The 138523-nt window shown below is 42.3% G+C and overlaps 11 protein-coding genes, 2 long non-coding RNA genes and 1 other non-coding gene across 19 annotated transcripts; 6 read left to right on the top strand and 8 right to left on the bottom strand.

Annotated features, from left to right (window-relative positions):
- Positions 1–9415: 9415 nt before the first annotated feature.
- Positions 9416–15173, bottom strand: kynu (kynureninase). Of its 2 annotated transcripts, none has more exons than XM_047577174.1 (14): positions 15042–15173; positions 14653–14842; positions 14443–14563; positions 14285–14367; positions 12727–12788; positions 12547–12618; positions 12113–12187; positions 11792–11938; positions 11601–11699; positions 11446–11519; positions 11312–11364; positions 11111–11196; positions 10793–11023; positions 9416–10705 (listed from the first exon to the last, which is right to left on the bottom strand). In XM_047577174.1, the coding sequence occupies exons 2-14, from the start codon at positions 14819–14821 to the stop codon at positions 10556–10558; spliced, it is 1422 nt and encodes a 473-aa protein (XP_047433130.1). In that variant the 5' UTR covers positions 14822–14842; positions 15042–15173; the 3' UTR covers positions 9416–10555. The 2 variants fall into 2 exon arrangements, with proteins under 2 accessions (XP_047433130.1, XP_047433128.1); XM_047577172.1 differs by lacking the exon at positions 15042–15173 and adding an exon at positions 14950–15036.
- A 937-nt stretch (positions 15174–16110) lies between these two features.
- On the top strand, positions 16111–18989 carry LOC125001234 (kynureninase-like). Its single transcript, XM_047577156.1, has 8 exons — positions 16111–16345; positions 17379–17440; positions 17549–17620; positions 17989–18063; positions 18238–18384; positions 18477–18575; positions 18657–18730; positions 18812–18989. Exons 2-8 carry the CDS (start codon positions 17405–17407, stop codon positions 18987–18989), a joined length of 681 nt encoding a protein of 226 aa, XP_047433112.1. The 5' UTR covers positions 16111–16345; positions 17379–17404.
- A 6117-nt stretch (positions 18990–25106) lies between these two features.
- LOC125000939 lies at positions 25107–29222 on the bottom strand. Of its 2 annotated transcripts, none has more exons than XR_007111417.1 (3): positions 27297–28630; positions 25738–26579; positions 25107–25643 (listed from the first exon to the last, which is right to left on the bottom strand). It is a non-coding gene; the product is annotated as an uncharacterized LOC125000939 (long non-coding RNA). The 2 variants fall into 2 exon arrangements; XR_007111416.1 differs by lacking the exon at positions 25107–25643 and adding an exon at positions 29036–29222 and having other exon boundaries at positions 25993–26579; positions 27297–27766.
- A 275-nt stretch (positions 29223–29497) lies between these two features.
- Positions 29498–31537, bottom strand: LOC125000617. The gene is made up of 2 exons (XR_007111348.1): positions 31398–31537; positions 29498–31276 (listed from the first exon to the last, which is right to left on the bottom strand). It is a non-coding gene; the product is annotated as an uncharacterized LOC125000617 (long non-coding RNA).
- si:ch211-246m6.5 (von Willebrand factor D and EGF domain-containing protein) lies at positions 31246–47556 on the top strand. 2 transcript variants are annotated; one of them, XM_047576153.1, is made up of 32 exons: positions 31246–31536; positions 33314–33498; positions 33627–33855; positions 34303–34368; positions 34503–34735; positions 36643–36732; positions 36821–36962; positions 37215–37438; positions 37695–37768; positions 37859–38135; positions 38221–38423; positions 38508–39543; positions 39625–39786; positions 39867–39971; positions 40231–40345; positions 40943–41217; positions 41289–41508; positions 41586–41723; positions 42579–42878; positions 43096–43260; positions 43585–43853; positions 44002–44365; positions 44458–44553; positions 44639–44734; positions 45771–45866; positions 45955–46050; positions 46127–46222; positions 46313–46408; positions 46491–46586; positions 46672–46767; positions 46848–46945; positions 47280–47556. In XM_047576153.1, the coding sequence occupies exons 1-32, from the start codon at positions 31437–31439 to the stop codon at positions 47298–47300; spliced, it is 5859 nt and encodes a 1952-aa protein (XP_047432109.1). In that variant the 5' UTR covers positions 31246–31436; the 3' UTR covers positions 47301–47556. The 2 variants fall into 2 exon arrangements, with proteins under 2 accessions (XP_047432109.1, XP_047432108.1); XM_047576152.1 differs by having other exon boundaries at positions 31247–31536; positions 43942–44365.
- A 1829-nt stretch (positions 47557–49385) lies between these two features.
- On the top strand, positions 49386–53239 carry si:ch211-246m6.4 (transcription factor 15). Its single transcript, XM_047577048.1, has 2 exons — positions 49386–50203; positions 50712–53239. The coding sequence occupies exons 1-2, from the start codon at positions 49637–49639 to the stop codon at positions 50745–50747; spliced, it is 603 nt and encodes a 200-aa protein (XP_047433004.1). The 5' UTR covers positions 49386–49636; the 3' UTR covers positions 50748–53239.
- Positions 52517–56769, bottom strand: bzw1a (basic leucine zipper and W2 domains 1a). The gene is made up of 12 exons (XM_047577047.1): positions 56634–56769; positions 55517–55589; positions 55251–55427; positions 55068–55162; positions 54914–54979; positions 54658–54793; positions 54445–54554; positions 54184–54354; positions 53950–54096; positions 53748–53886; positions 53528–53650; positions 52517–53303 (listed from the first exon to the last, which is right to left on the bottom strand). The coding sequence occupies exons 2-12, from the start codon at positions 55578–55580 to the stop codon at positions 53272–53274; spliced, it is 1260 nt and encodes a 419-aa protein (XP_047433003.1). The 5' UTR covers positions 55581–55589; positions 56634–56769; the 3' UTR covers positions 52517–53271.
- Positions 56770–57089: 320 nt separating this feature from the next.
- On the bottom strand, positions 57090–68132 carry LOC125001147 (aldehyde oxidase 1-like). 2 transcript variants are annotated; one of them, XM_047577028.1, is made up of 34 exons: positions 68013–68132; positions 66858–66915; positions 66674–66770; positions 65693–65801; positions 65481–65607; positions 65310–65371; positions 65158–65235; positions 64975–65055; positions 64749–64893; positions 64584–64676; positions 64351–64502; positions 64054–64147; positions 62872–62981; positions 62616–62800; positions 62358–62520; positions 62203–62280; positions 61943–62112; positions 61744–61870; positions 61471–61593; positions 61292–61388; positions 61092–61216; positions 60872–61005; positions 60359–60446; positions 60003–60281; positions 59697–59924; positions 59523–59618; positions 59043–59171; positions 58884–58958; positions 58764–58816; positions 58570–58684; positions 58412–58477; positions 57969–58157; positions 57710–57877; positions 57090–57545 (listed from the first exon to the last, which is right to left on the bottom strand). In XM_047577028.1, exons 1-34 carry the CDS (start codon positions 68064–68066, stop codon positions 57495–57497), a joined length of 3999 nt encoding a protein of 1332 aa, XP_047432984.1. In that variant the 5' UTR covers positions 68067–68132; the 3' UTR covers positions 57090–57494. The 2 variants fall into 2 exon arrangements, with proteins under 2 accessions (XP_047432984.1, XP_047432983.1); XM_047577027.1 differs by having other exon boundaries at positions 59697–60281.
- Positions 68133–68457: 325 nt separating this feature from the next.
- On the bottom strand, positions 68458–78160 carry LOC125001148 (aldehyde oxidase 1-like). 2 transcript variants are annotated; one of them, XM_047577030.1, is made up of 35 exons: positions 78040–78158; positions 77217–77274; positions 77035–77131; positions 76520–76628; positions 76308–76434; positions 76137–76198; positions 75985–76062; positions 75802–75882; positions 75576–75720; positions 75411–75503; positions 75178–75329; positions 74869–74962; positions 74666–74775; positions 74410–74594; positions 74152–74314; positions 73997–74074; positions 73737–73906; positions 73538–73664; positions 73265–73387; positions 73086–73182; positions 72884–73008; positions 72662–72795; positions 72434–72521; positions 72270–72356; positions 71989–72180; positions 71689–71916; positions 71501–71596; positions 71030–71158; positions 70871–70945; positions 70751–70803; positions 70557–70671; positions 70402–70467; positions 69970–70158; positions 69710–69877; positions 68458–69543 (listed from the first exon to the last, which is right to left on the bottom strand). In XM_047577030.1, exons 1-35 carry the CDS (start codon positions 78091–78093, stop codon positions 69493–69495), a joined length of 3999 nt encoding a protein of 1332 aa, XP_047432986.1. In that variant the 5' UTR covers positions 78094–78158; the 3' UTR covers positions 68458–69492. The 2 variants fall into 2 exon arrangements, with proteins under 2 accessions (XP_047432986.1, XP_047432985.1); XM_047577029.1 differs by having other exon boundaries at positions 71689–72180; positions 78040–78160.
- A 5284-nt stretch (positions 78161–83444) lies between these two features.
- Positions 83445–86367, bottom strand: LOC125001125 (ADP-ribosylation factor-like protein 4C). The gene has a single exon (XM_047576985.1). It carries the CDS (start codon positions 85784–85786, stop codon positions 85202–85204), a length of 585 nt encoding a protein of 194 aa, XP_047432941.1. The 5' UTR covers positions 85787–86367; the 3' UTR covers positions 83445–85201.
- On the top strand, positions 84379–84451 carry trnar-ucg. Its single transcript has one exon. It is a non-coding gene; the product is annotated as a tRNA-Arg (tRNA).
- A 3033-nt stretch (positions 86368–89400) lies between the features above and the next one.
- LOC125001124 (SH3 domain-binding protein 4-A-like) lies at positions 89401–104169 on the bottom strand. The gene is made up of 5 exons (XM_047576984.1): positions 103892–104169; positions 100926–101074; positions 98248–100604; positions 90990–91178; positions 89401–90148 (listed from the first exon to the last, which is right to left on the bottom strand). Exons 2-5 carry the CDS (start codon positions 101047–101049, stop codon positions 89924–89926), a joined length of 2895 nt encoding a protein of 964 aa, XP_047432940.1. The 5' UTR covers positions 101050–101074; positions 103892–104169; the 3' UTR covers positions 89401–89923.
- A 13107-nt stretch (positions 104170–117276) lies between these two features.
- On the top strand, positions 117277–119743 carry s100b (S100 calcium binding protein, beta (neural)). The gene is made up of 3 exons (XM_047576686.1): positions 117277–117436; positions 117685–117879; positions 117969–119743. Exons 2-3 carry the CDS (start codon positions 117736–117738, stop codon positions 118113–118115), a joined length of 291 nt encoding a protein of 96 aa, XP_047432642.1. The 5' UTR covers positions 117277–117436; positions 117685–117735; the 3' UTR covers positions 118116–119743.
- A 755-nt stretch (positions 119744–120498) lies between these two features.
- LOC125000921 (cell adhesion molecule 4-like) lies at positions 120499–124054 on the top strand. The gene is made up of 4 exons (XM_047576685.1): positions 120499–120650; positions 121109–121187; positions 122358–122393; positions 122531–124054. Exons 2-4 carry the CDS (start codon positions 121121–121123, stop codon positions 122728–122730), a joined length of 303 nt encoding a protein of 100 aa, XP_047432641.1. The 5' UTR covers positions 120499–120650; positions 121109–121120; the 3' UTR covers positions 122731–124054.
- The last annotated feature ends 14469 nt before the right edge of the window (positions 124055–138523 follow it).

Raw genomic sequence — 138523 nt, 5'->3', positions numbered from 1 at the left:
ATTTACTGCTTTTATTTCTGATTTTATGTCGTTACTAAATGATTCTGGCTGCTGGAGCCTTTGTCAGAGGGTATTTAATGTGCAGTAAATGTAAACTTCAGCTGATTATCGTCATTTTCCTCATAAATTAAGCTCCTGATTAATGCTTCGTTTATAAAATACCAGGAAATGGAGAAAAATCTACTTTCTGTCCTTGTTTTAGACGACGCACAACAAAGAAAAGCTGCAAATTCTGCAACTTCTTAAAGGACAGTGGAACTCCTCCTAATTTTAACAAAAATTACCCACTTTTAGAGATTTTATTTCTTATTTTAATCCTCATTTAAGCTCCTGATTCATTTTATTATTATTGCTTGTTTTGTAAAACACCAGGAAATAGAGAAAAATCTACCTTCTGTGTTTGTTTCAGACGACGCACGACAAAGAAAAGCTGCAAATTCTGCAACTTCTTCAAGGAAACTGTGATTTTACTTCTTAATTTATGCTTTTACAAAATGATTCTTGCTGCTGGAGCCATTGTCAAAGTGTTTTACTTTGCAGTAAATGCAAAGTTCGGCTCCTAATTCGTTTTCTTATTAATGCTCAGTTTGTAAATATAGAAAAATCCACATTTCAACCTTCTGTCTTTGTTTTACAGGACGAGCAACAAAGAAAAGCTGCAAATTCTGTGAGTTTTCTTGCACGTTTTTACTGAAATAAACAATTAAAAACTCGCTGCAGATTAATTATCTGTTAATCAGTTTATTGAAGGCGGCTCGTTTTAGGAACAAACGCTTCCTTTATTCTTCAGTTTACTTTAGTTTTCGTGCGGATGACGCTTTTTAAACTTTGAGATTTGCTTCATTATTTTTTAATTGTTGCCTTTTTTTTATTAGATATTCTGAGGTTTTTTTTAGACGGAGACAGGAAACATGACACTCGGCCCGGAGCAAACTTTCACAAGTGTCTGGTCTCGCATTTTAAATGAAGAAGAAGAAGAAGAAAAAAAGAAAAAAAACGAAGGGGGCCCAAAGTTTCCTGTTGTCTTTGTCATCTTCACGGCCCGCTCTGAATAATTCAGCAGCCGCTCGGCCCGAATGCAAACAAACGGAATAAAACATAGATAGTTATCAGGCATAAATATGAACAAACAGCATCTAAAAGCATTAAGGAAACACAGAGCGTCGGGGCTTTGGAGCGACAGATGAGGACAGCTTGTTTGACTGGCTGGACGGAGCTGTTACCCCCCCACCTCCTCCACCACCTCCTCCTCCTCCTCCTCCTCCCCCCCCCCCCCACTAATGATGTGTGGCCTGTCAGAGAGATGCAGCCAAATTACATTCAGGACTACAAAGCCTCCGTCCGAGGTTTTCTCTCTCTGTGCAACACCCTGCAAAACAATAACTGGGATTCAGCAGCTGCAAATTGCACTAAAATTTCCCAGTCTCTTTCTGTGAATTATTAATGAGAGCAAAACCAAAAAAAAAAAAGAAAAGAGGGAGGTGGGGTATCTCCAACATGCCCGAGTAGTGGAGAATGCTATAAAGCTGTAATTATGCCAGAGAATGAGAAATGGAACAAAGTTGTTGGAGCCAGAAAAAGGCTGAAACTGAAACTAAGAGCTGGAAATTTAGAGCTCGGGGGGCTGAAAGAGAAAAGTAGTTTTTCTGTATTAGAAATGCAAAAAAAAAAAAAAAAAGAAAAGATGGACGCTCAATTAAAACGGGAGACGAACAACAGCATTTGCATGTGGATTTGATCTGAGTGGAGGAGAATGTAAAGGAGAGAGGAGGAGGAGGAGGAGGTCAGAAAAACACATAGCTACAGAATATCTGCATAAACATGTTCCATAAAACAACAAAAAGTTCAAATAAAAGACGGCAACAAGTTTCAGTTTGGAGACGAACACAAATATCTGCAGCAAGTGAGTGTAAAGGTTAAAAAACTTTTTAATTCTTAGTGTCTCGTGGCTCTAACGGTATGAAAACACTCACCTGTAGCTTTGTCCTGACCAAAAAGTTGATCTTGAACACACCACAGAGAGACTTCATACCAGCAGGGGGCAGTAGTTATTTTGTCAAAAAGAGGAAACGGGAAGAGCTGCTATTAGCTTGGGGGGCTAGGAAGAGCTACTGTTAACTAAAAGAAAGAGCTGCTACTAGTTAAGAGGCTAGGGAATGTTGCTATTAATTCAGACGCTAGGAAGAGCTACTATTAGCTTTAAGAATAGGATGAGCTACTATTAGCTTGTGAGGCTAGGAAGAGCTACTGTTAACTAAAAGAAAGAGCTGCTACTAACTAAGAGGCTAGGAATTGTTGCTATTAAGTAGGAGGCTAGGAAGAGCTACTATTAGCTTTAACGATAGGATGAGCTACTGTTAGCTTTGAGGCTAGGGAGAGCTGCTATTTGCTTGAGAGGCTAGGAAGAGCTACTATTAGATTAGCTTGGGAGGCTAGGAAGAGCTACTGTTAACTAAAAGTCAGAGCTGCTGCTAGTTAAGCTAGGAATTGTTGCTATTTATTAGGAGGCTAGGAAGAGCTACTATTAGCTTTAAGGATAGGAAGAGCTACTATTAGCTTTGAGGCTAGGAAGAGCCATTATTAGCTTGGGAGGCTAGGAAGAGCTACATTTGTCATTCACATCTTTGTGAAATATTTCTTGCTTCAATATGAGATGGTGAGATTTTAAAGTAAGGAGGCTAGGAAGCGCTACTATTAGCTTGGGAGGCTATTGTTAGTGCTACTATTAGCTTGGGAGGCTACTGTTGGTGCTACTATTAGCGTGGAATGCTACTGTTAGCTTTTCTTCTTCTCTCACTGACTCGTTCCACTCGGCTGAAAAGCTGCAGACATTAAACGTCTTGTTGTCGCTACATTTGCATTTACAAGCTTAAAGGTTGAAGCTGCAGGAGTTAGCATATCATGCTAATGTTCTCTCTAGATTTTAAAGTCTGTTCTCTGTCAGTTTGAAGAAATGAATCCTTGTTTAATTTAAGGTTTTAAACTGTTCTAATTTGCTCGTTGTTGATATATTTGTTTTAACAGATTATGTGTAAATAACGTTGCAGTCTCGGGTCCACGGAGGCTCTGGCACGAATCCCCGTCTCACTGGAGACCAGGTCCCATCTGTGGAGGAGAAAGAAGGTCAGTCAGCTGATCTGCAGAGAAACGAACATCGAGGAGTTTACGTTTTAGATTTGCACCAAAAGCCTCAATAGAATTAAAACTGTCTCATGTTTTAAGAAATTAAATGAGACTAAATTTTTAAAAAAAAATGATGCCTCATGTTCAAGGTGTGCGGGAAAAAGAAGCGTTTGATTTGTTGGTCTTTGCTGCCAGATGGGAGGAGGTTAAAGGTCACGGTGAGCTGTGCTGCCTGTATTCATGGTGCTGTCCTGCCCTCTGCTGGACATTTAGTGGAACAGCAGCTTCTCTGATCTGAAGCTTCTTCTGCTTTTATTTGTTAAAAACAACACATTTTAAATCCTCATCTGTTAATTATCCAACTGTTTTTAAATCTTAAATACTCTTAAAGATGATAGATTCTATTTTTATTCAGATTTTAGAGGAAATCTTTAACTTTGTCTTTAATGTTTAATTAGAAATAAAATTGGTTACATATAAAGAAAAATTCATTATTGGTTTTATAAAACGTGACAGATGCTGGTGAAGCTTCAAACTTCAGGAAAATATTTGTATACTGTTGTATTTATACTTACTTTAAAAATATTAATACTTAGACCAAGTCTATTTAAATATTTAAACCTTTTTTACAACCTTAAACTCTGCTAAAACTTCCTAGCCTCTGAGCTAACAGTAGCTCCTCCTGTTTCCTCTTTTAAATGATGAATCCAGTCTACTGCCACCTGCTGGTGTGGAGAGTTTTTTTTCCTTTCGTACCTGCAGGTCGTTGGCTTTATGTCGCGTTTCCATTTACTTTAGCGAGTTCGCTGCATTCCAGAAGTCGGAAAACAAGATGGCCGCCTCCACAGAAGCGTTAGCTTTGTCTGAATATAACTTGGTGTGTTCAGTATTTACGTTTTTTAAGTTCACAGTGGAAATTAAAGTTACTACTATTATTGCTTTAATGTTTAACTGAACTAACTTAAGTTAAGCTAATAGTAGCTCTTCCTAGCCTAACAAGCTAATAGTAGCTCTTCCTAGCCTAACAAGCTAATAGTAGCTCTTCCAGCCTCTCAACTTAAAAACTTAAGTTATGCTATAACAACATTTCAACGTATGTATGTGGAAAAATACCGGAACTAATTATTACAGGAGAGACTGTTTACACTCAAGGCCGCCATCTTGGGAAGCTTTTACGAGTAGGAAATCCAACTTTTGGGACGTTCCAGTTGGAAATCCCGACTTCCGAGCCCAATTGGAACGAACCATTAGTCTTTGTGGTGTGTTCAGGTGCAACTATTTGGTCTGGGTGACTAAATATGCAGCGCTACGTATCACTGCTGTTAGCTTGGAAGCTAGGAAGAGCTACTGTACTCGTTTCTCAGTTGGAAATTCTGACTTCCTAGCACTACATTAGTCTTTGTGGTGCGTTCAAGTGCAACTGTTTGGTCCAGGTGACCACATGTGCAGTTAATTTAGAGCCGTATTTCACAGAGGCAGGAGTCAGATGAATCTGAATCCATCTGCGACGTTTAACACAAATCATTGTTTTCTTCTTCGCAGGGTTCAAGGTCGGCGCGTGCGGCTATTTCCAGCTCGTCTTCGCTCTGATCCGTGTCGCAAAATGACAAGGTAACGCAACTCTGGGGGGGTCAGCTGTGTTACAGGAACGCTAGCTCGGATCGGGAAGGAGGAAATCAATCCTGCCTGACAGTGTCTTCAGGATACTCTGACCTGACTGGACCACACACACACACACACACACACACACACACACTCTTAGATTAACACAAAGAAACACTTGTAGTGCAAATATAGCGCCCCCTCCCTCCTCCGTGCAGCTGTCTGACACCGGCGACCTCTGTCAGCTCCGGTTTTGTCTCTCGTCTTGTCAAGGTGCATCTCAGAGACGAGGTGTCTGTCCTGAACTTCATAAACTAAACACAAAAAATTTAGATCCGTGCACAAAAAAAAAAAAAAAAAAAAAAAAAACGACTTTGCACCAACTTTCTGTGACGTCAAGATAAAGATATTCCCGTTTAAACTTGCAGATTGCCCCGGCTCTGTTTTAATGACGGCCGACCTCTGGGTTCAGTTGTTTGCCGCATCAATAATCTCATCAGCTGACCTCCCTCCATCTCCGCTCCTAATATCTGTTGTTTTCTGGAGCCAAACAATGAGCTGTGAGCTCTCCCTCCAGGTCACTAGTGTTCCCTGCCAGCTAATTACAGCAGGGCCTCTGCAGAGGAGGGTGGGGGGGGGGGGCGGCGGCGTATTTCTGACAAATGTGCCATCTCTGTAATTAGCTCCAAAGCAACATATGAAACATTAAACACGGCGGGCGCCGACGACAATCAAAACATTTCATTTGTTGTCAATTATTCATCACTTTGAAGGTTCTGAAGGGGTCGTTAATATGGAAATAAGCCGGCCATGCTAACAAGGTTGTAGTATCTGATTCTTTTTCTACTTTTTTTTATTTTTAGGCTGATTTTTTTTAGTGGTTTCCTCTCTTATTCATGAAGCTCTTCAAACACGACCAGCCAACAACAAGACGCTTTAAACTCCGCCTGATGGAACCTCTTTGATGGCTTCAACTTCAGCTTCTCGTCAAGTTTCCCTCCCAAAACTAATCCTGTAGCTTTTTATTTATTATTTCATTTGACAGTTTTCATACCTGACTGTGTTACTTTCTCTCGCAGGCTGTCGAAGCAGAGCTGACGAGAGTTGGAGAGACCGGTTCCCTGAAGTTCCCGTCTGCAGCTTTTCACGGTTTGGCTCCTTCTACCGTTAATTAACAGGATGAAAAGTCACCACTACCTTTTACAGCCGTCACATCAGAGCGATGTCGACTTTAAAAAGAAAAAGAAGTAGAAGCCCTGTGGCTATTTAAGGTAATTAACTCTGCTTCCTGTTACCTGTCGCGTAACCGTACACATGATGGAGTCACAACCTATTCCATAAAGATTTAAGAAGTTACAACCAGATATAGAACCTCGTTTTTAAGTGCATTTAATGGATGTTTTTTTTGTTTTTTGTTTTTTTACAGTAGTGTATTTCCTGGTTGTATTTTTTTTTTTTTTTACAGTGTATCTGCTTTTTGTTCCGAGTATCAGTATTTTTTTGCAGTATGTACTGTTTGACGTTGTATTTTTCTGTTTCCGTAAACCTCCTGCATGTCATGTATTTTTTACAGTACTTTGGTTGAGTTTTTACAAAGCTAATCTAATTTTCTTAATTTTACAGTTTTTGGTTTGTGGTTGTCAGCTTTTTTCTTTTTTTTTTTTATAAGTATATCTTGTTTGCCTTTATATTATTTTTCACAGTGTATTTACTGGTTGGATTTCTACAAAGAAAACTATTATGTCTTTTTCTTAATTTTACATTTTTTCATCTGGTTATCAACTTTTTTTTTTTACAGTGTATCTGCTCTTTGTCATGTATGGATACTTTGACTGTAGGCATCTCCTGGTACTTTTTTTTTTTTTTTTTAACAGTGTTTTTCCTTGTATGTGCTATTTCCTTGTTGGATCTTTACAAATTAAACCAAATTTTTTTTTACAGTGTATCTTTGATGGACAATTTTTTTTTGTCACAGCATATCTCTTGCTGGTTGTTTTTTTGTTTTTTTTACAGAGTATATTTTAGATGTCATTTTTAACAGCGTATATTTTAGTAGTAAAATTTAACAGTGTATATATAGGTGTATATTTTAGTGGTCATTTTTTAACCGTGTATATTAAAGTGTATATTTTAGACGTAATTTTTTAGCAGTGTATACTTTAGTGGTCATTTTTTTAGAGTGTATATTAAAGTGTATATTTTAGAGGTAATTTTTAACAGTGTAGGTTTAAATGTATATTTTAGTGGTCATTTGTAACAGTGTAGTTTTAAGTGTATATTTTAGAGGTCATTTTTAGCTGTGTATATTTAACAGCGTATATTTTAGTAGTAAATTTTAACAGTGTATATATAGGTGTATATTTTAGTGGTCTTTTTTAACAGTGTAGTTTTAAGTGTATATTTTCTGGGCCATTTTTAGCGGTCATCAGCATATATCTTAATGTTTTTTTAGAGCATTTTTAACAGCGTATCATTTAGCAGTAATTTCTAACATAGTCTAAAGTAGAACTATTCAGAACTAATGTTAATGTTTGTGGAGAAAATGAGGAAAGTTTCACTCAGTGCTGCAGCTGCTGTTCCTAATATTCTTCTCCTCCCAGTAAAATATATTTCAACCACCTCGTCCTTTAGTTGGTCTGGAGAGGTTTTCCTAATAAAGTGAAATTTCAAAGTATTGTCCCACCAGTCAGACAATTTCTCAAGTGTCTCCCTGTGTAACTCAGGTATATACAGGTTTTCTAGTGTTTCAGTCTGAAGGTGACTAGTGGAGACTCCAGTGTTTTGGGTTGGAGCTCAGATCTGAAGGCGACTTGTGGAGAGACTCGAGTGTTTCAGTGTCTCGCCGAGATCCGTCGTCACCGCCTCCAAGAAGTCTCCTCCTCCTTTTGCTCGGCGCTGCCACACCTCCAGACATTAACATGCAAATTCATGCAAAAATCCGAAAAAATGTGACCGGCGGTGATCGAACCCCGACCTCCCGCATCCCAACCCTTCACTTAACCGCTGCGCTATCGAGCCAGACCGAGCCAGGCCTTTCCTGGAGCCGGGTAGTCCACTTTTCGAGGTTATACGATAAATAGAAGTTCCCGAAAAATTTTTTCGAATTCAGGAGTAGCTCGGTGACATAAAAATACGCCTCCCAACCTGTAGGTCGCAGGTTCGCGTCCAGCTTTTGCCACCTCGCTGTTGCTCGTCACAATAAGGTTCCCTTCGGCCTCGAACCTGTGACCTCTCTACTCCCTTTCCTTCTCCTTTCTCTTACTCCCTGAGCTATTTGCTCACACTTTTCTCTTCAGTTTTTGGTATATTTGTCATCTAATTTTGGGGAAAAAAACTACAAAAAAAAAAAAAGTTCCGCCCCTCCTCCGGACACGCCCCCGCCTCCAGAGCCACGCCCCTTAGGAGGCTGGGCCTTCACCTGAGGACAAGTTCCGCCCCTTAGTCTGCAGATCTCTTCAGTCTGCAGCTCCAACACCAGAGGATCTTCTACTCAGACACATGACAGAGACCAAACCCTCAACACCTCCACTCACACAAACTACAAGTGTTTGACTTTGGAAACTCTGACCACTCAACTCCAACTTCAGACGTCTCTAAGACAAACTCATCATCAATGACCTGATCACTTTAACTCCACAGAGAGTACAGACCCAGAGCTGGTGTTTCTCACTATTATTAAACCTGCCAATAAATACACATGAAGAAGAAACGATGACAAAGTCGAACCTGACAATCATTAAAGAAACATTCAAACTAACAAAACATTAGAAAAACTAAACTTTAGGTTTGACAGTTTTACATACGACACAAACCAGAACATTCACGTCTTTGATTTGTTACAGCGTCGAATGAACCAAGGACTCAACAAGGAAACTATTTAGTATGAAACAGACAAATTAGTTCAGATATATTATTTACTCCTGTCAGTCTGTGGAAAATACATCTGCTTGAAGTAATTTGTACTGAATATAGTACAGAATCTCACTTTTTTTCCACTATATAGAATAGAATTAGAAAAGCTCTATTTGAAAGTTTGCAACCACACACATGGGGCAGGAAAATATCAAGAATAAAGAGTTGACTGCATTAAAGTGAAGTACATCTCCTAGAAGTAATTAAGTAAATCTTGTGTAGGTCATAATTTTACAGTATATCTTCCAATAGTCAAATTTTTACAGTATCCTGTATCACTGCAGTGAAATATGACAGTATTGTCAGCTGTTTGATTACTTGCATTAGTGCAGTAGTATGACCAGTATTAGTACTTGTATTTTCTAGAATTATTATGATCCCACACTGTCATAGTCAAATAAAGTTAAATACTCACCAGGAGACCAGAGACTTCAGCTCGTCCAGGAAGGGACCAGGAAGGGACCAGGAAGGGACCAGGAAGGGACCAGGAAGGGACCAGGAAGGGACCAGGAAGGGACCAGGAAGGGACCAGGATAACAAATGTTGCAAAAAGAAGAAAAAGAGGATGTTCTGCATGTGTCAGATTAATGTTTTGAGGATTTAAAGTTGTGATGACCTGAACATTAGAGGAGCCCAACTCTGAATCAGAGGGAGGAGGAAGATCATCTGAAGTTCCTCTAGTTCTGTCTGGAAATATCAGCTAAAAATGGTAAGAAAACATGTTACTGGAGTAAATGTGTCTGACTCTGTGTGACCTCAGGAAAATAAAAAACCAGAGTTGAACAGAAGCAGCAGTGAGTTTATTCTGATTAACACATCGATCACATTTGCACATATAACATCACACGTGTGGACACAAATACATCCAGTGAGGAGAGAAAACATGGTTTTTCTTGAAGCACCTTTACAATTCAACAACTTTTACATGAGTTTACACGTGATATCTGAATAAATGTACATATATGTGCATAGACTTAAACGCTGTTATGTACATTTGAGGTATGTCTGGTATAGATATATGAACGTAAAACACGGATGTAGCGCCTGCTAGCCTCACTAGCGCCGTTAGTTCTCTGGTGTTGGTTTGTATCTGGATCCTCTGAGTTTCAGATGTTCTGTTGTAAATACCTGCTACTGTCCAGCTCCTCTAACCTCAATTTATTCCTAATAAACATAAACATCCTTTCAAACCAGGACTTATTCTTCTTATTCTTCTCCTTCCACGACTAAAAGACGCTGCTGCTTCTTCTGCATGTGTGAAACCAGCGAGCCCATGGCCATCGTTACAACAGTAAATCTGCATATTATTCTTTTTATTTAATTTTACACTACAGTCACTTTCAGCTCAAGAAGCCCCAGGAAAGACAATAGCTGCCTCTCTTCAATTATTTATTCTCACATCACCCCTTAAAATAAAAAAAATGAAAAAAAAAATGACAAATGCTAATTCTGGTCCATCCCCCAGCTGGGCATCCGAGTGCTCATTAGTTTTAAAGAAGGCTAATCCATTTAGGTTCCTGCATATTGATATGCCAATTGTGTCTAATGGTGGAACAGGCATCCGTCAAGGTAATAGTGCATAAACACCTGCAGGAGCATTAGGGGGAAGTCGGCCTGGTAATAAAGTAGGTGTTAATTGGTGAGGGGAGGACTGTCGGCTAACTCATGTGTGTAATGTACAGGCGGGTGAGGAGGGGGGAGGATTCATCAGATTTCACCCCTAAAAATCAAGTCATTTATAAAACCTCATGCTGTGAGCGGCTCCAGTTTCATATGTTCGACTAAAATATACATTTTATTTCATTTATTGCACTTGTTTTTACTTCCTGCATGAATTAATTCAATTAAAAATTATGTCATATTAGCGGAAATTAAACTCTTAATATATAAAGTAGAGCTGTAATTTAAAACGTGGACTCTACTTCGGTGTACCTGCAGGACTACTTCCTGACTCGCCGCTGGCGGCCAGAGCTGCTCCCAGAGTTTCGATGAAGCGGTGGACGTCGCTGAAGGAGTTGTAGAGCGGCACCGGAGCGACTCTCAGCACGCTGGGTTCCCTCATGTCGCACTGAGCAGCAGGAAAATAAAAAAAATAAAAAATCACAATCAGAAAGAGCGAGTTTAAAAAAGATGGAGTCGTTTATCAGCTACTCACAGCGACGCCTCTCTTCTCCAGCTCCTGGAAGACTCTTTTGATGGGGACGGAGAAGGAGAGCGACAGCTGGCAGCCTCTCTGCTGAGGGTCTGAGGGCGTGATGATGCGGACGTGAGGCTTGTGAGGCCGGGCCGGGTCCTGGGTGTAGTGCTGCTGGATCAGATACTCCAGATACCCCGTCAGCAGGAGGGACTTCCTGCGCAGCTCCTGCATGTTGGTCCTGCTAAACACCTGGATGTGGAGAGAGAGTTCAGACGTCATCACTGCACGTCGTCATCGAAAATAAAACAGAATGCATTGTTTTTCTTACTGCAGTACCTCCAAACTGGCCTGCAGGGGGCAGACCAGCAGGATGGGCTGGTTGGACAGTCTGAAGCCGCTCACTCCGGGCTGCAGCTCCAACACTGAAAAACACAAGAAGGGACAAAAAGACATGAGGGTGGATCCTGGTGTCGTACCCGGTGAGACCAGGAGGTGGCAGCGTGCAGCGAGGGAGCAGCTGAGGAGCATCTTCTTTACCGTTACTCATCTGGAAACGAGTTCTCAGGTCGTGCCCCCACCATCCCACCAGCCTGAAGAGTTCAAGAGAGAAGAGTTAAACCATGTTTGGGAAACACGTGGAGTTTATTCTCTCCTGGTTTCTTTCTCCTTACGCTGGTTTGATGCTGTGTTTATGCTTCTCATGGACAAATGCTGCAGCGATACCACCAGCCCCTGAGTTTATATACTGCAACAAACAAACAAACAAATAAACAAATAAATAACAGACAGTTTCCTGAAATGTGGACTGTGTTTCCTGTCAGCTGACCTTGTAGGAGCACCAGCAGGCGAAGTCGACGCCCCAGTCGTGCAGCTTCAGCTCGGCGTTTCCTGCAGCGTGGGCGCAGTCGAAGCCCACGAAGCATCCCTGCCAGACGCACAGAGACACGACTCACGTCTCTTTGAACCATCACCGTCCACATTTTATCTCACCGTCAAAAACGACTCCGGCGTCTTTACCTTCCTGTGGCCGGCCTCAGCGATGGCGGCCATGTCGAACAGCTGACCGGTGTAATACTGGACGCCGCTGAACATCACCACGGCGATGGAGTCTCCCTCCTTCTGGATCACGTCCAGGATGTCCTCCGTCTTCAGAGTCTCCTCCCCCTGACCAGACAGGAGGGACAATCAGGGCTCACGTGGTGTCTCCAGGTGACCTCTGACCTCTAACATTTACCTCCAACACGTTTCACTTTAAACTCACTGCAAATGCAGAAATGTGTGAGAGTGTGATACTTTCCCAGCTGAGGGCTGAGTTGTGGGTGGACGTGTCGGTCGTACCGGTCTGGGTGAGAGCATCAACATGCTCTGCTGAGGGTCGAATCCCCGCAGGAGGATCTGAGACTCTACAGCGTACTGAGGACACAACACACACACTCAGCTTCACAACAACAACAACAACAACAACGACGACACTGAAGAGCTGATTTATGCCACAGACGAGTCATTTAAATCTTCTAAAGACCACACAAGACCTGACGTTCACTAAATGTACAACAGATTTTTCAACAAATAAAAAAAGCTTTGAAAACGCGAGAAAACATGAATCATTTGTTTTGTGTGCGTCGCAGCGATAACACAATAAATCATCTTAAAGCAGTGGATCTCAATCTGACGGTGAATCAATCAACCAGTGAACAAACCTCAAGTTCTACAAAACATCCAGTTGGATTCTCAGCTGGAGCCGAAGCTCAACAACCAGTGGACGGACTCACGTGATCTGAAGGAAAGGCCTTGTGCTCCAGGAGGATTTTGTGTCGAGCTGCAGTTGGTTTGTAGAAAGAAAGCTGCAGGATAAAAGACACAGAATGCTCCTTAGAGTTCTCCTGCTGCTCCTTTTCGTTATTCAGGGCGTCATGTTTGCACAACTCACGTGTGTCTTTTTATTTATTTACCATCAGAAGGTGTAAATTAACAGTCAGACCGTTCATCAGAGCCACCTCCTCAGGTTTAGCTCCTGAGAAACACAAGAAAAAGCTTCAATCACCTGAATTAAACAGAATCAATACGTCTAGTCTCTGTCTCAGTACATATAGCCGCCTCCATGTGAACTCTGGACTCTAGAAAACACAGCTGGACAGAAGAGGGCAGTGACCTGAACACACAAAGAAAAACGTCGCAGCGCTGATGAACGGAGCATTTAACTCTCAGCTACGACCAGAACCAGTGGGATTAAAGTGACTCAGTGTTACTGATGAATGTCAGACTGGTTCTGCAGCAGGACGACAAGGAGACGCCAAGAAAAACATCTGCAACAGCTGCTCTGGTCTCAGCATCATGGAGTCAGTCAGGATCAGACAAAGAGACAGAAGACACCAAAACTGACTGGATATAGTCACAAGGCGACATGAGACCAGTCTACAACTAGTCCACAGCTGCTCCAAAACCACGTGAACAACTAGTCCCACAACATCTAAAACACAAGCCCAACACCAAGCTCACATCTTAACCTTAAACTAATCTAAAGCCTCAAAAGTCTAAATGTCTAAAGTCTAAAGTTCAAAACCAGCTGCAAAGAAACATTAAACCAAAGATCATAATCTGGACTTTACAATTACAGAATAAGATATAAAACAGGCTTTAAAAAGCATCTTATCACTGTTAAACACCAACAAGTGGAGCAGTAAACAAAGAACCTGTCACGCAGCAAACTCCCGTCATAAATCTCGCGAGATCTCAAGATAATTTGGAAAAGGAAACACCTGGCGTCTAATTAGATCATTTTAGCGTCTTCAAAATGTTGATAAACGTTATTTTGAAGCAGTTTCAACCCAACTTTACAATACCAGTGAAAAACTGTGAATCCTAGTGAGTTAACAAAAACACAACGGTCCATGTAGCTAACGTTAGCATTAGCTTCGATAGCGATACACAGAGCGTTAAATCTTTACAAGATTTAAGTAAAACTCATTGTCAGCAATCAGTTACGTATGTCAACATTTAAATAGATGAGTTTACTTACATTTGTTTCATGTTGTAACGTTTTATTTTTGTTTTAATCCTATTTCTCCGATGTTGTTTCGACAAAGTTAAAAAAGGGTGCGTTCAGGTGTGTTTCCGTTTGTAAAAAGTCTAAAACTGCCCTCAGTCTTCCAGGTCCTGGTTTCTCCAGTAAAAACAGTCAAAACAAAGCCTGTTGAGCTTTTTTTGAGTTGTGTAGGAGACGTTTCATCCAAGTGTTCAGGTGTAAATGACAGGTGGGAGGTCTAGGTTTATATTTTGGATCACCTGTGGACTATCGGCCACTTAACACCTGTTCCTCAAGAGTTTATCCCCTTGTGTCAGGAGTTGCTGGACATCAATTGCAAAACAGATGTTCCAAATAAATATCTAAATAATATCTTTTCCACATTTAGAAGAAGCTACTTGGATCTTCAACAAACAAGCTGCCTTTGATTCAGCTTTTTTCTTTCTTAATTCACTTTCTAAACTGACACTGAAATCGTTTCTTACCAACAATGTTAGCCATGAGTTCCTCAATGTTGTTTTCAGCCCAGGCCCAAGGTCGTGAGCCCTCTGTGTGGCCATGCACCCCCCTGTAAAATACCTGTTTAACACAATGCCATTGTTTTAAAGAGCGAGTGTATTGACTATCAGGTGTTATAACCTACGTTTTGGCCCATTTGTCCAGCTCCTCTTCCACATATTTCCGGGCCATTTTGGGCTGAAGGCCACAAGAGTTCCCCACGAGATAGATGCAATCCTTGGTGCCATCAACCAGAGAAAGATCAGCTACAGAAACATCCAAAAAAAAAAAGAAGTCATCTGCATCATTCTGACATCATTAAACCACCACAAAGGCATCAACATCGTGGACTCACATGGAGGCAAATCTGCGATTTTAGGCAGCAGGAATTCCTCCCGGAGATGTTTCAGTTTGTCGTGTTTGTCGAAGTAAGCGGCCACTTCTGCAGAGGTCGGACTGCAGCCCAGAGACGCAGACACTCGCTCCACGGCTTCTCTGGGGCTCGAGGCGTTAAACTCGTCCATTGTGGTGGGGTTGATGTAGGCCTGCAGAGAGGAAAGTTGCAAACATAATCATTATTAAAATATTAATTGCAATGCTTTCTCTAATGGGTAAACATCAGCTCCCTGTTGCTACCACAATGAAGCTTTACCTTCAGTTCAACCCTGGTTTGAATTTAACTCATTTTAAACTCATTAAATGCGTTTGGTTTGTTCCTGTTCATAAAGTGGAAGCTGTACTCACTGTAGGCTTTGCAGATAAGCTTCCTCTCGACACTGAGTGAATCCTCGGCTCTGGAAATGCTCTTTAACCTTTCTGCGAGCGCTGTCAGGTTAATGATTGGTATGAACAGACAGAGACGGAGCCCCTCTATCAACACTTCCTGGATCAAACTAATCCCTGCGGTCAAATGTCATTCAGTGCACACAAAGCAAGGATTAGTTCCCCATTTTTTGGTGGTTTCACTTTTGTGTGAGAAGTTTTGCAAGGCTGGAAAAACACGTTTGTCCATTTCATTTTTCATATAAACATATAAATGTAACTTGTGTTTTACTACTTCTACATAAAAAATATTATCTTACTGTCTTGTCTGCAGAGAGCTGCATAAATCTGTGAATGTGTGCAAGTATAAATCCCCTCAATGATTTAATATTTCCACTGGATGGCAGCAAAGTATACAAAATATAAAAACAGCATCAGAGATTTAACTCCAGCTGATTTTATTCTCTGCACAAGTATAATATTTCAGTCTCCACCACAGAGAAGGGCGACAGTAAAATACAGTTTCCTAAATCCAAATGTTGGAGATTCTGTTCAGTTTATATATGTGTGCATCTTGTTTTGTTTGCAGAAAAGTGCAGTAAATTATAACCTTTAAAACCTTAGAAGCATATGAGGTTTTTGTGCCGTAATGAAGATAAGTTAATTCATTCTCTTAGGTGGAGAGAGAACCATGTACAGCCTAGAATATTTCCAATAATACAAGAAACTTTAAATCCAGACAACCTCTGTGGTTTTGGACTGGCTTCGTGTAAAGCTTTCGGACTTATTGGCCTTGTGTGTTTGACTTGTTCTGTTTTGGTGTAGATTCTAGACTGGGCTGCTTGTAGACTTTGTATCGGACTTGTTTTTTGCAAATATTGATCTATAAATGTCCACAAACTCCAGACTAAGACTTTCAGTGGCTGATAATTGGTTTCCTCCTCCTTCCTGTTGTGTTATCATGTACAGAATCTAGTCTCATTGGTTCCACGCACAGGTGTTCCAATTAAAATCCTAAACCTCCCACCTGTCATTTACACCTAATAACTTGGATGAAACGTCTCCTAGACAACTCAGAGAAGTCCAGCTGACTTTGTTTTTAACTTTATTTACTGGATAAACCATAACCTGGAAGACTGAGAACTTTTTTTTAGAGTTTTTACAAGTGGAAACACACTTGAACGTTGCGGGCTTTGAACGCACCTTTAATCATATCAATTTTGTGGAAACAGCGTCGGAGAATTAAGATTAAAACACGAATAAAACCTTGCAAAACGACAAAAAATGTAAGTAAATTCATTTCTTTATATGCTGACATAAATAACTGGTTGTTGACAATGAGTTTTACTTTAATTCTTGTGAAGATTTAAGGCTCTGTGTATCGCTATCGAAGCTAATGCTAACGTTAGCTACATGGACCGTTGTGTTTTTGTTCGCTCACTAGGATTCACACACAGTTTATTATTATTATTGGCTGTAGTTAAAGCTGGAGTGAAATTGCTTCAAAATAACGTTTAACAACATTTTGAAGACGCTAAAATGATCTAATTAGACGCCAGGTGTTTCCTTTTCCAAAGTATATCGAGATCTCGCGAGATTTGTGACGGGAGTTTGCTGCGTGACAGGTTCTTTGTTTACTGCTCCACTTGTTGGTGTTTAACAGTGATAAGATGCTATTTAAAGCCTGTTTTATATCTTATTCTGTAATTGTAAAGTCCAGATTATGATCTTTGGTTTAATGTTTCTTTGCAGCTGGTTTTGAACTTTAGACTTTAGACATTTAGACTTTTGAGGCTTTAGATTAGTTTAAGGTTTTGTTTTAGGTTAAGATTTGTGTGTTTTAGATGGTGTGGGACTAGTTGTTCACATGGTTTTGGAGCAGCTGTGGACTAGTTTTAGTCTGGTCTCATGTCACCTTGTGTCTATATCCAGTCAGTTTTGGTGTCTTCTGTCTCTTTGTCTGATCCTGACTGACTCCATGATGCTGAGACCAGAGCAGCTGTTGCAGATGTTTTTCTTGGCGTCTCCTTGTCGTCCTGCTGCAGAACCAGTCTGACATTCATCAGTAACACTGAGTCACTTTAATCCCACTGGTCCTGGTCGTAGCTGAGAGTTAAATGCTCCGTTCATCAGCACTGCGACGTTTTTCTTTGTGTGTTCAGGTCACTGCACTCTTCTGTCCAGCTGTGTTTTCTAGAGTCCAGAGTTCACATGGAGGCTGTTATATGTACTGAGACAGAGACTAGAACTGGTGTCAATATTCTCATGTATTAATTCTGTTTAATTCAGCTGATTGAAGCTTTTTCTTCTGTTTCTCAGGAGCTAAACCTGAGGAGGTGGCTCTGATGAACGGTCTGACTGTTAATTTACACCTTCTGATGGTAAATAAATAAAAAGACACACGCGAGTTGTGCAAACATGACGCCCTGAATAACGAAAAGGAGCAGCAGGAGAACTCTAAGGATGATTTTGTGTCTTTTATCCTGCAGCTTTCTTTCTACAAACCAACTGCAGCTCGACACAAAATCCTCCTGGAGCACAAGGCCTTTCCTTCAGATCACGTGAGTCCGTCCACTGGTTGTTGAGCTTCGGCTCCAGCTGAGAATCCAACTGGATGTTTTGTAGAACTTGAGGTTTGTTCACTGGTTGATTGATTTACGGTCAGATTGAGATCCACTGCTTTAAGATGATTTATTGTGTTATCGCTGCGACGCACACAAAACAAATGATTCATGTTTTCTCGCGTTTTCAAAGCTTTTTTTATTTGTTGAAAAATCTGTTGTACATTTAGTGAACGTCAGGTCTTGTGTGGTCTTTAGAAGATTTAAATGACTCGTCTGTGGCGTAAATCAGCTCTTCAGTGTCGTCGTTGTCGTCGTTGTTGTTGTTGTTGTTGTTGTGAAGCTGAGTGTGTGTGTTGTGTCCTCAGTACGCTGTAGAGTCTCAGATCCTCCTGCGGGGATTCGACCCTCAGCAGAGCATGTTGATGCTCTCACCCAGACCGGTACGACCGACACGTCCACCCACAACTCAGCCCTCAGCTGGGAAAGTATCACACTCTCACACATTTCTGCATTTGCAGTGAGTTTAATGTGAAATGTGTTGGAGGTAAATGTCAGAGGTCAGAGGTCACCTGGAGACACCACGTGAGCCCTGATTGTCCCTCCTGTCTGGTCAGGGGGAGGAGACTCTGAGGACGGAGGACATCCTGGACGTGATCCAGAAGGAGGGAGACTCCATCGCCGTGGTGATGTTCAGCGGCGTCCAGTATTACACCGGTCAGCTGTTCGACATGGCCGCCATCGCTGAGGCCGGCCACAGGAAGGTAAAGACGCCGGAGTCGTTTTTAACGGTGAGATAAAATGTGGACGGTGATGGTTCAAAGAGCCGTGAGTCGTGTCTCTGTGCGTCTGGCAGGGATGCTTCGTGGGCTTCGACTGCGCCCACGCTGCAGGAAACGCCGAGCTGAAGCTGCACGACTGGGGCGTCGACTTCGCCTGCTGGTGCTCCTACAAGGTCAGCTGACAGGAAACACAGTCCACATTTCAGGAAACTGTCTGTTATTTATTTGTTTATTTGTTTGTTTGTTTGTTGCAGTATATAAACTCGGGGGCTGGTGGTATTGCTGCAGCATTTGTCCATGAGAAGCATAAACACAGCATCAAACCAGCGTAAGGAGAAAGAAACCAGGAGAGAATAAACTCCACGTGTTTCCTAAACATTGTTAAACGCTTCTCTCTTGAACTCTTCAGGCTGGTGGGATGGTGGGGGCACGACCTGAGAACTCGTTTCCAGATGAGTAACGGTAAAAGCTGCTCCCTCGCTGCACGCTGCCACCTCCTGGTCTCACCGGGTACGACACCAGGATCCGTCCTCATGTCTTTGCTGCTGGTCTGCCCCCTGCAGGCCAGTTTGGAGGTACTGCAGTAGGAAAACAATGCATTCTGTTTTAAATCACAGCTCTACTTTATATATATTAAGAGTTTAATTTAAGCTAATATGACATAATTTTTAATTTAATTGTATAAAATGTATATTTTAGTCGAACATATGAAACTGGAGCCGCTCACAGCGTGAGGTTTTATAAATGACTTGATTTTTAGGGGTGAAATCTGATGAATCCTCCCTCCCTCCCTCCTCCCCCCTCCTCACCCGCCTGTACATTACACACATGAGTTAGCCGACAGTCCTCCCCTCACCAATTAACACCTACTTTATTACCAGGCCGACTTCCCCCTAATGTTCCTGCAGGTGTTTATGCACTATTACCTTGACGGATGCCTGTTCCACCATTAGACACAATTGGCATATCAATATGCAGGAACCTAAATGGATTAGCCTTCTTTAAAACTAATGAGCACTCGGATGCCCAGCTGGGGGATGGACCAGAATTAGCATTTGTCTTTTTTTTTTTTCATTTTTTTTTTATTTTAGGGGGTGATGTGAGAATAAATAATTGAAGAGAGGCAGCTATTGTCTTTCCTGGGGCTTCGTGAGCTGAAAGTGACTGTAGTGTAAAATTAAATAAAAAGAATAATATGCAGATTTACTGTTGTAACGATGGCCATGGGCTCGCTGGTTTCACACATGCAGAAGAAGAAGCAGCAGCGTCTTTTAGTCGTGGAAGGAGAAGAATAAGAAGAATAAGTCCTGGTTTGAAAGGATGTTTATGTTTATTAGGAATAAATTGACGTTAGAGGAGCTGGACAGAAACTAATGGCGCTAGGCTAGGAGGAGCTACTGTTAGCTGGGAGACTAGGGTGAGCTACTGTTAGCTAGGAGGCTAGGAGGAGCTACTGTTAGCTGGGAGACTAGGGTGAGCTACTGTTAGCTAGGAGGCTAGGAGGAGCTACTGTTAGCTGGGAGACTAGGATAAGCTACTTTTATCTGGGAGGCTAGGAGGAGCTACTGTTAGCTACGAGGCTAGGAGGAGCTACTGTTATCTGGGAGGCTAGGAGGAGCTACTTTTATCTGGGAGGCTAGGAGAAGCTACTTTTATCTGGGAGGCTAGGAGGAGCTACTTTTATCTGGGAGGCTAGGAGGAGCTACTTTTAGCTGGGAGGCTAGGGTGAGCTACTTTTAGCTGGGAGGCTAGGGTGAGTTACTGTTAGCTAGGAGGAGCTGCTATTAGCTGGAAGGCTAGGAGGAGCTACTGTTAGCTGGAAGGCTAGGGTGAGCTACTGTTAGCTAGGAGGCTAGGAGGAGCTACTGTTAGCTAGGAGGCTAGGAGGAGCTACTGTTAGCTGGGAGGCTAGGAGGAGCTACTGTTAGCTGGGAGGCTAGGGTGAGCTACTGTTAGCTGGGAGGCTAGGGTGAGCTACTGTTAGCTACGAGGCTAGGATGAGCTACTGTTAGCTGCGAGGCTAGGATGAGCTACTGTTAGCTACGAGGCTAGGATGAGCTACTGTTAGCTAGGAGGCTAGGGTGAGCTACTGTTAGCTAGGAGGCTAGGAGGAGCTGCTATTAGCTGGAAGGCTAGGGTGAGCTACTATTAGCTGGAAGGCTAGGGTGAGCTACTGTTAGCTAGGAGGCTAGGGTGAGCTACTGTTAGCTAGGAGGCTAGGGTGAGCTACTGTTAGCTAGAGGCTAGGAGGAGCTACTGTTAGCTGGAGGCTAGGAGGAGGAGCTAGTGTTAGCTGGGAGGCTAGGGTGAGCTAGTGTTAGCTGGGAGGCTAGGGTGAGCTAGTGTTAGCTGGGAGGCTAGGAGGAGCTGCTATTAGCTGGAAGGCTAGGGTGAGCTGCTATTAGCTGGAAGGCTAGGGTGAGCTACTGTTAGCTAGGAGGCTAGGGTGAGCTACTGTTAGCTAGGAGGCTAGGAGGAGCTACTGTTAGCTGGGAGGCTAGGAGGAGGAGCTACTGTTAGCTGGGAGGCTAGGGTGAGCTACTGTTAGCTGGGAGGCTAGGAGGAGGAGCTACTGTTAGCTGGGAGGCTAAAAAATGACCAGTAGGAGACGTACTGTAAAAAATGACCAGTAGGAGACGTACTGTAAAAAGAACTATTCAGAGACGTACTGTAAAAAATGACCATTAGCAGATTTACTGTAAAAAATGACCATCAGGAGATGTACTGTAAAAAATGACCTTCAGGAGACTCACTGTAAAAACAACTGTTAGAGGGGTACTGTTAAAAATGACCATCAGGAGATGTACTGTAAAAATAACCATTAGGAGACGTACTGTAAAAAATGACCATTAGCAGATGTACTGTAAAAAAAAAAAAAAAAAAGTCTCTCTTGAGATGTACTGTAAAAAAGTGATTTGGAGATATATGTTGTAAAAAAAAAAATTACTACAAGCAGATGTACTAAGACAACCTGACTATTAGGATATGTACTGTTAAAAACGGACAACTGTATACAAACAGGTGTACTGTAAAGAACTATTAGGAGATGTACTGTAAAAAATGACCATTAGGAGATGCACTGCAAACGAAGATTAAGATGAAATTCACTGTGAATGATGTATCTGAACTAACCTTCTTCCCTGTAATATTTGTCTGTTTCCCACAAAATAGTTTCCTTGTTGAATCGCCATTTGATGCTGCAACAAATCAAAGATGCTGTACAGATGTTTAGTTTTTCCAGCTGTTCGTCAAATATTTAAACCAATGCAGTCATTACACTTCTGAATGCATTGGATTGACTCGTGTCAAATATAATTGTTTATGACTAAATGCAAACTGTTGTCATTGTTTCTTCTTCATGTGTATTTATGCGGAGGATGTTCACATATTTATTGACAGGTTTAACAACAGTGAGAAACACCAGCTCCGTGTTTTACGTTCATATATCTATACCAGAAATACCTCAAATGTACATAACAGCGTTTAAGTCTATGCACATATATGTACATTTATTCAGATATCACGTGTAAACTCATGTAAAAGTTGTTGAATTGTAAAGGTGCTTCAAGAAAAACCCTGTTTCCTCTTCTCACTGGATGTATTTGTGTCCACACGTGTGATGTTATATGTGCAAATGTGATCGATGTGTCAATCAGAATAAACTCACTGCTGCTTCTGTTCAACTCTGGTTTTTTATTTTCCTGAGGTCACACAGAGTCAGACACATTTACTCCAGTAACATGTTTTCTTACCATTTTTAGCTGATATTTCCAGACAGAACTAGAGGAACTTCAGATGATCTTCCTCCTCCCTCTGATTCAGAGTTGGGCTCCTGTAATGTTCAGGTCATCACAACTTTAAATCCTCAAAACATTAATCTGACACATGCAGAACATCCTCTTTTTCTTCTTTTTGCAACATTTGTTATCCTGGTCCCTTCTTGGTCCCTTTCTGGTCCCTTCCTGGTCCCTTTTTGGTCCCTTCCTGGTCCCTTCCTGGTTCCTTCCTGGTTCCTTCCTGGACGAGCTGAAGTCTCTGGTCTCCTGGTGAGTATTTAACTTTATTTGACTATGACAGTGTGGAATCATAATAATACTAGAAAACACAAGTACTAATACTGGCAATACTACTGCACTAATGCAAGTAATCAAACAGCTGATAATACTGCATTGATACAGGATACTGTAAAAACATGACTACTAGAAGATATACTGTAAAAATTAACTATTGGATATTTAGTTTTTAAAAAGCAACTACCAGGAGATGTACTGTAAAAATATGACCTACACAAGATTTACTTAACTACCTCTAGGATATGTAAGGTAAAAACATGACTACTAGGAGATGTACTTCACTTTTATGCAGTCCACTCTTTATTCTTGATATTTTCCTGCCTCATGTATGTGGTTGCAAACTGCAATTCAAATAGAGGTTTTCTAATTCTATTCTATATAGTGGGGAAAAGAGATATTCTGAACTATATTCAGTACAAATTACTTCAAGCAGATGTATTTTCCACAGATTGGCAGGAGTAAATAATATATCTGAACTAATTTGTCTGTTTCATACTAAATAGTTTCCTTGTTGAGTCCTTGGTTCATTCGACGCTGTAACAGATCAAAGACGTGAATGTTCTGGTTTGTGTCGTATGTAAACTGTCAAACCTAAAGTTTAGTTTTTGTAATGTTTTGTTAGTTTGAATGTTTCTTTAATGATTGTCAGGTTCGACTTTGTCATCGTTTCTTCTTCATGTGTATTTATTGACAGGTTTAATAATAGTGAGAAACACCAGCTGTGGGTCTGTACTCTCTGTGGAGTTAAAGTGATCAGGTCATTGATGATGAGTTTGTCTTAGAGACGTCTGAAGTTGGAGTTGAGTGGCCAGAGTTTCCAAAGTCTAACACTTGTAGTTTGTGTGAGTGGAGGTGTTGAGGGTTGAGGGTTTGGTCTCTGTCATGTGTCTGAGTAGAAGATCCTCTGGTGTTGGAGCTGCAGACTGAAGAGACCTGCAGTCGAGGGGGCGGAACTTGTCCTCAGGTGAAGGCCCAGCCTCCTAAGGGGCGTGGCTCTGGAGGCGGGGGCGTGTCCGGAGGAGGGGCGGAACTTTTTTTTTTTGTAGTTTTTTCCCGAAAATTAGATGACAAATATACCAAAAACTGGAGAGAAAAGTGTGAGCAAATAGCTCAGGGAGTAAGAGAAAGGAGAGGGAAAGGGAGTAGAGAGGTCACAGGTTCGAGGCCGAAGGGAACCTTATTGTGACGAGCAACGGCGAGGTGGCAAAAGCTGGACGCGAACCTGCGACCTACAGGTTGGGAGGCGTATTTTTATTTCACCGAGCTACTCCTAAAACCGAAAAAATTTTTCGGGAACTTCTATTTATCGTATACCCTCGAAAAGTGGACTACCCGGCTCCAGGAAAGGCCTGGCTCGGTCTGGCTCGATAGCGCAGCGGTTAAGTAAAGGGTTGGGATGCGGGAGGTCGGGGTTCGATCACCGCCGGTCACATTTTTTCGGATTTTTGCATGAATTTGCATGAATTTGCATGTTAATGTCTGGAGGTGTGGCAGCGCCGAGCAAAAGGAGGAGGAGACTTCTTGGAGGCGGAGAGGACGGATCTCGGCGAGACACTGAAACACTCGAGTCTCTCCACAAGTCGCCTTCAGATCTGGACTCCAACCCAAAACCCTGGAGTCTCCACTAGTCGCCTTCAGATCTGAGCTCCAACCCAAAACCCTGGAGTCTCCACTAGTCACCTTCAGACTGAAACACTAGAAAACCTGTATATACCTGAGTTACACTGGGAGACACTTGAGAAATTGTCTGACTGGTGGGACAATACTTTGACATGTCACTTTATTAGGAAAACCTCTCCAGATGAACTAAAGGACGAGGTGGTTGAAATATATTTTACTGGGAGAAGAAGAATATTAGGAACAGCAGCTGCAGCACTGAGTGAAACTTTCCTCATTTTCCCCACAAACATTAACATTAGTTCTGAATAGTTCTACTTTAGACTATGTTAAAAATCACTGCTAAATGATACGCTGTTAAAAATGACCACGACCATTTGAAGATATGCTGTAGAAGTATACTCTGTAATATAGATAAACTCTGGAGAAAAAAAGGCCTCAAATATACACTGTAAACAATGACCACTAAAAAACACGCTGTAAAAAAAAGTGACCACTGAAATATACACTATTAAAAATGACCATGAAAATATACTCTGTAAAAGAAGGACTACCAAGAGATGGGCTGTAAAAAAAAATAGTATGGTTTAATTTGTAAAAACACAACCAGGAAACAGCACACACATTGTAAATCATGACAACCACGAGATGTACTCTATACACAAAAAAAAAAATCTAACAGGCAAATACACTGCAAAAAATGACAACCATGGAAAATAAACAAAAACAAAAAAAACATTAAAAACTGGGCCAGATGATGTAACGTAGTGAATATATATATAATAAAAAATAAGTGATCACAGTCACGAGGTATCTATATATGACAATGAGCAGATGCACTGTTAAAAAAAAAAAAAGTTGATAACCAGAAAACTGTAAAACTAAGAAAATGCAATCAGCTTTATAGAAACTCAACCAATGCACTGCACTAAAAATATTATATATATAATAATATATATATATATATATAATCATATATATATATATTATATATATAACGAGGAGGTGGAATGACATGCAAGAGGCCGAAATAGCAAAAAAAAAAAGTCAAACAGGACATGCTACAAAAAAACTGCACTGTAAAAAATACTGATTCTTGGAACAAAAAGCAGATACGTTGTTTTTAAAAAAATAAATAAAATAACAGTAAGGAATAAAAATATAAGGTTAATAAAAAAAATATGACAATCAGGAGATACACAAAGTTATACACTGCAAAAAATAAAAAATCCATTAAATGCACTTAAAAACGAGGTTCCATATTTGGTTGTAACTTCTTAAAATCTCCTTTATGGAATTAGTTGTGACTCCATCATGTGTACGGTTACGCGACAGGTAACAGGAAGCAGAATTAATTACCTTAAATAGCCACAGGGCTTCTACTTCTTTTTCTTTTTAAAGTCGACATCGTTCTGATGTGACAGCTGTAAAAGGTAGTGGTGACTTTTCATCCTGTTAATTAACGGTAGAAGGAGCCAAACCGTGAAAAGCTGCAGACGGGAACTTCAGGGAACCGGTCTCTCCAACTCTCGTCAGCTCTGCTTCGACAGCCTGCGAGAGAAAGTAACACAGTCAGGTATGAAAACTGTCAAATGAAATAATAATAAATAAAAAGCTACAGGATTAGTTTTTTGGAGGGTTTAACTTGACGAGAAGCTGAAGTTGAAGCCATCAAAGAGGTTCCATCAGGCGGAGTTTAAAGCGTCTTGTTGTTGGCTGGTCGTGTTTGAAGAGCAGGCTTCATGAATAAGAGAGGAAACCACTAAAAAAATCAGCCTAAAAATAAAAAAAAGTAGAAAAAGAATCAGATACTACAACCTTGTTAGCATGGCCGGCTTATTTCCATATTAACGACCCCTTCAGAACCTTCAAAGTGATGAATAATTGACAACAAATGAAATGTTTTGATTGTCGTCGGCGCCCGCCGTGTTTAATGTTTCATATGTTGCTTTGGAGCTAATTACAGAGATGGCACATTTGTCAGAAATACGCCGCCCCCCCCCTCCCTACACCACCCTCCTCTGCAGAGGCCCTGCTGTAATTAGCTGGCAGGGAACAGTAGTGACCTGGAGGGAGAGCTCACAGCTCATTGTTTGGCTCCAGAAAACAACAGATATTAGGAGCCGAGATGGAGGGAGGTCAGCTGATGAGATTATTGATGCGGCAAACAACTGAACCCAGAGGTCGGCCATCATTAAAACAGAGCCGGGGCTATGTGCAAGTTTAAACGGGAATATCTTTATCTTGACGTCACAGAAAGTTGGTGCAAAGTCGGTTTTTATCTATGAAATTAAACAGAATTGAAAAGAGTGAGTGCTACATTACGACAAGTGCTTCTTTGTGTTGATTTAAGGCTGCAGCTGCAACACTGAAAACAAGAAGAAGGGACAAAAACATGAAGATGGATCCTGGTGTCGTATCCAGTGAGACCACAAGGTGGCAGCGAGGAAGCAGCTGAGGAGGACGATCCAGCAAGATCACCAGCACCTGAGTTTATACATAAATAAATATATTAAAAAAAACAGCAAGTCATGTTTTGTTTCCTGACACAAGACACAGATTCAGCTTCACAACAACGCCGACACTGAAGAGTGGATTTATGCCACAGACGAGTCAGACTGACATTTAAATCTCTTAAAAACCACACAAGACCTGACATTTACTAAATGTACAACAGATTTTTCACAATGTGCGAATAAACGTTGTGAAAACCACAAAAAAAAGCCTGAAAATCTTTTGTTTCGTCTGCAGCAGTGACTCATCTGTAACTTCTACATTTTACATTAATTAATAAATAAATGAACAGATGTGCAGATCTGACAAAAGCATTTAAATAACATCACTGTTTAACATCAAGTGGAGCAGTAAACAATGAACCTGTCACTCACTACGTTCCCGTCACAAATCTCGCGAGATCTCCACATAATTTGGGAAAGAAAACACCTGTTGTCTATTAAGATCATTTTAGCGTTTTTTAAAAATGTTGACAAATGTCAATTTAAACCTATTTAACTCCAACTTTACAGTAAAAGTGATAAACTGAATCTTGATGAGCGAACAAAAACACAACGGTCCACGTAGCTAGCGTTAGCATTAGCTTCGATAGCGATTCTCAGAGCGTTAAATCTTTACAAGAATCAAAGTAAAACTTACTGTCAGAAATTAGTTCCTTGTGTCAAGTTTTAAAGGGATGAGTTTACTTACATTTCTTGTCGTGCTGTAACGTTTTATTTGTGTTTTAATCCCAATTCTCCGACGCTGTTTCCTCAAAGTTGGTGAAGGGTGCGTTCAAAGCCCGCAACGTTCAGATGTGTTAAAAAGTCTAAAAAAAATGTTTTCAGTCATCCAGGTTATGGTTTATCCAGTAAAGAAAGTTAAAATAAAGTCAGGTGGACTTGTTTGCGTCGTGCAGGAGACGTTTCATCCAAGTCTTAAAGTGTTAATCACGGGTGGGAAGTTTAGGATTATATTTCGCAACACCTGCGGGTGGAACCAATGTGATTCTGTTACCTGAGGCCTCACTTTATCACAAGGGAGGAGGGACGGAGTGTTCGGATTGGTTGACCCACTTCCGTCCATCTTCTTCTTCGGCCTCATTATTGGTCTCTTCCTCACAGCTCACTAAGCCGCCTGCTTTCATTTGGTCACGTTAGCGGCAGAAGGTCAAGTTTCCCCTGAAAAGATCCACCACTTGTTTCAAGTTGTTCAGCTGCAGTCGTTCATGAGGAATGTGTTACACGTTATGTCCCTCAAGCCATTTAAAAAACAAGACCAACACCAGGACCAGTAGAGACGAGACCAGAACCAGTCCAGAACCAGTAGAGAGCCAAGTCTAATACCATGTCAAAAACTAGTCCAGAAAAACTTAAGAATCACTCCACAGTCGGTTAAGAACCAAGTCTAATAACAGTCTAGAACCAGTTGAGAACCAGTCCAAAGTCAGCAGAGAACCAAGTCCAATACCATGTCCAAAACCTGTCTAGAACCACTCCAGAACCAGTAGGGAGTCAAGTCCAAAACCAGCCCAGAACCAGTCCGAAAACAACACCAATACCACATCCAAAAACAGTCAAAACCAGTTAAGAACCACTACAAAGTCAGTTCAGAACCAAGTCCAACAGCACACCCAAAACTAGTCTAGAATCAGTAGAGAACCAAGTACAATACCAGTCTAGAACCACATATAAAAAGTCTAGAACCAGTCCAAAACCATGTCCAGTACCAGTCTAGAACCAGTTTAGAACCAGTTAAGAATGAGTCCAAAGTCAGCTGAGAACCAAGTCCAATACCACATCCAAAACCAGTCTAGAACCAGTTCAAAAACAAGACCTATACAAGATCCAAGTCCAGTAGAGAACCAAGTCCCATAGCACACCCAAAACAAGTCTAGAACCAATAGAGAGAGAAGTCCAATACCAGTCTAGAACCGGTCCAAAACCACTGTAGAACCAGTTAAGAACCAGTCCAGTACACAACCAGTCCAAACTCAGTCCAATACCTTATCCAAACAGGTCTAGAACCAGTCCAGAACCAAGACAAGCACTGTGTCTGGAAGCAGTTGAGAACCAAATCCAATACAACGTGTAATACCAGTTTAGAACCAGTCTAGAACCAGTCTAGAACCAGTCTAGAACCAGTCCACTCAGGAAACGTGGAGGACCCACTGCCCTCTGGCCCCCTTCAGATGCTGAACCGTCATTTCCAGCCTCAGAACAAGTAACAGGTTGAAATCAAAGCTCCTCGTTTGTTTTCCCACCAGAGCTGGAACCAGTAACGACCAATTAGCTCGTTGTAAATTCTTAAAGAACAACAGAGACGTTCTGGTCCCACCGGTCTGGTCCGGTTATCAAACCCATCAGAGCGTCACTCATTTGAGACACGAGTTAATAAAACATGTTTTCATTCTTTTTTCTTTTTTTAATTCTCAGACCAGAGTGACTCACTGGAACAATGTGGTCTCAAGATGTCTGGGGCCATGGGGGGCGTCGACAAGCCTCCTGGATGTTCCTCTCCTTGTTTTTCTCACAGCGGCGGAGGATGCGCGACATCTGGAAGCTCTCAGGTCTGGAACCGCCCCCCTTTCTCAGGGCGCAAACATCAAAGGAGGGAAACGTCTCCTCGGCCTCAGAGTCCGACCAGGTCTGAGGAGGAGGATCTGGGTCTGGGTCTGGATCTGGATCTGGGGACTGGATCTGGATCTGGATCTGGATCTGGGTCTGGGTCTGGGTCTGGATCTGGGTCTGGGACTGGATCTGGATCTGGGTCTGGGTCTGGGTCTGGATCTGGATCTGGATCTGGATCTGGGTCTGGGTCTGGGTCTGGGACTGGATCTGGATCTGGGTCTGGGTCTTGGATCTGGATCTGGATCTGGATCTGGACCAATAATTTCACATCAGAGACAAAAAGACCAACATCAAAATTTATTACTGAATAAATTAAAGGTGCAAAGAGATTAAATCGTGATTATTTGTCTAAAACGGTTAAAATAAGAATAAACAACAGAATCTGGTCAAACATTCAAGTCAGATTTGATCAGACAGAACATGACACATGAGATTTAATACAACAATAAACAAATAAACTAAACAGATTCTTGGTTTTATTTCCATTTTCCCCCAAAATGAAATGTTTGTTTAACCTGTTTAAAATCTTTCGGTAAAAATTACACATTAATCCAGTTTATTATTGTTGTTGTTATTGCTGTTGTTGTTGTTTTTGTTATTGTTGTTGTTGTTATTCTTGTTGTCATTGTTATTAATTAAATTAAATCCATTTACACAGACTTTGGACAAACCTATAGATTAAAAATGTCTCGGATCTGTTTGGTTTATGTTCAGTTTTTTCGATTATTTTAATTTAAATTTTATTTATGTCGAGTCAGTAACTAAATAAATTGTCTTTAGATGTTTTTTTTTGTTGTTGTTGTTGTTGTTTTGTTTTTACAGAAACCAGAGTCTGAAACTCAGAGAGAAAAACTTTAACTTCAGTTTAACAGGATAAAAGTTCATCCAAACTTTATCAAAAAGAAAAGTTTTAATCTGATCTCTGTAGTTTGGTTCTTGTTTGCAAATAAATTTCTGAATTAAGTTTATTAAAAATAGGTGAGTTCCTTCATATCAAAGAACTAGTTCACTACGGGGCGACTGGTTTTACTCCACCTCAACCTCCTTCTGCAGAAATGAAGCAGAAAATCCCAAATAGCCGAGAATTAGAGCTGTCACAGGCGATGAGCTCAAAGAGACAGTCTGGAAAACGCTGTCAGGGAAAATAATTCAGGCCGAGGAGTCGTCTCGTTGGAGGTCTGAGGTTCTCCTCAATGAGAAGGCACCGGGTACAGAACACCTGCCGCTCCACTCGGGGGCTTCATTTAGTGGAAAGGTATGCTCCCAGCACCTGATGTTTACTCTACACTGGGGGGGTCGACCTTCTCCGTTTCAGCTCCGCGGCCTCCAGCTTCCTCCTGCAGCCAAATCAGCTCAGTCACAAACTGTCTTCAGTCACATGAAGAGATAATGAACGGAGGGGGGGAAGCTCACGGGGCTTTTAGAGATGGAGAGAAGGATAAAACAATAAGAGAAGTTTCCGCTCTGCGGAGAAATGATGCAAAAGACACAGAGAGGAGATAAATTCAAGAGATTTACAGGCGGATTGTTCAGGATGGAGGTTTATTTTCAGCTGGAATGAAATCCAGTGGAAATGAAATAAAATAAAAAAAAAACAAAACACAAAAGCAAGGAAAAGGTTTCAGGAAGTGGTTTCCACTCTGGGGAGAAATGATGAGAGAACTGACTGTGTTATGGTGGATTTGGGGACGAGCTGCTGTTTGCATTAACGCTTCAAAAAGCCAGAAACTGTTTTAGCTTCGCTCGGTTTGATGTGCACATGATTTCTGCAGCAACACAGGAAATAAGTTGTTCAAAAACCTTTTTTTTAACATTAATAATTAAAATTCCCTCATATGCATCATTTTCCCAAACAGAAAAATACTGTAGTTTATATTGAAAACGCTGCAAGAATTCAAATGATTAATCGATTAATCCACGTGATGTTCAGACACAAGAAAAAGAAGAAGAAGAAGAAGAGGAGGAGGAGGAGGACCCGGTTTACTCCCTCCTCCCTCTTCTCCTTCCTCCTCTCTTTGTCATCCTGTGCCAGTCTCCGGAGAGCGCGGCGCACGCTTCCCTCTAATTAAGAAAAGAAAGAAAGAAGAAGGAGGAGGAGGGAGCGAGGAGAAAAAGTAAAGTTTGCGCCACTTTCGCAGCCTTTTCCTCAAACCCTCGATGGGAGCGGGAGACTGAGGCGAACCTGCTGCGTGTGTTGAGGCCGGAGCCGCAGCCAACAAACATGCTCCGCTGCGCCTTTGGTCCGGTGCGCTCCTCGTTCCTCGGATGTTTGCGCATCGCGCTGCTGTGGCTCGTTCAGGTCGGGGCGCAAGCGCAACACGGTAAGCGGGTATATAACAACTTTAGTACGGGGTCAAGTTCAAACACTAGAATATTACGTTATTATTATTAAAAAAGGATTTGAACCTGTAAGTTTTCACTAACGCGCGTCTCATCCGGTTTATGTTTTGCTGATATTCTGCAGCTGTTTGTCTGTTTTTTGTTTCCTGCAGCATTTATGGAAACTTTTTAGTTGAGATAAAGTTTTGCATGAGGAATATTTTGGAGAAACTGAACAAACAGAATCAGAAATCAGATGCAGTTAAGATTGAAACTCATGTCTCAGTATCATCCGCGCTAAAAGAAATGTTACTGGTTCTCTGTCAGAACTTTAAACCTTGAAGCTGGATCTGTCCGTCCCATCTTTGTCTGCAGGGTGTCCAGGAACAGATCAAAGCTTGCGGTCGTAAACTTTGAGGCACAGCATCATAAAATGCATCACTGTGGGTTCTCGTAGAGAGAAGTTCGTAGGGAGAAGATCAGGCAGCTCTGAGTCTGAAACGACTTCTGCTGTTTACCACAAATAACTAAACAGTTTATTCTTATATCCCGTCATTTATCGGAGTTTGAGGCTCTTTAAGGACAATTTAAGCTCAAGCTACAAGGAAGAATCTGGTGAAACCAATAAATAGTTTGGGCTGACAGTTTGTCTCGTTGTGTTCGCTGAAGCAGCAGGTTTCAAACAGAAACTGAACATTTTAACAAGCGAGGGAGAAAATGTGTCCAACATGTTTGTTAGACCTCAGGGATTCTTTGCATGTGAGAGATTAAATAATAGTGCTGCACAGATCTGCAGGATTCAACCATGAACTAACTCACGATAAAATCCTGATTAAATCCAGGAAGAGTCGATGATGCTCGCGTAGCCACGAGGAAATCTAGAAGAAGAAAGAAGATTTAGTTGGAGTTTAATGGAAGACATGAATACCTGAACCAGAATCTGTCGCATCTCTTCATCCTTTGGGGGATGATGATGACGTCACGTCCGTCATGTTTCATGTTGAGATATTTTAACAACAAAACCAAATTCCGTTATGTTAACACCATCTCCTGAATTAAGAATCTGCAGAATCCTCTGCAGACTCCTCCCTCCCGGGGGGGGGGGACAGTTCATTAGCTCACCCCCCTCCCTCCCTCCCCTCCAGGTCTGTAAACTCATTAAGCCTCAAACAGTCACGGTTTAGCCCCAGGAATCTCCCGATTGTCCCGGAGACCTGGTTGTTTGAGTAACCTGTGACCTGGAGTCTGGTCGGTCGGAGGAGCTTCCAGACGAGGCGAACGCTCGACCGTGTCAACAGAAGCGCCGGCTTTTAAAAGGTGCGGCTGTGGCTTGTTTAGGCCTGGGATCACTGGCAGTAACGTGGTCCTGTCCATTCACGGCTCTGACGAATGTTTGCTTCCACCGACTTTACGCGGCCGAACTCAAACAAGGGCCGAGTTTTGTGTGGAAGTGTTTTTGCTCGGATCATTTCAGGGTTGGTTCAGGCTCCAGCTGCGGGCGTTGGTGTTTGGGGGTCTTTGTCGTGCATCTCCCAGGAATGTCTGTTATTCTTAGACGTTTACACTCCAGCCTGTGAGGCTTAAAGGATGCGTCCAGCTCAACACCTCAAGGTTTTGTTTGTCACCTCCAGCTCCTCTCAGCTGAATGTCGACTAATTCCCACAACATCAGCAGCCGCTTTTGTTTTGTCTACTCAGCTCCGTCCTCTTCACAGCTGCGGAGATAAATACGATGATCTAATCGTGCATTTCAACAGCTCTGACGTCTTCTCGTCCCCAGCGCCCGAGTGTTTCCCAGGAGGACATCAGACACTTCGCAATCCCTATCGCAGCGTGGACTTTGACTCCACGGAGATCCAGAACATGGCCATCCAGGACCTGATCTGCGACCACTCTCTGACGCCGGGCTGGTACAGGTTCAGGATCAACAACAAGCCGGCGGAGATGCCGACCACCTGCATCGAGGTGACATCAAAATGGGTTTAATAATAATAATCACGATAAGCACCTCCAGCCCAGGTGCAGGTGCAGGGGATAATAACTCCCCTTCCCTCCTGCAGATAATGACTGTTTGTGTTGACGTCCTCCTGCAGATGAACCGCTGTGGTACTCAGGCTCCCGTGTGGCTGTCGCTGAAGGACGCTTCTCTACCGAGGCCCGGCGAGGTCCGCCAGCTCTCCGCCTGCGCCACCTGGCAGTTCTTCCACGGCAGCACCAAGGACTGCTGCCTCTTCCGCATCCCCGTCACGGTGCGGAACTGCGGCGAGTTCCTGGTTTACTACCTGCAGCCGACGCAGGGGTGCATGGGATACTGCGCCAAAGGTTTGAGCACTGAAATCTCAAATCATTCCTGATGTAAGATGAACAAGTGCAATGTGAATTTCTGCAGCCACGGACCAGAGAACTTCGGAGAATTAAGCCCATGCACCTCCTGCAAACATGTCACGTCTTAATAAATGCCCCCCGCCACAAATGAGGTTTACCCAGAGGTTGGCCTTGAACACAACTCCCACAACTCAAAAGGTCACATGCATGAATTTAAGCACATTTAAATCTCATATTTTATCTTATACGACTCCTAAAAAGCCAAATAGAAAAGCCACAAAGAAAAAGAAAATGCAAACTTACGCTGCAACTTCTGCTGCAACATCAGCTTGAACCTGCAAACTTTTAAAAGGTGCAAAGGTTTAAAAAAAAATTATAATTTGCTGCATTTTTTGTGCACAATCTGCAATTTGCATCGTGTTTTTGATGAATCTCATGTTTCAGTTGCTCCAGATTTGGGTCCCAGACTCTGCCCACCAGGAGAAGTGGAAGTCAACGGTCGGTGCAAAGGTACGTCGCTCTTTAAACCACCAAAAAAACATCTGGTGGACAGCAGCGGTTTAATTGGTCACATCTGGATTTAGATTTAGCTCAGGACGACTGTATTTTACTGTAGAAGTCAAAAATCTCATCTGTGATTTCAGCCGCCGTGCCATCCTTGCCCTCGCGGCCGGTGATCACCCCGGAGCTGATCGGACACAGTGTCCACCTCCGATGCTCCTTCGTGCCGCCGCCGTGGAGCCAGACGCTGGGCTTCCAGGTGGTTTGGGCCCGGCACATCGGCCACAGCATGAAGGCCGAGCTCAGGCAGGAATCCACTCTGAAGCCCTTCTCCGTGGTGGAGATGGATGGTGTTCACTTCAGGCTCGGAGAGACGGTAATTCCTCCCAGACGCCGCTGAGAGCTTCATTTGGGGGGGAGGGGGCACATTTGGAGAGCGGGCCGCGCTGACCTTTCTATTTGCCTCGGCGTTACAAAGCGAAAGCAGAGAAGGCAACATGTGTCGTGTCCCGTCAAGAGGAGAAGGAAGAGGAGGGCGGGGAAGTTAAATCAGTTGCAGGTTGGGAAAGCCTCGCTCCACACGGGTCCCATTTGCACCAAATGAATTCTGGGGAAGTTATTTCTTCACGGACAGATGTACGTACAGCAGCGCTTTAAAGGAATTGGCACCGTTCAGAATCTTATGATACTGAAATACTATACTTTATTCATGATCCCATTCCCCAGAACAGTTTCAGGTCCAGGTCCAGGACTTGACTTCTTGGGTTCGTGGTTTGCTGCAGTTTTTCTTTTAGAGTTCAGAATTCATTGGTGCATCAATGATGAGCAGATGCAGCAGAACAGGCCCAAACCAGGACGTTAGCGCCCCCATGTTTCATGGAGGGATGAGGTTCTGATGCTGGAGCGTAGTGTTGGTTCGTCTGCAAACATCTAATCCTGGAGCTGCTCTTACTTTTGCACCTCACTGATATGTGATATTGGCTCATTCTCCTGAATAAACAAATAGAAAAGCATGTTAACCTCTTATCTAAACTGAATGCTGTTCATGAACTCATTCATGGTCTCAGTTTTTTTTTTTTTAAAGCCAAGACTTTGAAGTTTCTATCACAAAGTGAGAAGTGGTTTTGTTCTTGAGCAATCAAATTTCTTTTTGCTAACTTAGGACAGATTTCATCTGGATAACACAAGCTTATCAGAGCATTCAAACTGCATGTAAAATGACTACAATTTAGTTTCTTTTACCCTTTTTTTCTGAGGGTATAATCAGGCGTTTCCAGGAGACTCTCAAAAGACCCTTGGACACATTTTGAATAAAAAAAAGGCCACAACCTTTGATTGCTCAGACATAATCTTAGGCTGGACTGAAGAGAATTAGCTTTCCATACTCAAACACGAGCTCAGATTGGTTAAAAAAAAACTACTGCCGCCCCCTATACGACCCGGGGGAAAGTTAAAGGGTTAAAGCGAAACCGTATGTGCGCTAATTTGACAACTGTGCAGTTTATTTTCTTTATCTTTGTCTGAGGTCAGCAACATGTTCAGCTCCGTTTTGAGTCGGGAGGCGTCGTTTATTCTCGCCTCGGTGAATTATTGCCCATAAAACCTCACGGTAAACGACAGCAACATTAGAGCGGAGGTTAAAACATTAACTGAGCATCCACAGACGTGGTTTGTTGACACGGTTCCACCTTCTTTACACAAGTAGATAATAACTGTTATGATTAACCTCCTTCATGTCGTCGCTCTACTCCTCGTCCCTGGGCCGCTGACGGCTCTCATTTCCCGGAGAAATTACATGTTGCATGGAAACATAGAGGTTATTAGGTTTTTCTACATGATGTCAGTCCTGCTGTTCGTTCTCCTCGTGCAGCCGCCTCCTCCTCCTCCTCACTCGGACACCTGGGTTGTGTTAGTTGGGTCTGGAGGGTGCTGCAAAGGGCCCCCGTCTTTGACACATGTTGACGCAGCAGCTGGGGGCGGGTCAGAGGTCGTCTAAATCTTGGGAGTTAAATGTTCTCGGAGGTGCGGACTGCGACTCAAACCTTAATCTTTCTTCTCTTACACCGATGAGACCAGATGTTAATGGTTTTATTGGTTTGGAGGAAGTAGGAAATGAAGGCTGACAAAGCTCTGAGTTTTCAGCGCATTGCGCCATCAGATTTCTGCAAAATGCAAAATCAGTGGCAATGCACAGGAGGTTGACACAGTCAGAACTACAAATTTCCCTTACATGCACTTTCATTTTAAAGCATTTTAAAGCGTCTGTTCATGTGCTCCTTGCAGTTTTCCTGCAGCGTGTCCACTTTCAGAGTCAACTCCAGCCAAAGCAGATCTACTCCAAAAGAAAGCCACAGTTTTTACGCCGGATTGAAGGTAAAATACCAAAAAAAAACGACAAGAGAACTGTAGTATTAAGGAAAAGAAACTTGCTGCGTTTACATGAACGTTTTTCCTCCCTCAGTTTTCTCCAGACTCGCTCCACATATCGGAGAACGGCGAGGAGCACGAGGTGACCGTCCACAGCACCGTGCCCATCCCCTGCTTCGGCCCCGACCTCGGCCGCCGGTGTGGAGTCCCTCTGGCCCTCAGCGTCCATGACCCAGGTCAGACCTGCGGGAAAGCAGCAGATTACGCCGACGTCGTCAACTTTAATTATCTGGGGGACACAATGAAGTCTGCACCTGTTGTTTGGAGACACAGCTGACCAAACATGCCCCTCTTTAGACCGTCATAATTGGATAATAAAAGTGGAAGATTTAACCGTTGAGACGGCAGCTTTCTCATTAATGCAAATCATTATCTTGTAGGGGAGAGCTCTGCAGGCTGTTAACTTATCACTGCGTTGAAATCCACAGACAGTCTCGGACACGAGGCTTCAAATGTGGCGCTGTCCGACTGCCAGGTGGAGATCCAGCCCGACACCTGCAGCCCAGACGGCAGCAGCTGCGGCCGGGCAACGTTTTTCGTCGCCGCCGTGACCGACTTCACGCGCGACGGGAACCGTCCGAGCCTGATCGCGGCTTTGCCCGGCGCCTCTGCGCCGAGACTCTGGAGGAGCTACATCCCAACGTCCCTCAAAGTGAGTCTTTTATTAAATGTGGAGATAAATATCCAGGGCTTCTCTGTTAACGCGTTTGACGGCTTGACGTGACGTTTAAATTGCCGTCTTTACTCGTTATGTAAGTCCTGATGTCAGCCCTCCAGACATCGTGTCTCTGGGCCGTGCGCTGCAGAGGAGATTCCCATCTGTGTTTAGTGAAAACATCAAAGCCCGAGGTCAGAGGGTCGGAGGGTGCAGCCCCGTTAATCTTTGTTCTACCGACCTCTACCCCCAGGTCACGGTGCAGGACGTTCCCACTTCCATCTGCTACTCTTTGACCGACCCTCATGTCATTACACTAGACGGCAGGTAATTTACCTCCTAAAAGGTTGTCAGCAGTTGTCTATTAAGTTAATTAAGCCTTTACAGCTTCACGTTGACTGACTGTGACTGTGCTAGGCGCTACGACAACCACCAGACGGGCACGTTCGTCCTGTACCGGAGCCTCGCCAGGGAGTTTGAGGTCCACTCCCGGCAGTGGGACTGCGGTAGCCGCCACTACTCAGTCGCCTGCAACTGTGGCGTGGCGGTGCGCGAAGGAAACGACGTCGCCGTCTTCGACATGTGCAACGGGCAGCCGCAGGAAACCAGGCCTCAGCTCACCCTGAGGAACATCGGCGACGGCGAGGGCAGCCGGGTCCGGGTGCTCGAGTCCCACCAGGGGAAGAAGGTCACCGTAGGTATCCGAAACGTTTTAGTGATTTGTTTGCGAAACCCTTACGCGCTAGTTTGTTTCTGATGTGACTCTTGCTCTGCTGTAGCTGATGTTTCCCTCTGGGGCTTTTGTTCGGGCTGATGTCGGCGACTGGGGGATGAGTCTGTCTGTGCGGGCGCCCAGCGTCGACTACGGCAACACTCGGGGCCTTTGTGGCACCTTCGATCGCAACGGCAACAACGACTTCCAAGGCTCCAAGGGCGTCTCTTACGGTCCTGACGACCTGCATCGCTTCGTAGAGGAATGGAAGTCAGTGTGTGACGGTGATTTAAACCTAAAAACATGAATATTTATTTTATTTGCAGCTCTTTTTATGTGTTTTTCCTTTCTTAGGGTAGCTCCTGGTGAGAGTTTATTCGACAAAACGCCTCCCGGGACGACGCAGGAGGTCAGGAGGCCGTTCTGTCGGTGTCAGAAAGAATTCAGCTCTTCCCAACAGGCCGGCAGAGGGATGAGGAGCTCGTACAACCTTTCCGCTCGCTCTGACTGCATTGCATACGATAACGTGGATTACACATCGGTTTTCCCGTCTATGGACACAACTGTGGAATACATCAAGAGTCCGCAGCGAGAGGAAAGCATCCTGGACATGTCTGCCTTCGGCGGTCATCCTCTGGAGACGGGGCACCTTTGGCTTCAGACGAATCCGAGCAGCAACCCAGAACTGGTTGGCGAACTCAGAGAGGATCTTCTGCTTTCTGCAGACAGGCCGAGGAGACAGGCGCCGTTTGATTTCCAGCCCGTCTTCATGGCGCAGAGCCTCAGCCAGGTAAATCTGGAGAGCTTGGCTTACTTCTTCCCTGAGGATCACCTGGCGGAAACTCGTGCGGAGGTGGAGCCGCGGTGGCCCACGCCGAGCGGCCTGACCTCGGCCACGGCCCTGGAAGTGTGCCAAATGGCTTTAGCCAACTCCACGGTGGGCGCGGTGTGCCGGGCGCTGCTGGGACGCCGCCTGGACGAGGCAGTGGACCTGTGCATGCTGGACCTGCAGCTCAAAGACGACCTGGGCTGGGAGGAGGCGCTGCTGCCGTACCTGGAGAACGAATGCGAGAGGAGGCTGCTGGAAAACCGGACCCAGAGGGCTTTGGAGGCGGCTAGTCCGCCAGGGGCGTCCGGGGAGGTGGCGATGGCGCTTCGCTGCCCTAACTTCTGCAACGGGAACGGGGATTGCACAGAGTGGGGCTGCCAGTGCTTCCCCAGCTACAGCTTCCACGACTGCAGCCTGACCATCAGCCAGCCGATCGAGATAACCGACCTGGAGAACGGTGGACTCTGCGACATCCGAGCCTTCGACTGCCGCAGCGTTCGGGTCTTCGGCCTCGGCTTCATCGACTCCCCCGAGCTGAGCTGCCACGCCACCAGACTGAAGGTGAGACGGGAGGGGGGAAAAAAGGGACGAGGCTCAGACGCCTCGAAGGCTTCAAGGGCTAATTTATATTTGCTCCCACAGTTCATGAACAAAGTTTGGGTTCCGGGGGAGAAACAGAGAACTAAAGCCACCTTCCTCAGCTCCAGGGCGCTGGACTGCGCCGTGCCGTCTCTGAGCAGCACCGCCGTCAACACCGAAGACTTCATGATGGACGACGAACCGTATGCACGCTGGGAGATTAAGGCGAGACATCACATATCAACCTGCAGCTTTTATTTGTTGCTGTTGGCTGATTCCTCCTCCTCTTCCTCGTCTCTTATCAGGTGACCAACGACGGCTCACAACACAGCCAGGCCAAAGTTCTGACCATCTACGACGGCGTTTGCCAGGTCTGCGATGCTTCGCGCTCAGGACTCTGTAAGTTAAAGGTAACTCAGATTCTTAGTACTAGAGTTTTATTTGAGATTTCCCAACATCCAGCATCTGGCTTCATGCATTAAAGAGATTTGCACGCGTCTGCCAAAGCTTAAGAAAATTGAATTAGGCGAAAGGCGATGTGTGTTTAGAGCTTTCCTGTTCCTCACCTGGTGTCTCCGGGAAAAGGAACAGCTTGAAGAAATATCTTTTTATAGTGTTGCATAAACAAACATTTAATTTTTTTTTTCCTCCCCTGTTTCTCTTGGCCAGGAGCGGACATGTAACGTAGACGGGATGTGTTTTGCAGCAGGCGACTCAAATCCCGCCAGCCCCTGCCTCCTCTGCGACCCCGACACCTCCAAATTCACCTGGTCCGTGAACCAAGGTACGAGCCCGTGGTCGCCGTCCCACTGTGGTCCTGTTTGTCTCCATTAGCAGATCAAAGGAGCGGAGGTTTAAGTTTCCCAGCATGCCCTGACCTGTCACTTACCCGCTCTGAGAAAGAGGAGAAGAGAGGGGGGTAAATCACATGGTTGACTTCCACAGCAGCAGACTGAAAATTATCCACGTAATAGCACGGCTGCACGGCAGTAATATGCAGAATTAAGCTGTATTTTAGCTTTACCTTGGGACCCATGCAATAGGGCTAAAGACTGACAATCATCCTCAAGATAACGAGGTTTCACAGCAATAATAGTCTCAAGTTCTGCCTTAGATCATTAAACTGTCCCCTTGGATTATCGGCGAACATCTGTTTGATCTCTGTGGAGGATGCTACGCTACCTCTGGGAAGCTCAGAGCTGCAGTAGGAAAGAAAAAAGCTTCCAAACTTGGACACAATCGTTCTTCCTGGAGGAACGTTTCTGCCAAACAAAGCTTTGCATGTAAAGACACAGGAAGCCGCCGTCGTCCAACCGCTTCTGCTTAATGACAGGACAAGTAAACAGTTTGTTCCTTTAAGTTATCTCCTCTGTTTTTCTAGTGAACGAGCCGCCAACTTTCCACCGACCTCAAGGCGACGTTTTGAAGACGTTTGCTGGGGAGAACTTCGTGTTCCAGTTCACGGCGTCGGACCCCGAGGGCTCGGCGCTCCTGTTCCAGCTGGAGGAGGGCCCGGCGGGGGCCGTCCTCTCCCCTGCGGGCCTCCTCATCTGGAGGGTCCCCTCGCTTTCTGAAGCAGAAGGCCGTCGGGGAAGGCGCTCCTTCCGCTTCACGCTGTCCGACGAGTGCAACGCCCAGAGCTCCTTCACCGTGGAGGTAGAGGAGCTGCAACAAGCACACGTCAGATTTTAAATATATGTATTAAAAACTTTAATCTCCACCTGCAGGTGGACGTGGTGCCGTGTGGATGTCAGAACGGAGGAACGTGCGTGACCGACGTCAACTTCCCCGCCGGGAGTGGGCGATACCTGTGTGTCTGTCCCGAGGGAAACCAGGGAGACATCTGCGATGAGGACGTGGACGAATGTTTGTCCAATCCGTGCACGAGTGGCAGGTGCATCAACACGGCCGGCAGCTACAGATGCAACTGCCCCGCTGGGCTGAGAGGTCCGTCTAAAACCCGCAAAAGCTTTTATACCTCAACACAGAATCACAAAATGAACCTCCTGTTTCCTTTTCGTCAGGTTTAACGTGTCTGGAAGACGTCAACGAGTGTGAGAGGAAGCCTTGTTTTCCGGGAGTCCAGTGCTTCAACAGCTTTGGATCCTACGGCTGCGGCCCGTGCCCCAAAGGAATGCTGGGAAATGGGACGTCTTGCATTAGTAAGATAGCATTAGCAGTGCATGCTCACTTCAAGAAGAGACTTTCGCTTTCAGTTTTGCTGAATTACGATGTTGTTTCTGGTTTTAAAAGCTAATTTGAAAGCAATAAACAAGCAATAAGCATAAAATCCAACTTTTGCAACAACTATCGTCATGAAACCACTTCCAGAGGCGTGGGTTTTTATAACATACTCCTGTTCTGAGCTTTAAATCGATCCATAAACTCCCAAACACGTCTTTATTTTAACGTGTTCAACTTGTGTGAGCGAAAAACTTTGTTTTGCATTTGTCTGGAGTAAATTGAACGATTTAAAAGAGACATGCGTCTCCGAGGAACTCTCCCTGCAGGGAAACAGCGCTAACGCTAAATAGAAACCAGATGGCTGCTAGCATGCGTTGTACGCTCTGCTAATATTGCTCATAAGTTATCTCTACTTGAGGAAACAGGGGCCGCTGCGCTGATGTGTTGAGATGCACATTTGTTTTAGGTTGTAGTTGGAGAATGAGGTGCACAATAAGCATTTACAACTTAAAAACTCTCTCAAAGTCTGACCCACGACAAAGCGCGCAGCATAAATTAAAGTGAGTGATATATTATTTATCTTGGATTTCCTCATCCCCTCATTTGTTTTACTGCTCACGTCCTGTCAAGGGACTTTTGGTTCGACCTCCTCGTTCAGCTCGGTGCAGAAGATGCAAAGCTTTGCGAGCTGCTGCACGATGTTCCTAAATCTTAAATGTCATGGACGTAAAAGCAGGCTGTGATGAATGTTCCTGCTTTAACGCTCATTTATGAAAGAAAAGTAGATCAAATAAAGGTGCAAACCAACTTATAATCTATCTTTCTTCATGCAGCCATCGCTCCAACATCTGCTCCTCGTGCAACGACCGCCTCCAAGATGTCGGACGTTTTGCAGCTTCCGTCCAAAACAAAGACGGACACTTTACAGGAGGGGAAGACTTCTCCAATAACTGATCCGCAAACTAAAACCGCCACGCTGGGAATTAACGAGCCGTCGAACGCTCCAGTCGTTTCCCAGACAAACACGGATCCTTTGAGGAAAGCGAACACGGACTCTTCCATAAACACCTCGGTGGGTCGGGATAAAATCGGCAACACCATCGGGAAGGTTTCAGACGGCAGAGCAGCTGCAGGTGAGGCCGACGTTTCCAAGAGTCTGCGTGAACATACGGAAAGAAAAATGAACAATGTGTAGATCTTTGCAGAATCAGATCCCAACAGAAAGTTCAGATGTGTAAATGTCTGTTTCAGATCAGGAGGCTTCTACAAACCCCTCCTGATGGATTCCAGATGGAAATACAAGCATGCATGTAAGGAAATAAATAAAAAATAAACGTTTGTGTCTCCTAGGATCAGCTCCGGCCGTGAACGTGTCATCGTCGTGTGCCAGCCGGCCCTGCTTCCCCGGGGTTCAATGCATCAACCGGCGGCCGCCACACGTGGGCTACGTCTGCGGACGCTGCCCTCCTGGACTTTACGGCAACGGTCGCGTCTGCATGAAGAGCTCCAAGGAGGGTGAGGGGGGCTAGTTTTCCTACCACAACAAAATAAATCCTTAATTTGCCCGAAAACATCTGTCGGTCTGCAGCTTTTTGTGACGCTCTGGTTGTTGCCCCCGATGTTGTTTAATGTGTTTTTCTCGACTGGAAAGAATTTATGGCAGCAGATGAATTCCAGGGAAGTGGTTAGAGGCCGTCTGAATGTTTTGATATTTCTCACGAGGGGAATGAGGCGGTTTAATTCCAGTTGCTTTTTTTACTGTGGATTGTTTTTTATTTTTTTAGCTGGAAAGCGTTTGTGCAGATGCCCTTAGTGATACCGTGCATGTCTTTTCCTCAGCGTCCAATCACCTCCCTCAGCTCCAAGCCAAGTCCAGTCGATCCTCGCACATCAGCGGCAGCAGAGTCTCCCAGCTCCACCTGCCCGGTGCGCCAACGAGACACGGCATCAAGCACCTGTCCTCGTACGTGACCAGAGGCAACCGGGACAACGCGCCGCGGCAGCTTCCTGCAGCCGGGAGGGGCGGCGGGACGGGGAGGAGGGAGGCGGTCACTTCTAACTCCAGGGACGTCGCTGCAAACACGAGGGCTGGATCTAGCATCGCCAAGGTGAGTCCACCGTGAAAGACTTTTTGAGAGACTTTTAGTGGGGAAAGAAACCTGTAACGCTCCTTCCTTCCTTCTCTAAATCTCCCAGAAGTCTGAAGCAGCGTTGCCGGGCGTCCTGCCTCTTAAGGTCACCCCTCCTGCTCCTCAGCCTCACAGAGTCACCCAACCCAAACAGGCGACCCAGCCTCGGCTCAACCACTTAGCGTCCACCCAGTCCAAACCCTGGACGCCTCCGAGACCTGCCCCCCCTCTCACGGCAGCCCTCACCGCTCTGTCCTACTCGCTGTCGGAGTCCGAGTTCTCTGCGGACGGAGATGAAGCCGAGTCTGGACCGGAGAGGGCGGCGAAGATGGCGTTCGGCTCCGCGGTGCAGGGAGCCACCGGGAGCCTGACGACCTGCTCGGACCGGCCGTGTTTCCCTGGCGTCCTGTGTGAACCCGCCCTGGATGGGTGGGGCTTCCGCTGTGGGAGGTGTCCTGTGGGATACACCGGGGATGGACGAGCCTGTCAAGGTAACAGATAAAAAAGCTGCATGAAGTCAGTGACTCCTGGTTCCTTCTTGAGTCCGTAAGTTTCTGTACGATGCATTTGTTTGTGCTTCCAGCTGTTTGCAGACATACCTGTGGTAGAAACATGGAGTGTGCTGCACCCAACACATGTCGCTGCAAACTAGGATACACGGGACCCAACTGTCAGACAGGTAAAGGAGCTTTTGCACATTTAAAGCAGTTAAAAAATTGGTTTGTTTTTTAGCTAACTAAAATGTATATATATATTTTTTTTAGCAATCTGTGATCCTGAGTGCATGAACGGCGGCGTTTGCATCGCTCCCAACATTTGTCAGTGTCCCCGAGGTTTCCACGGCGACAACTGTCAGGAAGGTAAAAGTTTCTCAACGTCTAATTTATTTATGTATTAATATGGCACCTTTAAACAACATTAAAAAAAAATTTAAACAATAACAATTAAATAAAATGTAATAAAAATAAAGATGTAATTATGAGGACGTTGATTCCTAAAGGTTGAGGTCGTGCAGCACAACAAAGATCTACTTGAATATTTTTAATCAGAGTGGAAGATAAGGAGATATGACAAGTCTGTACTGAGTCTTAAAGGTGAATCAGAACGAGTCTGTATGAGTTTAAAGTTTATTGTTAGGGTTAGGGTTAGGAGAAAGGGTGCATGTGCTTTTTGGGGATTTCAAGTTTGCTTTTAGACTCTAAAATAAAAATAAATAAGAGTTCATTTGATTTTTACAGAAGAGTATTATTAGGTAGATTCTTTTTTTCATCATGCACTTTGGGAAAAAAAAGAAATTCAGAGAAAAAAGCTGAAATTTCTATAAAAAATATGAAATTTTGAAGAAGAAAGTTGAAATCTTAAGAAAAAAAGTAGAATTAAAGAGAAAAGGTTGAAATTTCTAGGAAAAAAATGAAAATTTGAAGAAAAAAGATGAAAATTTGAAGAAAAACATCCAAATTTTGAGGAAACAAGTTGAAATACATTGTCGACCGTCAAACTTCCAAAAGTCCAAATACAATTCCGACAAAAAAAGTCAAAATTTTGATTAAAAAAAGTCAAAATGCAGGGAAAAGGTGAATTTTGAGGAAAAAAGCTGAAATACATTGTCACAAAGTCAACCTTCAAACTTGACCTTTTGCAAAATTTCTACTTTTTTCTCAAAGTGCTTGAAGAAAAAAAATCTACCTTCTCTAAAAAACATTTCTCATGTGTGGCCCTAATACTCTTCAGTAAATTTTTTATTTCAAAAGTGCAAACAGATAAATGCTAAACAAGTAAAATAACCTCTGGACCTTTAATAAACGGGAAAGAAACTGTTATTTTGCAGGAAGAGGAATAAATGTGGTTTAAAGTTGCTGTAAAGTAATTAAACCCGACTGACCTGCGTCTCTGCAGCTCTGTGCAGGAAACCGTGTGAAAACGGAGGCTCGTGTGTGGGTCTGCAGACGTGTTCGTGTCCGTACGGGTTCGTGGGTCCTCGCTGTGAGACGCGTGAGTTCACATCAACCAAACCTCTCGTTCTGCTTTGATTTCATTTCAAATGAATTAAAAAAAGCAAATGTTTGTCGTCGTGTTGTAGTCGTGTGCAGCCGCCACTGTCACAACGGAGGCCAGTGTGTGTCCTCTGATGAATGCGTGTGTCCTCCGGGCTGGACGGGTCCGTCCTGTGAGACCGGTGAGAGTCGAACCGAACCCCTGTTCATGATGACGTTGGTTTGTTTGTGCTCATGTGTCGTCTCTCTTTCCTGCAGCTCTCTGCTCTCCTGTGTGTCTCAACGGAGGTTTGTGCATCCGTCCCAACTCCTGCGAGTGTCCTCACGGTTTCTACGGAGCTCAGTGTCAGAACGGTAAACCCACAACTACACACAAGTTAGCGCACAATTTAAAAACAAACCCTTCATGTGTTTATCTTCTTCTTCTTCTTCTTCTCTCTGCAGCCGTCTGCAGCCCTCCCTGTAAAAATGGCGGCCTGTGCATGAGGAACAACGTGTGCTCCTGTCTGCAGGGATACACCGGGAGGCGCTGCGACAAAAGTCGGTCCTTTTCTCCTTCTTGTCAACTTCATGCAACACAACTTTTTTCGATTAATCTTCTTCTCTGCTCCTGCTCCTCCAGGTGTGTGTGAGCCCATGTGCATGAACGGCGGACGCTGCGTTGGACCAGACGTCTGCGACTGTCCGTCCGGATGGAGAGGGACCACATGTGACAAACGTAAGGCTCCTCCTCCTCCTCCTCTTCTTCTTCTTCTTCTTCTTCTTCTTCTTCTTGTATCTGATGAAGTGTTGCCTCCTCTCAGCCAGCTGCCTCCAGAGGTGCCTGAACGGAGGCGAGTGTGTCGGTCCAAACACCTGCCACTGCCCCGCGGGGTGGCAGGGCATGCTCTGCCAGATCCGTGAGTATCACGAGGAGAAAATAAAAAACAAATCTGAGATGATTTAACGATGAAATAGCTACTAATTTATCTTGTGGCAGCTCGCTGTGAACAGAAGTGTCTGTACGGGAGTCGCTGTGTGCGACCGAACGTCTGCGCCTGCAGGACGGGATTCTCCGGGTCTCTGTGCTCCAAGAGGGTAAAAAAAAAAATAAAACATGCAGAAACATGTGTTTTTAGTGATTTTGCATTTCTTAATATTTGCTGCTCACGTTTTATTTGGTCGTCATGTTTGTCCTGGTGAATTTTTTGGAGAAAAAGCAACAAGACGAGGTAAAAAAAAATATTTAAACTAAACACAAGACACAGAAAATGACTTAAAAGAGATGCACGACAAACTAAGAAGATGCACAGTAAAAATTAAGAAATGCAAAATGAACAGAAACTGACGTGAAACACACAAAACGAGCAAAAAGAATAAAAAAAAAGTTTCTTGTGTGATCATATAACTTTCTTTGTTTTGTTTTTTCCAGCTTCCTATTGCACGAGGCTGATGTCAACGACCCAGAAGACCTGACGTTAGCTTAGCATAGCACCAGACCTGAGGAAATAATAATAATAATAATAATAATTAACTTTTTTATTTTTCCAAACCTCTGTATTTATTTATTTGGTTGTTTCTTGTTGTATATTTCTCAGTCCGTGTATAATCCGTGTTATTTCTTATGAAAACTTTTTGTTTATTGGTTGTTTTGTAAGATTTTTTTTTTAAAAAAACAAAAATAAAGATGCTTCAGATGTTTCTTATAATGAAGGAAAACCATTTATTTCGAGAAATTTCGAGAAAAAAGTCGTAAAGTGGAGCCTCAAACTGTACCTTTCTCGAAATTTCAAATTTTTCTCAAAAGTCTTGAGTTTTTACTCAAAATTTCAACTTTTTCTCAAAATTTATGATTTTTTTCTCAAAATTTCATCTTTTTTTCTCAAAATTTTCGGCTTTTTTCATGATGAAAAAAAATCTGCCTCCTCTAATTTTTTTCCCATGGGTAGCCCCAATACTCCACAGATTTTTAATTTCAAAAGCAAGAACAGATAAAGGCTAAACAAGCAAATTTATCTTCCTTTAATGAATGGAAAAGAAACTTTTTTTTTTTTAATTCGTTTTCGTTATAAAAAAAGAAGGAAAATCATTTATTTCCTGAAAGTTTCCATCTTCTTCTGGGTTTGAATGCTTCAGTTTGACTGCAGTAAGTTAGTTAAGCTAACTCTTTATTTAACTAACTAACTCTTTATTTATTTATGTGGGATCAGATTTCAATTTCTTAGATGCAGACGCATTAAAATTCAAATAATTATCTGAAGTGACTGCACTTAATCAGTAAATCATGAAAATAACATTAAAAAATAGAAATAAAGTTGCAGAGAAGATAAATTCAATTTTTTTTTTTATCCTGTTTTGGAGGAACTTACCTTTCACATCTTCCTGTGAGGAGAAGTTTCAGCCTCAGTCCCTCGTCGTCTACAGATCTGAAAACAAAGATTCAGTCAAAGATTAATTAATTAACTCAAAATCGCTTATGGAAATGCTGAATTTCTTTGTCTTTTCTCCTCTTCTGCAGCAGAGAGGCATTTGACTTTGCTCCGGGGGCCAGACAAGTTCACGGCCAGCGGGGTCAGGGTCGAGGAGGCCGCGAGGAAATGAGGATTAAAAGATTAATGAGGCCACATTAGCTCTGCACTAATTAGGATTCCTCCATGGCAGCGGCCTCTGGCCTTTACTCAGACAAACACTGACTCTTCAACCTTCACTAAAGCAGGTTTGTTGCTGCGCGTCATAAAAAAAACTCATGTTATAGAGGAAATGATCACTAGGGGTTCACTGCCCTCTAGTGGCAATAAGAAAAACTAATGCTCAGAAAATATAAAATGCAAAGAAATGCAGATTTAACAAAAGTCAGTTTAGAAAGTGAATCAATAGAAAAGTTTAAATTAATTTGCAGGATTCTTCAGATTAGGAAGTTGTGCATGAAAGTTGCTCCGAGTCGACGCATCGTCCACTTCCCAGATATTTATATCCACCACCCAAAGATGGAGCTGGGCGAGGAGGAGCGCGCATGTGTCCATCCGCAGGCAGAACAGAGCACGGCCACACCTGGACTGTTCACTCAGTGGAGGCTCGGAGCCGCCGGCCAAGGTCCGCAAAGTTATCCTCCAACACTGGATACCAAACATCAGGCATCGAGTTCACACAGAGAGAGTTTCACCTGAAGATAAGGGGGAAGATGCACGCATATAAAACTCATGTAAAACATCACAAAATGAGCTCAGGAATAAAATAAGATGCACAAATAATAGTGAAAAGTATCTGAAAGTGCAAAACTTTTTGTCACATCTGGATTTGTTTCCTGCTGCAGAGATGAATCCTGTTCAGTTTACATCCAACCTGGATCCAGATGTGACGTGATCCAGGAGCAATTTAAAGGACGATTTTCAAATCCGCTGTAAACCATAAAACTTGACATTTATTTTCAACATAAATCCTCCTCCTCCTCCTCCATATCTCCGGTATTGGCCCATATCGGTGGTGCCTAATTTAAACCTGTATCCTCCAGACCACAACAGGTGCCTCCTCCTCCTCCTCCTCCTCCCTCAATGCTCCACCTGTCTTCCCTTTTCCGCGGCGGGCAGGCGACCCAGAAAGCAGCCGTCATTCATTGGAAATAGTACGCCGATGCGCCGGGGGGCCGGAGGACGGCGCAAGCCCCCTCGGTCACCGGATCGACGGCAGCTGCTCGACCCCCCGGTTCTATTTTCACCCTCAGGATAAAGTGCCGCCTCGGCGCAGCCTTCCCGTACGGCCCCCAGCGGCTCCAGTCAGCGCAGCGCCAGGATGAAGTCCACAGGCACCGAGCGCAGCGCGCAACCCGACGGCTTCACCTCCGACCTGGACGGCCTGGACAGCGCCAGCGACAGTTCGGACGGCTGCAGCCCGCGCAGGGAGCCGGGACAGGTGGAGGAGGACGAGGAGGAGGCGGCGGCGGCTGCCGTGACCTCTCGGACCGGAGCGCAGCGGCGCAGGAGGAGACGGAGAAGGAGCAGCGGCGGCGGAGGTGGAAGAGGCGCAGGGGGGGACGCGCTCCTGCCCGGGGTGAGCAAACAGAGGCAAGCGGCCAACGCGCGGGAGCGGGACAGGACGCACAGCGTGAACACGGCCTTCACGGCGCTGCGCACCCTCATTCCCACCGAGCCCGCGGACAGGAAGCTCTCCAAGATAGAGACGCTGCGCCTGGCCTCCAGCTACATCTCCCACCTGGCCAACGTGCTGCTGCTGGGGGACGAGTGTCTGGACGGGCAGCCCTGCCTCCGCTACCAGGGCATCCTGCACGGCCCGGCCGCCCTCAGCGCGCCCTCTCTGCGGCCCATTTGCACTTTCTGCCTCAGCAACCAGAGGAAACTGGTGAGTGTCCATCTGTTCTAACAACAAATATGCGACATTTACTACAGATTCCACCATTACGCACGGACTTGGATAGAATAGAATAAGCAGCGTTTCCTGGAGAAACCATCTTTGCGCAGACGCACAGAGCTGCAGACTCTAACCCTTGACTAAGGAGCAGATGAGGCACCTGAACAGGTTGCATCCTCTTTTTGTCAAGAATAAATCTAGAGGTGCCGAGTTTATGGGGGTCAGAGATGATCTGGGTTCTGTTTCCCTGGAGACTGTCAACACAAATGGAAACAGGCCTTAAAAAGGTTTAAAGAGACTCGGGTTCAGATGTGTCCACACACAGGCCAAAACAAACCGATTCCAGAACGAACTAAGCAGAAAAACAGTGTAAACACTCCAGTGTGATGGTTTCTGGTCTGAGCTGCAGAGATTAACACGTTGCCTCTAATATTTCTATAGTGTTAAAGTCACTATAAAGTTATTCAGATCTGAATCAAGTGTTTCTTTTACTCCACAGCTCAGAGACGGAGGGAAACACTCGGCTGCCATGTGAAGGAGACGAGGAGACGAGGAGACCTCCCTCCCTCCTTCCCTCCCAGACGTTGTTGTTTACATTTAGGACTTTGTACATAATAAATCTATATATTTATTTTTGGATTAGACTAGAAACCTAAAGACAGATCCATCACTGAAAAGCACTTTCTGTTCACGTTGATGTGCTTCTGAGCTCCCCTGTGTTTTGGTTGAGCTGTAACCTGAGCCGTGTGTAAAGTTGCACCTGACGTGGGGCTATTTCGGTCCCTCCGGCCTCAACACCCCATGTTCAACTCCGAGCAAAAAAAAAAAAAAGAAAAAAGGAAAAAGAAAGGGGGAGAAGAAAGAAGAAGAAAGAAAGGAAGAAGTGTCCTTCAGTCCTTCAGTCACATGAAGGAAAGTGAGGAGCAGCTGCTGCAGAGTCGGGTCTGATTTACCTTTAAATCCTGAGCAGGTGCATTAACTAAAGCTGGAAAACTTCAGACCAACAGGCACATATTTGGTTTGAAGCTTAAATAGAAGCAGGAGTCACGACAAGACGATTAAGAGTTTCCCTAAAAACATAAAAAAATCAGCCCGACCGTGTGAAAAGAAACTTTAAACTTCTCCAGCTCGTCTGATCTCAGCTCAAATCTCAGGAAATATAAATATTTATATAAACTTCTTTCTGTGCAACCGGCTGTGGAAACATTTCTCTGCGCAGCTTTGAGGATTTTAACCAACAAATCTCACTAAAAAAAGACCAAAACAACAAATGAATCCGAGTTAAATCTCTGGGCGTAGGTGGTCATAATGTTGTGGCTGCTTCTGCACATCCTCAGAAAATAATGCACATAAATGAGTTTAAATTTGGTCTTTTCTGCACAGAAAATGTAAAAACGGCCTTAAACGCATCTTTTATTTTGTTTAAACTCAGGATAATTTCACGTAGTTTCGGTGGAAAAAATAAACAAACTTCCTCCAAACGCAGATGAGATGCAACTTTTTTTTGTTTTAGCATCGAAGTTAAACCTTAGAAATAAGCTGCTCCTGATTCAAACGGTGCGTTCAGGAACATTCAGGAGCTCCTCGTTCATACCCGTCGGTGAGATGTTTACTTTTGCGTTGTTGCACACTCTTCTCTTTTATCACTTTAAGGAAACGCTGACGTGTTGAGGAGCTCGTGGACGCACAGCGACGTGCACCAGTTCGTCCTTTTCAGCGTTTAAATCTGGAGAATAAATATTTCTAAACACAGAACATATCCCTACTCGCACACTACCTCAGACAGGTTCTAAAGGCCTACCTCCAGACCAGACGAGGAACACGACTGCACAAAAAAAATAAAAGAAATGAAAAGAAAAAAAGTACTTGAATACCTGACGACTGAGTCCTTTACAAATACTGAGAAGCTGCTGGAAGAGAAAATGTATTTTTGTACAATAAAAATAAAAAAAAGGATCTAAAAAAAACGTCTATTTGAATGTTTTCTGCTTTAAATCTATAAACTTATCAGTTATTGAAGTGTTTTTTCCTGTAAAGACGACGCTCGGAGAAGGAAAAGTGCTCAGGTGGAAGTAGAAGAAAAGATTAGGAGGAAGAATAGTAAGAAAAAGGAAGGAGAGGTAAAGATGGAGGATGATTAAGATTTGTAAGAAGATGAAGTGAAGGACAAAGTAGAAGGAAAGGAAGAGAAGTGGTTTTAATGATATGGCTGATCGGTGTATATTTGGTAAGAACCGTTAAAGGTTTAGAAAAATAAAATGTCTAATTCCCTTATAAATAAAAAAAATAAAAAATGACAGTAGGAACCATTTCAATAATCTTTATTTTATTTCATAAAAAAGTCAAATTGGTTTTTATATCAGATTTAAAGAAAAGTAGAAACCAATAATAATCCGTTGGCTGACGAGGCTTTTTACCAGGGAGGGGGGAGGAAGGGGGGAGGGAGGGAGGAGGGGGGGGAGTCGGCCTCGACAGGCAGAACAGATTTTACCCAAGAGTCCAAAAACCAAACAAAAAAAAAAAAAAAAAGGCAAAGTTTAAGACTGAACATGAGCCAAAATAATAATAAAAATAAAAAAAAAAAAAAAAGGGGACGATGGTAAAATAAAAGAAGCTTCGGCTAAACTGCGCTAACGTTTTTTTTTTTTTTTATTTATGTCGGCCTCATTCTCGCTGGCGTGAAGGCAAACGTTAAATCCAGACGAGCAGCAGCCATCGAGATCACGTGGAATGTTTTTTCTTTTGTTTGTTTAGTTTTAAATCCAAATTACAGAAGTTACAACAAAAATAATAATAATAATAAAAGTAAAAATAAACGGGGAGGTTTTATTATCATGTTTCCACTCTTTTTTTTTTAGTTTAAATATTAGTTTTCTGTTGTGGAGTGGAAGGACCTTTGGAGTGGTGGTGGGTGGGGGTATCAGGGGGTAAATAAGTAACAGGAGGTAGAAGAGAGAGAAGGGCAAAGACATTCTACTGCTCCTGATGCTATTTGTAAAAAACAAACAAAAAATAAAAATAAAATAAAATAAAAAAAAGCTCATCTGGCGTCGGAGGCTTTAATCCGCCTCCTCTTCATCCGATTCTGATTCTGGAGACAAACAGGGAGGAGAAAACACAAAGTTAGTACAAGTTAAACAGTTAAAAGAGTCGGATGTGAACTTTAAAAATGTCCTTAAATAAATAAATAAATTAATTAATTGAGGCGTTTCCTGCAACGAGACAAACAGAAAAGAAAGAAGAAGGAGAAGATTCCTGCTGCAACAAGTCGAACTATCTGCCCCAGAGGTTTGTGTGCGTTTGGAGTTTAATTACCTTCCTCCGCGTTCTTCAGCCACTCGACAAATTTTTTCATCTGCTCGAGGAAGACGCTCTTCCCCTTGGCAACGTGGGCTTCAGTGTACCACTTCAGTATGGCCTCTTCGCTCAACACGTCCGCTGTTATCGAGAGAAAATTAAAAATAATAATAATGTGTTCAGCAGCAAACGGGTTTAAAAATGTGAAATAAACTGAAATGAGAGGACGGGTTCAGACCTTTGTAGAGGAGCACCACGATCTTCTGAAAGGCCTTCATGAAGTGGATGTTGTCGTAGCAGTACTCCTGGATCTTCAGCAGCAGGCTGAGCTCGGACAGACCCTGGGAGGTGAAGGCTTTCAGCAGAGGACTGTATTGCTGCAGAGACGAGGACGAGGTTATTAAGACTTACACAAAATTAAAATGTGTAAAAAAAGCTACCTTCAAGTGTTTGATGGCTTGTTCGGTCACCAGCTCCTCCTTCTTGTTCCACTCCACGCAGCTCATCACGCTGGTCCAGATGATGCTGATCATCGCCTGCTCGGAGAGACCGGCCTTCTTCATCTCCTCCCTGGTGAAGGCGATGATCTGAGGGACGGACACAGAGCCACAAACCCGTTAGCGCGTGGACTCGGACGAAGCGAGAGTTTCCGCCGCCGCCGTCGTCGTCCTCACCTCCTTCTGAGGGTCCCCGCGGGACATCTGCTCCTGGAGCTCCTTCTGCAGCTCCTTGCGGGCGCCGATGGATTGCTGGTTGCGGGCGAAGTCGGACAACTCCTTCAGCCCGGCGTCGGTGAAGTACTTAGAAAAATGCTCGCAGCTCCGTTTGTTGGCAGGAAAGAGTTCCTGTGAAGCACAGACAGTCGCGCGCTAGTCTCGAAACACTCAGACAAAAAAAAACGGAGCAGCGCGATGTGGAGATGTCGCGTCGTTTACCATCAGCCTGTTGTCCATGCCGACTTTGCGGAGACTGCCGGCGACAGAGTTGATGTCCTTCTCATTGATCCAGGACTTGAACAGTTTTACAGCAAAGGCTGCAGATACGCCTGCAAGGAGACAAAAAATTAAAAAAAAAAAAAAAAATACGCTCGAGAGAAGCTCTTCGCTTGGATTTCCCGGCTTCCTCCCAAAGAACAAACAGGCCCTCACCCTCTTTCACAAGGTTCTCGTTGAAGAGGCTGTTCAGGATGGAGGCGGATATGTTGCCGTTGGCCAGCAGGATGCCGGTCAGCATGGCTAGTTTGTTGCGCTCAGACTCCGTGAACCCCTTTAAGAACAGCAGCAACTGGAAAGGAGAGAAATAAAAGTACAAAATTAGGCATCAACAAAGCAGAGAGACCCGTCCAACGAGCCCAGCGAGCTCCGAGCTCGGTGCCAAACACAACTAATTAAAGAGAGAACTCACCTTCTTGATCTCCTCTTCGAATCCCTTCTCCAGGTACTTGTAACGCCTGATCAGCTTGTTAAAAACCTGAGGCAATGAAACATCCTGGTTAGGAAAAAACACCCTTTATTTACTATAATGTGTAATATAATATGTAATAACCTGTGGTCTCTACCTGAGCATATGCTTGCATGGTCTCCAGGTCTTCTTGTGCCGTGAAGAGGCAGAACTCGGTGCGGGTCATGTCGTCGGAGAGAGTCCCGCCTGGGGCTGAAGCGAGAGAGAAACCGAGTCAATAACGCAGACTTACGAGGGTAATTTTAGGTGGCGCACGATCAACACGGCAGCAGCAGCTCACCCAGCATGCCGCCGGCCACCAGGATGTCGAAGAGCGTCTCGGCATAGCGGCGGTAGTCGAGCTTGGCGCCAGAGGCATCAAGGAACTTTGCAACCGCCTCCAAGTCAGTGCCAGTTTGATTCAAGCCTTGTACGATACTTTCTTGAAACTGTGTAGGGTCAAATCTCTCCTTTTCATCTGCGGGTGAAGGGAAAGGTTGGAGTTTAGAAACAAAACGCGAAGCAGGAGAAGAGTCGCTGCGACGTTTAAAAGAGGAGGAGACCGACCTCTTTTCCTCGTTTTGAAACGCTGGCCGGTTAGCGTTGGCTTTTGCTGCTTTTGATTATTCATAAAAGACACCTTAAGGAAAGAAGAAAGAAAAAAGACATAAACACTGGAAGTTAATGTTTGGACAAGCAAACAGTAAAGTGCTTCGTTTAATTGGGGTTGGAGCTGCCAGGAGCTCCAGGTGTTCACACTGTAAAACTTGCAGAGGTTTCGCAATAAAGTTTAAAGCCTGTGGGCAAATATGTACTTTCAGTAGTGTCAAAACAAAAAAACAAAAAAAAAGATTGTATAGCGCAATCTTTATGGAACACCTGAACCTCTCGTTATTGATTGATTATGGCATTTATTGAAATATAACAACCAATAAATGCCACATGTGCTGCTGCTTCTTCTCAGAATTAAAGTATATGCTCTTCTGTTTATGGTAAAGCTTTGGCTTATTTAAAAGATAATAATAATAATAATCTTTAGTAGTGGTTTATTTAAAGCCTAAACTACAGGTGAGGGCTTTAATAATTAGCCACACAAGAAGCTAAAAGAGGAGGATCACACAGACAAAAGGGGGGCTACAACAGAGCTGGAAAATAATCAGATTTACACGTATAAAAGTTTAATCAGAGCAAATAAGCTTGAACCCGAGGCTGAAAACGTTTCGTTTCATGAGTGTAAGTTTAGCTAACTGCTTTATTATTGTGAGGAATCTCCATAACTTCAGCTAACTGTGGATTAAGTCCGGGCCTCACCATGCGCTGAGCCGGGCCCGCTAGCCGGCTAGCCCCCTTTAGCTTATAGCTACATAACGGCTTAAAAGAAAACAACAACAACTCTAGGAGCTAATGTACTTAAATGTAACAAGCTGTCGAAGTGTCACAACAAAATCCTTGGTGATTTTGAACCTGATTTAAAAAAAAAATACAAATAAATAATTAAATAAATGAGCTGAATGCTAAAGCTACATGCTAAAACAAAATTCGCCCTCCATGATGGCTCCATTCCTGGCTAAAAAAAAAAAAAAAAAAACGCTATCTAACACATTTTAACAGCACGTGTTGTCCTTTTTACCTGAGTTATGAGGCACGGAATGAGACGGGGAGGCCTGGATGAACGGGTACTTACCGAAATGAATGCAGATAAAAAACGGTTGTGAACCAGGGGGGAATTGAAGCGAGTGTCGAGTCTCAGTGCGGCCCAAACAAAAAGACCTTCCCGTCAGGACTTCCGCAGTCTCCACCCACTGCGCATGCGCGATTTAAAGGGGATTTCCGTTCGGCAGAAATGAATAAATAAAACGTTTATTTCATGTTTTTCTTGCAGATGATGAATGCGTTTTAAATGTAGTCTGTATCTATTCATCTGTATTCATATATTTATTTCTTTAGTTAATTTAATACTTATATATAATATAAAATATTTCTATTTTCCTCTATATATTCTCAGTGTTGTTATTTTTTTGTATATATTCTTGTCTAATATTTTAATTTGAATGTTTCCTCTCTCTTGAATTGCATATTTTAAAGTTTGGGACACTGAATTTAAATGTTTGCTTCAAAGAAATCAATTCCAGACAATTTATCACAGAGTTCATTCATTTTAATGAGGATAAAAATCTTAATAACACAGTTTGAAACCCAGCACACTCTCCTTACTTGCATCTCCTAACCTCCTCCTCTCATACACCTCTCTAACTTCACTTCCTGTTGCTCCTGCAGGTCTCATCTCTGAGGAGGAAGAAGACAACCGTCCCGTGGTGCATCGGCGTGTGATTGGCCCTCAAGAAGACAAATCAGATTTTTGTGATTTAGTGATTTTAGTCACATGTGAAACACTTTAAATTAAAGAAAATGATTAGACTGTAAATTGATTTCATATCTGACACGGCTGAAAATAAACAATGATTTCTTTGAGATACATTTCTGCTGCATTAGTGGAATAACTGTTGATTATTTTTAGTTGAGTCAGTTTCAGTTTGATTCAGGTTCAGATGTTTAAGGCCCACGGTCTAAAGGATCCTGGTTCACTCGCTGGAATCTAGAAAATCAAACGAAACGCATCAATAAATGTCTGGTGGAAATAGTTTATTGTAAGAGCAAAATGTAAAAGTCTCATTTATGTGTTTATGTAATTAGCTACTGCCTTGAAAAGCATCTAAAATGTAGATGTTTTTAAAAGAAGCCTTCTGGGTGGATTGTTACCTTCTGAGTGAACGGGGAGGTGCAGGCCAGACAGGCTCGCTCTGGTGTCGCAGGGCTGTCCAGACGAAACGTGCCGACTAAACCAGACTCTGAGCGAGCGGCAGCGACGGCGTCTTTGATGGCGAGGAACACCGAGGTGCCCAAGGCCAGAACAGGTTCTCCGATACCCTGCAGAGACAAAGGAGCATCAGGAACTCATCAACTCACTGTTAAGAACTCAGAAAAAAGACGAGAAAAAAGAAACGAATGAGATGACGACCTTTGAGGAGTAGATGGCGTGGGGGTTGTCGGCGTCCGGCAGCAGGCAGACGTTGAATCGAAGCGGCACGTCGCACAACGCTGGGATCTTATACTGGGACGGACCTCGAGTGTACAGGAACCCAGAGGGAGAAAACTTCAACTCCTCCAGAGTGTAGAGGCCCAAACCCTGCATGAACGCTCCTTCAATCTGAGAGGAGGAACTCAAACAATTACTTACTTCTTGGTGTCTCGTTAAGTCCACAGCATTTACAAAAACAACACGTCCTCTAATGGACACATGAGGAATCACAGTTACTTCATGTAAATTCTGAACAGACTGGACCCGTGTGGGACCAGTTTTGACCCTCAGGCCACATGTTGGATCAGCAGCTTCAAAAATACCCTCTGACAACTTTAAACTTTAACTGAAGCTGCTGCTGCTAGATTCACTTAAACTGTCACCTGGCCAATGTCGACGCATGGATTCACACTTTTGCCGATGTCGACCACGAGGTCCGTCCTCACCGTCTGCAGAAGAAGAAGCAGAAGAAGAAGAAAAACCTACTTCAAATTCTTAAAACTTAGACACTGATTGATCTGATTGATGTTCAGTTCCAGACCCTGTAGTCTCCAGTGAGGACGTCCAGCTCCACTTCACTGCAACACACTCCGAACGTGAAGTAGGCGTAAGGCTGACCCTCCATCTTGTCCCAGTCCATGTACAGGTCTGGACCTCTGAGGACGCCCAGGAAGACACTGATTATTTCATGTCAATTCAATCAGGATTCAAACAGGATGAAAGTTTGTGTCGTACCGGTGGAATCCAGTAGCTGATAAACTGATCTTCTCAAAGAAAGCGTCTCTGACCTGCATTCAGAACAAAGTCAAACACTTCAAACTCCAATCACTGCTTTCCTCTCTGATCAGTTCATACCCAACTCTCCCATGATCCTTTGGGGCTCTTCTTCCTGATGGGCTCCAGCCGTTGGTACAGAGTCTCACAGGCGTTCTGATGGAGAGGACGATGATGGTTGTTAGTTTTAATGAAGACATTAAAGACAGAGAGAGAACAGCAGCAGGAAGTGGCCGTCACCTTGACCGCCATGCCGTTGGCGTCGGTGCCAAAAGAAGCTGCAGACGGACAAGTGTTGGGAACGGAGCTGGTGCTGGTTTCGCTGATGTAGATCTTTGAGGACGGGACGTGAAGTTCCCGGCTCGCAACCTGACACAGATTTAAAAACACAATGGTTAAGTGGTTAGAGAAAAAAAAACTGCATTTATTATCATAAAAAAATAAAAAAACATCAATTGTATTAATTCCTCTTATTAGTATTATTATTATTCATAAATCATGAAATAAATATAAAAATAATATAACCAAGAATAAACATTATTATTATTACTATTCTAATATATAATAAATTCATTTTCTAATTTATTTATTCAATATTGTAATTTATTTATTTATTATTCGGGAGATTGGATGTCCTATTCTTGGGCTACATAAATAAATGTATAAATGATTAAATCATAATTGAATCATAATTGAAACCTTTGCGTTGTGTGAATGTACCTGCTGCATTTTCGTGTGGATTCCCTGACCCAGCTCTGCCCCCCCATGAGACACCAGAACTGACCCGTCTTTGTAGATGTGGACCAGAGCTGCAGCCTTTCAAACAGAAAAACATTCTCAGTTGTTTGTTTTTCTGTCTTTACAGAGAGAGAAACCAAATTAAGCCCCTCAGACCTGGTTTAAGAAGCCCTCTGAAAATGCGATGCCATATTTGATGGGAACCATGGATATCCCCCTCTTCTTCCAGCGGTTCTGTTGGTTAAACTGGGCGATGGCTTGGCGACGGGAGCTGTAGTCACTCTTAATCTTACATTCCTCCCAGCAGCGCAGCAGGTTCTCAGGGCTGAACTCAAACTTGTAGTGTGTAACCGACGGCCCTCTGTACATGTTGACCTCCCGAATCTGAACAATCAAAGACGACGTTAGACACAGTTTTATATAAATAGTTTTATATAAACATGAGGAGGATTGAGGTGCTACCTCGTCTGCAGGACGTCCCAGTGCCATGGCCACATCGTTGACCATGCTCTCCACCACAAGGAGGGTCTGGGGGACACCAAAGCCCCTGAAGGCGGTGTTGGAGGGCAGGTTTGTCCTGCAGGCGGAGGCGAGACCTCGTAGGTTTGGGATTTTGTAAGCGTTGTCCACGTGAAGCAGAATCTTCTCAGTGACCAGAACAGATTCGTCCACAGTGTTGCCAGCGTTGACATAAAACTGCATATCTGCAGCCATGATCCTTCCGTCGTTCATGAAACCCACCTGAAACAAGTAGATGTTGACTTTATTTAAGTCCCTGGACAGATTCAAAGATGTATCTGGAGGTGACTCTGCTGTACCTTGTATTTTGCCAGGAGTGGATGTCGTCCTCCAGTGATCAACATGTCCTCACCTCGCTCCAGCACACAGCGAACAGCACGACCGGTCCTTAAAATGATTAGAGGACATTTTTATTTGCTCTGGACAAGAATGTCTGATCATGTTTATTGTCTGTGGCTTCGATCAGACCTCACATTAACGTCTGATTACACCTGTCCATCTTTAAATACCTGTGTCCACACCTGGTTTTAATTAAAACGTGTTCACACTCACCCCGAGCCCTACATGTGATATGAGCTCAGTTTCTCTGCATGTAAATAAACTCAACTGTCCCATATCCCTAGCTACAATATTTTAACAGGTTCTCATTACGAATGAACTGGCATCACTGATTCAGATGATCATTCATAGTAGTCCCTGTTGAGATGGTCGGTTAATGGTTAATGTGACGGTTAATGTGACCCAGGACGGACTACCACAGGAATCAGGTCACATGTGTCCCAGACTGTGGGGTGTGATCATCTGTGACTCACTTCCATGCAGCCACAGAGGTGATAGAGGCCAAGATGGAGGTTTTCATGACCTTCCCTCCAAAAGCTCCCCCGACCCTTTTGACATGAGTGGTGATTCTGTTTGACGGGATGTTCAACGTCTCTGCAATTACATCCTGCAAACGACAATTTAACGGATCCTGTCTGAGATAGTGAAGCTTTAGCATTTCTAGCATCACAAAAATGGTATATATCAGTGAACCTGAATTAAAGTTGGCCACTGAGTGGAGATGTAGACGTTGAACTCTTTCTCTTCGCCAACAGGAACAACCAGCATGCTGTGAGTCTCCATGTAGAAATGCTCCTGACCTCCCATTCGTATCTCTCCTGACAAAAATAAGATCTGTTTCAGGTTTTATTTGTTCCACGTTAAAAACAATAAAATAACAATAAATCTTCTACCTTCATAAACCTTGTCGATGTTTTTAAAAGCTTCCGTCACATTTCCTTTCTCGAATGTTCTGTGAGGCAAGAAGAAAGACGACTTCTCCACGGCTTCCTGTCGTAGTGAAGAAGAGGAAGGAGCGTGATGAAGGAGCTTAAATGGACAGTAAGGAAATTAAAAAGTGAAAAAGGCAGACCTCGATGGTGAAAATGGGGTCAGGTAAGTCTTCGTAGCTGATCTTCACCGCGGCTGCTCCACGTTTGGCGTGAGCCTTCGTATCTGCGACCACTGCACACAACATCTGACCAACGCATGACACCTACAACAGAGACAGATCAGTCAGTCAGAGACTGAGAACACATGGAGGAGATTTAAGACGGTCCAGCAACAAACATCACTCCACAATAGTCTGAGAGGTCATGAAAGGAACCATGGGGAACTTCTGAGCAGCTAAAAGTTTTCTCTCTACCTCGTCCTCGGCCAGCAGCTCCTCGTCGTAACCAAACATGCTGCGTACTTTCTTCCCGGGAATATCTTTGGCCATGATGACGTCGACCACACCAGGAAGCTGCAGGGCGTCTCTTACATCCAGCTCTCTGTGGGACAAACGAAGCGTTAGACGTTCTGATCAGAGGACGTTGCTACTTAAACAGAAACCTCCTCCTCACGTGATCTTAGCGTGTGCTCGAGAGCTGGTGACCAGAACCAGAAAGAGTTCCCCGTCTGTTCTGGGGATGTCGTCGCAGTACACGGCCTCGCCTGTGGCCTGGCTGAAGGCCGAGCGATGCATGATGGGACGTCCCACCGGGTCCTGCTCACTCTGGTCCTTTGGCACCGGCTGAAGAAGAGGAGGAAGCAGTCAGACTCACAAGAACCAAATATTTACAGGAGGTATAAGAAATAAGAGGTTCTTTGAGTGGTTTCTGACGTGGAACTCCTGCAGACTGGGCTGGATCTCTTTAGGTAAAGGAAGCATCTTCTCTGGCAGCTCTTCTGTGATCAGGTTCTGCAAGAACAACATCTCCGGTAAAAAAGAAACAGATACACGAGGTAAAGAGTGTTTCAGTGAGCCCCGGTTTTTACCATTTCTTTGAGCTTATGCAGAACCTCCAGGTTGAATTTGAAGAGGAGGCTGAGAGTAAGGGAACGACGAAACTCAACCTTCCCTCCAGGAGCAGAGGGAGGGAGGGTCAACTCATCCAAAAGAACATCATAGGCCCGACTGAGGGTCTCGTCATCCCACGGCCTGAAGGAACAAACAACAGCATCGATTGTATCTGGATTCTAAAGAAGATGATGACTGGTGTAGAGGGAGAGGAGGCAAGAAAACACCTTTCTGACCTTGAGATAATGGCTGCGCAGGTTTTGGAGGCTCTAACGGTGGTTGGACCGACTCCTCCGAAGTACAGACTGACATCCTGAACCGCTCTGGATCCCTCTGAGAAGAGCACCCTCATCCCTGACGTCACAGTGGGGAAGGAGACCTCCTTCCTCGCAGCCTGACGGAGAGCTCGAACAAACTCCCCCTGCAGAGAGTGAGGTTCACATTCTTATCTACTCAACATGGGATGAGTTCGTCTGAAAGCTGCTGAAATACCTTTCTGGTAAATGGGATGAAAACAGAGGCAACAATCTCCTCTGGCCTCAAGATGGTTTTCCCAAAGCCAACAAAGAAGTCCTGATTGATGAGAACCTCTCGTCTTCCTCCTGGTGGATTCAGATACTCGTTTATTGAATCATCTCCTCTTGTACAGTGGTGGAACAAAGTTTTTGGACACCCTTAAAATTTTGCACAATTTCAAATATTATCATAAAATACTTGTGGAAAAATCTTTTTTGTGTTTCAAAAGGTGGGGCTGCATTAGGCAAACACAAATAAATATAAATTGCATCACACACAGGAAGGTGACCAACACCAACAGCATGCATCCCCAAACCATGATACTGCCACCACCATGTTTGACAGTAGCTACTGTAGATGCTGGAGATAATGCTTCGTCTGGCCTTCTGCATATTCTCACATTAGCAGGAGGAAGATAAAGCTGGAAACTTAACTCATCTGACCACAGAAAGAATCTTCCAATTCCAGTTCTCGTGTGCTTGGGTCCAATGACCCTGGACTAACCTGTCTCTCATTGATCAGGAGCTTCTTGACAGCCTTGTAGGACCTTAAGCCATGATCTAAAAGTCCACCACGTACAGTGCGGGTGGAACGCTGGACACCAGTTTGGTTTGACCACTGCTGTTGGAGTTCTTGTGATGTCATTCAGTGGTTTTCCCTGCACATACGGATGAGGTCCAAGAAACCCTTGGACGCCCAGATTTTGGCTTGTCTTCCAACCTGTTGGTTCGTCTGTAGTTCTGCAGAGTGGATCCAACAGCTGTGGCTGAGAATCTGTGTCTTCAGGCCTGTTTTTTGCGTTATGTTCGTTGTGTTAACCATTTCTGCTTCTGAAGAACTTTCAAATGTACTGGCTTTTTGGCAGCACGGCAACAGAAAAAATTGTCTTTTAATAAAAAGCCTTCATTAGTGGATCACTGGTACCACAATACCCAAATACTCAAATTTTTTTGTGTATTTTTATGGAACCAATGAATTTTAAGTTCAAGATTTGTTGAGTATTTTGGCTTGGACTGCACTAACAGAAGTTGCACTTGAAGACCTAAGACTGATCCTGAATGCAACATTTCACAAATGCACGAGGTGCCCGAAAACTTTTTTCCACCACTGTATCTTTCACTTCAGTTTCTAAAACTAATCAAAGAGGCAGTGACTCACCGCTGGAGATGACGCTGACTTTGCAGCTTCCTGCAGCCAAGACAGGGTTCAGGTCTGAGTTAGGATATGCGCTCACGATGTGGCCTCCAAGAGACTGAATATGTAAAAAAAAAATAAATAAATACAAATAAATAGCTTTAAACTTCACACACTTCTACTCTCAGTACATCAGATTTAAGGAATAAAGACATTAAGATTATTTCAGGTCCCATTTTAAAACTAATTGTGGTCAAGCACAAGTTTTCACTGCAGCAGTTGCAGGAGTAACTGGAGTATTGGTGAATGAATTCTCCTTACAGCAACGTTACGGATCTGCTGGCTTCCCAGGTTTCCCAGCTGCTGCTCCAGGGCTCTGAACAGCTCTGTCTTCTCCTCTGGGAACTGAGGAACCAGCTTCTCCAAGAGAGAGTGAAGCTCAGACAAACTGCAGCCCGCTCCCACCCAGACTCCTGCAGACAACAACAAACCTTGACTGAAGGACAAAACCCAGAAATCAGTTCATTCAAATGTACAGGAAGAGGTGTACCCACCCTCAGGTGTTTGAGAAACCGCAAACAGCTCCACGACTCTGGTTGGAGATATGATCAATGGATGCAGCACGCCTTTGAATTTTATGTCTGGACCTGAAACACAAAGAATATGTGAAACTCTGGCTTCCTTCCCTGCATCGTATCAGCTCATGTTTTCCTGCTGACCTATGTTGGTGTTCCCCATCACAAGTGGAGCCTCGGGGTGTCTGGTCTTGAGTTGGACCAGTTCCTCCAATGAGGCGGGGGAGACCCAGCGCATCCTCTCCCCATGAAAGGTGAGAGTCTGTGGCTTTGCCTTCTCTGCCATCAGCTGTGGGGGAAGAAACTCAATTTTACAAATATATTTTACTTTTAAAAGAACAAAATCTGATCAACTTTAGTCATTAGCTACAATCAGTTCTGGAGGGAAGATGAGCTCCTGAGTCGGGTCCAACGGCAGAAACTCCTCTTTTCCAAACAGGCGTGGCTTTTCCTGCAGACGAGGAAACAGAAAAATGATGAAATCAAAGCAGCTCAGCAGGAACAATGTGTGAAGAGAAGGAAATTAAATAAAGAAGAAGGAAAAGAAAGTCACCTGCTCATGTTCATCAGTTTCTTCGTTTCCGTTGAGGCAACACTTTCCGTCTCCATTGGCTTGGCAGCAGTTTCCTTCCTGTTGGATGTCACAATGAAATGTTTAGTCTTTCTGCAGGCTTCCCATCACACCTGAAAATGTTCCATGTGTACCTGACAGAAGGTCCTGTAACCGTCCACAATGGGTCGGTATCCAGTACAGCGGCACAGGTTACCTGAAAGAGCAACACACAGTCAGGACAGGGCTGGAGCTAAGAGATCTCCACCATGTTTATGAGTTTACTCCTAAAGAAAGATACAATGACACAAATCAAAGCTACAAACCAGCCAGAGCTTGAGTGAGGTCCTCCATGGTCGGCTGAGGCTTGTTCCTCAGCAGAGCATACATGGACATCACCATCCCCGGAGTGCAGAAGCCGCACTGGGATCCATGAGCCTTCGCTATTCGCTCCTGGAAGAACAGCGGTCGGTGAGCTAATCCTGCAGTTTGTAGCACATTGTGATATAATGATGAGTGAGAGCATCCCAGCACTGACCTGTACCGGGTGGAGTCTGGTCTTGGTGCTCCCGACCCCCTCCACGGTGGTGATGGCTGCTCCATGCAGCTGACACAGCGGCAGGAGGCAGGCGTTGGCTGAGTAATGGCTGACGATAAAGTCAAAGCAAATTTTTTTAGTTTTGATGCAGACCTGTTTCCCCTGCAGCAGGAATGTGTCTGAAGAAATGTGGGAAGTGGCATCAAATCAGGCACATATGGTGCAAGATTTCTCATATTTTAGCAACATTATACACATAAAATAAAAGAAAATGCACCAAGAAATTTTTGTAGAATTATATATTTGTGTTATTTATATTTGTGTATATGTTTATTTCAAAATGAGCCAATATTATTTATCAGTGAGGTGCACATCTAGGATTATAAGGAGAAAATTAGAGACACTCTGTTCTACAGTGTTTCCAAACAATGTAAAGCGTTCAGAAGACCTCAGAAAAAGAGCTGAGGTTGTGTAATGCTGTAAAAATGTTGTCTTTAAATTTATTTAAATCTGATTAGTAAATGCTAGCATGCTATAAGACTACCATAAACATTATACCTGCTAGCATGCAGGTGTTAGCATTTAGCTCAAAGGGCTGCAGGGACAAACGGACACTTTTCAATTTTCAATGATGATGTTGTTGATGCACGTACAATAAATAATAATTTTATTTCTTTTGTTCACCTGTTCAGATATTGTACTGACACACATGTGGATTTTTAACAATGGAAACAGCAGGAAAATGAAATAGTTTTAACTGTTTATCATCATCAAAAGCACCAAAAGCTATAAAGCTATAACTGGTTTGGTGACATCTGGACCACGTTGGCAGATACCCAACTGAACATTGAACGCTTGCTTTCTACAATCTAATTGTATTAATAAAATAGCAAGTGTTATTTGTATTTTGGAATTCGTGGAACAGAAGCTAACGGAGGAGGGAGTTGGTGCAGATATGTGTTTAGATCAGATAAAGGATACATGATGGTTTTAGTTGCGGGTTGGTAGCGTGACACCATGACCGTGCACGCCCCACAGCCTCCACCACCGCAGCCATACTTGGTTCCAGTTAACCTCACTGCAGCAACAGTTAAGGACACAAGTGATGTAGAGGAAGTAAAACAAATCAAACTTGTTTAATTGTGTAGGCTGATGTGAAGGATACTCTTCTGCCTGAGGAAGGGAAGCAGCATTGTTTCAGGGTCTGCATGTTCCTCTGTTACCTGTTTGGACAGAACGCAGCATCATTCACAGTAAATACAAGGATTATTATTCCACTAATAATCAGAATAAAACTGCCTCATTTAACCACCTCAAAAAATCCATTAATTCTTTCTGAGCATGTTTGCTCCACGTGGGGTAAGTTTCCAAAGAGGGACAAAAACATGGAGGTAGAAAAACAACCAGTTGTTGAAACAAGTTTGAAAAGAAACTGGAATCTATGTTAGAGCAACGTCACAACTTTAGCTGTGTCAAAATAATAGTCAGAAAGATTTATTTTGGCTTTTATTTGGCAGCATTGGTTTTAAAGCCGTCAACAAGCCTCTTAGGTGCAAGCTTTTTCACTTCTGCCCACAAATATTCTGCTATTCGTGCTTCACAATTGACATAGTTTGCAATATATAACTTTTGCGTGAATGCATGATGGAATGCAATGTCATCCCTGGGTCTCCAGTCGATGGTGATGAGCTCAAAGTTTAAACTCTGCATTCATAAATCCAGTTTATGACCTTTAAATGATATATTACGCAGAATATTATTTCCAGAAATCTGTGAACAGACACCTTCAAAGATGCATGTGATATACTTAATTACACAATAACAATTAATTTATTGGTTCCAAAGTGCATGTAAACTAGTAAACTGAACTTTGCCCAGCTAGCTGCTAAGTTAGCTATTATTACAAGCTGTTCAGGTCGAACTAGGATTTTAAAAAACTCAAAGAAATTACCCATTATTGTGTGATTAATCAGATTGTGCCACCTGTTTGTTTTTAGTTTGAGCTTTTATTCTGTTAACCAGTTGGCCCACTTCCGTCGACCGTTGACCTGATTTTTTTTATTTTTTATTTACGTATATTTATATAGACTATATTTTTTTCTAACTAGAAACACAGCATTTTAGAAGTTAGCGTTTAATTTAACTCACTTATTATTTTACCTATCTGCTGTTAAAAAATACATTAAAACACGAACGTTATTCGTAACGTAAGGAGGAAACGAAACTTTAAAACTAACGGTAGTTAGCGTCATAAAACGTGCATAAAACTAGCGACATTCAAAACAAACTGCTAGTTTAGGAAATAAAAGGCTAAATTCACCTTTTTCCCGTTCACAAAGAAGCACAGAGCGTCTCTCTCCGTCTCTGCAGACATCTTTCAACTTCCAAGTGCAAGACAACAAGTTACCAGACGCAGTCCTGGACTGTCTCCATGGGGACACTGGAAATCATTACCGCACTTCCGCTTTGGGACGCAATAAATTCACACAACCCCCGCAAAGAATGACCCGTAACTAGTTTAAACAGACTTTTTTCATGAATATTTTTTTTAAAGTCATCTAAACATGCTACAGGCCATATGTTTTATACAGATATGCAGGAGATTAGTAAAAATGTGTTTTTGTTCTTCCTGCTTGACTTCCTGTCTTACACTGAATGGCTGAATGATTCTAGTTTGATCATTTACTTGTGCAGACAGGGTCCTGTTTAATCTAAACTTTATACTATTATTAACATTATTAACACAAGAAGCAGAGACAAAAACACACCGTATATCATCTTATAATTATCTTTGTTTTATAGGTATTTATACAGTAAATTAGAAGACGTTATATTTAAAACAAGGGTGAGTTGTTGACCTTTGTCCCAGACTTAAATATTTGTTTTAGTAGTGCTACTAGCAATCATTTATAGTTGCAATGAGATGCTCAGTGAAGGCAAACAAGAACAGACCCTGCAGAAAAAACAATATCAGGCAAAAAATCACAACAGGGAATTAAAGGACGAGGCAACAAAAAATGCAGTTTTGAATATAATCTGGAATTAAAATGTCCAGCAGATCATTTTGGAGCTTCCTTGTGTTTATTTGAAGCATTATTTTGTTCGATCTCTATTCATTTTTGCACATAAAACAACTGTGAAGCACAGGTTGGAGGTATAACAGAGTATGAGTTGTACTTTAACTCATAAAGCAGTACACAAACCCCAGTGTGGGAAAGTCTGAGCTCTGATCCACCCCTGTCCCTGTTTCATCTCCTCCACATTCATTTACTCAAGATTCAATTCATTTATGATATTACATAAAACATGTTGTTTTCTTTGACAATAAATTGAGGACACTGAATTTAACTTTTTCTATATAGATAATGGATATCCATAAGCAATTCCAGATAATTCCTCACAGAGTTCATTCATTTTAATTAAGATAAAATCTTAATAACACAGTTTGAAACCCAGCACACTCTCCTTACTTGCATCTCCTAACCTCCTCCTCTCATACACCTCTCTAACTTCACTTCCTGTTGCTCCTGCAGGTCTCATCTCTGAGGAGGAAGAAGACAACCGTCCCGTGGTGCATCGGCGTGTGATTGGCCCTCAAGAAGACAAATCAGATTTTTGTGATTTAGTGATTTTCACATGTGAAACACTTTAAATTAAAGAAAAAAAAATTACACTGTACATTAATTTCATACCTGACACGACTGAAAATAAACAATGATTTCTTTGAGATACATTTCTGCTGCATTAGTGGAATAACTGTTGATTATTTTTAGTTGAGTCAGTTTCAGTTTGATTCAGGTTCAGATGTTTAAGGCCCACGGTCTAAAGGATCCTGGTTCACTCGCTGGAATCTAGGAAATCAAATGAAACACATCAATAAATGTCTGGTGGAAATAGTTTATTGTAAGGGAGAAATGTCTCAAAGTCTCATTTACGTGTTTATGTAATTAGCTACAGCCTTGAAAGGCATCTAAAATGTTGATGTTTTTAAAAGAAGCATTGTGGGTGGATTGTTACCTTCTGAGTGAACGGGGAGGTGCAGGCCAGACAGGCTCGCTCTGGTGTCGCAGGGCTGTCCAGACGAAACGTGCCGACTAAACCAGACTCTGAGCGAGCGGCGGCGACGGCGTCTTTGATGGCGAGGAACACCGAGGTGCCCAAGGCCAGAACAGGTTCTCCGATACCCTGCAGAGACAAAGGAGCATCAGGAACTCATCAAATCACTGTTAAGAACTGGTTAAAAAGACGAGAAAAAAAGAAACGAATGAGATGACGACCTTTGAGGAGTAGATGGCGTGGGGGTTGTTGGAGTCCGGCAGCAGGTAGACGTTGAATCGAAGCGGCACGTCGCACAACGCTGGGATCTTATACTGGGACGGACCTCGAGTGTACAGGAACCCAGAGGGAGAAAACTTCAACTCCTCCAGAGTGTAGAGGCCCAAACCCTGCATGAACGCTCCTTCAATCTGAGAGGAGGAAACCAAACAATTACTTACTTCTTGGTGTCTCGTTAAGTCCACAGCGGTTACAAAAACAACACGTCCTCTAATGGACACATGAGGAATCACAGTTACTTCATGTAAATTCTGAACAGACTGGACCCGTGTGGGACCAGTTTTGACATGTTGGATCAGCAGCTTCAAAAATACCCTCTGACAACTTTAAACTTTAACTGAAGCTGCTGCTGCTAGATTCACTTAAACTTTCACCTGGCCAATGTCGACGCATGGATTCACACTTTTGCCGATGTCGACAACGAGGTCCGTCCTCACCGTCTGCAGAAGAAGAAGCAGAAGAAGAAGGAAAACCTACTTCAAAGTCTGAAAACTTTGACACTGATTGATCTGATTGTTCAGTTCCAGACCCTGTAGTCTCCAGTGAGGACGTCCAGCTCCACTTCACTGCAACACACTCCAAATGTGAAGTAGGCGTAAGGCTGACCCTCCATCTTGTCCCAGTCCATGTACAGGTCTGGACCTCTGAGGACGCCCAGGAAGACACTGATTATTTCATGTCAATTCAATCAGGATTCAAACAGGATGAAAGTTTGTGTCGTACCGGTGGAATCCAGTAGCTGATAAACTGATCTTCTCAAAGAAAGCGTCTCTGACCTGCATTCAGAACAAAGTCAAACACTTCAAACTCCAATCACTGCTTTCCTCTCTGATCAGTTCATACCCAACTCTCCCATGATCCTTTGGGGCTCTTCTTCCTGATGGGCTCCAGTCGTTGGTACAGAGTCTCACAGGCGTTCTGATGGAGAGGACGATGATGGTTGTTAGTTTTAATGAAGATATTAAGGACAGAGAGAGAACAGCAGCAGGAAGTGGGTGTCACCTTGACCGCCATGCCGTTGGCGTCGGTGCCAAAAGAAGCTGCAGACGGACAAGTGTTGGGAACGGAGCTGGTGCTGGTTTCGCTGATGTAGATCTTTGAGGACGGGACGTGAAGTTCCCGGCTCGCAACCTGACACAGAAATAAAAATAAAAAATATTACATAAATATTGGTGGCGGTCGTAGGCGCATATTGGCAGTCACATTTCTATCAGTCTGCCCCAGAGCAGCTGTGACTACCATGGTAGTTTACCACCACCAGGGTGTGACTGTGTGAGGGAATTATTGTTATTGTTATTAATTCCTACTGAGAAATTATTTTTTTTCAAAAAAAAGCTTCCACAATCAGTGCAGCTGATCACTGTAGGATTCATCAGGGACTAATTAGAGTAGAGGATTAATACATATTTGAGCAACAGTGTAAAGATATGAAAATAAACTACTCATTTATGTCACATTCTTGTGTGAATGTACCTGCTGCATTTTCGTGTGGATTCCCTGACCCATCTCTGCCCCCCCATGAGACACCAGAACTGACCCGTCTTTGTAGATGTGGACCAGAGCTGCAGCCTTTCCCACAAAAACAACATAAACAGAAAAACATTCTCAGTTATTTGTTTCCTGTCCGTATAAAGAGAAAAACCAAATGAAGCCCCTCAGACCTGGTTGAAGAGACCATCTGCGAATGCGATGCCATATTTGATGGGAACCACGGATATCCCCCTCTTCTTCCAGCGGTTCTGTTGGTTAAACTGGGCGATGGCTTGGCAACGGGAGCTGTAGTCACTCTTAATCTTACATTCCTCCCAGCAGCGCAGCATGTTCTCAGGGCTGAACTCAAACTTGTAGTGTGTAACCGACGGCCCTCTGTACATGTTGACCTCCCGAATCTGAACAATCAAAGACGACGTTAGACACAGTTTTACAAGATCAATAAAACATGAGGAGGATTGAGGTGCTACCTCGTCTGCAGGACGTCCCAGTGCCATGGCCACATCGTTGACCATGTTCTCCATGATGAAGATAGTCTGGGGGACACCAAAGCCCCTGAAGGTGGTGTTGGAGGGCAGGTTTGTCCTGCAGGCCGAGGAGCGACCTCGTAGGTTTGGAATTTTGTAAGCGTTATCCATGTGAAGCAGAATCTTCTCAGCGACCTGCAACAAGATTTTAAAAAAAATACAACTGAATTTTTTAAAAACTCTTGTGCAGTTCTTTAAGTTGTACAAGACTCTCCTTCACCTACCAGAACAGATTCATCCGCAGTGTTGCCAGCGTTGACATAAAACTGCATATCTGCAGCCATGATCCTTCCGTCTTTCATGAAACCCACCTGAAACGAGCAGATGTTGATTTTATTTAAGTCCCTGGACAGATTCAAAGATGTATCTGGAGGTGACTCTGCTGTACCTTGTATTTTGCCACGAGTGGATGTCGTCCTCCAGTGATCAACATGTCCTCACCTCGCTCCAGCACACAGCGAACAGCACGACCGGTCCTTAAAATGATTAGAGGACATTTTTATTTGCTCTGGACAGAGCAAAGTTTTTGGCTTTGTTCAGACCTCAGACATTCAACCTGGGCAATGTCATCACCAAAGACGGACAGTAACACAAGGTGTGATCATCTGTGACTCACTTCCATGCAGCCACAGAGGTGATAGAGGCCAAGATGGAGGTTTTAATGACCTTCCCTCCAAAAGCTCCTCCCATTCTTTTGACATGAGTGGTGACTCTGTTGGATGGGACGTTCAATGTCTCTGCAACTGCATCCTGCAAACAACAATTTGAAAAATATCCACCCTTCTGAGTTAAAGTTTTAGCATTTCTAGCATCACAAAAAATATAAATATCAGTGAACCTGAACTAAAGTTGGCCACTGAGTGGAGATGTAGACGTTGAACTCTGTCTCTTCGCCAACAGGAACAACCAGCATGGTCTGAGTCTCCATGTAGAAATGCTCCTGACCTCCCATTCGTATCTCTCCTGACAAAAATAAGAGGACCTGTTTCAGGCTTTATTTGTTCCACGTTAAAAACAAAAAATAACAATAAATCTTCTACCTTCATAAACCTGGTCGATGTTTTTAAAAGCTTCCTTCACATTTCCTCTCTCAATTGTTCGCTGAGGCAAGAAGAACGATGACTTCTCCACGGCTTCCTGTCGTAGTGAGGAAGAGGAAGGAGTGTGATGAAGGAGCTTAAATGGACAGTAAGGAAGTTAAAAAGTAAAAAAGTCAGACCTCAATGGTGAAAATGGGGTCAGGTAAGTCTTCGTAGCCGATCTTCACTGCGGCTGCTCCACGTTTGGCGTGAGCCTTCGTATCTGCGACCACTGCACACAACATCTGACCAACGCATGACACCTACAACAGAGACAGATCAGTCAGTCAGAGACTGAGAACACATGGAGGAGATTTAAGACGGTCCACCAACAAACATCACTCTACAATAGTCTGAGAGGTCATGAAAGGAACCATGGGGAACTTCTGAGGAGCTAAAAGTTTTCTCTCTACCTCGTCCTCGGCCAGCAGCTCCTCATCGTAACCAAACATGCTGCGTACTTTCTTCCCGGGAATATCTTTGGCCATGATGACGTCGACCACACCAGGAAGCTGCAGGGCGTCTCTTACATCCAGCTCTCTGTGGGACAAACGAAGCGTTAGACGTTCTGATCAGAGGACGTTGCTACTTAAACAGAAACCTCCTCCTCACGTGATCTTAGCGTGTGCTCGAGAGCTGGTGACCAGAACCAGGAAGAGTTCCCCGTCTGTTCTGGGGATGTCGTCGCAGTACACGGCCTCGCCTGTGGCCTGGCTGAAGGCCGAGCGATGCATGATGGGACGTCCCACCGGGTCCTGCTCGCTCTGGTCCTTTGGCACCGGCTGAAGAAGAGGAGGAAGCAGTCAGACTTACAAGAACCAAATATTTACAGGAGGTATAAGAAGTAAGAGGCTCTTTGAGTGGTTGCTGACGTGGAACTCCTGCAGACTGGGCTGGATCTCTTTAGGTAAAGGAAGCATCTTCTCCGGCAGCTCTTCTGTGATCAGGTTCTGCAAGAACAACATGTCCGGTAAAAAAGAAACAGATACACAAGGTAAAGAGTGTTTCAGTGAGCCCCGGTTTTTACCATTTCTTTGAGCTTATGCAGAACCTCCAGGTTGAATTTGAAGAGGAGGCTGAGAGTAAGGGAACGACGAAACTCAACCTTCCCTCCAGGAGCAGAGGGAGGAAGGGTCAACTCATCCAAAAGAACATCATAGGCCCGACTGAGGGTCTCGTCATCCCACGGCCTGAAGGAACAAACAACAGCATCGATTGTATCTGGATTCTAAAGAAGATGATGACTGGTGTAGAGGGAGAGGAGGCAAGAAAACACCTTTCTGACCTTGAGATAATGGCTGCGCAGGTTTTGGAGGCTCTAACGGTGGTTGGACCGACTCCTCCGAAGTACAGACTGACATCCTGAACCGCTCTGGATCCCTCTGAGAAGAGCACCCTCATCCCTGACGTCACAGTGGGGAAGGAGACCTCCTTCCTCGCAGCCTGACGGAGAGCTCGAACAAACTCCCCCTGCAGAGAGTGAGGTTCACATTCTTATCTACTCAACACGGGATGAGTTCGTCTGAAAGCTGCTGAAATACCTTTCTGGTAAACGGGATGAAAACAGAGACAACAATCTCCTCTGGCCTCAAGATGGTTTTCCCAAAGCCAACAAAGAAGTCCTGATTGATGAGAACCTCTCGTCTTCCTCCTGGTGGATTCAGATACAACTTGTTTGTTGAATCATCTCCTCTTGTATCTTTCACTTCAGTCTCTAAAACTAATCAAAGAGGCAGTGACTCACTGCTGGAAATGACGCTGACTTTGCAGCTTCCTGCAGCCAAGACAGGGTTCAGGTCTGAGTTAGGATATGCGCTCACGATGTGGCCTCCAAGAGTCTCAATATGCAAAAAAAAAAAAAAAGATAAATACACATAAACAGCCTTAAACACAACAGTACATCAGATTTAGGAAATAAAGACATTTAGATTGTTTCAGGTCTCTTTTGGAAACTAATTCTCCTCAAGCACAGGTGTTTACTGCAGCAGTTACAGGAGTTACTCGAGTAGATGTGACTCTGTTCAAAGAATAAATGTGAATGAATTCTCCTTACAGCAACGTTACGGATCTGCTGGCTTCCCAGGTTTCCCAGCTGCTGCTCCAGGGCTCTGAACAGCTCTGTCTTCTCCTCTGGGAACTGAGGAACCAACTTCTCCAAGAGAGAGTGAAGCTCAGACAAACTGCAGCCTGCTCCCACCCAGACTCCTGCAGACAACAACAAACCTTGACTTAAGGACAAAACCCAGAAATCAGTTCATTCAAATGTACAGGAAGAGGTGTACCCACCCTCAGGTGTTTGAGAAACCGCAAACAGCTCCACGACTCTGGTTGGAGATATGATCAATGGATGCAGCACGCCTTTGAATTTTATGTCTGGACCTGAAACACAAAGAATATGTGCAACTCTGGCTTCCTTCCCTGCATCGTATCAGCTCATGTTTTCCTGCTGACCTATGTTGGTGTTCCCCATCACAAGTGGAGCCTCGGGGTGTCTGGTCTTGAGTTGGACCAGTTCCTCCAATGAGGCGGGGGAGACCCAGCGCATCCTCTCCCCATGGAAGGTGAGAGTCTGTGGCTTTGCCTTCTCTGCCATCAGCTGTGGGGGAAGAAACTCAATTTTACAAATATATTTGACTTTTAAAAGAACAAAAACTGATCAACTTTAGTCATTAGCTACAATCAGTTCTGGAGGGAAGATGAGCTCCTGAGTCGGGTCCAACGGCAGAAACTCCTCTTTTCCAAACAGGCGTGGCTTTTCCTGCAGACGAGGAAACAGAACAATGATGAAATCAAAGCAGCTCAGCAGGAACAATGTGTGAAGAGAAGGAAATTAAATAAAGAAGAAGGAAAAGAAAGTCACCTGCTCATGTTCATCAGTTTCTCCGTCTCCGTTGAGGCAACACTTTCCGTCTCCATTGGCTTGGCAGCAGTTTCCTTCCTGTTGGATGTCACAATGAAATGTTTAGTCTTTCTGCAGGCCTCCCATCACACCTGAAAATGTTCCATGTGTACCTGACAGAAGGTCCTGTAACCGTCCACAATGGGTCGGTATCCAGTACAGCGGCACAGGTTACCTGAAAGAGCAACACATCGTCAGGACAGGGCTGGAGCTAAGAGATCTCCACCATGTTTATGATTTTACTCCTAAAGAAAGATACAATGACACAAATCAAAGCTACAAACCAGCCAGAGCTTGAGTGAGGTCCTCCATGGTCGGCTGAGGCTTGTTCCTCAGCAGAGCATACATGGACATCACCATCCCCGGAGTGCAGAAGCCGCACTGGGATCCATGAGCCTTCGCTATTCGCTCCTGGAAGAACAGCAGTCGGTGAGCTAACCCTGCAGTTTGTAGCGCGTTATGATATAATGATGAGTGAGAGCATCCCAGCACTGACCTGTACCGGGTGGAGTCTGGTCTTGGTGCTCCCGACCCCCTCCACGGTGGTGATGGCTGCTCCGTGCAGCTGACACAGCGGCAGGAGGCAGGCGTTGGCTGAGTAATGGCTGACGATAAAGTCAAAGCAAATTTTTTTAGTTTTGATGCAGACCTGTTTCCCCTGCAGCAGGAATGTGTCTGAATGGGAGAAAAGGTGTGAAGTGGCATTAAATCTGGTACAGATGGTGCAAGATGCATACACTGTAAATAATAATGCTTTAATGTTTATTTGGAATTTTCTCACTCTGAACTGCTGTTTGAAATATTTCTTGTTTTGTTTACCTGTTCAGATATTTAAAAATGTCAGACATTTGTGCTGTTTGTGGATATTGGCAGATAACCAGCCGAACACTGAACTTTTGTTTTCTACAATCTAATTGTATTAATAAAATAGCAAGTGTTTGGTATTTTGTCTAAAAAACTGACTGTAGAGCGAGTTGGTGCAGGTCTGGGTTTAGATCAGGTAAAGGATACGTGATGGTTTTAGTTGCGGGTTGGTAGCGTGACACCATGACCGTGCACGCCCCACAGCCTCCACCACCGCAGCCATACTTGGTTCCAGTTAACCTCACTGCAGCAACAGTTAAGGATACACATGGCGTAGTAATACAAATCTATTAAACATGTTTTATTGTGTATGTTGATGTGAAGGATACTCTTCTCCCTGAGGAAGGGAAGCAGCATTGTTTCAGGGTCTGCATGTTCCTCTGTTACCTGTATGGATAAAAAGCAGCATCATTCATGATAAATACAAGGATTATTCCACTAATAATCAGAATATATTATTAAACTAATAATCAGAATAAAACTGCCTCATGTAACCACCTCAGAGAGAACACACAGGCCTAATCTGATCTCCTAATAGCTATTTTAACTGTTGATATGCTGGTTCCTATCTGGCTGGAATAAATCCAGTAATTCCTTCTGAGTATGTTTGTGTAATAATTAATTAAACATTAACGCTTGGTTTCAAAAGTTACAAAGTGCACTTAAACTAGTAAACTGAACTTTGTCCAGCTAAATGCTAACTGTTAGCTCATATTACAAGTTGTTTAAAAATAAAATAAAATAATAAAATACTAACAAATTAGTAACAAATTACATTTTTTTAATTTATTTATTTATTTACTTTTTTTTTTTATTAAGGTTTATTTTAAATTGAGCTTTTATTTTGTAAGCCAGTCGTCCACTTCCACACAGCGTTTAACGGTTAAAAATATTCGTATCCGTTTTTATTTATTTTTTCTTCTTAAAAGTAAAGTTCATAAGTTAGCCTTAATTTAAATCACCTTTCCTTGACTAATCGTACATTAAAAAAAACAACAACAACAAAAAACAAACATACAAAAACATTAAAATCTAAATTTTAACCTTAACGTCAGGAAAAACTGACGGCCGTTAGCATCATAACGGTCATAGGATACGTCCGCAGAACTAGCGAAACTTAACACTTAATAAATAATAAAATGATAAATTCACCTTTTCCCCGTTCACAAAGAAGCACAAAGCGTTTCCTTCCGTCCCTGTCGACATCTTTCAGCTTTCAAGAGCAAAACAACCAATGTACTGTATTTATTAGTCAGTAACGGGACAGTCCCCTGTCGACCCTTGATAGTCTCCATGGAAATGGTCTCCATGGAGACTGTCAAGAACTGTCTCCATGGAGACGGTGGAAATTACAGCACTTCCGAGTCGGGACACTCACAATAACACTTCTTTAAATGTATTAATTTTGTTCCAAATATAATTAATCCATTTCAAATGCAAAACACATACAACAACAATACACAACAGTCTTTTTTGTTTTGTTTTGTTTTGTTTTATAGGCGTACAGCATCTTTGAAGATGTTGTACTTAAAATAAGAGTTGTTGACCTTTCTCCTGGCTTAAATATTTGCTTTTGTGGTGCTACTGATAATGTGATTGCTGTTCAGTGAAGACAGATGAGGACAGACCCCGCAGCAAAAAGCCACAAAAGGGAATTAAAGGATAAGGCAACAGAGACAGCTGCAAAAATGTGGAGAAATAAAAAAAAAGGAAAGCTTTGGAAGATGCAACAATATAATCTGGTCTTAAAATGTCCAGCAGATCGCTTTGGAGCTCCCTTGTGCTTATTTGAAGCATTATTTGGTCGGATCTCCATTTGTTTTTGCAAATAAAACAACTGTGCAGCACATGTTGGAGGTACAAAATAGTTAAAGTTGCACTTCATAAAGCAGCACACAGCCCCGGAGAGATACCTGAGTGTGGGAAAGTCCTAGAAAAACCATCAGCGTGAGCTCTGATCCATCCCTGTCCCTGTTTGATTTCCTCCAAGTTTATTTACTTAAGATTTATTTTCCCAGGTTCCACATAAACAGTTCCACCTTTTCTCACCAGATCGAGTTTCATTAACTTATTACACCTGGACGGCTTCCCGAGGACACGACAAACCCTTTAAGACCTTAAGACAAACCAAATATGTCTGAGGCTGTATAAAAACAATAATTTCAGGGCCCCTGGAGGCTGTTTTCAGGGTTTTGTGACCTGATCTGAAATCATAATCAGACGTACATATTTTCTTCAGACACAGCTTGTACGTAAGGACACTAACATGTATTTTCCGTATAATAACATGATAATTCCTTGAGTGTTTATCACGTGGTTGCATTCAATGATTGGCCAACTTTATTGTTGTGCACAATATAAATCATTACTTCCTGTGAATACAAAGCCAAGGTGGCTGCACCGCTTCCAAAAAGTCTAGTCTGCTCTGATTGGTCAGCTCCAATGACCTGATCAGGTTAAAGAGTAGCACATAAACCTGAATCAGAATGACTCATCATTGACCCATTTAAGGCACAATATCATTTTTAATTTTTCAATTATAAAATGTTTCCATCTCTTACTTCTACAATTTTGTTTTCTGTTGCAGAGCTGATTGCACATCAACTTGCTTTAATTTAATTTATCTATATTAAGAAAAAAAATGTGGCTGAGGAGCTAAATTAAAGTTGCTGTTTTTTTTTTGTTTTTTTTTAGCATATATCGGCCACAAGGTGTCACAATCTGCTCTTCTTTTTCACCATCTGCAGCCCAGAAAAGTGCCCCATACAGTTAGTTGCCCTGCCAATTTTCTGCCATTTCCCTACATTATTATTTCCCTGCATAAGTACAGCTTACGTCTTCCAAGTGAGAAAACTACCAGTTTTATTTACTTAGTAAGAGCACGAGGGGGATGTGAGGAAAAATGTGCTGTCGATTTGACCTGAGGCGAGCACATACGGAGGGAAGGAACAGTATTTAAATATAGTGCGCTGTCATTTTTAATGTCTGTGCAACATTTTAGTCATTTTCTCTGGCAGACTTCGAGCTATTAGAAAACCTGATGATGCTAGTTTTATGCCTGAGGTGGATTTGCTACTTATTTCAACTCCAGAACATCAGAAACCACAAAAACGTTTTTGTCACGGCGTCCATTTGCTCATTATTTACGACCAAAATCACTTGAATGCCCGAACCACTCTTAGATAAAAGCATTAAAAAGTCTAAAAACTCCTTTCAGATCCACATGGACTAAAAATATTTTGAGAACAGTAGAAATGGGACTGCAGTGCTGAAGCCATCAAAACCAACTGGAGTTGACATTTCAAGTTTGAGCTACAAATCTGTACTGTACATGGAATAAAATGCTTGTTTTTGGCTCAAATTTGAAACAGGAAGCTACTTAATCATCACAAGGCAGCTTCTTTGTTTTAGTAAAGACGCAGGAATCAAAGAGTGCATTTTCTTTAGCAATTATGCTAACATAACTGATGGTATTTATTCATTTAATCAAACTGTTTTGGTTTGTTTGGAGTATGTTTTGATAGTCTGGTTAAATTTATTTGAAAGTCTGCAACATTTACTTTATTAAACTGCATTTTTCAATTGTAATGTTACATATTTGCTTGCTAGCAAAGCATTTAGCTCACCTTGTTAGCCTAGCTAGCTACTTAATCACCACAAGGCAGTCTCTTTGTTTTAATAAAGTCTAATAAGCATTTTGTAAACAGGAAGTTAAAGTAAAAAGGTCAAAAAGTGCATTTTCTTTCTTTTATTTACATGCATACACAAAAAAGTAATATGTGTTTAAGAGTAAATACCATTAAATCTAGAACAAATAGCAATTATGTTAATGTACTGATGCGGCTCATTCATTTAGTGAAATAGTTTTGGTTTGTTTGCAGTACGTTTTGAGAGTTTACATCTTTATTAAACTGCATTTTTCCGTTGTATAGTTACATATTTGCTTGCTAGCAAAGCTTTTAGCTCACATTTTTAGCCAAGCTACCTAAGTTTTGGGTCCGTTAGCTGCACAGACATGTCAGTAACGTTATAAATAACTAATCTTTAGTTAAATTTATTGCCATTAAAACTCATTTAAACTTAAAAACAGTGGTGTTAGCCATTAGCCAAAAGATAAATAAATAAATATGGCTACTGCTTTTGTTGAGATAGCCCTGTTTGGGAATCAGTTTTTATTTCATATCATAAATTCAGAACCACTCCAAACAGATAAGCTGCAAATCTGTGACACGTAGATGTGTTTCAGTTTATTTCAGTCAAATGTTCTCTCTGCTTCATCTGGGAGAGTCCCTCTCTGGATTACAGGCGTGAGCCGTGTAATTTAACATGTTAATAACAAACTCCAACCAAACAGCTGCCATTAAAGTAATAAATCTGCCGCCCTTTTCAGTCCAGACCTGCCTCATAAAATTCGGCTTCGGGAGTGTTTCTTGCATCCTCCCTTGGTATCTTGTATCAGTAGCAGGATATCCTAAAATAAAAGGGATAATATAAACGTCAGCACGGAAATATTTGACACAGAAAAACGTGCTTCGGTTTATTTCTGACCTGGAAATTCCACTGAACTTACATTTATGATTCCTCCTTGAAAGGAAGATTCAAGCTGTCTGCCAAAAAATCGGATTTGCACGCATTTAAATATCCTCATTGTGAATGTGTGTGTCTGTGGCACATGTGAAATAATTGGTTTTGGCAAAGAGAGAATCAGAGCTCAGCTGCCACCTACACAGAAAACACGCCTGAGCAGATTTCTTTGCCTTTAGACGGAGACCAGAGGCAGCTGCTTCTGTTTCAATCCACAGTATTTCAGATGAGAGTCATCTTGGCTTTTAGAAAGAAAGTATTGCATGTTTGACTTTTCTGCTGAGATGTTGCAACAAGAACCTGAACTTGCAGAAAGCAAACCCAAACCAGAGAGCCGACTAAAAGGTCGAGATCAGCTCAACTTTATTGTCTCAACAGCCGCTCATTTGATCGTCAGTGAAGCCTGTGTTGACTCAACAGAAGATTGGCTTTAAAACAAAATAAAACTTATATAACAACTGATTCTGTCTGCAAAAAAACAATATAAAGCTGAAGTTGTGTTGTTTCCATTTATATTTAAACCAAATATATTCAAAAGATATAAAATAATCTCACTCGTGCACATTGAGCACCATATTCTAAGCTTCTGCATGCTGAAACGTGACAGTCCTCCATTCTGGACTGCAAGCGTGGAAGTGTGAAGGATTATCGTGCAGGAGGAAGCGGCAGATAAAACATGAAATCTCCTTCACGCCCACCCACAGAAAACAAAAATACCGCTCACTGCATAGAGCTTGAATGTTCTGTCAGTGGTTTGAAAAGGATGCAAACTGCACGCCTAAATGCAGCCGAGAGATTTGGAAACAGAAACTGAGTGAAGAAAAGGCTTGAATGAGGCTTTTAAAATGGCACAAATATCATTCTTTCTCCACAAAACGGAGTGTTTTGTTGACCCAACCATCCACCCGGAGCTCTATCTGACCAGGTTGCAACTAGTTTCCTCTTGTGCTTTTGTTGAAACATGACTATTGAAGCTGACTTTGTCGCTTAAAATTAATGGATTTTTTTTATTTGTCATACAAACATGAGGAACGTGAGCTCCCTGAGATTAAAATGCACCACTCATCGCGCACAATCAGCTCTAAATCCTACGAGATCAAATCAGAGCTTAAAATATCTATTTGCACGCACAAACCCTGGATTCCCATGACTCCCAGTTCTCCTCTCAGCTCAGATTTTCAGATAAAACCGAAAACTTCTCCGTCTTCCAGGCAGTTTAACCCGCAGACAACAGTTAGACGACACAAACCATAATGACAGTTTAGCTGCAGAAAGGTAGAACGGGTGTAAACAACAAGGAGGAAAACAAGGACATGGTATTTTAGCCTGTTTTTAGAGTTTCCCCTGCATAGTTTTTATAAATTACCCATCAAACGCAACAAGTTAAATGGGGACACGAAACACGTCCGTTTTAGATTATTTACATCACATAATCCCTTATTTCTCAGTTTGACCTACATTCACGTTCATGTTGTAGTTTCTTAAACTTATAACAAAAGTAATATTTGGCTTTAAAACCTAAAAATCAATAATAAATCTTTTTAACAATGTGTTAACACTTCCAGTTAGTATGCTAACACCACATGTGCACTTATATTAAGACGTTAGCATGCTAATATCGCATATACTTGCTTATATTAAGATGCTAGCATGCTAATATCGCATATACTTGCTTATATTATCATGTTAGCATGTTAATATCGCTTATACTTGCTTATAATATCATGTTAGCAGCATGCTAACATCGCATATTGTTTATATTATCATGTTAGCAGCATGCTTATATCGCATATGCTTGCATATATTATCATGTTAGCATGCTAACACCACATACCTGCTTAAGTTAATGTGTTAGCATTATCTGTTAGCTCAAAGCCACACACAGTGCTGCTAGCATGGCTCTACACAGGGAATTTCCCCAGTCTGATGAAACCCTTTATAGACTGAACAGACCACACACACACACATATAAGTTCAATTACAAAGAGTTTAATCCCAAAAATACTTTATTCATTTTTTGTCTTTTTTTTATTATTTTGGCACGTTATACATCGTTTGGTCTTGCTGTATCTTTGCTGCAACATGGAACTGTATAATTTACATCGTCTGAAGGAGTCGCTGTCATGCAATCTTGAGCTCAGCTGAACTACAATGTCGGAAAATATATGACACTTTGAGAAAAGTAACATTCACGTCTGGCCCCTGGCGGCAGCTACGAGTCCAATAATGACAAAAGCATCTTCAAAACACAATCACCTCTAACATGCTGCAGGCTATAGTTTTAAATATTGTCCAGTCTGCAGCAGCTGGATTCAGTTTTTAAGACATTCAACAGTCCTGTCAGTCCAGAGCTAATGACTTTTTATTTGACTATTTAATCTGGATTAATTACATGGCATCTGAACAGGTTCCAGCCTGTCGGGTTGTTTCATCATTTCATGGCTGTTACTGGAAGACATTTTGCCTCCTCGCACTCATACCACCTCCCAGTAACTCTGAGGAACGAATCTGGAGGAGCTGAACCTGATTTTGGCCAAGGTCACTCTATATGTCGACGATGACGTACAGCTAGGACAAGCTATGTTAACCAAAGTTAAAGTTATTTGACGTTTTGACTTTAATGACAACGTTAATGGTTTTAACATAACTTTGAGAAAGGAAATAAAAGCTTTTAGTGTCTGATCTAGTTTAGTTTCTGGAAGAAACTTCTAAATTTAGTTTAGTTAGTAAACTTGGAACTTAATAATCAGTGGCAACAAAGCGTAAACGATACGAATCTGATTTAATAAACAAAATCCTTGAGGAGTATTTGGGATCAGATCCAGTTTCTTTATGGAGCAAAGTAGGTTTTAAGTTCTGTACCCACTTATAACGTGAATTTTGAGACCTCCTTTTCAGCACAGCAGAGACCACGTGGCCTAATGGATAAGGCGTCTGACTTCGGATCAGAAGATTGAGGGTTCGAGTCCCTTCGTGGTTGTAAGTTTGCAACTCTGAGGAAAGAAATGAAGACTTCAGCATCCGATTTGGGACAAAAGTTTGCAACTAAACATTATGAGAACATGTCCTTAATGGAAGCGAATTATGCCAAATCCAATTTAATTCTGGGAAACACTCTCCTTATAATAAGAGAAGAAAGTGAAAGCTGTGCTAAGTCAACTGTTCTGATATTTGTCAAATATGTAATGTTTAAATTTGAGTTAAAAGGAGGCTCATGTAGGTCATAAGCTTCAGCAAAAGACAAACATCACTGGGGCAATTCATGAAACTGCTGGATTAGTTTGACACTTGCTCGCTTCCAGTATTTGGCAACGACTACAGAAAAAAAGCATCAGCTGTTCACAGAGATCACGGCCTCACATATGGCTTCCAGAGGAGGAATGATCACAGGCGCTACTAACACCAGCCTGTCCATCCCCAGTCTCACACCAGATCCACACTCTTTATAAAAAAAACAAAACAAAAAAAAAAAACATCTCGGCTACAGTGAAACAGTCCAGTTTAAGGTTCCTGCATCAGAAGGAAAGTCAAAACAGTCGACTATCGAGGCAAACGTCAATGTTCTTCCCATTAATCTGAGATTATTACAACTATTCAGTGACTTTATAGCATTCATGATTATTTAATATGCAAATATATTGGAAGATTCCTGCAGGAACACGTGGAGAGAGCCATTCACTATAAATATATATTCCCATTATTCCCATCTTCTGAATGCTTTATTTTTTTTTCACTGCCTCTTCTTCTTCTGCTTCAGTGACTTCCTCCTCTTCACTATCATCTCATACAGTTTGTCCATGCCCTCATCCAGTCCCTCTCCGATGATGGCGCAGGCCGGCTGGACGTGGTACGGGGTGGAGGGGCTCAGCTCGGCCAGGGCCAGCTGCCTCTCGATCTCCCCGACGTCCAGGGCCCGGGGCAGGTCCTGCTTGTTGGCGATGACCAGCAGCGGGGTCCCCTGGTTCTCGGAGAACCGCGTGATCTTGTGCAGCTCGGTCCGGGCCTCCTCCAGCCTCTCCGCGTCCACGGAGTCCACCACGTACACGATGCCGTCCGTGCAGCGGCTGTAGGGCTTCCACAGGGGCCGCAGCTTCTCCTGGCCCCCGACGTCCCAGAAGTGGCAGCTGATGCCCCTGGAGGCCCCCGCGCCGCCCAGCCGTATCTTCTCCGTGTTGAATCCGATGGTGGGCACCGTGTTCACGAACTCGTTGAATTTGAGCCGGTACAGGACGGTGGTTTTACCCGCGGAGTCCAAGCCGAGCATCACTATGTGCAGGGACTGGAAGGCAGCCAGGTTGGAGAAACTGTTCCCCATGGTGCAAAATCAGGAGACGCTTAAATGTCCCAGGAGGGATCCATGGCGGGTTAGTCCCAAGAAAACGCGCAACAAAACCGCCTGATCCGCGCCTCTCCCGCTCAGCAGAGGTGGAGGACAGAGCCTGTCGTTGCGCGGCGGCACTCCGGCAGCAAGACAAACCGCAGCATCCCTGGACTCACTCCAAGGCGTCCGGGAAAATGTCAAATCATGGCGCATTCACGGGCGCATCCAACACCGCTCTCCAAATGCGTAAATTACGCGCGGCCGGGCGTCACATCATGTCTCCGCTCGTGGCTGTTTTGTCTCCAAGTGTGGCAGCAGCTAAACACAACGCACGAACCCAAACACGAGTGATGGAGTGTGACGCGTGGGTCTGAACGCTGCCATGTACATACGCGTCAAGGTACAACACAGAAGATCAGGTTTTCCGGTTTGGTGTAAGATTCTTTTAAAAAATAAAAGCTCGTTTGCGTCTCTTGTTGCTCACATTTACAGGATTAAAGGAGGAGTTTATTCTGAAAGGTGGGGGTGCAGCGTTTCCTCTGCGCACTGAGACTCCTGGACTGGGAAACACGGACCCCTAGTGGCGAATAAAATACAAAAATAAATAAATAAATTAAAAATCTTATTCCATCTTTTATTTATTTATTTATTTTATTATTTTTTATGTGAAACCATCTTAACGTTTAGGATGTGGAGGTAATTAAAAATGATTTTATTGTTTTTTGTGATCATTTAGTTATGAATCCATCCTCATTTTGTGCATGTTCTTTTTCTTTTAAAGCATCAAATAATATAAAAATAAAGTTACCTCTTAGTGCGTCACAGTCTGATTCTGGTTTGAAGCTCTTTTATTTTATCCATCCGACTCCAACCATTAAAATAAGAGAAGAATCAGAACTAAATAAGAATCAAGTACATGTGGTCATGTGGCGTTTGCACCACTGGATGGAACCAGAGGGTAAGAAAAAGATCTTCTCACATATAAAACAAGAATCTCCCTCTATGTTTAACACATTTGATCTTTAAAAACCCAAATGTGAATTAAAACTGTTAAAATGCAGCAGTATTTTCACAGAGAAATAACTCGACGATCAGACGTTAAACCTGATAAAGACACAAACAAGCCTCTTTGGTTTTTTTTAGCACGCTGACAGTTTAAAAAGCTTCATTTCAAAGAAGATGAAACCAGACCTGACCCGTCTCCTCACGTCCTCCAGGAAACGACAGCAGATGAAACGCAGCGTCAGGCCCGAGCTTTTCATCTCACCACCTGTTTTGCATTTTCAAAGGCTGATTGAAGCCGACCAGTTTGAACCAAATTAACAAAGAGACGAGAACGTCCCTGTTCCCTCTCACATTCAGGTGGACACATGCACTTAAACATGATTTACAGAGAAAAAAATCATGATTTAAGTTATTTGTTTCATATTTATCTATTATTGAGGCAAAAGAAAATGATGAAGGAATTCAATTATTGTTGTTAAATGAGAAAACACGCAGCCGAGCTTCTTAGTTTCATGCATGACCCTTCAGACACACACCTCTTTGTGCAGAAAGTTAGCGTCGTCTTAGTTTCCCTGGGGAGTTACATGCATGAAAACTGTTGCACAATCATAGAATTAGAAAAAAATGGCCGAAGGTTGAATTTTGTGCACATCATTTTATGTTTCAAGAGGGAAACATCCAACTTTGGGTTCTTTAGTTTTATCCAAATGCCCAAATTAATGGTTTTATTTTTACTAGAGCCTCTGCAGAATATGTGACCTTTGTGGTATTTCTATAAACTATTAGTCCAGTTCTATTCGAGGGGTAACTGTGCATGATACCAAATCACATTAATGAGACCAGGGTCATGCACTCTCAACATATTCCTGATTTATTTGGTCTTTTTTTAGGCAAAATATGACAAAAAAAGACACAAGTGGTGGTTCATCCTGCACATACCTGGAATAAAACATCTCTACTACTTTTGCACAGTAACTCATCAGATGTTACATTACTAATTCATATTTGAAGTGGGCTTTTAAACCTCATATGAGGTTTTACTCTAATAATGTGAACAGAAATCTACTTTGTTCCAGATTAATTTTCTGTCACACAGTAACATTTAACCCTTTTGTAGCAGTCTCACTGGTGTTTGTGTCACCTACGTATTCATTCAGCCTGTAACAGTTGTGAAGATATAACCCATTTATTTCGGGTTATGTCATTTTCTCACATCAGGCAGAAAAACAGACCTTGAGACAAAAACGCCGACAAAAAAACGAAAATGTATTGTGACCATGGATTCACTTCTCATGAAACTCAACCGACTCGCTTTTTAAATCCAGCACACGAACGCGACAAGGCCTCGGTCTCGAGTGTCGACTCGTATCCAGGAGACGAGCAGGAATGCGGAGGGTGAGTCATCGAGAGGCGAAGGACGACGCCGTCAAGGTGGCCTGTCCTCTGAGGGAGAATAATTATCTGCTTTAATTAAGTACATTAAACTGTGCGCGAGTGTGTGTTTGAGGCAGGATTACGTCCTGCTTCGTGTGCACTCATGTGTGCTGTTTGTGCATGCCTCGCTACGTGACATCGTTTGTGCGTTCATGTGTGATATCAGAACGTGTTCGGGAATCTGCTGCAACACAATCACGGCCGTGTGAAAAGGGGGGGAAGTGAATAACACAGATTATCTGGATGTCGGGGCTCCTGTTGGTGGGTGGGAACCATTAGGGAACAAGCTGAAGGGTTTTAGAGGCTTTGATGAAGATGAAACCGTGGAGGCTTGAGGACTGAGTCGAGGAGCTGCAGTTGTTGTTGGTTGTTTGTGGTCTGCAGAGGTCAGTGCAGATCAAGAGAAGTGGTCGGAACCAGAGACAGAGTCATGGACAAGATTTATTTTTATATTTTACATTTTTATTCTAAGTTGTTTTAACCTTTTAACCTTTTTTCTCGTGTTTATTGGGACCTAAGAAGTGTAAAAACTAAGCGTCGTCTTTGAGCTGGAAGTAGTTTTTGAAAAGTAAAACTTCCTAATTATCGTTACTATTGACAGGATTTGTTAAATGTGCACGTTATATCAAACTAGAAAAGATAATAATTGTTTTATTCTGAATGCTTCTTGAAACAGCCCTGCGTCCTCATATGGGGACATTAGGGTTTAGGTTTGTTGCAGCTTCATTTAGACCCGTTGTCCTCATAAAGAGACACTTTTGTCTTATTTATTCATGTTTATTAACTATTCTAGTACTTGTTTCCAGTTTTATGTTGTGGTTCACATTAGGGACTTAATTTCTAACAAACGGCGAAATAATCTCTGTGTCCACACAATTTATTTATTTAAAAGCTACTTCAAGTTCAAAGATGATGCTTATTTTTTTTATACTTCTTAGGTCCTACTACTCCCAAACACCTAAAGATTTTAATCTTATCTTAAAGAAATTAAGATGTTTCTCAGAAAGACGTCTACCATCAGTGGTACCAAGGCTCAAGGTGCTGATTTGGCCTCTAAATTCCCCAGATATATATATAAAAAAGGTAAAAACTGGACCTTCACAGACAAATTCCCCAGATCGTGTTGATGCCAGAGCACAGGTAAGGGAGACTGGAAGCAGAGTGGGAAATATCTTTGAAATTTCTGTTTTTTATTGATACTTTCTGAACAGATTTCACTCACGACTGTGCGTCGAACGCTCGGTTTTTCGGTACAAATATATAAACTGGTCACGCGGCTCTCGTTCAGATCGTATTCAGCACACACACACACATTAACCGAGAGAAACGAGACTGGAGCTGGTGGACTATACATGATCACAAAAACAAAACGATGAAAAATGATTTTAAAGACGGGGGCGTGGGGGGGGGGAGATGTCCCAGGTGTGTGCACTGCAGTGGCTGAGGTCTCTGATGTTGTCCTGAGGGTGATGGAAAGGAGCGATAAGAAAGAAAATCTGAAATGGAAAAGAGGCCCAGACAGAAAGGGTGAGGTAGAGAAGAGATGCAGACAGAAAAGCAGGAAAAACACATCCTCTGGTTTCACTTTAACTCCTCATCCAGCGCAAGAAACCGTTCGAAAGCAAGACTCCGAACGCGAGATCTTGTTCCTGAAAAGCGTCACCGGTTCGGCCTCAGTCCCTCGATCAGCTCTCAGACGGCGAAGTCTCCGTACCCGGTGGGACAGAAGGCGGCGCCGCGGAGCGTGTCCAGGCAGTTGACGAGGATGAGCGTGCCCGTCAGGTGCTTCCACCTCTTGGTGATGGGGTTCCTCATCTTGTCCAGGCCCAGGTGGAGCTCCTGGATCACGTCCCGGTAGCTGTCGCCCACGTGGGCGGCCCACGTCAGCAGGAAGTCGTAGGCTGGTTTCCACATGGACTGTGGAACAGAAAACATACGTCAACCCTCTGGAGTCCAAAGTGTAATTGGCCCTTTTTGACATGGAAACCTTAGGGACATTTTTGTCCATTTGGACAAATTTTTCCTCTTCATTTTGGCTGCGTTGGTACAAATAAAAAAAAATCATGTCTAATAGGTCAATAGAACGCTGTGGAAAAAATGTTCCAACCTCTTGTGACCATAGCGGACAAAAAACGTCCAAAAACTGCTATAAAAACTGAACTGATTAATATTTTATTTAGACTTTTTCCACATAAATCTCTTAAACTACTCCAGCACTTTACAAAACTACCAAAAAATTCAATAATTTTGAGGATTTTAACCCTTTAAACACCAGTTTAATAACTTGAAGTCACTGTTGTTTTTACGAAAAAAAACCCAAAAACATGAAAAATTTTGTTATTTATAATGTTGGAGCATTTTTTTTTTCAGACCAGTCTTGGATATGACCAAGATTATCTAAAATATTGACATGATTGCATTATTAGTTTTTGTGTAGCATCAGATTTAAATTTTACTACTAAAAATGTCCCATTGACTTCCATTAAAGCTACATTTTTTAATCTCTCAGCCAATAAAATCATTCATTCTGGAATATTAGGGCGTCATTTAAGTGTTCAACATTCAAATCAGACATTTCCCTCTCCTCTTTATTACTTTATTTATGCCCTGTGGAGAAACTGGAGTTTCCAGTAGCTTGTACACAAACATACATAGACACAACAGCAAAATCAACATGTTTTAACATGCATGAACACATGAATACACTTCCCCAGCGTGCAGAGACGTCTGCGTGGTGGCGCTGTGCGTGGTTTCTCACCTCGTTGTCCAGCAGACCGTTCTTGTCGCGGTGCGGAGCCTCGTACGCCTCCATCTGCTGCCTGGACACCCGGGCCAACTTCTCAGCCAGCTCCCTCCAGCGGGACGCCACCTCCACGGCCGTGGTCAACAGGACGAAGTCCAGGACCAGCCGGGCGACCAGACCCTGGCAGTCCATCTTCAGCAACGCCTTGAGACAATTCAAAGAACAGAACAGTTTAGAGTAAAGATGTAGATGTATATGTCATGGAAACATGTAGAGAAACCCTGGTGAGGATGCACCAGGATGAATTCCAGTGCACGTTTCTGGGACAATCTTATCTGGCATGGAAGCTAACGGTCTTAGCCTCCTAATCTAACCGAGATAGATACGTTTACTGATACCTGTCTGAGCCTATACTGACCTTAATTCCTAAAAGAAGCTGAAAGCATTTGTTATTTATCGAGTCCAGTCGGCCTCTGGTCCCTTTAAAATGTGTGAATCTTGCAGGAAGACCTCCTGCTGCTGAGCTAACCTGGTTACATGGCGGCTAAAGAGAACTGAATTAACGAGAGCATCTTCCTGAAAAGCAGACGTTAGCTTAGCTTCTACATAGCTGGAGATCTTTGCAGATGTGTGTGTGTGCACAAAAACCCTAAATTAGTCATTGTACATTGTTTTTTAACCCCGTAGCCTCGTTGTGATGGAGGCGGCGTCTAATCGAGGCCGAACATGCCACCGCTCCTCTGCTCTCCACTCTCCAACGCTGCAAACATTCGGCTTATTAGCGCGTTCATTGTTGCGTGAAACCGCTTCGTCATCGAGGGTTTTCACAAAAGATTCGTCTTAATGGTCTTCAGACGCCTCCGACGTCATCTCCACAAATATTATATATATATATATATATATAACAGAGAGAGAGACAATTTCTGCAGTTTGATGATCTTTACTATTAATTTCATGCACATTAAACAAGTCAAACAAAGTCTGTTTTGTTCACAGTTTTTCCAGGAAGTTTTTCTCTCAATGAAAATGACTTTCTTCTATTTTTCTGCAGAATCTAAGAGGCAATCGTGCACTAGAACCACGGCAGGAAAAAGACCGGCCCCAGGTTTTTTGCCAGGGAAGCAGATTGGGCAGCGGCGGCTTGGCTTCGAGATCAGTCACATTCACAGAGCTGCTGCTGGAGAGGATCAAACACATGAAGCTTTGTCTCGAGCTGCGTTACGGAGCTAAAGCCCCAAAAAAACGTTCCCCTCAAAACAAGAGTAGCTTATAAAAACCAACTTCATGATATTTAGCAACCGAGATAAATTCAAAAAGAAAAAAGTCAGATCTCTTTCTTTTTCAGTGGCCCCAATTCTCTTCCATACACAAAAGATTGGAAAAAGAGAAAGATAATATAATTTAAAAGGAACAGAGGTCTTTAAATTTACATTTAAAAGAACAATTAAAGGAAATGACCTGGTCATGAAAGATCTACAAACCTATTTTGCTGCTTATTGTGTTGTTGTTTTTATAATTTAAGTTCTTTGTGAACTGATTCTTGGGCTAAAGGTGCAGATTATATCAGATTCTTCTTCTTTCTGCTTCCTTTCACTCAGGTTTGTGTTTGTTTTAATGAATGAATGAAATAAAAATCTAAAGAAAAGAGCCGGGAAAACAAAATATCCTGGACAAATGCTATTTTGAAAATTCCTAAAAGCATAAAAACAATTAAATTGACTCTTTCTACTGATTCAGCTGCAGCTTCGAAGCTCAACTTGACCTAATGCATTTTAATATTCATTAACAATTATTAAATGCATTAAAGAGCCTGACATCGACACTCCCTGCACATGTAATCGTGTTAAATGAAACCCTTCACTCTGCTGTTCTTGGAAAGTAGTTTCCATTGAAAGTCACTGAGCTGATCACCCCATAGATGAATAATTCATGTCCACGCTGAGCTCCTGTTACTCTCTATGAGTACGCACCAAATATACACAAATAAAAAATACTTGATTCAGTTTAAACTTAAAATAACTGCCTCCTGATAGATCTGTCTCTATACTCCTCTGTCTCTTGTGTCTTTTTTTTCTATTGCAGCTCTGCAATAAAGTTAATTAACCCCAACAACCTACAATGTCCAGGTCAGACGTTTCTGAGATTATTTCCTCTGCACCACCTGCCCGCTGACTTCTTCCCTGACCTTCTTCCACCCTCACACAGGTTTCATTCTAAATATAGAGACGCTGCCTGTCTGGAAACGATGCGTTCAAATGCAAATCAGGATCTCGGCGTAGGTGCCGGAGGTTTTGTGTTTGTGTGTCGTTTAAGCCGGAAAGGATTAAAAGCAAAAGAAGAGGCGTGAGAGGAAGAAGGAAGTTGCTTCAGAATAAATGGTCAGACCAAGCGCCATCAGCTGCAGGTCAGAGTCTTTTGCTCAAGGACGCTCAGGGCGGGTCAGCTGTCGTTTCAGCTCCAGCTGGAGTCATTTACATTTCAGCTCTTCTGAGTTAATGCACATTCCTCTAAACGCCAGTAATATTTAAGCAGAATGCAAAGCAGAATCAAACGTCCTGTTGAGTTGCAACCAAAGACCCAACACTGGATGCGAATGTTTGGAGCGTGAGATTATTCTGGAGAATATTTGTCATTGTGCTGCATTTTTGCAACAATAAAAATACAAATTTGCATAAAGAAATTAGATTTATCTTAGTTTTATATAATATTTGCAACTTCTGTCTTGTTGTCAACGTTGACTCCAACGTTAATATTCAAACCACTAATCAAAGACAGATACAAATCACATGACCAAGATGACGTAGCAGGAAGACAAAGCGTATGGAAATAGTTATAAATAACTTTGTTGTTTGCTACATTTGTTCATAAGCTTTCGCAATTCACGCTTTAAATTCTAAGTTATAAAAATGGTTTGTTAAAGATTGTTTGTGGTTTTCTAACTTCATCGCTATTGGCATGGGACTAGTTTTTCCTGAGGTAATTTCTAAAAATCACAACATCGTCTGTGATCGTAATCCCGTGCGAATAGTCCATGTCATGTTTTTTTTTAACTTTTTTGAGATTTTAGTTTGATTTGCAACTTTTTTTTTGCCTCTTGTCACTTAAGAAATATGAAGGAAGTGCTATAATTTAAAGTTTGGACAGAAGTTAGAGCAAAAAGTGGAGATGTCGCTGAACTATTCACCATTTTAGGCGGTGAAAAATCACTAAATCAATCATTAATGTGTTGATCAGAAAAGGCGGAGCTGATTTAAATACCACCAAGTTATTCCCTGGGTAAATAGTAACAAAAATGTATTTATATCATCCATTACAATTCGCGAAGTAATTAAAAATAGTCTCTGATGCAGGGAAGAGAGAGGGAAAGTAGCAGAGCAATGACTATGGAACGTGAGTTTGTTTATCCCGTGTGAACGAACCACATGAAACTGAGACGTAGGGGGTAACATTTGAATTTGGACTTTTATCCTACTCGGATTTGATGGTTTTAGGACCAATGTGTTGATACAGTTTCTCAAAATGACAAAAATAATTGTAAAATGACGCGGGTGAGCTGAAAAGAATATAAAATCAAATGCAGTCAAAAACACTCTGGACTCCAGAGGGTTAAATAAGTTAATAAGACTTAAAAGAGTGTTATGCACACAGACAGGGTTGTTAATGCACTCATTAAAAAGAAAACTGTCACATGTGTACACTGTGAATAGCACTGGGCCGAGAATGGATCCCTGAGGGACTCCATCACTCAGTTGTTTGTCTTTTCTTTCTCTTTTTCTACCTGTTTTCTACCTCCCTCTCAACTCTTCCTCCTGTTGAAGCTTTTTATTTTTAAAAGTGAAGCTCATTTAGCTGACAGCCGCTCGCTCAGCTGTCAGCGCCGTCTGTCCGTCTGCTTCGGGGGTTCCTGCATCTCAAACCACTCTAGTGTTTTCTATTTTTAGATCTTAAACTGAGCCTCGTTTTAATTTTTTTTTTTTTTTTTTTAATGCACATGAGCTTCATTTATTTTGTCGAGATGTTTTATTAATTTTCTCACAGAAACCGAGTAATGACTTTTCATTCCACACTGAGCTGCAGATTATGCAAAACCGTTGTTAATTAACTGAATCAATCATGCAGAATGCACCAATCTGTGGACAAAATGTTGAAATCCCTTACGCTGAAGTCAACAAACTCGGCCTTTCTGACGAAAGGACTCCTGAACTTGAGTGCACCAGACATTTCAGAGTCAGCGGGAGGGAGATTGCGGCGCTGCATATTGATTACCGTCAACGAGACTCAAGCTCTGGTTGTTGCTATTATCAAAATTAGAACATGAGGTGGAAAATTTGTCAGATTTTATTCACACAACTGCCCAAACTCTTTAGAAAACAGTCCCTGGAGGCTGGTGTTTATAAGTCCAGCATCCAAAACACTTCTTCAATCACTTGTTTCATGGATGAGGGACTTAAAGGAGGATTTATTTATCTATCGCCTCCGCAGATACATTTCTAATCTGTGGTCCGATAAATCTGCAGCAAATCCTTTTTACGTTCAAGTCAACAAACTTGAACTTTTTCTGAATCGGTTCCAGGAGCAGGGACTTAAACGAGGATTTATATTTTTTTTAAAGTGTCTCCGTGCAGACTGAACTCTCCCCCTGCAGAGGAGCTCATGTTCCTCAGATCCACTTCTAATCTGTGGCCCAATAAAAACCTGCAGCGGCCAGGTCTGAATAATCAGGCTGGCTGTTAAATATTCATCGCTTAATTAACTTGCTGATTTTATTGAGTGTCACTGGGGAAAGACGGAAAGAGAGCGGCCGTGCATTTATGAAGAAGTCTAATTTTCCGAGCTGTGGACTCTCTGCTCGCTGTGGTGCCGTTACTGTTGAGCTTTATGACTGAAGGCCTTGGTTTTCTTTAATAGGGGAGGGGTGGGGATTGATTACGTCCCCTGCAGGAGTGATTCTCGCCGCCTCTGTGCAGGGATCTATTATTAAACGATGCTCTCCTCCGCTGACAAGCACAAGGGACGGCTTTCTCATTCCATCCTCCGCCTTTGTAACTCGATATGTGGCGTTAAGAGATCTGCCGGGGCGGTGTCGGATGCCCCCTCAGGCCTCCAGCTCTGTCCTGATCGATGCCTGCTCACATTTCACATGGGAACACCTGTCGGCTCGGAGGTAGCTGCCATAAAAACCTTAAAAATGCTTTCATTTTAAATGTGTCTGGCTGAAAATAACTTGTTGCCTTTCTCTGTATGATTTAATGCCTCTACCTCGCTGTCTGCAGAAGGGTAAACCGATTAGGTCATGCAGGAGACTGAAGACGGATTTGATTGTGTTGCAAAAGCGCTAAAAAAATAAAAAAATATATATATATGGATGCATCTGACGATTATGTAAGAAGATCAAATATTTCAATGCAGGGATGGGGGAAAAAAGCCACAGGGAAGTGTTTAGATGAAGAGAAGCAGCAGGAAGCTCTCGCCTCATCAAGGTAAAGAAAAACCCGGCTGTGAAACTGCAAACGCCTCGGAACTGCTTACGTCCCGCTCTGCTGCAAACGCTACGCCCCCGTAATAACTGAGCGCGCTAAACTCTGGCTGGTGTCGCGAAGCATCGAACTCTGGACGCAAATCAAATTAGACAATGTTTTATTGGGCTCTGAAACAGCTAAGTTAGCACACTGCTGTAATTATTAAAAGGGAGGCGTGAGGGTTTCTAATTAAAGGTGTGCTCCTGTGAAAAGGTCTCAGACATAAGAGGGAAAAAGCAGCTTAATAAGGGACTTTACAGAGCTACACTGCAGGGGATATTTCCACTAAAGCAGCAATATTGTTGTAATTAGGACTGAAACGAATGATCAACTTCAGCTGCATAAATATGTTGATTCGTTTGCGTCGATCTCCAACTTTAAAGGCTCAGAAAAAGCCCAAACTCTGCTGCTCTCTACAGAAGATGCTAATGGTGATGCTAATGGACTTAAGCTAACCATCACTGCTGAGGCTCGGTGCTGAACATAAAGACATCTTATACAACTCTAAGAATAATTTGCAGCAACGTCAAGATTGCAACTGGAAAGTGTTCGTTAGCCGTTGCTAGCTGTTAGCATCGCCATTCAACTTATAAATTTTATTCAAACATAATCAGAATAACAATCATTTTTAACTTTTACCTACATACCATTCACCACCGTCAACCTAATTTGGAACTTGCCTTTAATTGTAAATGCTAGCTCGTCATGCTACACTAGTAATCTTGCTGCTGAGATGCTACATTGAGCATGAAAACCCAGTGCCACCATTAGCAGGTGCTAATGGTGATGCTTTTGGAATTATGCTAATCACGTCACTGCTGAGGCTCTGTACCGAACATAAAGACAACTTATCCAAGTCTTATAGAGGCAGCAACGTCAAGATTACAACTGGAAAGCAGTGCTGCCGTGCTAGCTGTTAGCATCGCCATTAAACCTATCAACGTTTTCTTATTAGAATGGTATTAATATAACTTCTAACTTTAATTAATTAACTTTTACCTACGGATACCAGTCATCATTGTCAATATAATCTGTAATGTGTCTTTAATTGATAATGCTAGCTCATAATGCTAAGCTAATAATCTTCCCGGCTATAGAACTGAGCATTTGGTATTTTTTTCCACATGAAAATGCTCAAAATGCAAACGAGGGACAAAGGAAGCAACTGGTGATTTGTGAGCTTTGCTCGAGTAATGTTTAAAAAACTGCAAAAACTTTTTGCAGTGAAGGACATCCGAGCACTTATCCAGCACATATTGGAAAAACACTGAGCCCAGTGGAGTCAAGGATGGTTCAGATTTAAGAAAGCCAGTCTTTGTGCACACAGATGAAAAGCTGAAGACAGCGGCCAGGATAAAAACCCATCTACAACATTAAAGCCTCCCTGCATCAACAGCTACAGTGAAAGTCCCCGTTGAGCAACACACTTTACCTCCAACTGCTCCGATGGTGGAAACCTGCAGCACACTTCATCAACCCCCGCCCAGATAAAAAAGAAGTTGCTTTGCTAAAGTACTTTCTGAATAATGGTGTCTGGCGAGGGAAATGCCTCGGGACTATTTTGCATCATGCAGGGCGTCGGGAAAAGAGATCACATGCCTTCGCCTGACAGAGTGGTTTTCAGCCGATGTGCAGATGTTAATTCCTATGCTTTACCATTTTTCATGTGATGGCTGTTTCCACCTCAGGCTGGAGGACATTTATCATTCATGTGACTTAAATCACAAGACCAAACTTAAAAGTATTTGTCTTACCATCATGAGCTCCCGTTGGAAGGACTTCCTCTCCTTGCTCTCCATGTTGGTACACTCCTCTTTGAGTTTCTCCAGAACCGACGCCACCTTCTCCGCTTCGTTCTCAAGCTCCGTCCGGCAGAAGTAATTCAGCGGCAAATTCCCGTACCCGAGCGCATCCGCAAATGTCCTCCAGTTCCCCACGTTCTCCATTAAAACCGTCCTCACGGTGGCGTAGATGTACGTGAGAAATTTGCAAGGCTTCAGGATCTGCTCCAGCAGCATTGTCGTCGTTAGGTCCGGCCCACACCAGTAAACGGGCTTGACCTTCCCCAGAACCAAAACATTCTTGGCGTGGACAAGCCCCATCTTCCCCTGATAGTATCCAATGTACCACTCTTTGGTTCGCAGCTGCCCTCGCAGTTTGATTTTCTCCTCGCTGAGCAAAGCAATAACATCCCCCTTCTTGTACTCCAGCAGGTACGTACTCTTGTGCTGCCTGATCACAGTTTTGATCAACTTCCCGAATTTCAGGTTTGTAATGCACCGGTCCTGGAACTTTGGATATTTGGAGGTGACGGCGAGCGGCGAGAGGACGATCTTATCCACCTCCTTCTTCTTCAGAAACCTCCTCTGGCCTGTAATCCTTGCGCCGGTTTTTGGCGGTGGTGGTGGCGTTTGGACACAGAACTGGGTGAGGATACAGTCGAGGGCGTCCTTGACTTGGACCCGGAGAGTGAAGTCCGAGATGCTGCCGGGGTTGAGCGACGTGATCATGTACAGGAGCCTGCTGACCTTCCCCAGTTTCACCTGAAAGCCACGAACGACCCCGGTGCCCTCACTCGACTTCACCTGGTAGTTGGACATGTTGGAGTACAACCCAACCTGGAGGTCCTGAGGATACCCCAGCACAAACTGGTGCTTCCCCCACAGCTGCAACGCCACCGGTGGGGTTGTGGTCGCTTGCCGGCCCATCTCGTTCACCAACAAGGTTTTGGGTGCGCAGTCATGACCGAACATGGCCACGACTGTCTTGAAAGAAGGGTGAATGTGCTTAGGTCCGTACACGCCCAGAGTTACTTTCCTCTGCACGTGGTCCCAAACAGTCGTATTGATGCTGATGTACTGCGTTTGAGCCACGACAGCAACATACATGCACGGCTCGAGACTGTCCAGCTGCACCTGGACTGTATCTTTGTATATATAAGCGTTGGGGATCGGCGTGTAAGGGCCTTCCTTGCAGTCGCTCCGAACACAAAGCAGCTCAGCGGTGTGGCAACTCTCTTTCTTCACGGTGACGGACACCTTCATCTCCAGCGTGATGAAGGACTTGGTCTCCATGTTGCTGAGCTTGATCTCCACCACGGGGCTGACGCTGGAGCAGTGGTCAGTGTTGAGCTCCAGAGGAGGGTCCAGTAAGGCTTTCATGGAGATCTGTTGGTGGTCTCCGTTGGTGACGTGGCCCTCGGGGATGTGGACGCTGATGTGGGTGTCGGGAAGCTGAACCACCCCTCCGTTACAGTCCAGCCTGCACACTATGTTGGTCTCCACTGGCTGCGTCTGACCCCATCCGGGACTCTGACCCAGGGAGTCTAGGTCATGGCAAGACCTGGCTAGCTTTCTGTGGTTCAACCAAGCAGTCCTGAAGTCCTCCCTGCTCTGAAACTGCTCCGGTGAAGGAGCTTTAAGTCCCGTGAAGAAGCCAGAGGAAGGTAAAGTTGGATTGGACTGCGCCTGCAGGACGGACAGCTCTGACAGACTATGAGAACGTTTACTCCTGAAAAATGGATTGTCCCTGTGGTAGTTGGGTGGAACCTCTTGGCTGGGGCTGGTGGGATGATTGGTGGTGTTGATATGGCAGCTGTTGAACCCGTTGCTCATGGTTGCACTGGTAGTAAAGTTAGAGCAAGACGACGGTGACGCCAGAGAGTCAAAGAGAATAAGATCGGCTGAGTTCCTCGTGCTTACATCTCGGTAGTTTTGATCTAACGGACAGATGAAGGGGTTCACGGAGAACGGGGTGTTGCTGTAAATCGAGGAGGGCTTTGTGCTCATCCCCATCCACTCCCCGAGTCCTCCAAACTCCTTCGACCCGTCCTCATATCCCTCGCCAACGCTGTCGATCATCCCGCTGTCGCTAAGCGAAGAGTTCCTGAAGTTGACTGGCTGGACGTAGGCGGCCGGGATGTATCCCATTTCTGTGTTGTTGTGAGCGTACCACCACTCTCCACCTGACGTGTCCAGCACATACAGGCGCTCACCTTTGGAGAACTTCAGCGTGGTGAAGCTGCTCGGACAATAATCCTTTATGGCCACCACCTCCTGGGCAGCTCCATAGGAAGACGAAGTGTCCAGCCTCAAGGCACTCGGAGAAGGCACTGAAAAGGGAAAAGATCGCAACTGATTACAAAATGTTTAGGGACCAATTTCCCTGCGACTATTTGGCGAATTACTTGCAGCTGTTTGCATCCAAATGGGACAATGATTTATTTTAGTGGTGTATTCCTAATCATCCGAATCCATCTATAAATCTTTCAGGTATGTTTGAGAGGACGAGCTGCATAATTCACTGCATAAATTTACTATTTTTAGTTCAGGTTCATTAGCGTATGTGGAGCACGTAAACAAAAAGCTGTAACGGAGTGAAATCAGACACTAGAGAGAGAATAACGTTTTAAATTTAAAGAGCTGTGGCCGACCTTTAACGTCACTGAGACTGGCCCCGGTGACCCCTTCACTGAGGTCGATGAGCGTCCCCTCAGACTTGCAGCGAGGGAGGACATGATTGTTGTTCGTCACTCTGATGATTCGATGGGCGGCCATCGTCGGCTCATTTGCAGCTTTTCATCTGGATGGGAGACGAAACACACAAAGCGAGTTTGCATTAAAACATAGAAAAGAGATGAGATGAAATCGCTCTGAGAAAAAAAAAAGGCTTTAAAGGAGCTTTAAAAGGTAGTAAAAAGCATAATTTAACAGGGCGGGCTCGTGTGATGCAGGTTTATATTAGATAACGAGGACGTTGGAGCTTTTGGACGCACAAAACCTGCAGATAAGAAATGAAAGTGATTGGTTTATGTGGCAGGAAGGAAAAGGGAGGAAATAAAGAAGACAAAGAGGAAATAGACCAAAACTAGGAAGACAAACAAGAGTAGAAAAGAGAAGAAGAAGAAAAAATTAAGAGGAGGATGTCCGCATACTTTCATCCTCCTGTCTACAGACCATCTCAGAGGCTTCAGGCTGTTTTATCGTGTTTATTTTATGTCTCAGATCGTGTCGAGCAACTTTCCAATCTCCTCCTCAGAATTGAGCCGTGATTCAATTTGCGCGTGAAAACTCAAGAGTCAGCAGAGGACGGCGATCCGATTAGGGAGCCAGCGAGGAGCGTCCCGGGAGGGCGGCCGATTCCCGCGGGAACATCTGCATCTGAACTCTAACGATGGTGTTTTAATCTGATTAAAGAAAGCACAGAGCGATGGAGGCGCCACGAGGAAGCCTGATTATCATCATTAGATGGAGATGAGGAAAGAAGAAGAAGAGTTTCTCTGCAGGATTTTCCATCACATGCATGAAATTTATCACACAAACTTTATTCAGGAGCAGAGGTGCATGCTGGGATGAGGAGGCTAGTCAAATTCCTCCAAGGTGACATTTCATTTTCCTGCAATCCTCACGGAGCGTGGTGTCAATCCATCGATAAATACTCCTCTTTTCTCCTCGCTGGAAAATGAGCGTTCAGCAGGCGGTGGGAGCAGCTTCGATCGATAAGACGCAAACAGACAAAGATAGAATATGACACCACACCGAGACTATCTCCACTAACTGCAGCAGGAGGTGAGGAAAAGTCTCCTTGAAGCTCAAACTTTCTTTAAAACATCCAGGATTTGAGCAGAAATCCGAGTAAATGCACCAAAATAACAACAAAATAAGCTCTTTTACAGATGGAAACGCTCAAAACAAAAGCTACAAACGACTGGAAGGTTTCTGGGTTGGCCTCTCAGAGCTGGAAACAAGGACTTCATTCATATCCGAGTCTGTGAACCGGAGTCGAAAAGTTTAATTAGCCACGAGTCGGCTCTCGGTGCTAATCCCCGGGATGAATGATACGGTAATAACCATTTTACAGAAGCCGTGAGCTCCAGGAGAGTTTATCATTCCTCCATCGCAGCTGTTTCACGGAGAAACAAAACCTTAAGCTGGTAACGCTACGTGGGAATATTAAAGCCTTCTGTGTAAGCCCAGACCAAAGCTGGATGCTGAAGGAAGGGATGAAAGATGAACCAGAGGAAGCTTTCACTTTAATAATCGGTTTGGATCGGTCTGACAGTGAAAAAAAAACACAAAAACAATACTCCCTCAGCTTGTTGATTTCTTCTGCTCGGCTCTTTACAGGGTAAAGAAAAATTTAACCTTTATTTACCCAGGCAAGCAATTAAAAACAGGTTGAAGAAGAAGAGGAAGATAATGTGCATATGGGAGCAGAAACAAGAGGAAGTCTCAAAAAAGGAAGCACAAGGAAAATCAGAGAGAATCAGAAAGAATCTCTGGGGAGGATGAGGAGATAAAGATGATGAGGAGAATGAAGAGTCAAAGGGAAGGAAAACACTGCAGCTCAGCAGCTCCCAGCATGCACCTGGAGGACACCCGTGTCCACCTGAGCTGCAGCTCTGGGGTCAAAGACGTCCTCCTGAGTTCGAGCGCTGCCAAATAAAAGAGAGAAACGATGGAGGACGGGGGGCTCACCTTTTTATTTCCGATCATTTAGTTTAACGATGGCACCGAGCACATTTTAATGTCGGGCTATAAAACATAATTCATGTTTATTTCTAAACTGTTTCCCCATTAACGTGGCCACATCATGTGGCATTAGTGGGTCCACCGGCCCTGTAGAGACGAGGAGCTACAGAAAGTATCAGGAAAGAAAAAGGAAAAGCCAAAGAGGAAGCAGACAGAGAAGAGAAGATGAAAGGAGGAGGAAGATGAAAGGAGGAGAATGAGGATGAAACCAAGCGAAGGAGGAGAAGAAGGAGTGGAGGAAGGTGCAGAGAAGAGAACCAGAGAAGAAGAGTGGAGGATGGAATATGCATGGAGGAGGATGAGGAGACGCACGGCCCTGTTAAACCTGGAGGCTGATTATCAGAGCTTATCAGATGACCTTATTGACAGAGCTAAGGAGCGTGCGCGTACACACACACACACACACACACACACACACACACACATCCACGTGCACGCGCGTGACAACACTCCGTAATTGTCGGTTTATTAATTCCAGTCATTTTCCTCCATCTGCTGCAAAACAGCCCTTTAACGCCAGTATGTGTGTATTTATATATTACAGGCAGCATTCAAATCTTTATTATACAGATACTACATCATTAATATAATAAAATGATAGAGATATGACAGTGTAATCCCAGAGGATCATAAACTCATCACAGAGCTCTACAGGAGCTGTTAAATAGTCATAAAACACTGGAAAAGTGATAATGTCTGATAAACCCAACTATAAACTCATCGAACCAAAACACGCAGGCATGGAAGTAAAGCCGAATCCATCGTGACTGATTATTTTAGGAGAGTGGCGAGAAATATGTGCGTATGCGCTTTTTAAAGAGACAATAAGAAGTAATTAAATCTATAATTGGTCGTAATGTGAACTGACCTCCGGCCGGCTGAGAGCTCAGAGAACGAGCGCAGTGAGGAGAAGGTGGAGAGAGCTGATGGGGAGCTTCTTCTTCTTCTTCTTCTTCTCGTCTTCTCTCGCGTCATTTGTTTTAAAGGTTAAAAAGATGATAAATAAATTAAAAAAGAATATAAAATAAAAAAAGAGTTTCCAGTCGGTTGTTGTTATCTTTAATTTAAAGGTGACACATGGAAGGGAGAGAGAGAGTAGTCCCGTCCGTCTCTGTCCCGGTCTGCTGGAGGACTGAGGCTCGGCTGGCTGCACGGGAGGGGGCGGGGCCACCGTGTAAGGGGTGTGGCCACTTCGATGGGCGGGGTTTTGGTAATAGCCACTGTAAAGGCTAATTAACAACAAAACACTTTCACAAAGAAAACTTGCGACAAGTTCAAATATTATAAAAAATAATAATTTCTTCCGGGGATTAAACTATTTTTCCTCTTTCTAAAGCTTAATAATATGAAGATATCCTACGATATACAACCAAAACTGCTATATTTCACACCCTTGTGTTGTTTATTCTCGACTAAATCCCTCTCACCGCTGGAATAAAGACTGTGATGGGTTGGTCCTAAACGGAGCTCGGCGTCCTCTCTTTCTTTCAGCCGTTCTGCCTCCCTTCGGTCATGCCTGAGGAAGATTGTGAAGGCAGCGCCCAAAGCCTCCGAACAAGGCAGCTAATTAGAGCAACCGTCAACCACTGCAGGAGGACAAAGAGGGGAAATCAATTAAAATGCATTGCCCTGAAAGCACAAAGCTTTTTTATTTGTGTGCTACTGGAGATCTGAACCAACATGAAGCCGGAGCAGAGAAAAGTTCCTTTTTTCAGCCCCTAATTCACGAGTTCCCTCTCCTTCCGCTCTCCGTTTGGCGTTCACGTCTGATTTTCACAGTTCAGTCACATTGAGAAAAAGCTGAAGGATTTTCAGAAAGCGTCTCTTTGCCTTCCTGTTTGCACACACACACACACACACACATGATGAATGCTGCAGCGGCTTCACAAAGAGACGTGATTTATCTGACCGGCCCTTCACTCGTTCCTCGTTCCTCTGCGCCCGGGGGCCGCGGGGGGGGGTGAGATGGATATCTGTAAGGCGAGTCATGGAGGGACTGGAGATCAATGCGTCTCTTTCTGGTGACGTTTGGCGTCCAGAGGTCACCTTCGACCTCTGACAATCCAATTCATATTTGTTTCTGGAATAAAACATGTGTTTTAGGTCCTGTCGTGTAGAAGTGAAACTAAATGACATAAGATAACAAGTATCCAAGTAATTAAATTAACTTTAGAGTGAGTAAGAAGGCTTGAAAGATGTGACCAGTTCATCTGAAGTCCATCTTCCAGAAGTTAACCTGACACAGTGCCGCCTAGTGTTTGGGTGGAGTTGTTGCAGAGCAAACGCACGAGTAGACTCGCACAGGTGTCGGCTACGTGCAAAGGTGACTGGGTCTGAACTTAAATCCTCGTTTCCTGAAGATTAGTGATGACGGTCCTGACATAGATCGACCTGACGCTCTAAGCACGGTGAGTGGAAATAAACTGGTGGACGGTCAACTCATTCATTCATTCATTCATTCATTCATTCATTCATTCATTCATTCATTTTCTTGTCCTCTAGAGGGCAGTGGAGCACATCCCAAACCATGGGCGCCATGTTTGCTACATCAGAGGTTAGATTCTACAGTGTAACTCTAAATAAACGTCATATTTCCACCATTAACAGGCCTATAAATGTTATTAATATGTAAAAGGTCCTCACTTAAATATCCCAGCGTCTACTTCCTGTAAATATCTTAAATGAAGCTGTAAAATGCTTTGTCGCCCAGTCACAGAAAAATTATAAATACTCAGAAATAGTGTAAATATATAACTTAGCAGTAACTAAGTTAAATGTGTATCTACATCGACATTTATTATAGTATATATGACGCCACCAATAAGAAAGAAGCAATAATAAGGTGTAAAACGGTTGTTTTTTTACATCTCTATAAACACATTTTTCTGCAGGATATAATTTTTTTTTTCCCGTTGCCAAAGCAGTGATTCCAGTGCAAGATATTATTCATCACAAGCAAATGCAGACACCCCCTGAGAAACCTGGCATTTTTGGGGGGGAGCGGGGAGTTGCATTATGAAGAGATAAATGTTTTCTGTTGGAGAGCAGCCGTTGCTGCCCCGTGGTTCAGCTCTTATTATCAGAGAGGCCCAGACTGGATTTGAAGCGTCTATTCATCTGAGCTGAATGGGAACTGTGGGACGTTTTTTTTTTTTAAAGGAGACTTCTTCTATTGGCATTTTATCAGCGCAGCTCGCTTTGCATCAGAATACCTCGGCGTTTGCTTGTCAGCCAGGTCGCTTCTGGGAAGGAACGCTGAGTATTTAAGCGTTTTATTATTTCAGATGAATAGCAAACATGGGAATTCTTGGAACAGTAGTTCGGTTTTTGTCCTGTTGCTGCAAATGTTTGGATATAAATGTCTTAAATCTTGCAGTGAACTACAAGTATGTGATAAATATATTCATGTGCAACAAATCTAAGTCAGATTTGCTTTGAAATAAACTCATAAGAGGGACTTTTAAAAGCAGAGGAGGAGATGGGGCGGATGGAGGGGTCCATTAAGCAGAAAAAAAAACATAAGCAACTAGGCTTAAAATTTGACTAGCAACCAAATACTTACTTATAACTTAACTTACTTATAAGTTACATCCCATCTTTTCTGTGTTCGACCAGGTGCAAATAATCTAGATGATGTTTGTTAATAAACAGGAGTTTAAAGTTGCAGGAAACTAGTTTGTTGTTGTGTTTTTTTTCCGTGCAGGGAGACCGGGATATTTCATCTGCAGACGGTCTTGTAATAGTCCCCTCGGCCTTCTCGCCTCCATCTGTCCGTTTACTCCTCACTTGAGGCTGCACAACCCGTTCGCTGGGAAATTACTTATTCATCACTTTCTGGGTTGTAGCAGCAGGAAAAGGCCACGGATTAAAGCGCTGTATCTTCACGCAAACACACACACACACACACCTGAAATGTGCAGCCCCCTCTGTCCTTAGGCAGCATTTTTTAGGATTTAGTGCTCGTTGCCGATGGTAAATTTGCATTTTAGCAAACCATAAATCATTTCAAGAATCCTTTAGAGCTTTGGACAATGGCCAGTTTCATAAATTCTCATGTTTTTTCTTTTTTTGGCGTTTTATTCATGCTGCTGATCAAACTGAAAACCTCCAGCTGCTGCTGCTGCTGTTTGAAATACAGCAAACACTCTGTCAACACGATGAAACGAAATGATGCTACTTTCTGAAGGGCGCCCTTTAAATCTCTAAATCCCTGGTTACTAAACGATTACCATTCCACAGCCCGGATCCTCTGCACCAGCCACATTTTCCCTTCTTCTTGTTGTGCACTTATCCACAGCGACGCACAAAGAGAGAACAAGAGAGGGGAGATTTCGCTCGAGGACACTCGGATGAGGGCGATGATGTTTTTCCACATAAATGGATGTAAAGTATTTCGGTTTCAAACGAAAAACCGTTTCATCTCGTAAGATGAAAACGAGGATGAAACAGACAATGATCTTGCAAATGGAAATTTAAGAAGAACCAGGAAGTAGAAGTGTGTCAGTCGTTTGGTGAAAAGTAATGCTAATTAAATTATAAAGTTAATAAACACAACAACTATTGTCTGATCCTGATTATTTATGCTCTAAATCAATCAATCATTCGCTGAAAAGAATGCTTGATTTTGTCCATTACAATGAACTGTTTCACCCTGCAGCCAGTCTTGATGCTAAGCTAAGGCTAACCTAGCTTTAGCTGTAGTGTAGAGACATGAATCATCAGAAAGAAAACTGGAAGTAATTTTATTCCTTAACCTTCAGATCTGTTAGATTTACCAGCCTCTTGTAACCTTAGCGAAAAAAAAATGTCCTTGTCCAAAAACTGCTATAAAAATGTAACTCATTAAATTTTTTCTGCATAAATCTCTTAAACCACTTCAACACTTTACAAAACTACCAAAATTCAATCATTTTCAGGATTTTAACCCTTTAAATGCCAGTTTGATTACTTTGAAAAAACATGAAAAATTTGCTATTTTCCATAAAACTAATGTTGTGTGGCTGGGAAACCTTTTTCAGATCAGTCTTAGATATGACCAAGATTATCTAAAACATTGACTTGATTACATTATTAGTTTTTGTGTAGCTTCAGATTTAAAAATTTCCACTAAAAATGTCCCATTGACTTCCACTATAACTACATTTTTTAATCTCTCAGCCTTGACACAATAAAATCATTAATTCTATAATATTAGGGTTTAATTTAGGAGAAAAATGGTCAAATTTGTCAGTATTTTAGATATTTTTGGAAGTTTTTCATAAAAACAACAGTGACTTCAAGCAATGAAACTGGCATTTAAAGGGTTAAAATTTCTGAAAATGATTTAATCGTTGGTAGTTTTGTAAAGCGCACAAGAGCTTTAAGAAATTTATATAGAAAAAATCAGAAAAAATATTAATCAGTTAAGTTTTTATAGCAGTTTTTAGACGTTTTTGTCTGTTACCAGAGGGTTAAAATGTCAAATATTTGCTTTTTAGTTGCACATAAGCAACAACTAAAGTAGGAGCAAGTCTGCTAATAAGATGATTTGTAATATTTTGGAACAATTATTGTGTAATATGTAAAAATTCTGCAAAAAAATAGTACTTTTTTTATTTCCAATGTTTAACTTGAAGGATTTGGATTGAAAAATGACGAAGCTCAGGTTCCTCCTCGTTTAAAACCACATTTCCCATCATTCCTTCGCTCTGCGTCTCTAATGATGAGCTCTTAATCTTGTGAGACATAATAAGGGAACAAATAAACAGTGTGTCCCATACTTAAGTCGACATCTCCGCATCAATCTGCTGCTGATTTACAAACTGAATGTTACACCTCTGCTCCGTCCCAGTCGCCGTTATCACCATTAATCTCACAAATCTCCTCGGCGCGCTCGGCTAAATGTTTTCTCGGCCTTCATTTACCCCCAGCTCCTCCCCGCTGATCTCCATCGTCGCTGGTGATTGATGAAGCTGCCGAGGAGGCGAGACGTGCTCTTTATGAGGGCGGTCGCTTTCGATATAAACTCCACAAACCTGGTTTTAATTCCATCAGGGGAAGTGTGTGTTTGTCTGGAGTGGTTTAAATCTCATTTAAGACGGTGAATTTCAGCCGGTGAATTACACTGGGACTGAGAATTAAAACTCGGCACAAAAATTAAATAGTTGCTTCAACCCTGGAGCAACACGGTGCATTTAAAATTAACTGTCACGGGGCCTTAAAATACATTTACATGTTTAGGTTTTGTTATTTTGCATTTAGGTAAAAATGGATGAAAATAACGTATAAATAAAAACACAAAATGATCACAAATGGAGACAAAATAACCCCAAAAAGGCTCAAAGCGACAAAAATGGTGCAAAATTATCTGAAATAGATGCAAACGTAAGATGCAAAAATCATTACGGCAAACAGAACAACTGCAACCTGACACACAATGACCTGAAATAAATAGAAATGGAGTCAAAAGACTCAAATGAGTGTCACAAAAAAACTCAAGAGACAACAAATGAACAGGAAATTATGTAAAATGATCACAAATAGAAGGAAAGACACGGAAAACAACCACAAAAGGCTCAAATGAGTGTCACAAAAAAACTCCAGAGACAATGAACAAACAGGAAATGATGTAAAATGACCACAAATAGAAGGAAAGACACGGAAAACAACCACAAAAGGCTCAAAGCAACAACTAAATTATCTCAAATATATCAAAACAAGTTAAAGAGAGATGCACAGTAACTCCAAAAACATGCAAAGCAACCACAGAAACAGTCAAAGCAACACAAAAAGATGCAAAATCATCCCAAAGAGATGCAAAACAACCACAACCAGACAACCAGTTACCTAAAATAGATGGATATGTTGCCAAAACTATAGAAAATAATGCAAAAAATAGGCTAAAAGCAAAACAAAATAATACCAAGAAGATGGGAAAAGACTCAAAGTGATCATAAAACCTTCAAAATAATCACAAATGGAGAAAAAAACAACGTGAAGCAGCGAAAATATCTTAAATGCATGCAAATCTCAGACCGAAAGTGAAACAAAATGACGCCCAAAAGATGCAAAACAACGGTCAAAGCAACACAAAAGAATGCACAATCATCCCAAAGAGACACAAAACACCCACAACCAGACAAACAATCACACAAAATAGATGGAAACGTGGTCAAAACCATTGCAAAATGATGCAAAACAAGCTAAAACCGACACAAACCAGCCCCAGAGACAAAAGACCAAAGAGGCTCATAGCAACACAACTCTAAGAAGATGTCAAAAGAAATGGACGAACATGACCTACAAAAAGAGACAAAACAACCCAAGAGACACAAAACACAGAGTAAATGATGTAAAATGACCACAGATAGATGGAAAACAGCAACAAAAATGATTAAAAATTATCTTAAATGGATCCAAAACAGCTCCAGAAAGATTAAAAATGACCACAACAACCAGAGGAGCAGGACTTTCTCCTCAGCTGGAGCAGAAACCACAGATTCTGATGTAAATCACCATAAAAACCCTGAGAGTGAAAAGAGTTTACGTCTGTCCAGGTTATTTATTTATTTATTTATTTATTTATGGAGCCGTCAGATAATATGAGAAACTTTTCCTGAACGTCTCTGAGTTCAGGTTGAAGCTGCAGCTCAGTGAACCGGAACTCACCATTAATCCTCTGAGAGTCTGGAGGCGGCGGTTACAACCTGACGGAGGCTTAACGTTATACGGCCATATGCTGCTGCTGCTGCTCCTGAGTGGAGGATTAGCTCTTGAGGAGGAGGAGGAGGAGGAGGAGGAGGAGGGACTCTTTCTTTTAACTTCTCTGGACCAATAACTGCTCATCCTGATCAATCGCTCTGATCAGAGACAAAAAAATTACATTTTTGTTTACATTAAAATATTTATTAATGAAGAGGAAGGAAGACGGGGAGGAAAAGAGGGGAGAGGAGGAAGAGGAGGAGAAAATGAAGGTGGAAGCCCTGGAGGACAATGCAGAAGACTCCTCTTTTCTACCAGAACCTGCATCAAGTTCTTCATCTGTTGGATCAGAACCAGGATCTGGTCTAAAGGGTCTAAAGGACTGAACAGCTGCTCCTCACTGTGGCCTGTAGTCATTGTTCCAAACCTGGAGGAGGAGGAGGAGGAGGAGGAGATGTAGGCCAGCAGGTAGAAACCAGGAGCTTCTAATCCCATCGGCTGGTGGTGGTGTGTGTGTGGGGGGGGGGAGAGTGGAGGCAGCAAAGGATTATGGGATTAGGGAGGGGTAGATGTGCCATGAGATGGCCACTCTCTGCCGCCTACAGCCCTGGACGGATGGAGGTCGCCATGGTGACGGAGAGGACGCCAGTTCAGATCCACCTCGGTGTCACAACTAGAACCATAAATCATAAACTTCTCTAATGATCTAGAGCCAGAAAACACACAACTACAACAAAGACACCAATAAAACTGACCATGAAGTGAAAAGAAAGGACCATGAGACACGAAATGGCTCAAAACAGACCCCGGACGTGCACAAATTGACCCAAGAATCACTTCAAAAACACACAAAACTACAAAAAAAAGACAAAAAGTGAAACCTGTTGCACAAGACACACAATTAACAAAACAAAAATCACAGAACGAGACACAAAAAGGCTGAAAACACACCTCAGACGTGCACAAATTGACCCAGAGACACAAAAATCATCCCCAAAACCATACAAAACTGCAAAATAAAAGGAACCATGAAAAAGGAAAAATAGTTGCAAAAGACATGAAATGAATAAAAACAAACAAAATCATGCCAAAAGACACAAAATGGACGAAAAAAGACGCCAGAAATGAACAAAAGTATATAAAAAAAGTTTAAAATGATTACAAGACACAAAATGTCACCAAAAATGACCCAAACAAATATAGAAAACTACAAAAAAAGAGACCAAAAAGTGAAAAATAGTAGCACAAGACACAAACAAAACCAAACAAAATCACCCATAGAGACACAACATGGTCAAAAACAGACTCCAAAAATGAACAAAACTGACCCAAAAACAAACAAAAGTACAACAAAGAGACCAAGACTGTTCAGTGTGAAGCAAAAAAAGATAAATAAGCCACAAAATTATCAAAATCAGACGCTAGAAACAAACCATGAACCATGAACACATGGAGGGACGAACATGTTCCACCATTTTTGTAGTTTATTTATAGTAAACTTCTTTTAGCACAACGTCATCAGTTTAAGTGATATTAAAGTTTGCTCTATTTTTAGTTTCTCAGCATTTCCCAACACTCAAGTCAAGTCACCACACAGACACGAAACAAACCTCAAAAACATACAAAACTACTGCAAAAATAAGCCAAAGTAGATGAAAAATATACAACATGATGATAAATAGATGCAAAATGGCTGCAAATGCACGCAAAGCTAAATAAATAATCAGAAACAGATTCAAAACCACCGCAAAAACACACAGAATGATCAGAAACAGATGCACAACAGCCACCAAAATATGCAAAATGGACACAGAATAATTAGAAACATAAAGAAAAACAACCACAAAAGTTCAAAACGATCAGAAATATACAAACCAGCCACAATAACCACACAAATGGAAAATATCTGCAAGCAAATGCAAAAAGGAAGCTGAACGACTCATTCCGACTCATTCTATATTTTCCGTGTATTATCCCTGAGGCCGGAAATCACCGCCACCTGTTGCAAAGAGATTAAAGTGAGACTGAGGCGACGCTGCCACCTAGAGGTGGAGATACGGAACTACCTCGATCACATCTAGAAGAGTCTCGATCTGAGAAAGAGAAAATGCTGCGTGTTTTATTGATGTTTTCTATTGAAGATAACACGATTAATGAGTTTAAGGAGGTGATTTAAAGTGTTTTAATCTGACTCAGTCTCTAAGAGGTTGTAGTTTCATTTGGTTTTGGTTCATCATGAGGCCTTTTATGATCTTTATGCTTCTAAAGAGGAGCAGAATTAGCACAAAAATGATCCCAAAAATATGCACAAGTAGGAGAAGGAGACCACAGACGGTGACCACGAAGTAAAAAAATGAGCATAAGACATGAAATGGAGATAAACGAAGTGTTTATGTCTGAGGAGGACGATTAATTGGCCAAAGAGAAGAAAAATTACCCCCCAAAACTACAAAAAAGTGACCATAAAGCAAACAAAATCACCCAAAGAGACAAAGAAAGGCAGAAAACAGAGCCCAGAAACAAACAGAGGTTCAACAAAGGGATCAATAAAGTTAAGAATAAAGTGAAAAATGACCACGAGACACAAAATGGAGCAAAATATGACACAAAATGGCCAAAAACAGACCAAAGAAATTAAGAAATTGAGCCCAAGAAATGTTTCAACAACAAAATAGTCTGAACAGACCCAAAAATGACCCCAAAAACATGCAAAACTGCAAAAAAAGTGACCATGAGACATAAAACTGAGTGAAAACAGACCCTAGAAATAAACTAATCGACCCCAAAAGGCCCCAGATCTCCTGTAGTTACCTGTGTTGAGGTCAGAGACCATTTATTTGACCCTGGAAGCAAACAAATAATAATATTAATGATAGTAGTAAATAAAGGACGGAGCGAAGCTGGAGCGATCGGCCCCAGTGTGTGTGTTAATGCCAGGTTGTTGGTCGGCTGCCAGGTGGTGACTCAGCGGCCTCACAACCTTTTCTGCAGCCCAGCAGGAGATGCTGTTGACTGGTCGTCACGGAGACAAGTCCAGCCGGCTCTGAGGATGCTCCGGGTCTGTTTGAGGACGCTCGTCTCCCGGGAGAATAAAATAAAATGAAAAAAATAAAAAAATAAAAAAAAAAACCTGAAAGAGACACGACAGGGGAGAGAAGAACGAGGTCGTCTGAGACGTCTGTCTGGGGTTTGGCTTTAATGCTTCACGAAGGGCGAGGAAATGGGAACGAAAAGGATTTATAAGTCAATAATACGACTGGAGGTAGATTTAGGATATAGAATTAAACAACAAAAGATCTATGGAAGCAAAACTAAGAAATAATAAGTCTTTGAAATGTTCAGAACAGAAAATAGATGCAAAAAACCCACAAAATATACAAAATAACTGCAAATATTTCCAATATAATTCCAAGAATTTACTAAATAATCAGAAATAGTTGCAAATCGACTGCAAAAATATGTGAAAAGATCAGAAATAGATGCAAAATATACAAAATAAGCAGAAATAGTGGCAAAACAGAAACAAAATCTACATAATGATGTATGCAAAACAACCATAAATAAGTGCAAAAGAACAACAACATGTACAAAATAGTCGACAACAGTTGGAAAATAGTTGCAAAAATATAAAAAATAATCAGAAATAGATGAAAAAAAGACTAAATATACAAAATAATCCGAAATATTTGCAAAAAATTGTAAGAACATTCTGAATAATCAGAAATAGTTGCAAAACAGCTGAAAAAAACATACACAATAAACAGAAATAGTAGCAAAACAACCACGAAAACACATGAAACGACCAGAAATAGTTGCAATACGGAAACAAAACATGCAAAATAACCAGAAACAGATGCAAAAGAACAACAACATACGCAAAATAATCAGAAATAACTGCAAAATGACCACAAAATATGTTAAAATAATCAAGAATAGATGCAAAACAACCGAAAATAGGAAGAATATTAAACTATCAAAATCAAAAAAATAGAAAAGACTAACAAAAAGTAAAAAAATCTAAAATTACAAATAAAACTCTCTCATTTCAGCCCCTAATAAAGTTTTTCTTTAATTAGAGAATGGTCGTCTTGTGAACCATGATGAAAACGTTTCCTGTCGAACACGAGGTTTCACTCTGACACCAAAGAATCTGACAGATGGACGAATGAAGACGGAGACGGGCAAATGAAAGACGACGCTCTGTGTCTCCTCACAGAGTTTCCAGTGTTCGGGGCGAACAATGAAAACGGTCTGCAGACGTCCACGTGAGGAGAGTAGTTACAGTCGCACAAAGACGACGCCTGTGATCTGATCTGATCTCTGCGAACACAAAGAGGTCAGAGGTCAGAGGTCAGAGAGGGCGCCGCTCATTTAGGGAATTCAGGACTGAAGAAGGTGAAGGTGGAGGTTTAATTTATCGGTTTGAGTGGCAGGAATATGAAGGAAGCAGCTCTGACAATGTTAAAAATATTAAAATTATTCAACTTAATGAGTTAGAATGCATCAAAAAATGCAAAATGTATTTTATGCTGAGTAAAAGATGATGTGTGAATCTTTTGTTATAATAATAATAATGATTTATTAGATAAGATTTCAAAATAAAAGTATTAAATAAATTATAAAAATATTTTAAATTAAATAAAATTAAATCAGCAGTTTAGACATTGTGACAAATTATTATTGTAATAATTATCATTAATAATTATAATATTAAAGATGAAGTGTATAAATATTTAAAATTAAATAAAATTATCAGTTTAGACATTGATTAAAAAAGTAAAAATAACAAATGATTTATTAGATTAAAATAATAATAATAATAAAAATAAATAATTAAAATTAAATGAAATTAAATTAAATTACCATTTTAGACATTAGACATTTAGACAAAAATGTGACGTTCCTGTTTAACAAATTTGACTTTTTGATAAGCTGTAAAGTTTTCATGTTTTTATTTATGTCACGTACAACTAAAGCCCTGATATATTCTTAAATAAAGTGAAAATAAGTCCAACTCAGGAAACTAGTTTTTAGAACTTTCCACAGCAGATTGGTCCCAATGATATATTAGGAGGTTTTATAGGATCCTGCACATATGGTTGAAAACAGAGCGACTGAGTTTCTTTTCCATATTTACTCCCTGAGATGTGTTTGCAGGCTTTTCTTTGTGCTGCTGAGGGCACATGTCTGGCCAACTGGAGCAGTGAAAGGAGCGTCTTCATTAAGATGCACGGCCAGACGCTTCCTCTGAAACGAGGCCTTTGTCGTCGGACCAGGACCCGAACGCAACGAAGCGAAAGCAGAACCAGATCAAAGGGACGACCCACATTTATTTCATCGTCTTAATTAATTTGGAGCTGTTTGGTGAATGGATTCCACCTGGAAAATACTTCAGGGTTGTCAAAACGATGCCTCCATGCCAGCGTCGTTATATCCAAAAAGCTGCACTTCCATGAACTGCCACTAGAGGCTTGTTTCACGAAAAATCAATCCCCTCCCCCATGTTTAGGGTCTGGTGCAAAACCAGTTTTCATCACCCACTCAGGCTGCTAGCAGTCTTTAGCCTTAGCTTCCCTAATGCCACGCCCCTTTTTAAACTAGCTAGGAGTTAGCTGGGGGCTAGCCACTGCCAAGATGGCGGCAGGCTGAGCTACAAAACTTTCGTTGCCTCCTCTCTGTAGCGCCCCCTATGGGCAGAGGCTGGTGTCTACAGTTCGTTTGAGAATATTAAAAAGTATATAACCCAAAATAAATATTAAAATAAAAAATAAAAATAATCCTCTACAAAAAATGTGCCTCTTCCTTCGCATCTTTATGGCATGAGCTACTTTTTTTAGCCATATGAGCTATTTTTTAGCTAAAGTTTTAGCGTTGCCTCCTCTCTGCAGCGCCCCCTGGTGAGTGGAGGAGAAAATGAGAAAATAAAAGAAAAAGAAAATAAATAAAATTAAAATAATCAGCCTCACAGCTTTATGCTATTTTTTTTTAGCAATAAAAATAAAAGATAATTTTTTTTTTATTTTATTATTATTGTTATTTATATTTCATTAAATGTTTTTGGCTACAGTTTTCCGATAAAATTATATAAATCAAAATTTGAATGAATAAATAATAAAAATGTAAATATTTGTGTGACAAAACCCTATAGAAACAAACCAAAGATATTTAATAAATAAATAAATAATTACAAATAATATAACAATAGACACATCATGTGTGATGGATTAAATATGCCTGTTAATAATGTAAAATGTGAATAAATAAGGAAAATATAAAAGTATTAGTCTGCAGAGCAAGTTTTCTAAGGTTTCAGTTTCCTTTATGTCTCGTCGACTTCGTCACTCCTGTAAACTGAGTGCAGGCTGGATTTGCAATTTAAAAAATATGGAGATTTCACTATTTAACTTGTGCAAATCATCCAGAATCCAAAAACAGAAAAAAGAGGCTGTGAAGTGCTGATATCACGATGCTGACGGGAAGGTTTGCGGAGGCAGAGCTGAGCTGCAGTGGAGTGAGGGGAGGTGGAGAGAAGGGATTGGTCCAGAAGTTTGAACGGCAGCCTGGCTGACCTCAGCTCAACGCTGCCCCCCCCCCAACCCCCACCAACACCACCACCACCACCCTCCCTCCCACCAACGCCACCAGCCACAAATGACTGCAGTATAAATCCTGGAGTCCTCATCCTCAGCCTTCGCTCTCTGGATTCACAGCCTCGTCCTGCAGCCGCATCACGGTAAGAGCGTCAGTCCTGGTTTTATCTCGAGATTAAACTCAGAAAACTGCTTTTCTCAAGCCCTTCTTTTATTACATTTATATTTAATGGGTGCATTTGGCCTCATTTATTTTAGTTTTTCCATTTTTTTCCTCATGCAAATAAACTTGATGGATGACAGTTCTTAAACTCTTCCTGCATCCTTGAAACGATTGATCCAGATTGATCCAGATTGATCCAGGAACTAATTCTCTTTCTTCTTTTATCAGGTGTTTAAACCTTTTATCCTCCTGAAAAACAAACGAAAAACAAAAGGCCAGATGACGATGACTGACCTGGAGACCTCGATGGCCACCATCATCGCCGTGTTTCGGAAATATTCGGAGAGAGAAGGGGACAAACACAAGCTGAAGAAGAGCGAGCTCAAGGATCTCCTCAACGACGAGCTCCCGGATCTGATGGGGGTAGGAAATTTAAATAAAATAAAATAAAAAATAAAAAAAAGAGGCTGATTTAAAAAAGACTTTTTAACACGTTTTTTTACTCCCTGCAGCACGTGAAGGACCAGAGCACGCTGGACGGCCTGATGGAAAGCCTGGACACCGACGGAGACGCCGAGTGCGACTTCCAGGAGTTCATGACATTCGTCTCCATGGTGACCGTGTGTTGCCATGACTTCTTCGAGCACGAGGACGAGTGAAAAAAAAAAAAAACGGGGGACAAAAGGACGGAGCTACAGTAAATTATAAAGAGGCCTAGCAACGCACAAGACTGAGGGCGGAGAGGGCAACGAGTCCAGTTTAGTCGTAGCAACGTTTGACATCGTCGTCTCCTGTTTGATTATAAATGTAAAAGTAGCTGAGCTAAAGTAGGTAAAATAACTTTTTTTTTTTTTTTTTTTTTAAGGTGTTTGCTGGATTTGCCACGGAGCAATCACTAATGCAAGTTTCTCCTCTTTGAAAGCGACGGTAAAGTTGTAAAATCTGAGTCGTGCGAGTGAGAAACGCTGAACGGAAACTTTGTCTGCGAGGTTTGGCTACTAGGAAGGAGTCTGAAAGTGGCTAGCTTGTTTGTCTACACCACGTGGCTAATGGATTACGTAGCAGGCTAGTAATTTAGGCCGTAATTATTGTCGACTATCGAACTTTCAAAGTAACCTTCTTTAGCAGCAGATTTAACTGTCTGGTAAATGTTTTAAAAATGGCTACCGAGTTGATGCTGCTCCTTTCGTAGACTTAAGTTGACAATTAAGACGTTGGCGAGTGCTAAAAAAGCTGAACTTGTAAATGTGTGCAAGCATTAAAAACATTTAATGACCAGTAAATTCGTCAGTACGGCCTTTGATGTTGTGTTTTCTAGTGTGGTATCAATCATTTTTGGAGTTTTTTTTTTAAGCCAAAAGAATCAACGTTTAAGAAATCGAATGACTACCAAATTTTGAAAAGTGGCTAGAAAGTTCATAAAATCAAGTAGCCATTGGTATTAACCACATTTGACTCCATAGTAAAAGATTTTATTGGCTGGTAAATGTTTAAAAAATGGCTACGGAGTTAGACTTAAGTTGACAATTGCCCTGAAAGTTTCTTGTAAATGTGTAAAACATTTAATGGCTGGTAAATTCTTCAGTATGACTTTTATTTTCCAATCATTGTATCAATCATTTTTGGAGGCCACAGAATTTAGAAAGTTATTTTTAAGTCAAAAGAATCAACTGAATATTTTTTAAAAATCTAATGACTACCAAATTTTTAAAAAGTGGCTAACAAGTTAATAAAATCTAGTGACAATTGGTATTAACCACAAAACTAGCAATTTGGCTCCATATTAAAAATTTTAATTGGCTAGTAAATGTTTAGAAATGGCTACAGAGTTAGACTGAAAGTTTCTTGTAAATGTGTCCAAGCGTTAAAATCATTTAATGGCTAGTAAAGTTCTCAATAGGCCTTTAAATCTTAAAAAGTTAGCTAGCAAGCTAATCGGGTCACTGGGTTTAACTACATTCTTTACAGGTTTCAGTGTTTGGAGAATATAGTTTTGAAGCTAATTCACAAAAATTAGTTTCTATATAAAAATATTTAATTGGCTAGCACAAGTTTAAAAATGGCTCCTTTGGTAGATTTAAATCGACAATTAAGAACGTCCACTAAAGTATTAAAAGCTTTTAATGGCTAGAAAACGTTTTTCATTTGAGGTTTTGCTTTTCAAATCTGAGGAGGCAACAACGTCTAATTAAGAAGCTCGTCAAGTCTAATCTTTGTAATTAAGTTGTAACCTCACTGATATGTAATATTGGCTCATTTTTCTGAATAAACAACTACACAAGTGTAATATTTTGGTTTCATTTGTTTAGCTTCTCTTAGTTTACCTTCAGGACTTCTGCTGATGATCTGAGTAATTTTTATGAGGATGATTTCTTAATTAATTCGTGTTCAATCCCAATTTAAATATTAAACATTTGCCAAAACCTAAAAGCACTTTGTTTGTTTGTTTGTTTTTTTCTCTTCCAAGAAAATTTAAATCCCTAGAAAACTGAATAAGTTCAAATATATTACTTACTTTTTAGTGTGCAGCTCAATGAGCCATAACATTATGACCACCTGCCTGCTGTTTTCTGATGCTAGCAAAAATAAATAAATAAAAGTGGAACTCAGAGACCAAGTTGACACTGTGAACTTGAGGGTTTGGTCCTTATCAAAGTCCCCGCTGGAATGTTTTTATTTCCTCCTTCTAACATCAACTTTGAGGACAAAATGTTCATCCTGTTCCCTAATATATCCCACCCACTGACGGGAGCCGTGAGAGCCGGAGGATCGGGGTTAACAATCATGCAGCCAAGACAAAGCTTTAATTATTCTTCTTCGTCCTGCTCTGCACACATCGACGTCTGATTCTGACCAGAATATTCTGCAGAAGAAGATGCACATCACGAGGCCAGAGGCTCCTCGGCTCATTAAACACACGGAGAGAAATAAAAATGTGTGTGCATTAGCAGATGATGCAAGAGGCGTTGTCAGCTGCACGGACATCTGCAGGCTGTTTGGTGTCAGGAAGGTGGAGCCAGCGCCGCGATTGGTCGAGGGGGGAACAGAACCCGGACTCTGGGGACTGACACCACACCCTTCTGTGAGTGTGTTTGAGTTGTGTGCCTAGTTTGAGCTCTGTTGTGTTTCTTCTTCTACGTCTTCTTCTTCTTGTTGTGGGTGAATGAGGAGCTGCCTTCTGACTCTCAGAGCTGGTGAGTTTGTTTTTTTATTATTATTCTTCTGTCATGTTCAGCAGTCGAGAAATAACCTCTGATCCTCAGGAAAAAACTTCACTTTCGCCTTCATATCCACGGTTTACTGGAGCATGACTCTGCAGACAAACATCAACAATATGTTTGTCACATTGTCCGTGCAATTTCCTCAAGTTCATGATTCATGTGTGAAAAACAGAGTTGCACTGTTTGACAGGATTTAATAGAACGGATTGTTTTGCGAGAAAAATGTCACTTGAATGTGTTATCATCAGTTTTTGGACTCATTTGAAAGTAAACACACAACATTTCAACATTATTTGTGCAGAACTTTCTTTCTCATTTTTTTAGGAACTTAAGAGAAATAATTTGGAGGAAAACTAGCTGTGAAAAATAAACTGTCACTCAAATATCTGCAATGATTTTTATACATTTTCTGACGACGTCTTTGTTTCCAGGTGGACGTCATCATGGTAGACTCAATCCCTTCGTCTTTGGATCACGCGGAAGAGGTTTTAAACAAGACGGTGACAATAGGTACATACATTCATATATATATGACACGTGAGAATGTGTCTCTTTTAAAAAAAAGACGACCGATAACGCTCAGTATTTATATAAAACATAAATATTAAAGAGCGCAAACAGGAGCCTCGTCCTCATGTGAAAAGTTCCAACCAAGTCCACAGGTTGCTAGGTGACGTCCCAGGCTCCGGTTGCCAAGGTAACCCCGCTGCAGCATCGTAAAGACACTGCTAGCACGTGGACGGAGTTAGCTCTTCATTCTTCTGATTGAAGAAGTTGTTTTATTAGATTCAGACAGAACTTTTCCCTCTTGTTTTCGACAGTTTGTGCAGATTTGAGCTTAATTTAAGCAGCTAATGGAAGTAAGACACGGATATATAAGTTGCACACGTCCTCCAGCATCTAACGCGTCTAATTTACAAAGAGGATTCACATATTATTCTTTCGATTATTGACACTTCGCACACCCACGGAGCGGCCGAGGTGTTTGTGTGTTCAGCGGGGAGTGTCTTATCAGCCCGATGCCAGAGAGGAGCATGGGAAGGAGCGAGTGTGACGCCTCGGGGGGTCTGTCGCCGTGGAGATAAGAGCCGGCTCACTGATACCTGCTGGTTTCCACAGCACGGACAAACCTACTTTTTTATATGCAGCTGTTTCTGCAGCCGGTAGCAGTATTTGGTGGTGGACGGTGCAGCTTCTAGAGGTTTGAAGAAGTCTTTATCTGGTTTAACTGATTCCTCAAAGTTATTGATGCAAGTTGGTCTTGGCCCACCCACTATCAACCCCACCCACCTCCTATCAACGCCACTGCTGCTTCATGTCCCTAAACGTAAATATATAGTGGGAAAGTTTGAAAAGAGCTCCTAAATTCAACGATTTTAAGCGTTTATTGACTTCAATCTCAAGATTTACCTTCACATATTAAACATTTAAGGTCTAAAATCTCGGGAAGTTGCGATTGTGCCTCCTCTGTGAACAGCGAGGCTCTAAAATAGACGGAGGGTGTTTGAATGCCACGCATGGCAGGATTCAGAGCTGACAAAAAAAAAAAAATTAAAAAAAAGAATCAGCTGCTGTGCTTCCTCCGGATGATTTAACAGAGGGCGCGGTGGCTGAGAAATGAAAATCTGCAGAGTGACACAGTCCACAGGGAGATTTAAAGCTGTTTTACTTATTTTTCAGGCACAGACGATGAAGATTTTGCAGCTTTAATCGGAGGTAAGAACTCGTTTCTTCTTGTGTTTGTGTATTTATGCTGCAAAACTGGAGATTTTGCACGATTAAATTGTGCGCTCTCCGTCCTCCAGCCATGATTTTTACCTTCCCGCTCTGATACTTTCTTGTCACCGTTGCAGGATCGGTCGTTGCTGTGCTGTTAGTGGTGATCTGTTCGGTCGGAGTTCTGCTGTGGTGTCTGGCCAGAAACAAAGGCTCGTACAACACCAACGAGACGGACGACTACGTCATCGGCGACGCCGAAGAGGATGAAGAGTCGCTCGGTTCTGACGCGGTGCTGCAGAGCAAACAACCTCTGAAGCCCAAAGAGGAGGAATGAGATGAGCGAGAGGACGGACTGTGTGGCTTTTTAAATTCCTTATTTTTCTAAAGCTGCACGACTCAAACCGTTTAAAATGTGAAGTGTAAAAAGTGGCTGTGAGGTGCCAAAACGTGACAACTAAGAAAAAAACAACTTTTTAGAAAAGAAACTAAACAAAACTTTTAGAAAATACATTTAGACTATTTTTGTGTTTTAAGTGACCTTAAAGGGCCGTGCAAACAGGAAGTGACGACCACTGACTTAATGAGAGATGTAGAGATGATACATGGGGGGAAACTTTTGCCGGATGGGCCCCAGGCTGATCTGTGAACCCAGACGGAGCGGTATTTACTTTTCAAACATGAGAAGAGCTGTGTCCGTCCACGCGCTGGCTATAGTTTTATACTCTGTTTGTTTCAGTCTCAAACATACGAGTTTATCTAGCAGGCTTGTGCAGAACCGAGGCGACTCCACCCTACAGGATGCTGAACTGGAATTACAGGAAGTGGAATTAAATTAAAGAGAAATTCCTTAGAAATTTGTCACGTTTAACAAATGTTTTGGCTTAAATACTTAAAATACTTATAATATTCTTTGACCAAATTATGCAAAACTGAAACTAGCTCAGTCAGAGAGACTTTGAATACCTGGATAAAGTAAAGCATTCTGGGAAATGAAGTATCTTTTTCACCGTTTTCCATAATTGTAAAGTTATAATACATCAAATTTAAAGTGTACACAAAGTTCATAGTGATAATTACTGGGATGAAATGTGTGAAACAGTCTCGTCTTGTTCTGACGCCAAAATGATCAATTTGAATTTCACAGAATTTATTGGAATTTCAATCCCACTTCCTTCAGTTTGAATTGCAAATTCTGCTTCCTGTTTGCATCCTCAGTTCAAATTCACTTCAAATTCTTGGAGTTGAATTGGAATTAGGAAACGCTCTGTTATCTACACTGGAAAGAAGCAAAACATTCTTATATCCAATCAAATCATCCTGTGTTAAGAAAAAATAATCTGCCCGTGGGTGAAGGTGTTTTTCATTGACAAAAATACGTAAAATAAGCACAAAGTTCTTGTCTCTGAACAAAATATAGGACGTATTTCTTTAATACAAGGATGTTTTGCTTTGTTGAAAGTTTTTTTTTTACAGTGTATGAGTCTGTAACGTCCTTCTGTAGACTTTGCTTTTGATTTCTAAACCTTTTGCAGCTCCAAGTCACTAATATTACTGTCAAACCTTCTCCTTTTGATAACATAGAAACACCCTGATGACGATTTTCTACTGTGTGCATTGAAGACAAGTCTTTTTTAATAAATGATAATAACTTTCTGATACATTTTACCTCCTGTTTTTCTTTTTTTTTGTGTGTGTGTGAAACTCCGCCCTCTTGTGGCGGAACGGAAAACTGCACTCCTCATTCTTGTGGTTCGTACTTTAAACTAAGATGCATTTCTACAGAATCTCAGTGTGTGTGGTCCGGACGCTTCTCGCTTTCTTGCCAGATTCTCAGTCTGAGCATGATGACATGGTTTGGACTCGGAGGGATGATTCGTTTTAACTCTGAGTCACCGCAGACTTCCAGTGACTCCAGCTGTTTTCTTTGCATCACGACATGTTTACCTGCTTTTACACCAACTACCTGCCAATAAATAACCTTTTTTTATTTATTTACATATATATTTAGTCAAGAATATTCTATTTATAACTTAAATGGAGATATAAAGCAACATTTATATCTGCAGATAGAGACATTTATGTCATTTTATTCAGTGTGCACATGATAAAAAGCACCATTACTCACTCTTACCTCATAAAATACATTGGAGGTTAAAAATAATAAAGTTTTCTACATTTCCTTGTTAAAGAAACACCACAATGACAGTTTAATAGTTATTGTGGAGCTTTAATAAATGACATATTAAGAGTTAAATATATAAAATTCCAGTTTTCTGTTAAAGTTTTTCTCTTTTTTTTGCCTCAACTTCCTTTGCTTCTAATAAATATCAATTAAATCAATAATAAATATATTCTACATTGAGGAAACTACTTCTTGCTACTGTCCTGCAGGGAGTGGTGTTGGACCAAAGCACAGATTTACAGTCATTGATCAAGAGCAATACTATTTAAATTTATGATGTATAATAAAAATTATAGAAGGAGGGAAACAATTAATCAAAATAAAAGAGGGCAGATGTTTAAATAAAGTTGCAGTAATCTGATGCTCTGATCTAAACCTGTTCCTTATGAGAGCTCCTCTGTGCTCGGGTTACCTCATTAAACATTTAAACACACACAGCCGGAGTGGCAGAGTAAATATATCACGCCTGCGCGTTTATCGGCTAATAAAAGACGCAAATTAAAAGCATGTGACGCCCGTTAATAAACTGCCTTTGAACAGAACTCATGCTGCAGCGGCTCACGGGTTATCAGTGGGAGCTAGCGCCCTGCTAGCACGTCGTTAGCATCCTCCCACAAAGATAAGAACGTTTAGACGACATTTTAAGTAGCTGGAGTTGATATTTGTTAGTTCGGTGAAGTCTAATGTGGAAAATGTAAGTTGATTCAGCCAAAAAGTTTGGTTTTAAAAAGCAGAAACTGCAAATTCTAAATTGAATTTCCACCTGCACTATTCAAACTTTACTCTTTTTTTTTTAATTCTGGAGCTTTAATGGGTGTAAATTTCATGATTTAAGATGATGCAATGTTTAATTTTTTGCTCCTGTGCTGCTAGATTCAATAAATAAACAGTGGACGTGTTTCAAAGCTGCAGCAGCCGAAGCCACAAATTCTAAATGCATCAACAAATGCCCATTTTAGACAGTGAAGGCATCTCTATTTGTGCCCTTCTCCACTTTCTGCATTCAAACCTGACACCGAGCAGCTGCTCGAGTGTTTAAGTTGTTAATAGTGAACCTTTGAAATGAGCCATGTGATGGTTGATTAATTTTGCCTCCATTATTCTGCTGGCAGCTCAGCGGGGTTAGCGCACAAATAAGTTTTCTCAGGTTTTTCCCTCCTTTAAAAAAAGCCGAGCGATGGGGGCTCGGGTTGGGAAATCTCATCTGTGACTCACATGCTCGCTGTTGTTGTCAAATCAATTTGAGTTAGCGGTGCTCTCAGTAACAACAGCACAGCGGCGGCCAAGGAAAGAATGAGCTGCGATTGTTTTGAGGAAAGAAATCAAAGACGTAAAACACACTGTGAATTTCTCTGGAGTGCTGGCTAATTTCTGGTTTGGCAGAGTCCGGCTTCCCGCCCGGCGGTCCCACAAGATCTTTACAGGAATGTGAAAATATATCAGTTTTAACAAGGGATTTATTTAACCTGCTGCTGAGTCTCAAACTCCAGCGCGGTTGGAGACTGTTGGTGGTTTCCAGGCTTTCATCAAGCTCATTTAATTGTAGAAAGTAAATATGACAAAATCTTTCCAGGAAAGAAGTGAAATATAACATCGTTAGTTGGTCGATATCACGCTCAAAACTCTAGTCGGCCCCTAGTGGACGTTTGTGGAAGTGCAGGTTTTGGCACAACCGCTAACTTCACACTCGAGCTGTGAAGTCGGGACACGACGAACACTTAAAAACCTGATGAGCGCCGAGATGATTAGTTCAATTAGTTCGTCTTTGGTGGAAATTATTTGTGGTTTTTGCGATGACACTTGACTGACTGGGGTGACTGAGTTCATGGGAAGCCGCCGCGAGTGCGAGTCCCCCCCACTCGCACACAGTTTATACAGTCATACACCGCAACTCATGTCTGTGTGTGTGTAGGGAAGTGGTGATGTTAATCAACCCCAGATGAGCCAGAGTCACATTGTGTGTGCGTGTTCTTGTTTCAAATACGTTGCGAGGACCAAACTCTTGTGGATTACTACCCTTGTGGGGCCGTTCCTTTCTGGGCCCTACATCTTTTTTTGATGGTTAAAATATGTTCGGACACACTTTTAGGGTAAAGATCAGTATTTGCCTTGGGGCTGCGGGGAATGAAGTATGTCAGGCATATACGGGATTCATCACCTGAGAATGTCGACAAAACGGCACCTTTGCGTGCGAACGAAGCTCGATGAGAAAGTATTTCACTGTCGGCCCGGGTTACCAAATGTTTCACGCTGCGTCGAAGGTCAAACGAGTACAGTGGTGAGTTTATGCACAAATATTTTGTTGTTGTCACTAGAACTTTGAAGTGGGAGGGTCTTCGCCCAGTTACTTGGTAACGATACTTTATTTTGAATGTACAATGAGGTCGGAGAATAGGAAGCTCGGAAGTGCAACTATTGGCAACGTGGAAGATACAGAGATCTGGTTGGGAGGCTAAGTGGAGCTACTATTAGCTGTGAGGCTAGGAAGAGCTAATATTAGCTATGAGGCTAGGAAGAGCTACTGTTAGCTGGAAGGCTAGGAAGAGCTACTGTTAGCTGGAAGGCTAGGAAGAACTACTACTGGCTACGAGGGAACAAAGAGCTACTATTGGCTGGAAGGCCATAATGAGCTACTATTAGGTGGAAGGCTATGAAGAGCTATACATAGCTGGGAGGCTAGGAAGAGCTACTATTAGCTGTGAGGCTAGGAAGAGCTACTATTAGCTATGAGGCTAGGAAGAGCTACTGTTAGCTATGAGGCTAGGAAGAGCTACTGTTAGCTGGAACACTAGGAAGAGCTACTATTAGCTGGAAGACTAGGAAGAGCTACTATTAGCTGGGAGGCTAAGAGGAGCTACTATGAGCTGGGAGGTTAGGAAGAGCTACTATTAGCTGGTTGGCTTGGACAAGCTACTTTTAACTGGGAGGCTAGGAAGAGCTACTATTAGCTGGAAGACTAGGAAGAGCTACTATTAGCTGGGAGGCTAGGAAGAGCTACTATTAGCTGAAAGACTAGGAAGAGCTACTATTAGCTGGGAGGCTAGGAAGAGCTACTATGAGCTGGGAGGCTAGGAAGAGCTACTATTAGCTGGTTGGCTTGGAAGAGCTACTTTTAACTGGGAGGCTAGGAAGAGCTACTATTAGCTATGATGCTAGGAAGAGCTACTATTTGCTAGAAGGCAAGACAAGCTAGAAGACAAGCTATTGTTGGCTGGAAGGCTAGGAAGACCCACTGTTAAAAGCGAGGCTAGGAAGAGCTACTATTAGCTGTGAGGCTAGGAAGAGCTACTATTAGCTGTAAGGCTAGGAAGAGCTACTATTAGTGATGAGGCTACAAAGAGCTATTAATTGGCTAGGAGGCTAGGAAGGGCTACTATAAGCTGGAAGGCTAAGAAGAGCTACTGTTAACTGAAAGGCTACAAAGAGCTACTATTAGCTGGAAGATTAGGAAGACTATTAGCTTCGAGGCTAGGAAAAGCTACTATTAGCTGGATGGCTAGGAAGAGCGACGATTAGCTAGAAGGCTAAGAATAGCTACTGTTAGCTGAACGCCTATTAGCTGGAAAACTAGGAAGAATATTAGCCTCGAGGCTAAGACGAGCTATTACTAGCTGGAAGGCTCTCATCTCACCTCGTAACTCGAAAAACACAATAGAGCTGTTGACACAAGTTTATTTAAGTGTTGTGTGCGATCTCCATGGCGAAGCCAGGGAGTCATAGCTTATCTAAACCATCAGGAATCTGAACAACACCAAATGAATCATTTGCCACCAACGCCACACACTTGCGCCACGCTTTGCCTGTTAGTCACCACGCTGACATTTATCTGTTGGCCAACAGGAAGAGGATGAGACTAAAACAATGTGTAAAAGTGAAACACGAGGAGCGGATTGTTTGAGTTGTGCCTTGAAGTCCGTTCAGCACCTCAGTGTGTTTTCATCCCGTCCTCTGAGCTCATGAAACACATCAATTTCATCGCTCACCAAAAACACTGGTTTCGTCTTGCAGTCGGTTTTCATGTTGGCTGGGAATGAATCATCAAAAACTCGGCGGGTTTGGAAAGGATGGCCACTGACGGAAAGATTTCCCAGCATGCTTCGGTTAGTCACATAGCAGGATGATGGAGTGGAGGCCCGTCCAGATGAACACACCAAAAAACAAACCTCCACTTCCCAGGTCGCCGATGAGGTTTTTACCCAACCCCTATTTATCCGGAGTAAATTCACTCTTTTCTCAACAGTGTCGTGATTCAGTTTCACGGAGCTGCACACGTTATCATTTTGGGACCACAGCGTCCCGTCGCCAGCTACCGGGAGCTACCCAGTACGCAACCACACCGAGCTAATTGGAAGTTAAGTGTCTCGTTCAAGGGCGCAACTGCAGCGCTTTACGTCTCGCAACTTAAAGCGCCGCATTTAATCAGGTTGAGCATTGGCGTTTCTTAATTTTTTGGGATCCTCATTTGTCTTTTTTCAAGTCTTTCCCAGCTTCTTACTCATCGCTCGGACATTTCTTCTGGCTTCGTTTCCACATATTTGGGTCAGAGTCTGCAGAAATAAAGAAAAACCTTCAGAGTTACTCCCATGAAAGTCTCGGCCTTGATATTGATAGGGAATGAAATGTGTGGGAGTTTGATATCTGAGGAATGAAGTGGGAGAAGAAAAATATGTAGCTCCACTCAAAGTCCTCATAAATTATTTTTTTTTTTGCTGCATGAGAGACAGCTGTAACCTCTGGATGTTTGTTCTCTTTCAAGCAGAGCAGGAAGAGATTCTGGTTTAGTTATGGAGATGAAACCTTTATTTTACCACCTGGCAAAGAAGCACTTTTCTTAGCTTAGCTTAGCTTAGCTTAACTTAGCATGGCATTGACATTTACATTTAGTATCCATGTGTTAGTATTTCAATATAGTATATAATATAGTATATAATCTGATGGAGAAAAAATGGTAGAAATTAATTTTGTTTGCCTTATCCTCAGTTTTAGCTGATTAAAGTTATAGTTTTTCAACAAAAACTGTCCAGTTGAGGCAATAAATTAATCATAAATGAGCTTAAGCCGAACATATTTCCAAAATGTGCAAATAAAATACTATAAAATACATATAATAAACACTATAATATAGGTCAAAGAAGCAAACTATTAAGCCAACACTGTGCTGTCTATATTGTGCAGATATTACATGGTGCTTTGAATATCTTCTGATTGGGATTTGCATGCAGCAAAGATCAAACATGCTTCCAAATTCACATGCAGCTCACTGCCTGATAACTCTTCCTCCCAAAACAAATTGCTAACAAACTGGAAGTGCACCACAGGAGCAGCTTTAACGAGCGGCAATGCTCAACTGTGCAGTATAAATAGGAGGCCGAGGTTTTCAGAGGCTGTTGGGTTAAAGTACAGGGTAGGAGGATGCTAGGTCAGAGGTCCAGACGATTTCATGAGAGGGTAGGCACTGGCACTCGATCTGTCGGCGTCGTGGGAGGCCGAACGAAAATCTCTCTTTATCTTTATTTAGTTTGGAACAGTCCTCCTGAAACAAGCAAACAAATATGTGGAAACATTTGCCTGAATTCATGGATTTTTGTGTGTTAATACCTGCAAAAAACATGCATTTAGATATTCAAAGTCTAGCTTAGCATAAAATGAAGCATAAGATTATTACACCCATTAGCAATAGCAATAGTTAGCATTGAAGCTAACCTGTCCATGTGGAAAAATTTGCCTAAATAAAAGGTATATTTGTGTCTAAATACCAGTAAAAAAACATAGATTAGCCAACGTCTAGCTTAGCATAAAATGAAGCATAAAATTAAGACAAAAGTACAAAGAAGTAGCATATTATACCCATTAGAAATCCAGTTTTTAAGTGTATTACCCTCTTAGCAATAGTTAGCATTGAAGCTAACCTGAAGCTTTAGTGAATCACGTTTTTAAGTTAATAAACATTTTAGTGGTGGTTAGCAATGAGGCTAGTGGACCTTTAGCAAAAGTCATCAATGTTTTTATGTTTAATAGCCTCTAGTAGTAGCTAGCATTGATGCTAGCACACTTGGCAGTGTCAATATTGTTTAACATTAGCTCAAATTAGCAGCTAATTTGATCAATTTTTTTCCCTATTTAGGTTAAACATTAGTTTGGAAACTTACTAACGAGATTTAAATTAATGTAAACAAAATATTTTCAATGAGTTAAATGATACAGTGACATGTTTTGAGAACTTTAAAATAAAACCCCGGACACAAAAATAAACTAAATGCTAAAAATAAAAGCGCAAAGGTCACTAAATAATAATATAAAAAGATCCTTTATTTTGAATCATGCCTGAGCTGAAGGGCCTCGTCCTTAAAAAATCTTTAAAACAGAGCCATCTATTTATCCTCCTCCTTTACTCAAAGACGACTCTTTATAATGGAAGACAGTCATCGCTATTTTAATTTCTGCTGCAATATCTGAGTTTATTTTTTTCTTTCCTTTAAATGATGACCAGTGTGAAAGTGAAGGAAAAACAAGCTCGGAGTGAGTCATCAGCTGTCAGGTATCTGACTAATGATGAGGCATCATGGGGGCGTTGAAAGCTTCTTGAATCAGTTTGTTGTCAGTTTTTCTCAAATAAATCTGAAATTTTCCATGTTGAAGTGCATTTCCAGATGTACGAGTGTGTTACTGCTTAGTGGGAAAAGTGGTATCAGCTGTTAACTTGCTGTAGTTGAACTGCATTGTGGGTAATGTAGTGCAGGTTGGACTTGAATTTGATATTGGGAATTTCCTCTTTCAAAAAGCACAATAATGTAATTTCATTTAACTTTAGTTCTGTTTTTTGTTTTGCTTTTTTTCTCCACAACCTCCTGAAGGAAGTTTTTAATATGTTTAATTCTCTGCTACATTAAAACGCTAATCTACAACTGTCTGATGGCTGTTTTAAGGCTCGTTTCTTACAATATATTGTTAAAAAAAGCTACTTTTAAGCTACGACCAAGTGGGAAACTATAGGCTGTAGTTCCTCTAATGTCCACTAGAGGCTGGCCCCAAGAGCGAGTCGGTCAAACCAAGATGGCCGCACCCAGAGACACCTCGCTAGGCTTCAAAACTGCCCTCACATACATTTTGTACAGTGCAGGAAAATAATTTCACCACTAGATCTGATTCTGTTCCACCTGAAGTCGGCTGCACTTGAGCCCAAATGTCATTATGAGCCTGAGTTTTCAGTGGTTAGAAAAAAAGACGTCTTTCAGGGTTAAAAAGCCATAAACATGTGCTAATTACAGTAAACCCAGGGAATTAGTGCTGCTTCCTAATTCCTCAGTTTATATGCTCTGAGGGTCAAACGGAGGCAAAGTAAAAGTGCTCATTTCCTCATTTGCGTACGTGTTTAACACTGTATAACGTAAAACAGGAATCATGTGTTTGTAGATTTCTTCCCTTTTCACGGGGAAGACAGATCTGTTCTCGTAACATTTTAAGCGCTGTCACTGTGGGCTGAAAACCTCATGACTCAAATCCTGGCGATTTTCTCAGTTTGGACTGAGTGTAAAGGTCAAAGATTACACAGTCATTTTTATTTGCTCTAATGAAGCTGTTTATTAAACAGACACAGAGAGAGGAGAAAACACACGGCCTCATCAGGACAAAAAAAAAAAAACTGGGAGGGTTTTTATTTGAATTCCTGGAAGCTTAAAAAACAAAGAAGTTGCTCAATTATCACAATAAATGTTTTATGTTCCTGACAGCATGTGGTGCTGAAATCGGGTCTAATTGTGCTAAAAACCTCAAATAAATAAGCTTTTTCTGCTGCTTTGAATGTTACAGACTTTCCAGTTGTGGCGTTGCCTCACGTCTCCTTTGTCCAGACTGAAAACGACGCACTTGAATGCACCACAAGGACAGGCACACCTGAGGGGAAGTAACTCTTCCTACCAGCAGGTGGCAGTAGTCGGAATCAACCATTCAAAAGGCAAAACAGGAAGAGCTCATATTAGCCGGGAGGCTACGATGAGCTACTGTTTTTGTGAAAATTATGGTAAATATTGTCTAAAAATTGTCTAAAAAAGATTAAGATTATAGCTATTTATAAATATACATTATTATCATTAAGCTATTTCTTATAACTTTACTAAAATATGTTTGATTCATGTGTATTTAAAGGAATTTGTGGGGGAAAATAAAACAAAAAGCAGAGCATCTGGATCATTTTTTAACAGCTTCTCTTTTCCCTGAGCTAGAAGCTCGTGAATTTTATTCTCAGACTCAAAGAACCATTGTTGGAGCCGACAGCAGTTCTCTTAAATAAAGCCATGGATGCGGAAGATCTGGCTTTTCCAAATCTTCTTCCGTGCTGCTGCTAGTTCTCGTTATAACTCCACACCTTTCCACAGTTAATTGGCCCTCTTCTTCTTCTTCTTCTTCTTCTTCTTTTGACTTCCCCTCTTCTTCTTCTTTCCCTCTCTAGTCCGATGCTGTAGTCGTGTCTGGTCATGTCATGCACGGAGGTGAAAGTACAGAAATACTCAAGTAAAGTACAGATACCTGAAAAATCTACTTAAAACCTCCCACCTCTGCACAGTTTACCTCACGTCCCACGTCTCAAAGGGGGATCATCAAAGCGTTTCACTCTTCAATAACACACAAAGGAAAGAATGTGGGTTGTTTTGAGAGTAAAACTTTTAAAAATGCTCGTTGCATTATGAACTAGAGGGGAGAGGATTTTCTTTATTGAACCCTTTCCTTAAACTCCACGCAGTTTTGCTTTTTGCAGATTAAATCGAATCACAACATGAATTGACCTTTTGGCATCACGTCTCTGGGTTTATTATAAACTTGGGCACACAGAAAGAAAGTCTGAAAGTCATTTCTCCAAAGTGCTGTCTCTCCTTTTTAAAGTGCTCTTTGCTTAAAGACATAGTCAAAAGAAATATGATTAAGGCATTAAACCCTCTCAAAATATACAACCATAAACACAAAGTTGCTGCTGGTTTCCAGTAATGAGAAGCTGTTTTAATTCCCCACTTCCACAGTCGTATGCGAACCGACGCTCTGCCTCCCAGAATGCTTCCAAAATCTGCCAACATCTGCCACCAATTTACCAGAGCACGCCTGTCCCGGATACGACTATTAACCGGGGGTTGCAGCCTGCCGTGTCTCCTCCGGCTGCTTTCACCACTAACCAGGGCTGAAGGATGAGCCACAGGTCCGAGTCCTTCCAGACCGGCCTGACATGGAAAATAACACGGCTGCAGCAGGCCTGTAATTTGACGTGGCTGCGACCTTTAATCGTATCATGATCTACATCCTCCATCCCCGCGCCTGTCAGTGGAACCGATGCTAATTCGAGACCTCGCTCGTGCGCCTGAAAGTTTCGAGTTTCCGTCCCGTGCTCCGCGAACTGGAGACGTGTCCGGGGCGGCGAGGACGAGAGCGGGAGGAAGCGTGTGGACGCCCGGACGACGCGTTGATGGACGTAAAGCAGAACCGCGACCTCTGACCTCCTCGTGCTTTTGGAACAGGCTGATGATTGAAATTATAAAAATCCATTGTTGGCTAAAAATATCGCTGAAACCAAACGGCTAAAAATACACTAAAATATGCAGGAACCTCAACATCCCAATAAAAATATTTGTGTCTATTTACAGCGTGCAATCCTGCAGTTTGCTCTTTTTCTAATTAAAAATGTGATTTAATTTCAAATTTAATTGCTTCAACCTCTTATCATTGCAGCCTATTTTGCAAAAAACACTTATCCAAAGTAACTGAATGCTGTTCATGAACATTTTGGAGCTCATTCATGTTCTTTGTCTCTTTTTAAAGACAAGACTCTGAAGTTTCTATCACAGAAGTCAGAATCACTCTACGTGGTTTTGTTCTGGAGGATTCAAACTTGGCAGACAGTTAAAAAAGAAGAAGAAGTTGTTGGGTTCACACAGATATTTCTGCAGAGGTAATAAGTGTTGGCGTTTTTTTCTTTTCATGTTTTCAAGTGGCTCCAGCTTTTCCAAAGAGTTCTTTTTTATTTTTTTTGCAGCAGCAATGAACGTCACACATTTGGTTTCCAATCCAATAAATGACTAAAATATATGGAGGACCAAAACTGTCATGATCAATACTCAAGAAATACATTCCTGAGCCATTAACTCCTTCCCATTCCAGGCTATTTTGCAAAAACACCCCTCCTATTTTCTGACATACCCAAAGTAAACTGAATGCTGTTGATGAACATTTTGGAGCTTATTCATGGTCTTGGCCTCTTTTTAAAGCCAAGACTCTGAAGTTCCTGTCACAAAAGTCAGAATCACTCTAAGTGGTTTAGTTCTTGAGGAATAAAAGTTGGAACACAATTAAAAAAAATAAGAAGTTGTTGGGTTCACCTTTTAAAAAAACGTGTTGGTTGAATCCTGTAATGATTTTTATCAATGAAAACGGAGGAAAATGACATATTTCATGCAGCAATAGTTCTGATTAGTTCACAAAGATGCTGCTGTCCCATATACCACCCAGAGGAATGATAAAGGGTTAATCTGTCTCAGTGTGATGTGCATCACCAGAATCTGAAAATGCACAATAAATACTTTATAAATAGATATTTTTTGCATTTTAAACAACAAAACTAAACCATCAGTTGACATCAAACCTGACAGATTTGGTTCTTGTCTGGTTTTCGTTTAAATATGCACGTACGTCCTCTGTTCCGCCGCCACGACCGAGCGAATCTGCGCTCTCTTCCCATGCGTCAACTTCAAAACATGACGCAGGGAAAGTTCACAAGTTGTAGTCAGAGTTTGGTAGTGGGTTTACTGCTGTGTAAATGCCACCTCTGCATGTCGCTATAAAACGCAGCAGCAGCCTGTGGTGAAACAGTGGAAAGTTACCGAGGCTCTTTGGCCTATTTCAGAGCTGCCAGATACATAAACTGGTGGAGTTTAGTCATGGAGAAGGCTAATGATGAGGCTGGCTTTCTAATTCCCTCTGCTCTGAAAAGCATGCAGAAGAAGCCCTAAACACTTCTGATTCATCAGGCCGTCAGCCAAGACTTCAGTCACCTATCATCCTCTAAAAACAGCCTGTCATTTGCTAGAATTACCTGCTATAAATCATTTAGTGGATGTCTCAATTAAGAGCAACATGCGCTCAGCCTGACAGATCAGAAAGTCATTAAATTAAAGCTTTGCAGGCACAAATCAACATGTCATCTTCGCCCGAAAATCCTCAAAACTCCAACAGTGGAGTGGAGCTGCAGGAGCAGAATGCGCTCATGAAGAAAAGCCAGTGAGCTCTGCAGCCAGGTGCTCAGGACCGGAGCCAAAGGCGCCTTAAAACAGGCCGCATTTCAAACAAAGGTTGCATTTAAAGCAGGGCCAGTGAGGTGGCATATCGCGCGGAGCTGCAGACGTGTATCTGCGGTGTTTAGCGTCAAACACACGCCCTGCCATGGCAACGTGGAAGCCAAGAGTTCCCCCCCTCAGCGCCGCCGGCCGACCTGCTTCATATGCAGGGCGCAAAATTACAAGTGCTGTTTAATTACAGGCGAGACAAACAAATAATGAAACAGCTTCACATGAGACGGTTTATACAAGTGTGTCTACAGGTACAGGTTCAGATGAGCGATGATGAATTTACCCACCTGAGATTAAATTATAGAGAAGTTAAAACTGGTCCGTTAATCTTCTAAAAATATCTTCAGGTGTCACTTTTAGATTAGATCCAAGGTAAAGAAGAGCTCAAAATGCACTAAAATTTCTAGTTGTACGTCCCTGTATCATTTATCTTAACTGTTTGCCGCTCGCCTTCATAGTTTTCATGAATATGCAGCATTAAATTCCACCGCTGGCCATGCTATTAGCGTTAGCATAAGCCACCACAGAGTCCTCCGACACATCAACTTGATTAAACTGGACTAAAAAAAAGTGCCTGAGGGGAATAAACTAACTTGTTTGTAAATTTATGTCACGATAAAATTAATTTCTCATGCTTAAAAAACAAGTCCTGTTTGCTAGCTAGTTGCTTTTTTCTCTTTTAATCTCACTTTCTATTCCTCACATGTCATACCTTTAGTGTTTGTGAGGAGTGTTATGGTTAGTGTTTGTATCCAGGAGTGGGCTTTGATCACTTTTGTCCAGCAGTGGGTTTTCTGGAACTCAAAGCAGCTCTGAACTTTCAACTCCAAATAAAAACCCGGCTTTTGTTTCATGCGGCTTTTTTCGTCATCGTTTCCGTCCAAAACAACCCTGATGTGTGACAGTTCATATTTACAACTGCAATCTTGGACGTCGGCAACACATTACACAGCCCCGACTGTCATGAGGAAGGAGTCACGAATGAAAAACAACCCGAAAACCCTCCAGTTTAAACACAGAAGATGTTGTAACCGAACCGGCGGCCTCTTCCTTCACAAGGAGTGAATTTGTGTCTTTGGCATGCTGAAGCAAGTCCCTCTCTAATCACAAAAACACCATGATATATTTCACTGGCTGCACTGAGCACAATGAACAATGCAAGAATCTGTCACCTTCATCGCCCTGTAGAGGCCGGCTCACTTTACTCTGACAGAGCGTAGGAGGACACGGTGCCTCGCTGCCAAATGACCGAAACACTGAATAAATATGTACATGCACCTTGTTGAAAGTACAAACGCAGACAGAGCTCAGCCACATGGGACAGAAGGTCGGCCTTCACCTGCAGATAACCGCCCGGCATTAGCAGAGGAATGACTCATTTACGGTTTGTGCAGCCAAAATCATGCACAAAATCTGACCGATGGTATTTTCACCAGACATGACGGCAGAGCCCTGGGAAAAATCTCCCGAATGTCATCTTTTCCACAAAAGCTTTTGTTGTCAGCTTGGGTCACTCGGCTGTTTTTGAGGCTATGCAAACAAGCTCGATGTTTCATAAGCTACGTCCCAGTTCAAGATCTGGATTCTCTGAAGGAACCTGAGTTAGGGTTCATGAGCAGTGGTTGAGAAGGACGTTTGTCCCTCAGAGACGCTACAACGGTTTCCTGTGAGGCAAAATGCTCGTTCTGTAAAGACCAGTAAGATCTGGACCAGTCTCACATTACAAACCTTCAAAACTCACTTCAGTCTGGGACTGCGGATGCAAATTAGCATTGTTGCTATGATCCAGCATATTCACATCTAATGCAGGCTGAATAGATGTTCATTAATTTGCATTTTCCCATTAAATAAATAAATAGACCTGGACTGTGATTATTATTATTATTAATACTACTACTAATACTAATACTTTATTTAATAAAATATTTAAATCTACAAATATTAGAACAAAACAATATATTATTATTATTAGATTTAAAAATAAGATGTATTTTGATTCATAATATTTTTTCTCTTCTAAATTTATAATACAGATTTTTTTTTGTATTATGTACTATACTATACATATTTTACAATAAAACTATAATATAATACATGATAAACAATAATATTTATTTCTGTAATTTGTTGAATTTAATTTAGGCTTAGACTTAAATAGACTTTAATGATCCACAAGGGAAATTGCTAGGTCATAGTAGCTTAAAATAAAAAGAACGATAAAATAAAATAAGATTAAAATAAAAATAGATAAGAAATTATATGTAATATCTAGTATTTTTAATAGAAAGTAGTGTAAGCATTTTTTTTTTTTTTTTTTTTTACAGACTTAGCATATAAACAAATGTGCAAGAAAGAGGCACAGAAGAATATACAGTATATTCATGGATTATATTATAAACTATCGTGTTGGGGTCAAATGTGACCTGTTTGCAAGTTAAAATGTGTAAAAGGTATAAAAAAGGTAAAAGGTATTTTCTTTCTTTTTTACAAGGGACAAACAATAAAAAAATAACTTTAATTCAAGTGCTTACATGGATAGTAATGCATAACAAGTTAGATATGAGGTGAAAGATTTTTTTTTTGATAATTTTGGGGCTTGATTAATGGGCCAATTTTGA

Source organism: Mugil cephalus, chromosome 23 (assembly GCF_022458985.1).
Source record: "Mugil cephalus isolate CIBA_MC_2020 chromosome 23, CIBA_Mcephalus_1.1, whole genome shotgun sequence".
Taxonomy (NCBI): domain Eukaryota; kingdom Metazoa; phylum Chordata; class Actinopteri; order Mugiliformes; family Mugilidae; genus Mugil; species Mugil cephalus.
Note: the sequence above shows the minus strand (reverse complement) of the source record. Positions and strands in the feature narration are given on the sequence as shown.

Bases quoted from the DNA above. Each gene is read 5' to 3' on its own strand.
- LOC125000921 (XM_047576685.1), top strand. From the start codon at position 121,121: ATGGTAGACTCAATCCCTTCGTCTTTGGATCACGCGGAAGAGGTTTTA. The intron at 121,188-122,357 runs GTACATACATTC...CTTATTTTTCAG, and splicing joins AAACAAGACGGTGACAATAG to GCACAGACGATGAAGATTTT. The intron at 122,394-122,530 runs GTAAGAACTCGT...TCACCGTTGCAG, and splicing joins TTTTGCAGCTTTAATCGGAG to GATCGGTCGTTGCTGTGCTG.
- LOC125001124 (XM_047576984.1), bottom strand. From the start codon at position 101,049: ATGGCCGCCCATCGAATCATCAGAGTGACGAACAACAATCATGTCCTC. The intron at 100,605-100,925 runs GTCGGCCACAGC...TTCCCTTTTCAG, and splicing joins CAGTCTCAGTGACGTTAAAG to TGCCTTCTCCGAGTGCCTTG. The intron at 90,149-90,989 runs GTGAGAAACCAC...TCTGTTCCACAG, and splicing joins ACGGTCTGCTGGACAACGAG to TCCATGTGGAAACCAGCCTA.
- si:ch211-246m6.5 (XM_047576152.1), top strand. From the start codon at position 31,437: ATGCTCCGCTGCGCCTTTGGTCCGGTGCGCTCCTCGTTCCTCGGATGT. The intron at 33,499-33,626 runs GTGACATCAAAA...GTCCTCCTGCAG, and splicing joins TGCCGACCACCTGCATCGAG to ATGAACCGCTGTGGTACTCA. The intron at 34,369-34,502 runs GTACGTCGCTCT...CTGTGATTTCAG, and splicing joins AGTCAACGGTCGGTGCAAAG to CCGCCGTGCCATCCTTGCCC.
- LOC125001234 (XM_047577156.1), top strand. From the start codon at position 17,405: ATGAACGGTCTGACTGTTAATTTACACCTTCTGATG. The intron at 18,064-18,237 runs GTACGACCGACA...CTGTCTGGTCAG, and splicing joins TGATGCTCTCACCCAGACCG to GGGGAGGAGACTCTGAGGAC. The intron at 18,385-18,476 runs GTAAAGACGCCG...TGCGTCTGGCAG, and splicing joins CTGAGGCCGGCCACAGGAAG to GGATGCTTCGTGGGCTTCGA.
- bzw1a (XM_047577047.1), bottom strand. From the start codon at position 55,580: ATGAATAATCAAAAGCAGCAAAAGCCAACGCTAACCGGCCAGCGTTTC. The intron at 54,980-55,067 runs GTAGAGACCACA...TCATTGCCTCAG, and splicing joins CCATGCAAGCATATGCTCAG to GTTTTTAACAAGCTGATCAG. The intron at 53,651-53,747 runs GTCTGAACCCGT...TCTCGATAACAG, and splicing joins CGTGGTGCTCCTCTACAAAG to CGGACGTGTTGAGCGAAGAG.
- kynu (XM_047577174.1), bottom strand. From the start codon at position 14,821: ATGGACGAGTTTAACGCCTCGAGCCCCAGAGAAGCCGTGGAGCGAGTG. The intron at 11,939-12,112 runs GTACGACCGACA...CTGTCTGGTCAG, and splicing joins TGATGCTCTCACCCAGACCG to GGGGAGGAGACTCTGAAGAC. The intron at 11,700-11,791 runs GTAAAGACGCCG...TGCGTCTGGCAG, and splicing joins CTGAGGCCGGCCACAGGAAG to GGATGCTTCGTGGGCTTCGA.
- LOC125001125 (XM_047576985.1), bottom strand. From the start codon at position 85,786: ATGGGGAACAGTTTCTCCAACCTGGCTGCCTTCCAGTCCCTGCACATA.
- si:ch211-246m6.4 (XM_047577048.1), top strand. From the start codon at position 49,637: ATGAAGTCCACAGGCACCGAGCGCAGCGCGCAACCCGACGGCTTCACC. The intron at 50,204-50,711 runs GTGAGTGTCCAT...TTTACTCCACAG, and splicing joins TCAGCAACCAGAGGAAACTG to CTCAGAGACGGAGGGAAACA.
- LOC125001148 (XM_047577029.1), bottom strand. From the start codon at position 78,093: ATGTCGACAGGGACGGAAGGAAACGCTTTGTGCTTCTTTGTGAACGGG. The intron at 73,388-73,537 runs GTAGAGAGAAAA...TCTCTGTTGTAG, and splicing joins AGCTGCTGGCCGAGGACGAG to GTGTCATGCGTTGGTCAGAT. The intron at 72,357-72,433 runs GTACAGCAGAGT...TGCTCGTTTCAG, and splicing joins CACTCGTGGCAAAATACAAG to GTGGGTTTCATGAAAGACGG.
- LOC125001147 (XM_047577027.1), bottom strand. From the start codon at position 68,066: ATGTCTGCAGAGACGGAGAGAGACGCTCTGTGCTTCTTTGTGAACGGG. The intron at 64,677-64,748 runs GTCAGCAGGAAA...TTTGTGTTTCAG, and splicing joins GATGGGGAACACCAACATAG to GTCCAGACATAAAATTCAAA. The intron at 64,503-64,583 runs GTGGGTACACCT...TGTTGTCTGCAG, and splicing joins GGTTTCTCAAACACCTGAGG to GAGTCTGGGTGGGAGCGGGC.
- s100b (XM_047576686.1), top strand. From the start codon at position 117,736: ATGACGATGACTGACCTGGAGACCTCGATGGCCACCATCATCGCCGTG. The intron at 117,880-117,968 runs GTAGGAAATTTA...TACTCCCTGCAG, and splicing joins AGCTCCCGGATCTGATGGGG to CACGTGAAGGACCAGAGCAC.